The following is a 141,872-nucleotide window of genomic DNA, read 5'->3' on the forward strand; positions in this document are numbered from 1 at the left end:
TTTTTATTGTGTTCTATGTTTGTATGTATGTTTATGCTTTATTTCCCTGAAGCACTTTGTGATGTCTCTGCTCTCGAAAGGTGCTATATAAATAAAGTTACTTACTTACTACTAATAATAGTAATACATATGTGAATGTGTTATCCAAGTGTGTGTGACTGTTTTATATAAAATAATCATTTTTTTTTTTGTTTTTTTTAAATACATGTGTTATGTTTAATTTACCTCAGATGTATCTTAAATTTTCTGAAATCCACAAAACTCAAAACTTTGTATGAAAGTCTAATACTGAATTCTTCACATCCTCCAGCATGGGAAAAAAAAAAGTTATTAATGGAGATAACATGAGCTATTGATATCTATCTATCTATCTATCTGTCTATCTATCTGTCTATCTATCTATCTATGTAGATGAATCAATGAAACAGAAACAAAGGTGATAAATACTTCAGGACTATCAATGCAGGTACAACTTTAATGATAGGAGGAAAAATGTAGCAGCGGTGTGAGATTTTAACTCCTTTACTAGATTGTAAAAAGCTCTTCATGCCGCCCTGTATTGAAGAAGAGTTGTGAATGAAGGAGAATGAGCAACACACCAGAGTCCGCGTGCGGGCGTGACGCAAATCTAACCGCCAGCTGGAGCTCAACCAATCAGTTCCCTGATTCATACTCCTGTTCAGTTGGTGGCGGTAATGCGCAAAAAAAGTTGTTTGCCTACTGCCATGAATAGCCAAAAAAAAAAAAAAACAAGTCATCTACACAAAGAGTCCATTCCTGTTTTCTGTTTTCTGTGGTCATTATGATTGAGTCTTTGCCTCAGGTTTTATTAACTAACTGAGGGTCCGCTCTAAAACAGGTGTATTATATTGAAATCTGTGATTGTTCTTTCTGAACCATTATTCTTATACACTACAATAGACCACCCAACTAATTAGGTTGCTTCTGAAGGTAACATTGTGTACCTAATTGAAATGAGGTTTGCCAAAGTGAAAGGGGTTGAATACTTTTGCAAACAGCATATTCAATTTTTCATTTTCTTAAAAAATATTTTGTGGTGTAAAACTCATGTTACTTACTAGAAAGTCATTAAAAGTATTATTGTTGTAAATTAAAATAGGCCCTATATATAGAAAAATATTAATGTATTAATTGTTATCCAGTGAAATTAATGATTTAGCAGGGGGGTTGAAGACTTTTGCAAGGCACTGTATGCATGTCACATTCTCATTAGGGGCTGAGCTAAAGGTCTGATCCTAGAATCGCCCCTGCCTCCCGGTATGGCTGGAACACTGCAGTGAGACACAGACTACAATGAAAATGCAAGAATCTAATAATCAAAACCAAAACACAGTAACACTTAACTAACATCTCTTAGTGGCGCCAAGATGTAATCTATGGTAAAGAAATGAAAGTTAATGCAGGGAATGTTTGGCTGTGTATGTTAATATAAGGCATCGGGCATCTCCGTGACAGTCTCCCTTCTCTTTCATCTAGGCTACAGGTTTAAGAGAGACAATATGGGCTACATGCAGGTAGCCTATATGCATAACTGTCTTTCTGTCTGATTGTTTTGTCTTTGTCATTGCTTTGAGAGTTTTTCTTCCAATCTTATCGTCACTTGATTTGCATTTACAGTAATGTGGAAGGAAAAGCTACATCAATGATGATTTGTCATGAGACGTTTTATTTTGTAAATCTAAGAGATAACAGAGAGGAAGTGTTAAAGTTAGCTTGACAATAGTGGTTAGACCGCACGTATCATCTTTTCTGATTGGGCGACGATACTGAAGCACCAACTGCTCCAACAAATGAACAAGTATAGTTTGACAAATTCAAACTTTCGTTTTTAAATTTCAGTGGAATGAATCGTAGCCTAATTGCCTCAGACGAATATAATTGGAAAAAGGAAATATGATATAAGCACTAAAGTAGAAGTAACCTAAAAGAACAGATTCCTGAAAAAAATGTGAGGAGGTTATGTAAACATGCTGCTCACATGTCTGGTGATTTCATCTTGCTAAAGATGTCATGGTTCCTGTATGTAAATGCTAGTAGATATTTTTGCTGCTTTATTATATACTAATTCAAGGCTGTAGGCTATAAAATACATTATGCTGTCAAAACCTGAGCATAAATGTGAGTTGCTGAATCAGTTTTCTCAAAATGGTGTTTTCAGGGAAAAACTGTGCCACTAGACCCCCAACCTAATTGCATTTATATTAAAATGTAGTAAGTAAAATGTAAGTTAAACACATATATCATCAAGTGTTTTTAAACAGAGCAGATCATTATTCCATGAGATTAGAAATGTAAAACTAAAAGGGGTTCAGCCTCCTTGGAGGATCTAAAAGCAGCCCAGGAAGAGTCAGAGGAAGGAAATGTTATGTTAAAATGTTATGTTGAAGCCAGGATTGTTACAGTTTGAAATTAAGAGGATAAATCATGTCACACACCATGAACATGTTGACACTTGTGTTGAGTCAAGCCTTACATTGCTATCCTTTTAAAAATAAGATAAATTATCAGCCTAAATTAGCCTATGTTGTTAGAATGGGATTCTCAGAAGAGAGTATGGAGAGACAGATTGTCTGCCCCATAGTGGCTGAAAGGCTCCAGTGAAAGGACTGAAAAGGACAAGTTTTATGTTGTGTTACTAATAAAACAGGTCATATTATTTCAGAAAATAGTAGGCCTATGAGTACATTTGTCCTGCATGTATTAATGGATGGAGGAGTGGCACATTATACTTTTAAGGCTCATCTTTCTGCTGAACCTGTTGCATAATTACATCAGCAACAGCTGAATAAAGTATCTATCTATCCATCTATCTATCCATCTATCTATCTATCTATCTATCTATCTATCTATCTCTCTACTGTCCTCAGCCTGTTGGTGGCGCTGTGGCTGCATCACAAGTTTCAGCACCACTGATTGTTTCTGGCCTGCTCGACTGTCTCCTTATCTCTCATCAGGAATAAAAAGTTGAAGGATTAAGGCAAGGTAACTTCTCTGGAAAATACATTTGGGACTATTTGCTTGATTAATTTGAGACAGATGGAGAGAACACAGCAGCCACATCAATAGATACTAAAACTATATCAAAGTAATTTAATTTGATGCAATCTCGTCTTAAGTGCTTCAAAACTGAATTGCTACTTTAATTTACCATTAAATCATATCCATCCAGTTTCGAGGTTTTAAATTTGGACAGTTGCTATAGGAGAGAAAGGAGAAAGGAGAAAAATTGCATTATTGTGGCATGTTTTGGACCAGACTTTTTTGCAGACTATCCTGCATTTTGCCATGATGGGACGGCAGTTTTTGTAGAAAGAAAGAAAGAAAGAAAGAAATAAAGAAATAAAGAAAGAAAAAAAAAAACAATATGTTGCCTAATGGACAAGACTGTGTAGGACTGCTATAATGTAATTGTAATGTAAGATAACTATGAAAAATGTCAACAGTGTTTTATCTACAGTAGAATATTTATTTGGACAGCACACATAGCCTATGTTTAAATTCTGTCAGATAGGCATGTTGGGGAAAAAAAATAAAAATAATATAGAGCAGTTGCAGTGCCATTGACTTGCATGGCGTTGGGCCAGGTTTGGTGTCTTTTTGGATCCTCTAGCGGACATTAGAGGAATTGTCGCTACGGCCACCTCAGTTTTGGCTTCAAAATTCACCCGTGGACTCAGCCGCTAAAGACAGACAGCAATCCGCCCAGGTGTAATGTCTCTTATCCACCACAGTCACTCGGTGGCGCTAATCAATATTGCCCGACGCTTAGCCTGTAGCGCTGAATCAGGTGACAATTAAATGTAAAGTAAGAAAATAGTTTTTATTTTTTTATTTTTGAAAAGTTTAGGCTAGCCTACTTGTTGATATTCCCTGGATGCTGTTACTTTCTTTTGTATTCTGCCACTTTCAATGGACACTGCTTGTTATGCACACTTTATCTAGGCTAAATCATTGAATGACAATCAAAACTGGTTTATAGATGTATGGAAATCTGTTTGATGCAGTTTTCTTAGTTTTAAACCTGAACTTACAACTTGTTCAAACCGATGTTGCATTTGATGACAATTTAATTAAACATTATGTAAATTAAATCTGTCCAATATTTTGTGGCATAGGTCTTATACTGGATTAACTGTATTAGGCTTTTATTTATGCAAAGAAACATGAAATGGTTGTTGCATGCAATATCTGTCAGTTTAAAAAAAAAAATGTATAATGAAAACATAGCCTGTTCTTCTGAATATAATTACAGTAATACAGGAGAGAGTAGACCATTCATCTATACTTATTTTTACAGCGAGAATAGACTCTGCAGCCCCGGTGGAGAGGTCGCATCGCGTCACTGATATTCTACTGTCCGTTTTCTCATTTTATTTTGAAGGCAAAAAAGCCCAACCGGAAATGCGATTGCTGGTAGCTTCTGCTAACTCGCCGCAACTAAAGTTCCGGGAAGGACTGCAGAGTTTGGCACCGCCCAGCTAAGGCGCTCTTTCCGTCCTCCTTTACGTCCGCAATGAAGGTGTATATAGTGAATGTTGCTAGACGTCTACATCAGTTTGTTCTACTTTTGAACTAAACGAATCAGCACCATGAGCGGAAGAGGCAAAGGCGGAAAGGGACTCGGTAAAGGAGGCGCCAAGCGGCACCGTAAAGTCCTCCGTGATAACATCCAGGGAATCACCAAGCCCGCGATCCGCCGTCTAGCTCGCCGCGGCGGGGTGAAGCGCATCTCCGGTCTGATCTACGAGGAGACCCGCGGTGTGTTGAAGGTCTTCCTGGAGAACGTCATCCGTGATGCCGTCACCTACACCGAGCACGCCAAGAGGAAGACCGTCACCGCCATGGATGTGGTCTATGCTCTCAAGAGGCAGGGCCGCACTCTCTACGGCTTCGGAGGTTAACGCCATTTACCGACCAACAAAACCACACAAAGGCTCTTTTAAGAGCCGCCCACATTTTACAAAGAATTCATTCCTGTTTTCTGGGTTATTAACTACGTTTTTTAACCACCAAACTGCCTACATAGCTTACATTAATTGAATATTTAACACTTAAACACGGCGGTACAACATGAATTACTTTTAAAATATGAGGTCATATATTAAATTGTGTAGGCAGGCATAGTTTCAATCTGCCCCAAACAGCGCTGCGTGATTCAAATGGCTTACACACTAACTCGAGAGGTCACGTTGTGGATTTAAAGTTGCTCTGCGCACTGCACATGATGGTGTTTGAATGCATCACCTCAGAGATCGATATTACATTTCTATTAATCGACCGAATCAGTTGAAAGCCATCGCATCATGTTGCAAAACAATACTGGATTCACAGCTTCGGTGAAAATACAATGCATGGCAGGATGCACACACAAAGTTCATTGGAAAAGCAGCTGATTAATGCAGGCCTACTTGTGCAAAAAATATCAAAAACATGTTTCCTAAATTGTGTTTATTTAGTTGTCTTTATACCACGACTGTCTGTATGTGCTGGCATAACTATTGCAGCTGCCCATATTACATTGTGTCTATTGTAGACTACGTGTATGATCCTGACATTGTGAATTGCAGGATGTATTTGCTATTTGCAAAGATGGTCCGTGAACCAGCACAGGGGATAATGGTGAAACATTAATAAGGAGAAAATATAGAGCAAAGGACGGAGGTTTTAAAACAGACTTGTATCAGTTTGTGAAATGCTCTGCATTTTTTTTTTGAAGATCAAATGGAGGGGAACAATAGTCTACTCGCGAGTCCGCGCGCGGGAAGTGAAAAAAAGACAAACACATTTTTGTAACACACGTCCAACCCAAAGAGGCGTTTATTCAGCCGCCATCTGGAGATCAACCAATCATATACAGGAAGCTGCGCAGTCGTAAAGCCGCCTCACAGTAAAGCGACAAAACTCAACCAATCGCAGGCGGGGAACCGCACAGTGCTATTTGCATAACTGCCTATAAAAGGAGTCGCTTTGTCAACGTGATTTTATTCGTTACTGTGAAGTACCGAGAAGTCATCATGCCTGAACCAGCGAAGTCAGCGCCCAAGAAAGGCTCCAAGAAAGCCGTGACCAAGACCGCCGGCAAGGGAGGCAAGAAGCGCAGAAAGACCAGGAAGGAGAGCTACGCCATCTACGTGTACAAGGTGCTGAAGCAGGTCCATCCCGACACCGGCATCTCGTCCAAGGCCATGGGCATCATGAACTCCTTCGTCAACGACATCTTCGAGCGCATCGCCGGTGAGGCGTCTCGCCTGGCTCACTACAACAAGCGCTCCACCATCACTTCCAGGGAGATACAGACCGCCGTGCGTCTCCTGCTTCCCGGTGAGCTGGCCAAGCACGCCGTGTCCGAGGGCACCAAGGCCGTCACCAAGTACACCAGCTCCAAGTAATCAGCTCGGCCTGCTGTCAACATCAACCCAACGGCTCTTTTAAGAGCCACACACTTTCTCTGGAAGGGCAAAGTCCAATTGCATATGATTGAATATATTGTCCAGATACCTTAACTAGCCTATTGGCACTAAGGAAACTAAGCACACCTGTATTCGCAACCTGGTATGAATGGTGGTCTTCCAAACGGCTACGTTCACTAATACAACTTCATCGATCACTTAACAGCTGCACATTCAGTAGCGTACCGTCACATTTATTCATATTCTGCTTCCACACATGTAACGGTTTTGTCAGCTCCATTATGCTTTTAGATATTAGGATAACTTCAGGTGTTGTACCGGTCACCATTCATGAGCGAAAGGTACAGTCACAATAAAAGCTCTCCTATAGCAGGATCAGTCATCCTCAGATAAATAAATGTTGCTGGAAAGACGTCATCGGTCCTCATTTCACTGAGGTCTCTGTCACACCCTGATTACTCCGATCACTATTCGGTAGTTTACTGTCTTGAATCAACATTAGCCAGATAAAAGGTGATATGGAATAATACACCAATGGTCAAACACTTCTTTTTTTTTCTTTTGCAATGGACCAAACAATTCCTCCTCACACAGTTTTCTTACACTGATGTTTTGCATTTACATTTGATGTTTTTAGCTCCGACTCAATTGTTTTAAATTTCAGGTACATCAGTGACATTTACAGTAATTTCCATTAAGTGATTAGTTAGATTTAGGTAGGTTGATCTTTGTAAAGTCCATGCTTTTGTGATGAAGGGCTGTATAAATAATCTTGACTTGACTTGACAGACACACAGCTTCCCCCACATCTGAGGAATGCGTATAACTGACATCTGCCGTATCTTATCTTATCTACAGTACCCTAAATGTTCAATAACATACATAAAAAACATATGATACAAAATGTGTAAATATTTTCGTTACCAGCATTTGCTTTCCTTATATTTTCGTAGATAAAGGCCTTGACAAGGTTGTGTTCAGTAGAACCTCCAAAATGGAAAGACATGTCAATTATATTTACTTGTGTTATGATGAATAAAAAACATTTTCAGATCTTATTAATCATGAACGAAGTCCTCAACAGAACAAAATAAATGGTCATAGCCACAGTGTCCATCTCTCATAGGGAGTCTCACGCCACAGCCACCGCCATCATGAGTGTGTTTGCTGATACCAAAATAGCTTCAGTTTAAATCAAAACGATTTTCAAGAGGTGATTATTTTTAGTCTTAATCTCTGGATAAACATCTCGGCCGGCTGTAAACGGGTTTTGGTGGGTATCTAATGCACTTTAAAGCATTTTAGGAGAGAAATGTCACCGAGCAGCGCTTCCCACGACGGTGCATAGGTGAGGTTTGGAGCCTCCCCGAACAAAATGCAGAAACCTTCAGCGCTCCACATGACTTCAGTATGAAGAGACACAAGTCTGCTATCGGGTCCATTCGCTGTTGGACTTCAGTATTTCTCCCGGATCTGTATTTTAGACATTTATCGATGAAGAGAAAACACAAGCTGCACGGCATTCCGCCTGCACAAAGGACGGTGGGCTGAGTGGAGTCTACACGGTTCTCATAGTGTGTTTAAGTCCCACCCCCTGCTCCGGCTCCACTACCAGTCTAGTCAGACTCCCGGTTTGGTGTGTATCTGAAGTAACGACAGAGAAGAGAATGGCAGAAGTCGCCCCAGCTCCAGCCGCCGCCCCGGCCAAAGCGGCCAAGAAGAAGGCTCCCAGGCCGAAGAAGGCCGGCCCCAGCGTCGGTGAGCTGATCGTTAAAGCCGTGTCCGCCTCCAAGGAGCGGAGCGGCGTGTCTCTGGCCGCCCTCAAGAAGAGCCTGGCTGCCGGAGGCTACGACGTGGACAAGAACAAGGCCCGCGTCAAGATCGCCGTCAAGAGCCTGGTGACCAAGGGCACTCTGCTCCAGACCAAGGGGACCGGGGCCTCCGGCTCCTTCAAGATCAACAAGAAGGCCGACCCCAAGCCCAAGAAGCCCGCTGCCAAGAAGGCCGCCCCGAAAGCCAAGAAGCCCGCTGCCAAGAAACCCGCCAAGAGCCCCAAGAAGAAGGCGGCAGCCAAGAAGCCCGCAGCCGCCAAGAAATCACCCAAGAAAGTCAAGAAGCCCGCAGCGGCCAAGAAGCCAGCCAAGAGCCCCAAGAAGGCCACCAAGAGTCCCAAGAAGGTGGCCAAAAAGCCCGCTGCTGCCAAGAAAGCACCAGCGAAGAAGGCTGCCAAGCCCAAGGTGGCCAAGAAGAAGGCAGCACCCAAGAAGAAGTAAACATACAAACAATACTTCATCCACAAAAGGCTCTTCTAAGAGCCACCCACAAGTTCAATCAAAGAGCTCCTGATTAATGCACTTGTGCGAAATAGAACAATACATTTACAAGTTTATTACTTCAAGTATTAATTAGCCTACTCAGTATTAACTCAGCTGTAGGCCAACAAGCTGCATTTTATCTAGCCTAGATGAGGTGAAATGACTCTGCTTCAATATTCATACGATCCATTCTTTGACACCATTTGCCCACAGTTCTGTTTCTGTAATCAGGTTACTTGCTGACCAACATTGTAAAAAGCATAAAACATAATATTAACTTAGTAACTCATTCACTACACCCCTTCTTCGATCAGATTGTAACTTAATAATCATAGTCAGATAAGTATTTGCATTTAGACTTTGATCATACATTTATTAGGCTACATTGGTTATTGTAATTATAAAAAAATAAAGATACATACAAAAGCAATTTCTTTAAAGATTATTTAAATACAAGAAATAAAGTATATACAGCAATTTATTGTACTGCTTTAGTGATACATTCAAGGAGGGAAAAAATTGCCAGAAAATATAGGCTATATGAAATTTGATTGCAGTTTTAGAAGAGGTTTACATGTTGTAGGCTCCATAATATGTACATGTATAGATGTAATCTATAGATTAAATATGAAAAAGAGTGACAGAACTTGCACTTTTGAGGAGAGGATTGTTTGGCTCTTAAAAGAGCCTTTGTGTTGTGAGGAGAGCAGCCGGTGTGTGAGGTTTACTTCTTGGCAGGCTTCTCGGTCTTCTTGGGCAGCAGCACCGCCTGGATGTTGGGCAGCACGCCGCCCTGAGCGATGGTGACTCCGCCCAGCAGCTTGTTGAGCTCCTCGTCGTTGCGGACGGCCAGCTGCAGGTGACGGGGGATGATGCGGGTCTTCTTGTTGTCGCGGGCAGCGTTTCCAGCCAACTCCAGGATCTCAGCGGTCAGGTACTCGAGGACAGCCGCCAGGTAGACGGGGGCGCCGGCACCGACACGCTGGGCATAGTTGCCTTTGCGCAGCAGCCTGTGGACACGGCCGACTGGGAACTGGAGCCCGGCACGGGACGAGCGGGTCTTTGCCTTGGCGCGAGCCTTTCCGCCAGTTTTGCCTCTGCCACTCATTGTAAAGTCGTCTTTCTAGAGCTGTGACTCAAAGAAAATGTGTTGCACAAGGGAAACCCTCGATTATATGTCCTTCGAGCGGACGGGGCGGTTCATGACCGTCCAATCAGAAAAGAGGCTGCAGGCAGAGAAGCAGCGGGCGGCTGAGTTTGAATTTTGGCGGACATTTAGAAAGGACTTTTCTCCAATAACCGCCGGAGATTTAGGCGGTGTTGCCCTGAAGGAGGAGCGGCTTGGCTACAGACCAATCAGAAACCGGTGCAGTGAAGCAGCGTCACCGTTACAGACCCAGCCCGGTGATTTAAGAGCAGCATTTCGCTCCAGTTCGTTACACTTTTTTTCCGTCGAGAGAAAGGAAAAGCAATGGCAAGAACCAAGCAAACCGCTCGCAAATCTACCGGAGGCAAAGCCCCCAGGAAGCAGCTGGCCACCAAGGCTGCCCGTAAGAGCGCCCCGGCCACCGGCGGCGTCAAGAAGCCTCACCGTTACCGGCCCGGTACCGTGGCGCTGAGAGAGATCCGTCGCTACCAGAAATCCACCGAGCTGCTCATCCGCAAGCTGCCCTTCCAGCGCCTGGTCCGAGAAATCGCTCAGGATTTCAAGACCGACCTGCGCTTCCAGAGCTCCGCTGTCATGGCTCTTCAGGAGGCCAGCGAGGCTTACCTGGTCGGCCTGTTTGAGGACACCAACCTGTGCGCCATCCACGCCAAGAGGGTCACCATCATGCCCAAGGACATACAGCTGGCCCGCCGCATCCGCGGAGAGCGAGCTTAAACCTTCTGCTGCTGCAGACACCGACACAAAACGGCTCTTTTAAGAGCCACCTCCATCTTCACTACCAAAGAGCTACTGTTCTTATGCTACTATATTTGCCTACAATTACATTTAGTCATCTTATTTCCGCCTTTAATGCTGTTAAACGACACAAATCTTGTTTCATTTACCAATTTCACTTGTCACCAAACACAAATCACCACAGATGATGCAGTTTTCTTTTAGCATTGATCAACCCATACACTCTTCTAGCTGTATGTTCAAATAGTTTGAGAAGGCACCCAAAGGAAATCGAGCAGGCAACAGACATTTTTGTCATCATTGTAGGCTATATTAGGCTGAACAATATTCAGTGTTATTTAAACGCTGTGTGGAGAAGATCAAATTCATGCACAGTACTCAGGGGTATCTTATTCCACAAAGCGGGATTGGCAAATTTGCCACATCTAACTCAGAATTCATTGAGAACCCCTGAACAACAGTAATGAATGTGTAACCGTAGTTTTGGTATCTGTGCAAAGTGAACTGGAGTCTTTGTATGAAAACAACAATTATTATTGTATTGCCATTACATTATTTGTCCTGTAGAGGGGATTGTTCAACTTGTCAGCATTTACTCTAGCTCTTTGATAAACTGCAGTATAGGCCTATTCTGTATGTTATGTACCACTACTTTTTACTGATATGAGCTGGGGTGTTTCTAACCTCCACATTCTCAAACAATACTTGCTGCATTTTTTTCTACTATAAACTCCCACAGAAGACAAGCTATGTAAGAACTTACTGCCACTGGATTTACGTCCTAATGACATCCTGGAAGTGTGAACCTCTGGTGCGTTACATGTGTTCCTAATGTAAGTGTATGCTACTGTTTTAGTACCATGCATACACACGTTAGTACTATGCTTATATCTGCTGTCTACTGTATGTATCATGTACTTGGTGAGATCTGGAATATCCTGAATGATGAAGAAAGAAAGAAACATTGACACAACACAATCAGGTTGTACTTCAGTGTCAGGCAGACACTCCACAGCAAATGCTCTGTAAAATCCTACTTACAGGACTAATACAGACTTGAAAGAACAGAAGGGGTTGTACGAATTCATCCATAAACACACCAGGTCTGAATACAAATCTCAAATGAAAATGAGAGGAAAAACAATCACCCTACAGTGGGAGGCAGTTACAGAGAAAACAAATGTCATTTGGATCACAAAATATTCAACATAGGCTTGTCAATTTAGCTACATCAATATTGTGCCATTGTTCTCTCATGTTCATACAGAACCTTTACAGAGATGCTACAAGGTTATTCATGTAAAGGGCTGCATGTATGAGAAGGGATTAAGGCTTGCCATGCCTCAGGTGTCACAACATTATAGATGTGTGCTTTTTCAAAGCCATTGAAGTCGGTAGACATGCTAACTGTGTAAGCACCCATGTTGTCAAAGAGAAGCCAGTCTCCCACTTGTAACTCAGGCAGGCTGCAGTCATCAGTAAGCTTGTCCATGCTGTCGCAGGTTGGACCCCAGAGGACAGACTGGTACCTCTGCTCACTGCTCTCTACTGTCTATGTAGCAAAGTGAATGCTATAAATGGTCACCTTGCCTGTTTGCCTTGAGACTACAGATTTATTGTGTGTAAGTGCGCAGTGCACATGATTCATTAACTGTAGGACATGAAACATCTAGGAATCCTTACAATCCTTTTGGGCCCCATGGCGTCAGTAACTTGCAGTTTAGAGCCTGGCTACTAACGGTGAAAGCAGATATCCACTCTCCCAAAACAAACTCTTTCATCTGTGGAAATTTCCCGTGCAGATCAACATGGTAAAAACTGTTAAGTTCTGGAGTTAATTACAGTTGGCTCCGTTTCTTTTTCAGCACACGGTGACATGGAGGGAAGAGTTGTCTGCGAGCTTCGGGAATTTTCGACATATAAAGGTAAGAACTAGCCTAAATGTATTTACTTATAACGGCTATCAATCATTATATAAACTTGTGCAATAACGTCAGGTCGGGTGTAACGTGATAGATATGTTGAAGCTGGTGCATATAGTTAGCTATTTAACATCTTTAATGTGTAGAGTCACATTTATCTACGTGGAATTTACAAGTCTCATTGAGGATTTTGCTGCCAAAAAATCAAGAGGAAACTCTTCTAAAAAATAAGCACATATTTTTCTGTGTATTCATTCTGGCTTTGTACACTTCTGTAGGCTATGTGCTGCAAAATGGTGCTGTTGATAGTGTGAACTTAGGCTATGTTGTTTGTTGACTGTGTTGTATTTTCAAGGATGTGATTTTCTTTAGGTTTTTTCCCCCCGTTTTTTCCAACCTGAAAATGCGACCCATGTGAATGAATAATGTAAATCCATAAAAAAATAGTTAGGGGGGTTTATGGCAGTCCAGCAACATAGAGCCCCATAGAGGTATTAGGCTACCTTATTTTCTATTAATAGCTCAGCACTTGAAGACAAGCGGTAAAAAAAGAATGTCAAAACATAATTCAAAGCATAATTCCATCTTTCCATTTGTTTAAAGCATGCAAGAATATTGCTCCCACATCGTGGATTTGATCCATACATTAGATCTCATAAGGCACGACAGGAAATTACCTTCTGCCTCCTGGTACAATTAATTAGTAGTATTAGTGCAGGTCACTGGAGAATTTAACAATTTCTTTCAGAATCAATATTTCAATAGATTTAAAATAGCATTGTATTGTACATTTTTGGCCAATTGGCTGAAATTAAAATTCAGTTGATAACACCTGTGAAAGTTAAACAGCTATGCTCTCTACTGCATGCAGTTTCTGTGAGATGTCGTCATGTTGCTGAAGGTGAAATACCAGAGTACCAAGAAGTACCAAGAAGTACCAAGAAGTACCAAGAAGTACCAAGAAGTACCAAGAAGTACATCAGATTACAATCAGGTTTCACCTATTTGGAATTCATCAATGAAGGTGAGTAGCTCGCCGCTTGTGTAGTAGTGTATATCTGCCTTATGTCAAGATTTTTTTTAATTTTTTATTTGAATGTCAGTAATGTCATAATGTATGAATTAATATATATATATATATATATATATAGTTATATATAGTATATAGTTATATATATTCATATATAGTTTTATATAGTTTTACTAGGGTGGCTTTCTTTCTTATGACAGTTCATATTGGCATTACCAGCATTGGTCACTAGAGGGCTCTATGCTTCTTAGTGCTGACCTGTTAAATGCAAGTCTTTTACACATGCATTTTTTTATTTTTTTTATTTTTTTTTAATTAAACAACAAGAACTTTACAAAACAAATAGACATACAAGAAGCTGGTTAATACATTTGCATGAGCCGTACTATAGTAAGATATATAATAATATAACAAAAATAATACATCTTAAAGCTTTCTTATTCTTTACTAGTTTAAGTGTATCTATATTCAAATTGAGTTCTATTAAGAAAGTGTTAAAATGGACAATTTGGAAAATTTAGATTTATGAATGAGAAATTTGCCAATTAAAATCATATAATTAATTATAAAACATCATAATACTATTGTTAACTAGTGAAAGCAATGTGCAATTTCAGAATGATTTTAGAGACACATTGGTGTATCAGTAATGCATTATGTGCAGTTCTAAACCTGCTTCAGGTATCTTATCTGGTGTCATGCTTTTCTTCCTGTAGTCAAAAACAAGTTTGGGCTTCATGATGCAGCTGAACTTCACGTCTTTGATGAAACTGACACATCAGTGGAGGAAGACATCCTTCTTGAACTGATAGAGGCCAATCCTGACTTATGCCTGACAATACGTGACAGCATTTCAGATGAAGGTCTTTCATTATTAAATCTGCTGTAATAATCAGTGCTCACAGTTTTTCTGCTGCACAAATGTTGTCAAAGTGAGACTACTTTATGTACCTTACTGTCTGACTACTGTGACAAAGTAGGTTAACTAAGAAACAATTTTTAAGTGGAAGACAGATTAGCATCCATTTGCCAGAATAGTTTGAAAATGTGGGGTTGGTTGTGATTGTGCCATGCTTGTGTTACACAAGGTCACATTTTGCTATGTCGAAAATTTTGACATTTTATTTGAAATAATCACTGTCACAAATCATCTTTACTATAGTGTCAGGCCATCCCTGAATAGCACATTTTGAGCAGGCCACACTTGTACTGGACACATTTTCATCATTACATTTTACCTTGTTTTCAAGATGTTTCTCCTTTAGATAATTCAACACCATCTTCCCTCACGGATACCTTGTCAGTTTATTCAAGTGACAATTAAATCACCAATCGAGTAGAATGGGGGATTCCCAGAGGGAGACTTACATCCAGCCCTGTGGTCAGGAACCAGTCAACCACAGAGGTTTCTGAGTCAGAGGCTTCAAAACAGGTACTTGAGTGCAGTAGATACCGTATATTATTTGGACTCAAAACATCATCAATTAAGTGTAGCCAATGGCCTCAGTCAGCCAAACTGAATTCTTCATTCATGATACCGGGGTTGCTGTTTTCAGAGTCTGTATCCAAAGCCATTCTCTTCTTAAAGAGTTGTGTTCATCATTGCCACACTGCGACTTAACAATACCTTCTCTATACCAATGCATTTTTAGTCATTGATGTTATGGCTGCATTCAATAAAATGATGGGAGATGGCCTGCTCGCCTACATAATGACTTTTAATGTTTGGATGTTCTCCTGTGTGTCCATTAAAGAACTTATCAGTTTTTACCATGCTGATCTGCACGGGAAATTTCCACAGATGAAAGAGTTTGTTTTGGGAGAGTGGATATCTGCTTTCACTGTTAATAGCCAGGCTCTGAACTGCAAGTTACTGACGCCATGGGGCCCAAAAATACTTTTTCCCATGGAGATTACATTAGAGAGTACATTAGAAAAGAAACGCTTGTAAAGCTCAGACTTTTTGTTGTCTTTGACCCTTTGAATTATCAGTTTTAAATCCTTGGGCCCATTTTTATTTAGAAGCCACCAGAAGTCATATGAATCTGTATTTTTTGTGCTCTGTGAACATGGGAATGCTCCAGGCGCATTCATCGCTTCTGCTTCCAGTGTCGACAACTACAGCTGTTAGGGGAAGATTTTAGCTGTATCCACCTACTAGATCACATTAAACTCAACCTACAAGTCGTCTGCTGATGTTTAGTTTTAATAGGCCAGACTGACTGTTAAGAACAATAACGGTTTAATTTAAATTCTGTGTTTTGTTTTCTGAATTTGTGTGGAATGACTGAATTAATCAAAGTTGAACTGATTATAGAAATCAAACTCATGATGCTCTTACCAAGTTTTTATCATATTAAAACCATATTGCGTTGAAAAGTGCATTTTTTTTTTTTTTATTAGCGAATGGCAAACTTATAGCTATCTTTATAAGCGTGGATCTAAATTAGGTTGTAAGGATTCCTAGATGTTTCATGTCCTTAATTAAGAACTACAGTTAATGAATCATGTGCACTGCGCACTTACACACAATAAATCTGTAGTCTCAAGGCAAACAGGCAAGGTGACCATTTATAGCATTCACTTTGCTCTACATAGACAGTTGAGAGCAGTGAGCAGAGGTACCGGTCTGTCCTCTGGGGTCCAACCTGTGACAGCATGGACAAGCTTACTGATGACTGCAGCCTGCCTGAGTTACAAGTGGGAGACTGGCTTCTCTTTGACAACATGGGTGCTTACACAGTTAGCATGTCTACCGACTTCAATGGCTTTGAAAAAGCACACATCTATTGTGTTGTGACACCTGAGGCATGGCAAGCCTTAATCCCTTCTCATACATGCAGCCCTTTACATGAATAACCTTGTAGCATCTCTGTAAAGGTTCTGTATGAATATGAGAGATCAATGGCACAATATTGTAGCTAAATTGACAAGCCTATGTTGAATATTTTGTGATCCAAACGACATTTGTTTTCTCTGTAACTGCCTCCCACTGTAGGGTGATTGTTTTTCCTCTCATTTTCATTTGAGATTTGTATTCAGACCTGGTGTGTTTATGGATGAATTCGTACAACCCCTTCTGTTCTTTCAAGTCTGTATTAGTCCTGTAAGTAGGATTTTACAGAGCATTTGCTGTGGAGTGTCTGCCTGACCACATGAGAATATCAGTAAATTGCTTTGTGGCGATCGTATATAAAAGCTGTTTTAAAAAAAAAAACAAGTACAACCCTGATTGTGTTGTATCAATGTTTCTTTCTTTCTTCATCATTCAGGATATTCCAGATCTCACCAAGTACATGATACATACAGTAGACAGCAGATATAAGCATAGTACTAACGTGTGTATGCATGGTACTAAAACAGTAGCATACACTTACATTAGGAACACATGTAACGCACCAGAGGTTCACACTTCCAGGATGTCATTAGGACGTAAATCCAGTGGCAGTAAGTTCTTACATAGCTTGTCTTCTGTGGGAGTTTATAGTAGAAAAAAATGCAGCAAGTATTATTTGAGAATGTGGAGGTTAGAAACACCCCAGCTCATATCAGTAAAAAGTAGTGGTACATAACATACAGTATAGGCCTATACTGCAGTTTATCAAAGAGCTAGAGTAAATGCTGACAAGTTGAACAATCCCCTCTACAGGACAAATAATGTAATGGCAATACAATAATAATTGTTGTTTTCATACAAAGACTCCAGTTCACTGCACAGATACCAAAACTACGGTTACGCATTAATTACTGTTGTTCAGGGGTTCTCAATGAATTCTGAGTTAGATGTGGCAAATTTGCCAACCCCGCTTTGTGGAATAAGATACCCCTGAGTACTGTGCATCACTTTGATCTTCTCCACACAGCGTTTAAATAACACTGAACATTGTTCAGCCTAATATAGCCTACAATGATGACAAAAATGTCTGTTGCCTGCTCGATTTCCTTTGGGTGCCTTCTCAAACTACTTGAACATACAGCTAGAAGAGTGTATGGGTTGATCAATGCTAAAAGAAAACTACATCATCTGTGGTGATTTGTGTTTGGTGACAATTGAAATTGGTAAATGAAACAAGATTTGTGTCGTTTAACAGCATTAAAGGCGGAAATAAGATGAATAAATGTAATTGTAGGCAAATATAGTAGCATAAGAACAGTATCTCTTTGGTCGTGAAGATGGAGGTGGCTCTTAAAAGAGCCGTTTTGTGTCGGTGTGTGGAGCATAAGGTTTAAGCTCGCTCTCCGCGGATGCGGCGGGCCAGCTGTATGTCCTTGGGCATGATGGTGACCCTCTTGGCGTGGATGGCGCACAGGTTGGTGTCCTCAAACAGGCCGACCAGGTAAGCCTCGCTGGCCTCCTGAAGAGCCATGACAGCGGAGCTCTGGAAGCGCAGGTCGGTCTTGAAATCCTGAGCGATTTCTCGGACCAGGCGCTGGAAGGGCAGCTTGCGGATGAGCAGCTCGGTGGATTTCTGGTAGCGACGGATCTCTCTCAGCGCCACGGTACCGGGCCGGTAACGGTGAGGCTTCTTGACGCCGCCGGTGGCCGGGGCGCTCTTACGGGCAGCCTTGGTGGCCAGCTGCTTCCTGGGGGCTTTGCCTCCGGTAGATTTGCGAGCGGTTTGCTTGGTTCTTGCCATTGCTTTTCCTTTCTCTCGACGGAAAAAAAGTGTAACGAACTGGAGCGAAATGCTGCTCTTAAATCACCGGGCTGGGTCTGTAACGGTGACGCTGCTTCACTGCACCGGTTTCTGATTGGTCTGTAGCCAAGCCGCTCCTCCTTCAGGGCAACACCGCCTAAATCTCCGGCGGTTATTGGAGAAAAGTCCTTTCTAAATGTCCGCCAAAATTCAAACTCAGCCGCCCGCTGCTTCTCTGCCTGCAGCCTCTTTTCTGATTGGACGGTCATGAACCGCCCCGTCCGCTCGAAGGACATATAATCGAGGGTTTCCCTTGTGCAACACATTTTCTTTGAGTCACAGCTCTAGAAAGACGACTTTACAATGAGTGGCAGAGGCAAAACTGGCGGAAAGGCTCGCGCCAAGGCAAAGACCCGCTCGTCCCGTGCCGGGCTCCAGTTCCCAGTCGGCCGTGTCCACAGGCTGCTGCGCAAAGGCAACTATGCCCAGCGTGTCGGTGCCGGCGCCCCCGTCTACCTGGCGGCTGTCCTCGAGTACCTGACCGCTGAGATCCTGGAGTTGGCTGGAAACGCTGCCCGCGACAACAAGAAGACCCGCATCATCCCCCGTCACCTGCAGCTGGCCGTCCGCAACGACGAGGAGCTCAACAAGCTGCTGGGCGGAGTCACCATCGCTCAGGGCGGCGTGCTGCCCAACATCCAGGCGGTGCTGCTGCCCAAGAAGACCGAGAAGCCTGCCAAGAAGTAAACCTCACACACCGGCTGCTCTCCTCACAACACAAAGGCTCTTTTAAGAGCCAAACAATCCTCTCCTCAAAAGTGCAAGTTCTGTCACTCTTTTTCATATTTAATCTATAGATTACATCTATACATGTACATATTATGGAGCCTACAACATGTAAACCTCTTCTAAAACTGCAATCAAATTTCATATAGCCTATATTTTCTGGCAATTTTTTCCCTCCTTGAATGTATCACTAAAGCAGTACAATAAATTGCTGTATATACTTTATTTCTTGTATTTAAATAATCTTTAAAGAAATTGCTTTTGTATGTATCTTTATTTTTTTATAATTACAATAACCAATGTAGCCTAATAAATGTATGATCAAAGTCTAAATGCAAATACTTATCTGACTATGATTATTAAGTTACAATCTGATCGAAGAAGGGGTGTAGTGAATGAGTTACTAAGTTAATATTATGTTTTATGCTTTTTACAATGTTGGTCAGCAAGTAACCTGATTACAGAAACAGAACTGTGGGCAAATGGTGTCAAAGAATGGATCGTATGAATATTGAAGCAGAGTCATTTCACCTCATCTAGGCTAGATAAAATGCAGCTTGTTGGCCTACAGCTGAGTTAATACTGAGTAGGCTAATTAATACTTGAAGTAATAAACTTGTAAATGTATTGTTCTATTTCGCACAAGTGCATTAATCAGGAGCTCTTTGATTGAACTTGTGGGTGGCTCTTAGAAGAGCCTTTTGTGGATGAAGTATTGTTTGTATGTTTACTTCTTCTTGGGTGCTGCCTTCTTCTTGGCCACCTTGGGCTTGGCAGCCTTCTTCGCTGGTGCTTTCTTGGCAGCAGCGGGCTTTTTGGCCACCTTCTTGGGACTCTTGGTGGCCTTCTTGGGGCTCTTGGCTGGCTTCTTGGCCGCTGCGGGCTTCTTGACTTTCTTGGGTGATTTCTTGGCGGCTGCGGGCTTCTTGGCTGCCGCCTTCTTCTTGGGGCTCTTGGCGGGTTTCTTGGCAGCGGGCTTCTTGGCTTTCGGGGCGGCCTTCTTGGCAGCGGGCTTCTTGGGCTTGGGGTCGGCCTTCTTGTTGATCTTGAAGGAGCCGGAGGCCCCGGTCCCCTTGGTCTGGAGCAGAGTGCCCTTGGTCACCAGGCTCTTGACGGCGATCTTGACGCGGGCCTTGTTCTTGTCCACGTCGTAGCCTCCGGCAGCCAGGCTCTTCTTGAGGGCGGCCAGAGACACGCCGCTCCGCTCCTTGGAGGCGGACACGGCTTTAACGATCAGCTCACCGACGCTGGGGCCGGCCTTCTTCGGCCTGGGAGCCTTCTTCTTGGCCGCTTTGGCCGGGGCGGCGGCTGGAGCTGGGGCGACTTCTGCCATTCTCTTCTCTGTCGTTACTTCAGATACACACCAAACCGGGAGTCTGACTAGACTGGTAGTGGAGCCGGAGCAGGGGGTGGGACTTAAACACACTATGAGAACCGTGTAGACTCCACTCAGCCCACCGTCCTTTGTGCAGGCGGAATGCCGTGCAGCTTGTGTTTTCTCTTCATCGATAAATGTCTAAAATACAGATCCGGGAGAAATACTGAAGTCCAACAGCGAATGGACCCGATAGCAGACTTGTGTCTCTTCATACTGAAGTCATGTGGAGCGCTGAAGGTTTCTGCATTTTGTTCGGGGAGGCTCCAAACCTCACCTATGCACCGTCGTGGGAAGCGCTGCTCGGTGACATTTCTCTCCTAAAATGCTTTAAAGTGCATTAGATACCCACCAAAACCCGTTTACAGCCGGCCGAGATGTTTATCCAGAGATTAAGACTAAAAATAATCACCTCTTGAAAATCGTTTTGATTTAAACTGAAGCTATTTTGGTATCAGCAAACACACTCATGATGGCGGTGGCTGTGGCGTGAGACTCCCTATGAGAGATGGACACTGTGGCTATGACCATTTATTTTGTTCTGTTGAGGACTTCGTTCATGATTAATAAGATCTGAAAATGTTTTTTATTCATCATAACACAAGTAAATATAATTGACATGTCTTTCCATTTTGGAGGTTCTACTGAACACAACCTTGTCACGGCCTTTATCTACGAAAATATAAGGAAAGCAAATGCTGGTAACGAAAATATTTACACATTTTGTATCATATGTTTTTTATGTATTATTGAACATTTAGGGTACTGTAGATAAGATAAGATACGGTAGATGTCAGTTATACACATTCCTCAGATGTGGGGGAAGCTGTGTGTCTGTCAAGTCAAGTCAAGATTATTTATACAGTCCTTCATCACAAAAGCATGTCTCAAGGACTTTACAAAGATCAACCTACCTAAATCTAACTAATCACTTAATGGAAATGACTGTAAATGTCACTGATGTACCTGAAATATAAAACAATTGAGTCGGAGCTAAAAACATCAAATGTAAATGCAAAACATCAGTGTAAGGAAACTGTGTGAGGAGGAATTGTTTGGTCCATTGCAAAAGAAAAAAAAAAGAAGTGTTTGACCATTGGTGTATTATTCCATATCACCTTTTATCTGGCTGATGTTGATTCAAGACAGTAAACTACCGAATAGTGATTGGAGTAATCAGGGTGTGACAGAGACCTCAGTGAAATGAGGACCGATGACGTTTCCTTAGTGCCAATAGGCTAGTTAAAGTATCTGGACAATATATTCAATCATATGCAATTGGACTTTGCCCTTCCAGAGGAAGTGTGTGGCTCTTAAAAGAGCCGTTGGGTCGATGTTGACAGCAGGCCGAGCTGATTACTTGGAGCTGGTGTACTTGGTGACGGCCTTGGTGCCCTCGGACACGGCGTGCTTGGCCAGCTCACCGGGAAGCAGGAGACGCACGGCGGTCTGTATCTCCCTGGAAGTGATGGTGGAGCGCTTGTTGTAGTGAGCCAGGCGAGACGCCTCACCGGCGATGCGCTCGAAGATGTCGTTGACGAAGGAGTTCATGATGCCCATGGCCTTGGAGGAGATGCCGGTGTCGGGATGGACCTGCTTCAGCACCTTGTACACGTAGATGGCGTAGCTCTCCTTCCTGGTCTTTCTGCGCTTCTTGCCTCCCTTGCCGGCGGTCTTGGTCACGGCTTTCTTGGAGCCTTTCTTAGGCGCTGACTTCGCTGGTTCAGGCATGATGAGCTCTCGGTACTTTACAGCAACGAATAAAATCACGTTGACAAAGCGACTCATTTTATAGGCAGTTATGCAAATAGCACTGTGCGGTTCCCCGCCTGCGATTGGTTGAGTTTTGTCGCTTGACTGTGAGGCGGCTTTACGACTGCGCAGCTTCCTGTATATGATTGGTTGATCTCCAGATGGCGGCTGAATAAACGCCTCTTTGGGTTGGACGTGTGTTACAAAAATATGTTCGTCTTTTTTTCATTTCCCGCGCGCGGACTCGGGAGTAGGCTATTGTTCCCCTCCATTTGATCTTCAAAAATGATAAACTGATACAAGTCTGTTTTAAAACCTCCGTCCTTTGCTCTATATTTTCTCCTTATTAATGTTTCACCATTATCCCCTGTGCTGGTTCACGGACCATCTTTGCAAATAGCAAATACATCCTGCAATTCACAATGTAGCCTACAATAGACACAATGTAATATGGGCAGCTAGAATAGTTATGCCAGCACATACAGACAGTCGTGGTATAAAGACAACTAAATAAACACAATTTAGGAAACATATTTTTTATATTTTTTGCACAAGTAGGCCTACAGTACGTTAATCAGCTGCTTTTCCAATGAACTTTGTGTGTGCATCCTGCATTCAAACACCATCACGTGCAGTGCGCAGAGCAACTTTAAATCCACAAAGTGACCTCTCGAGTTAGTGTGTAAGCTATTTGAATCACGCAGCGCTGTTTGGGGCAGATTGAAACTCCTCCTGATTAAACCATGTTAAACTATGCCTGCCTACACAATTTAATATATGACGTCTTATTTTTAAAGTAATTCACGTTGTACCGCCGTGTTTAAGTGTTAAATATTCAATTAATGTAGGCTATGTAGGCAGTTTGGTGGTTAAAAACTTAGTTAATAACCCAGAAAACAGGAATGAATTCTTTGGAAAATGTGGGCGGCTCTTAAAAGAGCCTTTGTGTGGTTTTGTTGGTCGGTAAATGAAGTTAACCTCCGAAGCCGTACAGAGTGCGGCCCTGCCTCTTCAGAGCATAGACCACATCCATGGCGGTGACGGTGACATATTTATCTTCACAGCTCAACACAGCCTGCAGCCCCATGGTTCTCTGAATGCAACATATCAAATCCTAGGATAATTAGAAATGGTATTTTAAGAGGGCCCAGTCAGGCCAGGTTCTAGGTTTTATCTGAATGTTTAGAATGAGGTAACACCAGGTTCAGTGGGAAACTGGATGGATATGATTTAATGGTAAATTAAAGTAGCAATTCAGTTTTGAAGCACTTAAGACTAGATTGCATCAAATTAAATTACTTTGATATAGTTTTAGTATCTATTGATGTGGCTACTGTGTTCTCTCCATCTGTCTCAAATTAATCAAGCAAATAGTCCCAAATGTATTTTCCAAAGAAGTTACCTTGCCTTAATCCGTCAACTTTTTATTCCTGATGAGAGATAAGGAGACAGTCGAGCAGGCCAGAAACAATCAGTGGAGTTTTTCCATAACCCTGCTGACAGAAAACATACAAATAAACAAACAAACAAACAAACAGCACCATAAACATAACCTCCTTGGCGGAGGTAATAATTAGGGGTCCTTGATATGAAAACGGTTGATAATCACTGATCTAATACAGTCTAAGGCAGACAACCCACAAAAAGGCTCTTCAAGAGAGCGTTTTCCCTTAATGACTTTTTTTAATCAATTGGCAAGGCCGGCCCGACGCATAAGCGAACTAAGCACCTGCTTAGGGCCCCCAAGAGCGCTTTAAATGTTTATTTTTTTGTGTGATATATTATATTATGTCAATGGTAATCATACAAAAACGCAATATTATGTTAACGCGCTGGCTAGCTCATACTACTGGTTTAATCAATTCCCGCTGCCTCTGTCAGAGCTGGTGTCACGTTCATGCACAATGCGCACTTTTGATGCAGCACAGTCAGTCAGACTAACGTTAGGTTACAGTCCTCTCCTCTGCGTCGATGCAGCAAAAAAGTAATGTTGCAAAAAAGGACAAATCCTTCTGGAGCAGAGAAAAGAAAGAAAAATAAAACAGAAGATGAGAAAAATCAGAAAGATAAAGATATGTTTGCATTACAGGTGGGCGTCTGGGCGATATGGCAAAAATATCATATCACGATTTTTTAACTTGTTTACAGTAAATGCATCGTCTGCTGGTTTATTTTGTTACTTTTCAGTACACCACGTTCAGTATGTCATTTAGTACTGTATCACTCTGAATATTAAAGTGCAAATTAACACCAGACCATTCTTGTGAGTTTGTTACCTTTTAAGATTAAAAACCATAGAAGGGTAAAAACATGCCAGGCTGACATTGGTATGATGTAAGCAACACAGCTACAACTAATACAATTGTGTTAGATTTACAGTAGGTGTGCGAATGATCAAGCATTGACAATAATCAATACTATTGGAGGGCCCCCAAATCAAATTCTGCTCAGGGCCCTGTCACGGGGTTAGCCCGTGCCCTATAAAGTAAGATGCACACTCGCACGCACACACGCGGCATAGCCACTTCCATTAATAATTAAATCAAGCCGGCTTGGAGGTGTCTGGGTGGTAGTGTTAGCGTAGCATGATTTCAGCATGATTTTACATCGTCATCATTACTTGTCATGGTGTAACAAAGCACACAGAATGTATTTTTAAATAAGACACAAGGGCTAGTATTTGTATGGAACATTTCTATTTATTGTTAAAAATGTTTTGCCAGGAAAATCAATTGTTTGTCACCTGTTTCTCCTCTGCTGTACTTGCGCTCCTCTGTTTAGACCCGGAACTGCCGAAACCGTACCGGAGGGTACCATTGGCTTTTAAAAGGGGGTTCCCGGGGGAAGGCGCCAAGTGTGCTAGAGTTGGAGGGGTGTTTTCTTTGTTAATGAGTAAATGCTATTTAAATTGCCTTTTGAGTAAGTACTGGCTTATAAATGTGTTTTAGTATGTTTTGCAATTCAATTGTAAAATGTTTGGACATTTGTGGACCAGGTGTTAATCTCCTGTAGGAGAATTGATTATCAATCACTAATCAATGTCTCTTAGTAGGACCCAGCTGATATAAGGGAGGAGGCTGGAGTTCCTGGGGAGTGCAGTTGATGGTCAGACTACAAACAGAGCCAAGCCAGTGTGGAGAGCTGCGAGGGCCTAAGATTTGAATGGGCATTGCCTGGTGCAGAGCTGAGCTTATTCTTTGTTTACACAGTTTTTGCATTTTAGTTATTTGTCTTATTTTTGTATTGTTTTTCTTTAGTTATTTTTTTTTTCGCCAGGCCTGCACTGTACATATTGCTGCACGGGATTGTCGGTTTCCACGAGTAAATAAATACACCTGGACTGCAGAACTGGGTTTGTCTCAGTTTTTGTGCCTCAGCCAATCGGCCAACTTTACAGGCCTCATAAAGGCTTGGGCCGGCTCTGTCATTTGGCCTAGTTTGCCAAGTTAGTTCTAATGTTTCTAACAGTCAACACTCAATTACATGGCTACATGCTCCTATAAAAATCAGTTACTTAAATTGTAAAGAGCACAAAGGATAGTGTTTTCTTATATTGAAATATATAGGCCTAATTCAAAATTTAAAAAGGAATAGAGAGTGGCGTGAGAGCCTCCACTATGCTGCTTTGTCCTCTGGCCACTAATTTGATGTCATACGAATTTTACTTGCTTCAGACTTAGTTTTGGTATCTGATAAAGACACCGTGCCTTAAAACAACACACCTGCCGCAACAGTTCCAGGTCGTCACAGCAGCAAAAGTAACAGAATTCAGCAGATAAAATGAAGTGGTAACACACACAGCACTAGAATATTACAGTAAAACAGATTAAAAAAAAAAAATGAGTATAAACAATTGTGAGGTATGTAAACATGTAGGTGATTTAGGGTTGCAGATAGGAGGTTAACATTGATGATCCCAGAACAGATAATTTGTTCCTTGATAATATTTAATGCAAACTAGTTTATCTCTGCCCTGTAGGACAGAAAAGAAGTCTGCCTCCAAAACAACCATGAGTCTTATAGCCTACTGTAAACAAATATGCCCCCATATGAGTATGTAATGGGGAGAGGTCTCCTCTTGGCAGTTAGATGGGTAACACCCATGCAGATCTTGATAGGCTAAAGAGTGAATGATGACACCTCTTACCTTGATGCTCCCTTCTATAATTACTGGATCAGGTACACCTGCTTGGGTTTCAGTTGAGCTGATTGGTAAATTGTTGACACAATCCATTAGTGTGTGGGTGTGTTCTCTAAGAGGTGGTGGTAATGTGTTTATTTTTCTAGGCTCCATAAGTGCTGTTTTGCCTGTGTTAATGTAAGTTAGGTCATCATTTCTTTAGTTTGGTTTCCTTTTTGTTAAGTGACAAACCTAATGTCCCTTATACCATTTTGTTGTCTTATTCCTTTTATTTGGAAGCTGTTGGTAAATTGTGAATGTTCTTTGACAAACCCACTGTTTTGTCTTTTTGTCTCGTAAATTGTTTTGTGTCTTCCTAGGACAGGCCTGTTTCGGAGGGGCTGGCGGTTGTGCCCGTTGGGGTTTTAGTGGTGGTCCTCCACTCTCTAGTTCATGTTTTTCACCTTGTATTTTGCAGTGTGTTTTTCATTGAGCAAGTGTGGTGTTCCAAGACCCAGGTACCCCAGTTTCCCCAGTGGTCAACTAGCCCCCCTCCTGACTCTAGGCCTCCTGGTGTTCGGATAGTACCCTTTCTTTATGTCAATTAGTTGTTGCTGTTTTTTTTGGTAGCATTTTTAAGTAACTGTTTTTAGACCAGTCCTTTTGTCATAAGTCTTTTTAACTGATTTCTTACTGTTATTCTGGCCGACTCACTTTTAACAAAGGAAAATAAACAAAGTAATTTTGTGAGTTTGTGAATCACGTCTCTGTTCCTTACATCTGTCCCAGAACACGCCTGAGTCTTTAGCCTACGGAAAATAAATCTGCCCCCAGAACAAGCATGAGTCTTATAGCCTACTGTGCTTGATAGGATCAATAGATAGGACACGACTGCCTACACACCGGGGGAAAAGCAAGGTGAAGGTGTTTATTTCTTAAATAAAACTAACTATGCTATGTAACCAGCTAACGTTAGCTAGCACACAAGCCATGACCAAAGGATATGTAGCTGGCTATGTCAACTGATCTCTGTGGCCGTGACCATACCAGCTAACGTTAGTAACTACTAGCTAACAGCTAATATTGTTTACATAGTCAGCAAATTGTTACACAAAGCACTTGTCTCTTTCTATTTAACAGGAAAGTTAATAAATTGTGAATGACATACCAAGTGGGCTAAGTGAAAGGAATGAATTAATTAAATACCAAGTGGGTGTGGGCTGCCCTAGTGGGGCTCTGAGGCTATAAGCCGGGACATGTTGGAGGTGACAGCGTAGCTGATGTCTTGAGGTTGGTGAAGAGTAGGTGCATACCTAATCGATCTCTATGGAACTATACAAGATATGCAAAGTGAAAAAGATGGATATGAACAGATAATCATATTCAGAAACTGTAACATTATTAATTTATATAGGCTAGAGGACACTTACCTCATCTGTGCCAGTCCAGTTTGTCAGTCACTTCTCCGAGAGAGCTGGACTTCTTCGGTCTGCCTTGAAACAAAAATATGAATGAGAATATTTACTGACTCAACGAGGAGTCTCAATTAGAATTACAGTATTTATGCAGAAAATGGGTCATTCCATTTACAAAACGGAAAGACAAAATGTTCAGATAAATTAAGTGCATACACCTAGGCCAACAAATGAACAGAAGCATTGTGGCAACATCTACAGTATATCGAGCTAGCCAGCAACAGCACTGTTTGTAAATGTGTGAATTAATAACAAATTTGATTTGAAAGCTGTCAGTTCGCCTGGCAGTGGACGTTAGCTTATTTATCTAGCTACATAGCTTAGTGCTTTGAGTTCGCTATCTTTTCTAACATGATAAATGCTTAATGCAATTATAAATCAAGACTTTCAGCTGCGATACGTTCCCCGGAATTCTCACAAACAATTTTGGAAAGGACTGGTGGTGTTGAAGCCCGAATCAAACTGTTTAAGTAACCTAGCAGCTAATTAGCTAGCGGCGATCGCTAATGTTAGCGCACTAGCTAACGATTAGCCTCAGGCCGAAACAACTAATGTTCAAATAAGGCAGAGTGACATGAAAAACAGTCAGCTAACGTCAACTGTTTACTTACCTTAAGTTGGCCGTCAGTAGGCCTACTTTATTTGGTTAGCTAACTAGCTAACAAATATTTACATTTCAGCAGTAGCGAACCATGACTCTTAAACCTTGGCCCTCTGACCCCCCTTCCCGTCGGTAAAAAAGCAAACGACCAGCTTAGCTTACTGTCCTCTCCTATAGTACTGCAAAAGTTACCTATGACAATTCCAGCTTTGCTATCATGTGACAAAGAGCTTTTCAAGTTCCAGACACACCCTTTAGTCACAGACGGTGACTTGTGACCTTAAAGGAGAGAGTGAGAGTTATCACCAAAAAACAGCTAATCTCTTAAGCAAAATGCAAATCCTCCTGACAAATAATCGCATCATCACACAAGCTGTGTGTTCCCTTCAGCAGAATATGACAACAGCCCGGGGTGCAAGACGGCAGACTATATGAAGGTGAGTATGTTGCAAAATGCGAGAGCTTGTAGACTTGATGTGAGAACTTGTAAAATACAACGTGAGAACTTGAAGAACAAAAATGAATGTGAAGTCACAGAAAAAATATTCACAAATGTGTAGATTGATATTTACATGAATACAATGACAGCTGCAAACTTGTAATCCAACATTTACTCATATTTATTTATTTTACTTGAGTCCATTTTCCAGTACAACCACAACTCTGTGATTACAACCTCTCGAATCGGTCACTGCAACTTCACAAATGTGCTCTCTTGCATCACAAAGTCACAAATCTGCACGCCTTGACTTTTGCAACACTTCTTGTGATAAATGTGTTTTTTTTATGAAATAAGTCTTCATTTATTTCCAAAATTAAAAACAAAATTACATAGTGGCTGCCATTTTACATGCAGTAAGAAACAAAGAATATACTTAGAACCTAATTACGAAGGAGTAAGTTAATCTTAAATATTATATTATAGAAATATTGCTGTTACCATCTACAGAAGATAAAGTATTTTGGTATCCTGTATCATAAATACACATCTGGCATTTCAATCAGGAGAGACAAGTGAATGAAGTAAAGATAATAGTTTATTATAACAGATGATTTGATGAGAATTAGGACTTAACAAGAGTCTTTGGCGCTTAGACTCTACAGGGAGATTTTGAAATCGAGGGGCACCAGCCCTGAGCAGCAGCAAGATAAATCCCCCCATGGAGTCCAGACACTGGTGGTGGTGGCTGATGACTTCTGCTGAAACTGATAGCTGGTGAGGTTGATGAGTGAAGAAGCTGATGAAGCTGATGAAGCTGATGAATCTGCGAAGACTGGGCGGAGACGGGGAGGTGGAGGGGTGCGCATAACAGCAGCATGGATGGACTACAGCGGAGAGAGAGACATATTTAAAAAGACAGCAGCAAAATGATAGGCTAACGATAGAGATGTGTCGCTGTGCTATTGGATAGATGTGACCAGCTGATGTGAACAGCTGATATCTCAATTGACAGCCCGGGAAAAGACAGCAAGGAAATAATGAGTGAGCATGCGTGAGAGAAGTGAATGGCAGTATGGAATGAGAAGTGAAACTACAGCATAAGCATGCAAAATATAGTCTTCCTGACTGAACCTTCACTAAAGCTCCATTTGTAACAAACCAAACTGCTTGAAAATCGGTCGAAAATTCAGCGAGTTATGATGATTTTAATTGCTGAGCGAACATAATGTAGTCTGGTTACAATTGTAAATGTGTTTTATTCCACTGAGTGGTAGACGTAAAGAAAAATGTCTGATACATCCTTTGTTTTAAGTTAACGTTTGCAAAGTAGCTACTTACTGGAGGTCAGCCACCACTGATACACTTCCAGAGACAGTCGTACCGAGGGCTAATGTGTGTGGGGGGGTTCGGGGATGGTAGGCAGTGGACCAAACCACTGTGAGGCATATGGGGGGGGGACGACGCAATCTTTCAAAACTTAAAAACATATTGTTTTGCGTCTATAATTAGCACAAGTGCTTTCAATGCATATTATTATATTATTTAAAATTATATAGTTATGTTTACAATGATATATTGAGGGGGACAACTCTCTGTTTTTCCCAAGAAGGGGGGGTCCGGACCCCCCTGTCCCTCCCGTAATTTCCGCCCATGGTTATATCATACAAACTTCACCAGTGTTTCAACTGACATGAGGGTGATGACAAAATTTTCATGTTTGAGTGAACAAGTCCTTGAAGGTCACAAGTCACCTTCTGTGACTAAGGGGTGTGTCTGGAACTTGAAAAGCTCTTGGTCACATGATAGCAAATATTTACATAAGTCTGATGAAAAGTAAACATGTTTGTTAGAAGGGTGTGTCAGCAAGGTAGCCTAATGAAAGATGAGTTAAAGGTGATAAAGTAATTGTCCGTTTACTCATGACATATCTGTCTAATGATTTCTTTAACATAATTGCTAGTAGAAATCACATATTTGCAACACTATAAAGAGACACAAAATACCAGTAAAATACAGCTATATGGAGAGTGGCATTTTTTTTTATTTATTGAAAATTGCATGGATCAAGATTATGCACGTACAGTTTTTGAAAGGGGTTAGGTCACTCTACTTTTACTTAGAAGAGCTTTCATAAATTTTGCTAGTTACACGCACATTAACAGAACTGGAAATAATATTTTGCCTGTTCTCTCTTCAATGTTTTGTAGCAGTTACAATTGTCTGCTACTTACTGTATATATTTAAATCATGATATTGGTGTCAACCTCAAGGAAACAGCAACAAACACATTGACTGTTGCAGGGATTGAATATGTGACCCTCTGTTTATGGGATAATGTTTCTGATCAGCAGGCCAACATTTCCCCATTAAATACAAAATCACATATCAAAGTTTCAATTTCATACTGCGATCCCTTCTGGTAAATTAACATGTTTGCCACTCACTACTGACACCTAAGTACATATTAGGTTTTATTGTCTCTATTATAGGACATGGGTATCAAACCATACAAATGCTCTTTCAGGGAGCAAGGCAAACTTTGCATTTTCTGTAATCTTGGTGGGTGTGGCCAAAAAATGAGTGAGCCAACAAAAACAGTGACATGACAGAGAATAGCAGTCTTTGTCTTCTTTTGCCTTCAAAACTGAAGTTGAAGCTGCTAGACTTGTGTGAGTACATAATGACTTATCTGCAATTATGCTGATGCTAATGCTATTTGAGATTCTTGTACTGATATGAAAATATTCCAAATATTCATGGCTGTAGAGTGATTGATTACATGTAAAATATTACAGCAAACAAAATAATATATATATATATATATAATATATATACACATTTTAGTAAAATAATTAATATGATAATGATAATTACACAATTTACACTGGTACAGTAGTTTATTAGTGATTGCTAATTTTATGCTTATGTCTTTTTCCCACTTCCTTTGATCCACCACACTAACAACAGCAGATTCTACATAACATCAGTCATGGCTGCTTTTTGCCCTGAGCAATATGACATGGATATTTTAGAAAATGGAAGAACCATCCGTGATTTCATAGACAGTAAAATAAAAGAGCGCAGTTTAGTGGTAAGTATCACAGTCATCATCACAATTCTCTTATCCCCCCTAATTGTGGCGCAGTATTGAAATAATAAAAAGAGTCTTGAGATCTGCATTTTCAAAACAAATCTTTATTCTGCTTAATTCAATCAGGACTGCAAAGAACCTTTCCATGTGGCCAATCTAGGTATCCTGTTGAAGAAGCACCTCTGTTGGCTTAATAACTTGCCTCGAGTCAAGCCTTTCTATGCAGTGAAGTGCAACAGCACTCCAGCAGTTATCAGGATGCTGAGTGCTCTGGGGACGGGGTTTGACTGTGCCAGCCAGGTACTGATGATGTATTTTGAAGGAAATCTATCATGATCACTCTCCTTTTGTCTTTTTCACCCTCTTTCTCCTTCTGTGTTTCTCTCTCTCATTGAAAAAAAGAAAAGTTCCAAGATGTATGGTACCCTTCCTCCATTTCCTTTGGGAGTATGTTTTTTCAATAATTTGAAACACTTGTGCTCAAATACAGGCAGAGATTCAGCTGGCCCTGTCCCTTGGAGTGACACCAGATGAAATCATTTACGCACATACATGCAAACCAGAGTACCATATCAAATATGCCGCCACTCATGGAGTTCGGATGATGACTTTTGATAACCAGGACGAACTGTCAAAAATTGCTCATTGTCATGCCAACGCTAAGTAAGTGACCAAATCCTTATCATTTTACTTCAAAGCCTGATCATACTGTACGTTCTTCCTACTGCATTCATGAACTAAATATGAGACTTCTGATGACTGTCCAGACTAGTGCTTCGCATTGCAGTGGATGACTCCAAATCACTGAGAAGACTCAGTTCAAAGTTTGGGGCCGATTTGGCGACAGTTGGTAAGCTGCTGGAGCGAGCTGGAGAGCTGGGCTTGGAGGTCGTTGGGGTCAGCTTCCATGTAGGCAGCGAGTGCACCGACAGCTCGGCTTACAGGCAGGCCATAGCAGATGCCCGACATGTCTTTGACATAGCAGTAAGTGTCTCAGTTTTTGAGAAGTATGTTCTTTTATCAATTTATTGTGATGTAACAAAAAAGTTAGTTACCTTTGCATGTCCAGTATTTATTATGCTATGGTATTTTTTATGATGATACATGCTGACAGGTTAGCACATGGTGTATGTTTAAGGTACAACACAGTCTCAAAGTTTTGTGAAATGAGCACAAACTCTGAAATGCAGATTACGTGTTGTGGACACAGATTATGTGAGTATTTTGTTTCTCCACACAAATTGGATTATGTGACAATAGCACAAATTGGACATATAATTTTCTCCTGTCCCTTTAAAAGGTTTAGGCAAGTAAAACAAAAACATAACCTAGGTTTAGGGTTAGGTTTAAGGGTTAGATGACTAAAACAACTGTGATTAGGGTTAAGGTTAGCAGCTAAAGCTTTGTTTGGTTAGGCAACTACAACAATTTGGTTAAAGCTGGGTGTTGAGGAAAAAGTTCTTGAGTCAGAGGTTCGTCTAATTTGAATATATATTTATTAATAGGAGTCTCATGAGAGGAAGATATGCACACAGCTCAGAGGCTACATACACTTCTATTAATAAATGTATATTCAAATTAGACGAACCTCTGACTCTACTTTTTCCTCAACAAATTGGCGTTGTCGGCAGGATCCCAATACAGCAAACACGGGTAAGCACGGATTTTCATTTGTCTGGTCCGCGTAATGCTTGACGGGATACAAAAAAGAACTAGGCACTAGAGTGAACACTTATGTGGGGGCGCCCCTTGGCATTCTAGGAACTCGACCAGAGCAGGGAGCTTGGTGGGCTAGAATGATGCAGGTTAGCCTTGTCTGATATCGGTCCATGGGATGGACGTAACTTTAACCCTTTAGGAATCTAGGATTTTGGTCAAAGTTACGTTGACATCAGGTAAGCATAATTACAGATGTGTGAAGACATAGTCTTGATTCACAATTATTCAAAAGATGCACAATTCTCTATACTTGAAAATCAAAGGTTGGGTCAGCATCAAATATGAATCCTGAGTTTCAGAAGGTCTGGAAAATCCAACATTTAATACCAGTAAAGCATTCTTCAAGAGTGGCCAGGCAATCTGAATTTTTGGATTTTTTGATGAGGGTAATTATAGCTGTGTATCATCAACCTATAGCAATGCAAAGAGTTTGCGTCCTATAGGGAGCATGTAGATTGAACAAGACTAGGTCAAAACCTAGTATATGGCTGGACCGTGTATGAGTGTGCCACGTGCCACGGCCGACCAATGGTGTAACTAACTCCGCTGTAGACTGCTAATACAGAATAATAGTCCATACATCCATACTGATCGTTCCAGCGCGTCCCGTCTCTCTCTCCACCGCTGTCGTCTTCACCGCGCCCACGGCCCGCATCGATCCTGCCGATCCAAGCGCCAGGCGCTCTGTTACCCGTCGGTGCCGAAAACGTTGTTCGCCGGACACCGGGGGCGCATCGTCGTCGGGACCCCGGCCGAAATCTCGGCCGGATCATCGGGAACAAATCGGCAGCCAGCTAGCGGCACCGGCCGGAACCGTGGCCCCGGGAAACTTCGGGAAGGTCGGAAATAAGCCCTCGGCGTGATGAAACCTCCATGCTTGTTTGTGTCTCTCTCAGAACAGAGGGGCTTCAGGTGGACTGAGCTCGCGCATATGCATCGACATAAACGGTGAAATGATATAATTGTATAGATTCTACTTTAGCTTCAGCTTACATGCATGATATTGGTCAGCCTGCTTACTGTGTGGGAGAAACGGGCTCCTGATCTCAGCGGAGAAACTAGACGAAAATTTCTGGCTCTGTGATACTATGATGTGCCACGTGCCACAGCCGACCAATGGTGTAACTTGATCACTCAGTCACTGACGGCCGAAATACATGGGACACGGACGCGACGCGTCACGTAGGCGGGGCGGAGCGGGGTTTTTTACCTGCTACACAGACTCCGTCTTTGTAGCGTGTGGTTGCGTGGTTTTCTGAGGAGATATCAAGTAGGATACTTTGGTTTGGTTTGGCAATACCAATTTTTTTTTTTGTGCAATAATTCAACTGTGCAATACTTATTAATTATTTAATTATTTACACTGGTGTATGTATATATTGGAGTATGATGCATATTGTACAGAATTCTTATTTCTCTTATTTCTATATTATTATTATTTTTGTTCTCATTGTTATATATTGTAGTATAATGCACATATTTTACATATTTCTTACTTTCGTATTTCTATTTTTCTTATAATTTCTTATAATTTCTCTACGCTTGTATATATTCACTTCTACAATGTGAGCAGCTGCAATGTAACCCAATTTCCCCCTCGGGGATCAATAAAGTATTTCTGATTCTGATTCTGATTCTGATTCTGAAGTGTAGGCGATATTAACTGGTACTGAATTAATTAACTAGATCGTTTTAACTACAGGATCACGGATACACATTGATTTGATTGATTTATTTTAATGTGCAATGTAAAAACACCCACAAGGTTGCTCTGCTGCGTCACATTGCCTCTGGTACAATGAGGTATTTATTTTAATCATTTTTAAACAGATTGTACTCATTTTTTACACAGTTCTATGGAGTTTTTACCTGTTTGAGGGCCGCGTAGCCGCGCGTAAAGGGGAAAAATAGACCAGACGCGCAAAAATAGAGATGAGCCGCGCGATGCCCGTGCGGGTGCGCGCGGCTTCCGTGGTCCGTGTAGCAGCTTCAGTTGATCATAATGGACACGCTCTGTTGCGGGCATTCTGCGGCAGACGTGTCGCGCCGCGTCCGTGTCCCATGTATTTCGGCCGTCAGTCAGTCAGTGACAGACATTCACGTTTGTAGGGCTGGCCCCGCTGTTGCGGTCCAGCCAAAAAAAGAATGTGACCTCAAATTTAACCTTGAGGAACTGCACAGGTAATGTCTGCAGAGGCTGATAGTAAGTTTACAATTCCAACAGAAGATTCTATAATATAGATAGGAGTTGAACCAATTTAGTGGCAGCTTGGAAACTCAGGTCATCAGTGAAGATGCTGTGGTCTGTAGTTTTGAAGACCGCACATAGATTTAATATAATTTCACCCAAATTAGAATATAATTTGCTACACTAATGAGGGCAGTCTCCAATATTGTTCTAAAAACAGACATTTATCTAAGATGGCATTTGATTCATGAATGCCACCAGTTGAGTGGAGACAACTAGAAAATGTCTGATGTCAGGAAATTATATTCATAATGGATAAAATACTAACTGTGTCAAACACCTCTTTCACAAATGTAGTGGGGATAATATCAAGGGATCACACGGTGGACTTAATGTGAGATACAGGACTGAGGCAGAGATTAGTTCAAAATGGCTGAATTCAGTAGAAACACTGCTGCTAACAAATAAACCTTGATCAAGGGGAATGATCTGAGACCTTATGAGGTCAACCTTAATGTCAAAAAAATTATTAACACTGCTAAAGAGACTTCAGTACCTTAAGGGCCGATTCACATGCAGCTCTAAAACGCTTGGAAAATGCGAGGCGCGCTGAGTGGACAGAAAACACCGAAAGTTTATCGAGTGCGCTTGGACGGGTGCGCTACGGGTGCGCCTGGCGTTGCCAAGCAACCAAAGACAACAACTTCACACAAAGTTTGTTAGTAGCCATCTGAAGTAATGGATTACCATCGCAGTAAAACTGTCATAGTAGCTTTACTTCTTGATCTACATGTGTAGCAGAAAGATCTCGCCATGAATACATCCCTCTCTCTTTCGCTTTCAGGCAATGTGACATGCCGTGTGCTTGCGGCATTCCAAAAAGAGATGTTTTTATCTTAGTGCGAGTTGAGCGCGCAAAAGATCCGGCATGTGAACTGGCCTTAACTAGGGGTGGCCTTGATAAACAAGACCCTGGAATTATGACAGTTCTTTTATATGAGGTCAGATGAAAATAAAAAGCAGACATGGAACAGTAAACCTTTTTATACCATAGGCATGTTGTTCATTTTTGCTTTTAATATTCCTTTTCAGAATTTGTTGGGCTTCCAGATGAGTCTCTTGGATATTGGTGGGGGGTTCCCTGGACGCGAGGACTTCCAACTGAAACTTGAAGAGGTAAAATAAATCTTTCACAAAAAAATAAAGAAAAAAAATAAACTAGTCTAACAGATGTCCATTCGGTGGTACAGGATCAAACTGTTGCACCCCAGTTACCCTGGAAACAAACAAAAACATAAATTCAAAAAACAAAAACAAAAAATCAATGTGGGCATTAAAGCTACACTTAGCACTTTTTTTCTGACCACTAGAGGGTGACAGCAACCGCAACACATTCTGTAAACACACACAGCAAACCTACCCGCCGACGGAAGCCCTTAAGGACAAATCGCGCATAAAGGATAATGGCTAAAATAAACGTACCTACAGAGAAATATTGTTGGTTAACAGTCTCACTTTGCCAGATCTTTCTCCCACTGAAGGTCACATGTCCTACAATGACAAGTGAAGAGGCAGGCAGCAAGTTTACTAGTTGAAAACATTTACTCGCTCAGGGTGGCATGTTCACTGTGATGGATTACCTACAGTACCTCAAGCTAGTGTCAAGTCTGTCAAGTTGATTTTCACATGAATGGAGATGGCTGCCTGTAAGGTAGGAAAAATGCGTTCCAACATCTAAAAAAAACATTCAAGTACACATATGAACGTTCGTCAAATGATTTAACTCAAAGGGGCATCGTCCCCTCCAGCTCTACTTAATGGTATGGAAGCTCTGAAAAGCAAGGGAAAAAAGAGAAAGGGATTCTGTTGGTGAATATCCAAATGTCTAGGTTTTATCTAATTGTGTTTTTACTGTTTTTGCCTTTCATGGCTTCCATAAAATGTTGAGTTAAGGTGGTCGTATACATGTTGTGGAAATTATTTTCAGCAGGTTCTTAGGAAAACAAGACTAGGTAGACCTGGTGCAAGCCGGGCCTCCTCTTGGCTTTCACACCCTAGTATAATATGTGTTCTGTACTGCCCTCTGCGTTGTATTGATATGCTATATGGGTGGTGGCCTGTAAAAACCCTTCACATGGTGACAATTTGACATGTTTGATTTGTTATATTTTGATTTTGAGTTTTTTAATCTGTTATGTGTCTAAAACTAAAAAGTGAGAAAAATGGCTTTAAACATTCCACAACATTCCATTTTCTCCAGTGGCCTTTCACCAAGTCTACAGGAGAGAGTAAGGAACAAACACACCAGCACTGAAAACAAATCCAAAATGATTTGTTTTCCTCACCAACATTATTGATCACTTCGCTCAACCCAAGCACTTCAAGCACTCAAGAGGTTGCTTGGTGGACACGGCCCCTTAAAGCCCACACTGGCCATGTGTTCCCTCACCTCGATGGTGCGGTAGCAGTCCAGCAGCAGGTGCTCCAGTGTCTCGTCTTCTTCACATTCAGGCATGGGACATTTTTTTTTTGTTTTAATGTAGCAGCTCCACTGTACAACCGCTCTGACTGGAAGTCTGTTGACTGAGATGAGCCACTGTGTCGCACGTTTTCAGATAGGATTTTATCGTTGACATTTTTAGTAGCTTGGAGACATTCATTCGCATTCAACAATTTATAGCTCACATCTCCATTTACATCATCATTTATCCTGTTACAAATCATTTTGCTGGAAGATCCAGTCCAGTCAATTTTTAAGTGTCGGAACTTTGATACAAAGTTAGCATACAGTATAATATGGGACGTTGGACCTTGCTTTCCCGAACAGTTTGTACCGGTGTGGTTTGTTCCCACAGAACCATGGAGCGCTTCTTCTCATAGCAGCCGAGACATTCTTTATGAAAGGGATTATTAAGAGGGTGCTGAGGTCAGGAGCTCCTAGTTCACCATTTGGCCTACTTCTATACAGAAGCATCTCTTAGTGACCTCACGGTTTGTTCCTCAGATAAGTTTAACACATAATTTATTCAACGCCCTTATTCTTTTCAGTAGTCCACCGTAGATAAAAACAGTAATTTCGATATAATGTGCGTTTTGACTATACTTACTCTGGACTTTTTATTCCAGTTTAATTCACAGCAGTCATTCCCACTGATCCAGATCCCAAGCACTTTGATCTCTTCTCACTTGAACACTAATGTTTTTCTTGTTCAGCTCTGATCCTGGCCACACACCTTCAGTTTTATTCTGGTTTAGTTTTGCACCTGAGGCTTCCTCATACCATATAAGGTGGTTGGTCAAAGCATCTATTTCCAGTTGATTCCTCATGATTACAGTGACATCATCAGCGTAAGCCAGGGAGACCACTCTGTGCGCTCCTCCCAAGTAAACACCTTTAATAATCTTCCATGTTAACACCATCTATTGATTAGCTTCACGCTGTCTATCTAATCTAAGCAACTAGCCTGCATTCAAACTGTGGCTGTTGTCTTCCTGGCTTGGTTGAGGCGCCTCCTTTCTGCCGTAAGTCAGTACATCACTTTTTGTACCAAATCATACGCGTGGGATAGAGAATGAACAGACTGAAAGCAACACATTGTATAAACCAATTTTCTCTGCGATGGCCTGCTGACAAACTCTTATGGTATCAAAATGAACTGGAGGATGATATAATCAGATAGAAATTCTTCTTTTCTTCAGCTTCTATTCTTCAGCTTTAAATCTTGCACATTTTCAGCAGGGCATCGCTACTGAATGAATATACAAAGACTATACAAAACACTACAGAAAATATTTTGTATATTTAGTTGTGGCCCCCCACAGTACTATATATATATATATATATATATATATATATATATATATATATATATATATATGGGAAACACTGCTGATGTGCATTGGTAATTCTAATCACTTGTGGTCGTGGTCAAATTTGTTTTGATCGCTATATATTGTATGATTTCTTTATTAACAAAATATGTTTCCACCACAAGCAAGCATTGACAATGCTGAGGAAATTTGATCAAAATTTGTGGTTTGGTTTCCATTCAGCATTTCTAATTACACAGATCATAGATTGCATATTCAATTAATTAATTAATTAATTAAATGCTTTATTACTATTTCCGTGACACTTGTGGTCCTCCATAGCCTTGCCTTTTGGTTGGTTGTAATGTTAGAGATCTAGGAATTAAACCATATTTTATTTTTTGCATAACTCTTATTTTTTTGCATAAGAGTGTCAGCTAAATGTCTGAAATGTAAATATAATTGTAACACCTGTGAAATATGCCTTTCACCTATTACCTTCCATCCTAGATTTCAGCAGCCATTAATTTGGCCCTGGATGAATTCTTTCCCCTTGGCTGCGGGGTGCAGATTATCGCTGAACCAGGGCGATACTACATGGAGTCAGTGTTCACACTGGCAGTGAATGTCATTGCCAAAAAGGTCGTCATGGAGGAAGCAGCTGAACACAGTAATGTATAGAAATGTATTTTGAAGCCACATGAGTGTTGCTTACCCAGTCATTTACCAATGTAAAGTGTCCTGCTCAGCAGTTCTGGAAAAAACAATTTCAGCAACGGTAAGCTTAAAGGAATAGTTCACCCAAAAAAATATTTGTTTTACATTATCTTATCACTGTTATGTCAACTGAAACACTGGTAAAATGTGTATGTCAGTATAACACACAGTGAGCTAGCTGACACAGCTTCGTAGCAGCCTTCTCCAAAACAACTGGAGTGAAAGCAGACTGTTTCAAAAGGGCAAAAAATTACCATAAAGTTACTTCAAACAGCATAATCCAAGTGCTCCGTGTGGTGGGTTTAAATTAAGATTTGCTTTTGTGTGTTACAGCAGTTGTAGTGTTAATAGATAGAGGGCGCTCTTATACAAAAGAGGATATACTGTAGTTGTATCAAGCGGCCAAAACCACGGGTGAATTTTAAAGCCAGTAGGAAGTACTCGCCTACAGAGCAGTACATCAGCCTCGTTCCCTCCGCTCCTCCACCCTTGCAGGTCACCTCGCCCCTTCCATCACTACGTGGGCTCAGAAGTCGTTCATCCCGGTCGTGACACTGCCCCCACCGACTAGTCAGTACAAGAAACGCCCCCTGAGAATATGGTGGCCGAAATGGGTCGGACAGTGGAACTTTGCAGTTCCGCGAAACTGGCCAAAACCTGTTTTGTCGCCGATGCGCATTTCCTTTTCAAAATAAAAGCCCCTAGAGGCTGGCACTAAAAACACAGTTGTGAATCGTGACATCTCTGTAACTAATAATTAATAATGTAGCAAAATGTTTAAGAGGACGACATAGGCTGTTTCTGACTGCAGAAGTCCCCATTTAATGTCCATGAATCAATTAATGCTGAGGTGGCATAACAAATAGATAGGTAGGGGGCATGCAGAGTTTTATTAAAAATATAATTTCCTTGTCACTTTGATATAACAGAGTACTTTGCATAGAACTTGGAATTGAAAATGTCAAATGGATTTTGAAATAACAATGTAGAGCAAAAAAAAAAAAAAAAAAATCATTTCTTAAGTTTAAAAACTCTTGGTTTACAATCGGGCTAATCCTAAATAACTAAAGAATAACCCCACCACCAAAAACCAAATTGTGATTTAAGTAGTCTAATTGTATATTTAATTCACTGATAGAGCTCTTGATACAAGAATTAAGAATATACAGCCCCCACACTTACAATGACGATAGGTTTCTTCTATACATTTTCTTATTCCTCTCCTGTAGATTAAATTTCACGCCCATTTCAAGAAGGCACAAAATGTACCATGTACTAAATAAGCTGAACATTTTAAAGTTTGAATGGTGTTTCTAGCTGAAAGTATGAAGGAGTAGTGAGGTTCCCAAAAACATACGGAAGAAAAAAAAAGAATAATAAATAGTGGGAATATTATACCTGTGATTGCTGACTCAGCAATCACACAATGAAGTGGCTGAAAGCTGCAATTCCTCTAACGTCCGCTAGCTGCTGGCTCCAAAAAGACTCCAAACCGCCCAACTCCAAGTAAGTCACTGGACCACAACCCAACTTCTCACTCAAAATACAGAGTCAATAATTTTTTTCAACAAAGGGTTATGGTCTCAGTAGCTAATTTCACTTCTTTTAATATGTGTCCATATGGCGATTTTCAAAATAATTGCCTAATTAATGAGATATAACAGTTATAAAACGGGGTTGTTTTCCTAGTGATTGATAGGTTGCCTGTCCAGTGACCGCCAGGTCGCCGATTGCGGAACACCGACAATGACCCCCTTGATAAAGCCTAGATTTGTTTCCTCTGTCAAAACCAGGGCCAGTGAGATCCAATATTATCAGTGTATGACACTGAATGTGTTGTTTAGCCCATAGGCGAGAGGCCATCTCTTAGTCAGAGACGCCCTCTAGAGGCCATCTCATGAAGTGACATCTCACTAAGTGTTATTTGACTGACTGACTGAATGCATGACCTGAATTTGCCAGGTGATGCCCTCGGCTGCGCCATAAAAAAAAAAAAAAAAGGTCACACATAGATTGGCTACAATTGCAAATTTACAGCTGCATAGATTATAGATTAGCTTCCTAACACTGTTGTCTGACTGACCTGAATGTGGCTCCTTACTGATGAACAGGTCTTGTGCCATGGGGAAAATAACTGGCTTCCTTACACAACAAGTTTATTCCAGTCCCAGTATTCAGTTTGGATTATGGCTGTTTTGCGTCATCTCTTCTGTGGATATATTAGTTTTCTCTCTGCAGTCTGCAGGGTGGTCAGGTCTACACTGAGCTATGTACGTGTGTGATTGACAGGCAGTAGGCATGCCTTTTTGCAGAGAGCTCACCTGATTGGTTATTAAGATTCAGGTGCCATGAGATTTTGGAGTGGCAGATTACAGGGCCTGGGACAGTCACAGAGACCAGATCTTTTTCTCAGAGCATTTGATTTATTGATAGCTGTTGGGATGTAAAGAGAATTTCACCAAAATATTACCAAAATGGTTCTAAAAAAATTGCCTACCCCACCTTTAAGATCTCAATTGATATATTTGTTTATATATATTTGTATTAATGCCAATGCATGACAGATCCAGTGGGCTAATCTCTTGTTATACATTTCAAATTTCAGTCATGTGCATTTATTTTCCAGAAAGCGAAGAGAACATCCCTGACACAGTGATGATGTACTACGTTAATGATGGAGTGTATGGCTCCATGAGTTTCCTCATCAATAAAGTTTGCCATGGCATAGTTTCACCTTACCTTCCCAGGGTAAAACACAACAACTCAACCTAATGTCGTTGTAATATTGTGTGGACAGCTAAAATTGAGTGTGTACTTTAGATAAAATGTCATCTGTTGCAGACTATCAATTATCATCTAGAATTTGTATAATCAGTAATGTAATCCATTAGATTAACTCAACTCAGGGACGTAGTGGGAGTTTAATTTTGGATTACTTGGCCTCCAAAATCTGTAAAATGTGTAGTTAAACAAGGGATGACGAGTAATATACTGTGATTTGAAGAATATATAATCAGCGTCATCATCTGTAAACTATTTCAAATTGTGCAACATGTTGTTTGTGCCTATAATGTCAATCATAGTTTTTACCCTCCAAAACATTTTTCTGAGTAATCCAAGAAAAAACTTGTTTTTATTTTAATTATTTATTTTTACCGTAGCTGTAATGAATTAAATGTAATTAAATGACTTCAGTTATTTTACAGATGGGAATGGTAACCAGTGTGAATTTCAATGTTTGTGCTCTACATAGACAGTTGAGAGCAGTGAGCAGAGATACCGGTCTGTCCTCTGGGGTCCAACCTGCGACAGCATGGACAAGCTTACTGATGACTGCAGCCTGCCTGAGTTACAAGTGGGAGACTGGCTTCTCTTTGACAACATGGGTGCTTACACAGTTAGCATGTCTACCAACTTCAATGGCTTTGAAAAAGCACACATCTATTGTGTTGTGACACCTGAGGCATGGCAAGCCTTAATCCCTTCTCATACATGCAGCCCTTTACATGAATAACCTTGTAGCATCTCTGTAAAACTTCTGTATGAACATGAGATAAGAATGGCACAATATTGATGTAGCTAGCACAATCCATATAAGCATTTAACATGTTATATTACTTGGTAAAATTGTATTGACAAGCCATGTTGAATATTTTATGATCTAAATGACATTTGTTTTCCCTCCAAATCAGAATCAGAATCAGATTTATTTTTTCAAGGTACATTTTCACATATGAGGAATTTGACTTGGTGAGGTTGGTGCAGTGCAATATACAGACATTTAGACAGACAAACAAGCAGCAATCAAGCTTTACAAGTTTAATTTAAATATAATAAGTAAAGAAAGAAGAGATTCCTGAAAATATATACAGTATATACAATACAATAAGTAGGGCTTTTTACAAGGGCTCAGTAGTAAGGTGCATATAGTCTTTGACCAAAGTACCAAATATGAATATGAATAAATAGTGTCACTATACATGTAATACAAATATGATAAATATGGCTATGTATTTACAGATGTAAAATTGTGTGGAATTGTGCACAGAGATTCAGTCCAGAGTCAGTGAAAGACGGGGATTGTAGACGGCCATTGTAGGGTGATTGTTTTTCTCTCATTTTCACTTGAGATTTGGATTCAGAGCTGGTGTGTTTAGGGATGAATTCTCACAACCCTTTCTGTTTTTCAAGTCTGTATTAGTCATATAGCCTAAGGGCCACATGAGAATATTTGGGATGTATGTGTACTATACAGAGACATTTAGGGAAATCCCCTCTTTTCAAAGAATAGGCTTGATTGTTTTATTCTCTTATTTTGCATTATTTTATTGCTCAGTAAATTGCTTTGTGGGGACCTTTTGCTAAATATGCTTTAAAAAACAAGTAAAAACCCTGATTGTGTTGTGTCAGTGTTTCTTTCTTCATCATACAAGTACATGATACATACAGTAGACAGCAGATATAAGAATAATACTGATGTGTGCATGCATGGTACTAAAACAGTAGTATACACTTACATTAAACACATACACAAGTTGCCCACAAGCATCCTCATGCCTTTCATACTCAAACAGACATGTCTACGAGTGTGTGCTAGATAATATACATAGAACCAATAAACACACACTAACACTCACTGTGTCACATTAAGATAATAAAATAATGAATGCACGTTAGCCTACTTATCGCTGATTATTAAAAAAATAAATAAAAACAGCTCATAGAAAGACTGCGTGCTCTTACTTTGAAATGCGGAAATGATGTCGTCAGCTGGCGTTGACGTGCTATCCGAAAATGGCCGAGTGATACAAGTGGATTTTCGTTCAAACCGGCAGGAAGTTTGTCTCAAAACTCTGTGTGTGTAAAATGCAAATCCACAAGTGTAGAATTGAGATCCACAAATGCCTTTTCGATTCACAAATAAAAACATTCACAGATTCACAAATACCTGTTCGAAGGTTGTAAATGTTAGGAGGATATTCACAAATGCATTTCATTTATTTGTAAATTAATTTAATGTATTCACAGATATTTTGTTTTTATTTGTGGAATTTGTTTGTGTATTTGCAGATCTGTTTTATATTTGCAAAATATTTTTGTGAGTTTACAATTTTTTTTTGTATTTGTGGAAGGTGTTTTATATTTACAGATCACACATTTACACACGGATTGTCGATCTGTTCACACAAATAATATTGAGACAAATCTGTCTCCATACACTGTGGCAGTAGGCGATCCATGTATCAGGGCTGTAACCTTCTTTAGCAATCCAGACAAACAAAGTCAAATGACATTAAATGCTGCTAACTGGTGAAAGATGGGAAGCATGTTAACTAGAGTTATAAAAAATTCTTCTTTTCTCTGTGAAATGAACCGTCCAACATAATCACAAGAATAACATTTTACACAGAATAACAGTAATTTAATTTTAATGTATCCAGTTGCCCCGCCCGGCCCTCTGGCGGGGTTGGTGATGCCTACCTCCCTCCCTCTTAATGAAAAAAAAAAAAAAAACACAAACAAATAAACAATCAAAGAAAACAAAGACTGTCACTCCTCAGCAGACAGACTCCCTTCAAACGGTCTGGGAGTGGTCCAAGGCAGGACAAGGCACAAAACCTGCAACCTGGGCGTGGCTCAAAGCAAGATCTCCCTAAGACTAAAAACTAAAAACTAAACTAACAAAAGGGAAGAAAAAGGGAAAAAAAAAAAAAGGGGGGGAGGGGGGGGGGCCTCTCGCTTGCTTTTCCGGTGCCCCGGTCTGGCCTCTCTCCTCATTGCTCTATAAATGTAATGTTAATTATTATAATGGTCATTATTATATTATATTATATTATATTATATTATATTATAATGATGGTAGTGATAGTTATTATATTGTTATCATATTATTTTATTATTGTTATTATAATGATATTGCTGTTATTATATATTATATGTATATATCATATATTTATTATCACTATAACATTAACACTATGTCTTTTTCTTTCTCTCCGCCACACATACCACACTCCCTGCTTCACACGCCAACCTGTAATCTCTGCTCCCGGACTCTTATCATATCATCACATACATCATCGTAACTGCTTTATGTAATTGTCTGTCTGTCCATTATGTCTATCTTGTTTATCTTCTATGTCACTCTTTTTTTTTTTTTGTAATGCTATTTCACCAATAAAAAAAAAAAAGGAAGGTGCAGTACTTGGTAAACCCTCCTGCTGTTTCTGTGTTTGCTTGGAGACTGACTGCACTGCTGTCACAGCTGGGCACAGCTGATTTGTGAACCTGCTCCGTTCTGTTGCCTCTTCTCTGTCAAAGCTCATAAATGGGTAAGTGCACAACGTCTATCTTCTGTTATTATCCCTTTCTAGATTATATTCTATTCTATTCTATTTCTGATTCATCCGCAATAGGCTACAAGAGACATACATTCAAATTGTTGTTTAGACAAGTGAATGCAATTCACAAAATGTTAAATAAGGAATCCTGTTGATTAAATTCTGAGAATAAAGACTATCAAGAATATTGTATTTGATAACCTTGCCAAGTATGATTGAAATATTATTCAATGTTTCTTATGTTGATGTTAGTTATCTTTATTATTCACAAGTCACTGGCATTTCCAGTCTAAATTTCAGTGATATCTTATTTTCAGCATTTGAAACCAATCATAACCAATATGAAGCTACTTTGTTTCTGCAAAATATTCCTTCATTGTTTATCATGGCACATTTGTTATTCTATCTATCTATCTATCTATCTATCTATCTTAACATCAGCTTGAGATTATAGTATGTTATAGTAGTTTTCCCACATGAAAACATGATATATGAACATACAGAAAATACTTCCATAACCCAAGTTTCTGAGCTCTATACAGACTGCATAATCAGTGATGTAACCTATACTGGAATATTCAAATCCAGTGACTTTCAGTTGTGGATTATCTTTCCTAAATAAAAATTATGTTGTCACTATTCACAGTCACTATCATCTAATGTTTAAAGATATGTAAAAATTACATGAACTCACAACTTAATTGTGAATTCCAAATGTATCTCTAACGTTTTTAAGTATTAGCCTACAGTTCTATTTTTTTTTTGTATGTATTGCTGTTGTATATTTCCATTGGTTCTCTGCTACCAGAATGATGAAAATGATGGGAAAATTATTTCTGTCCTGAAAACTAGACTTACTGACATGGATGAAACAGGAGGCACAGCTGAAGAAAATGGTCCTGGCTGTTGTGTTTATTGCCTTGCTCCTGGATAATATGCTACTATCAGTGGTTGGTAGGTTCAGACACACAGCTCATATTCTACCAGTTCTCCCATTGTAAATTATAACTGGCCACTGTTGTTATATTTTCAGATCATAATATTAAACCTTATTTACATGCCACTATAATATAATTTAAATGAACAATAAAAAAAACATCATTCATAAATTATAAACAGGGCTAAAAAGGAAAAAAAAAGATGGGTAATTGTTTAGAGAAAAAGGAAAAAAAGAAAAAGAAAAAAGAAACCTGGACTGTGAAAGTGTTTTAATAAGTGATTAAAAGACAACACTGATGGAATTCAACGGAGTAAACAATAATGTGCTATTTTTGACATGAACATGTTTCCTGATTAGTTGCATCATATCTCAAAAATGAAAGATTTTTTATGCTTAATCTCCCCAACAGTGCCAATTATTCCCAGTTACCTGTACACAATCGACCAGCTTGCCACCAATGTTGCTGAGAACAGCACTCATCCAACAGTCAGTCCTTCTACCATCCCGTTCCTCAGTAGCAGCTCAGTGATTTTGAACTCCACATCCACTCCTCCACATCAGAGCTCAACTCCCTCCACCGGGGCCCAGAGCTCCTCTGATCCAAACTGCTCCACAGCAGATGCTCAGCTGGACAAAGAAAATGTCAAAGTAGGAGTGTTATTGGCCTCCAAGGCCACCATACAGCTTATCGCCAACCCTATCATCGGGCCACTTACTAACAGGTAGGTGACTGAGATCTGTGGGCAACAGGCTGCCAGGGTGAAGTGCTAATTATACCTGAAAGAGAGTAAATACCTGGAATCTGAATGTGTGTGTAGAAAATTAGCCTTGTGTGCATCTGATGAGTGAAAACAACTATAGTTTAATTATGAAAATGGAGTTGATGAGAGTTTGATTTAATACAAAGTAATATGTAGATTCTTTGTTTTAGTGAGTCTGCTAGCATCTTCTGCGCCCTCTCTGCTGTGTCCTTTTGTTTGTCTGAATCAGATGTCCATGACACCCTGGAGGAGGCATAATGCCGAAACATGTTGTAACTGTGACTTAACTTCATGATCTAAGTGACAAAGAGCGGCTTGAGGTCACAGATGGACCGACAGTTATCTAAAGAGTAAAAAGCACAGTCCAAGCATTGCAAGAGCCATATTTTCTTCTTTTTTTTTCTTGACATTCCAAGCATTCCCCCGAGCAAGCAGGGTGGCATTCTTCTCCTTTCTTTCTTTTTTTTTTTATCTAAGGCATAGTTTATCTTAACGATCACAGTGTGAAATGCAACAGCAAGCTTGTGTGGCAGTGGGAGTGATAGGAAGATAGAAGATAATGAGTATGTGGCACATCAAAAATTGTGCGACCACTTTTGTGTTTATTTTGGAGTTGATCAGTTATTAATGTTGGTCTGAACAACCAACATATTTAAATAGTAATATTGATCAGAATCAGTAGCGGATGCAGATAATTGTGGCTGGGGGAGCTAAGGGGGAGCTTAATTATTTACAGCAGGTGCTAACTTTTTTTCTAAATAATATAAAAAATAATAATAACAATACAATAGACTAGGGTGTGAATGAGGCTATACTGCTACACAAGGAGGGCCACTGTTTTTCCATTGGAAGCCAAATCCCCAACCCAACATTATATGCATGCACGTGCTTCAATGAGCTGAAGACTGACTGTGTATTTTAGACCTGTGCCTATTAGACTGTATATGATATAACACCGAGTCCAGTTAGACACAAGGCTATGCACACAGTTTTAGATGGCAAATCAAGTGTTTATATAGTCAGAAGTTGCACAAAAGTTTTAAAAATGTGCTATATCAGACAAATTAATCACTGTATTAAGTCATGTAAACAAACAGTGCCACATACAAAGGCACATCCATTCATCATACAGTGCTATATTAAAAAGCAATAGAACCATTCATATAGACAGCGCTACATAACAACCAGTTTTGCTACACAGCAACCAGCCTATACAGACGGCACACCACTGACAGACTGTACAGTGGACTGTGCTGGAGCAACTAAATCAAGCTCTGACTCGACTCATTGCCAATGGTCTAAAAGCAAGCAACTGAGGAAACTCACTGTGTAGATGGTACCTCTCACATGATCACACTGTTATGATTGGCCCACTCATTGCTGATAATAACTAGTCACTTAAAATCGACAACCAAAAAAAATGTGTACTCTACTCACTAGTCACAGAAGAACAATCCGCCTGTTTTTGTGGTTCACAGCAAAGCGGTCAATCACACTGTCAATGTCCAATCCATAGCTTCTATAGCTTGTTTATGCCAACATGCAGAACAGAAAGCTGCATCTGCCGTGACTTTGCTGAGAGCCAAATGGTCGAGTGGGGTACAACTTCAGTTGAGGACGCCTTGGTCCTTCACCTTGACTTAAATCCACGGGGCCAGTGGTGGGATTGGTTGCAGGGCTAGCGTACAGGTTTCCCCCACACTTTCATTTTCAGTTGGAGAATTTTCCTCAATCTCTGAGTCCCTCTCTAGGCTTCGGGTCCCTCTTCCCCCATCACCTTCCTCTTCCTCTGTAGCGATAGCGTTATAGGCCTCACCTCTGTGCCATTTTCGCCGTTCTCCACCCTTCCTCGTTTTAAAGAAATGACAAATCAGTCTATCTTGACACACCACAGTCCACAGCTAAGCAACTTAATTGAGCACCTATAGCTTAATTATCCTAATCTCTTTGACTCTCACAACATAACTCTCTCCGACAATGAACAGAGCAACCAATCACACCAAACTTTAGCAGAGGTCAGTGGAATCTTTTTTTTTTTTTTTTGCAAAGAATAATAAACTTCTTATATTTTCATATAGAAATTAGCCTTGTTATATTCATTCTGTATCCTAAATTTTATTGATTTTTTTCTCCAAAGAAAATTGCAGGGGGTGCTTAGGAGGAGCTTGGCTCATTCCAGGGGTAGCTCAAGCGCCCCCTAGCGCCCCCTCGTTTGACTTCAGCGCAGTGTACCCAGTATGACAGTCTGAGAAGACGACTCTGGGAAAACCAACTGTTGTCCCGTTGCTTTCATTTTCTCTTGTGTTACCTGTTACTCTCAGGTCATTATAATTTGTTACCCTGGCCCCAATCCTGAGGCCTGTAACAAGTACACACATCATCACAGCATATTATGACCATGCACTAAGCAAGCAGTACATCCTGCTAAGACAACAAAAACAACGACAACAACAACAACAAAAACAGGCGATTGTTGTAAAATTTTAAGATTATTGTATGCATACTGTAGTGGACATCAAAACGAGGAAGGATAGGGATGAAAAATGTTGTGCTTACTGAACATTATTTTAGAGTACAGGTACATAATATATATTGTGACAGTGTGAACAGCTCTCTATGCCTGCAGGGCGGGAGGGTCAATGTCCAAAACTCTCTCTCTCTCTCTCAAGAATATCTTTCTTTTTTTTCTAATTAATGCAACAGCAATTGCAAATATGCTGCATAACTGTAAGTGTCACCTTCCTTCCTATGTTGTAACAGGATAGGATACCACATCCCCATGTTTGCTGGTTTCTTTATAATCTTCTTGGCAACCACCTGTAAGTTTCAACTCATAATTAAAACTGATATTTTCCCCTTTTTTTCAAAGGCTGAGAAAATTATACTTCATTCCATCAACATACTCAAATATTTCTCAAATATGGAAACTCATGTCATGATGTACAATGCCTACAGAATATACTCAACCTCCTTGACTTTGACTTTTTACCCATTTTGTGGTGTTGATTCCTGAATTCAAAATGGATTAAATTAAGATTTGTTGTCAACATTCTCTAAACAATATCCCATAATGGCAAATAGAAAACGGTTTAAGATTTTATTTTATTTATTTTAAGTACAGAAATATCTAATTTAAATAAGTGTACTTGTCATAAAGAGCTGTACTGAGCCTTCACAGCATGTTAAACTTTTCTACACTTGAACCTCCAAGGAACAGGCAGGTTGTTGTATCTGGCAGGTTTTTAATGCAGAAAGGTGAAACAAAAAATTATTCAAGGCAAAAAAACATATAAGTTGCATGAATTTGGTTGGACACTAACGGTAAGTAATAAACGCAGGTATAGATAGGCTAGGTTACTTTTAGAGTTGCATTGGTTAAAGGAAAGTATCAATTAAGTGAGTATAGTTTACTATTTAGGAAAATAAATATTAAATAATAATCCTTTTTTTCCCCTAACACTCTACAGCAAATCAAATCCTTTCTCCAAAGGATAACATAAAAACAATTGCCAGCATGCTACGCTAGCCTGCAAACCTAAACTAGCCCAAGCTGAAATTTGCTAGTAGCCTGTTTTACCACCTGCTTCTACAAAATGATGAAATGCAACAAACAAGCATCAATATAACTAGTGCAGTGCCCGTTCACAAAAAAAACCACACAATAGGCGTAGGCTATCAGTCGCTTGCTTTGAGCCCCGCTGCTGCACAGAGCGCTGTTCGCTTGTTTCTTCAGAGTTTATTAGTATTGAGCATGTCGTGTGTCCAATCCGACACCGCACTTCCTTGGGTCCCCAGCAATACACCCGCCAAGTGTGAAGTAGAGCAGACGAACGGTTCCCGAGATATGCGAAGGACACACATACAGACAGAGATTCCTTGCTTTATAGTATGATGCTCTGCATTTATATTACTTACACATATTGTCACTGAAAGTATAAACAACAAAGGGATGCCATTGGATAGTGTTCACTGTCTGAACGTCTCGACTGCGACAGAAAATAATCACTTCCTGACACTCTTATTCTACTAAAAAAAACAAAAACAGGTAACAAAACCCATTACACATTTCTGAGAGCCACCCCTAAAGGACAGATTTATAACAGTTCCAATACAATAAGTATTCAACCCCCAAAGTCAATATGTTGTGGAATCACTTTTGGCTGTGATTGTAGCTTTGTATCTTTTGGGATATGTCTGGATCAGCTTGGTTCATCAGGATTTGGGGATTTTGTCCCATTCTTCCCTGCAGATTTGCTCAAGCTCAGTCAAGTTGAAAGCATCATTCTGAACAGCTATCTTCAAGTTGAACAGATTTTCAGCGGGATTCCTGTCTGGGCTTTGGCTGGGCCACTCAAGCACTTCAACATTATTGTTCTGAAGCCATGTTAATTTGGCTGTATGTTTATGGTTCCAAAGCAGGTTCTCCTCTGGAATTTGCTTCTATTTGGCTCTATTTTGTTTGCCCTCTGTCCTTACCTGCCTCCCAGTTCCTGCTGCTGAAAAACCCTTTGAAACCATTTTGAATTCAGGCTGTAACACCACAAAATGCAGAAAGCGTCAGGGGTTGAATATTTTCTGAAGGCAATATGTTGTCAATCTAAATGTCTGGTGTCCTTTTTTTTCTTTTGGAAGTGTTTGCCTTCTCATCAACCTATGGTTTACTACTACTGGCCAGATCACTGCAAGGTGTGGCCGGCTCCTGCTTGTCTGTAGCTGGTGAGACATATGACATCAGAATATTGGGATAAATCAATATTGCATTTGCAAATTTTAATGAAAAATATCTCACATTTACTCAGAAAAGTTTGTTTGCAGTTTTCGTAATCACTAAGATCTAATTTCCTCATTCTAAATAGGATTGAATTAATGCTGAAATAATTTGACCACAAGGCTGTCTCTCTTTCATACCCTCTTTTTTATAGGCCTGGGAATGCTGGCCAATATGTACACGGATGACAAGGAGAGAGGGAGAGCTATGGGGATAGCCTTCAGTGGTTTGGCCCTAGGATTGGTGGGTGTGTATACAGACCCAACTTGCAATTGTACATTGAACAATAAGCAGCTTGTGATTGACATACTCCAAAGATCTGAGGAGAAAAAAAAAAATCCACTTCTTAGAAACAAACAAAAACACACTAGGCAGTGAAACCTAGGATAGCTTTCACTGCACTGTTTCAACATTTTTTTTTCTGTTAGGTTAGGTTGTATCATACAAGTGCAAATATGCCCAGTATTACATGGCTCTTATCCTCAATCAAGGTAGCAAATCCTCATACAAACTGTGCTCATTGAACAACCCAAGAACATAGCGAGATTATGATCCATGATGCTAGTCGTCCTGGCACCAGCGTTGTGAGATAGTTATCCATGATGGCAGCCAGAGAGCCAGTGTAGCAACATAATGAAGCAAGATTGTGATCCATGATGGTAGTCGTTGTTGGCGAAAGACAAGATGTGAAATCATAGCTACTCAGTAACAAGGGACAACAAGCTTATTAATGAGAAATATTGAGGAGATAGACTGAACACCAACCACAGGTGTAGCTTTGTTACAGTTGTCTTTGCAAATACAGCCATGCTTAGTAAGTTGCTTTGAACAGGACTCAAAACCATGCAGTTGTTCTTCAGGAGGTGCTTGTCCCACAAAATCCCATATCTAAATTTAACCTAATAACCAGGGTGTTGTGATCACTGGAACTGAAGGGGAATACCATTTTTTTCTATAGCTCAGATGGACATAAATCAATCTAACTTTAGGCAAAAAACGGGAGTGTGCCCATCCCTCTTGGCTTGCCTGCCGTCCACAGAGCGGTCAGGCCACAGGGACGACTACAGAACAGCTGGCAGGGATCCAGTGTATCTCTCTAGGACACTTCAGCAGGGAAGACGTTTAGCAACATGGGGGCTTGGACCCAGTTGTCATCCAGTTGAAGGGCTCTCTCTCCAGTCACTACACCACCCTGCTGCCCAAAACATTCTTTTTTTTATATACTCACTAATACCCTCACCTCAATTGTGTGTGCCTCTGTCTTCCACATCCTGCAGTGGGTGCTCCATTTGGCAGTGTGATGTATCAGTTTGTGGGGAAGACGGCTCCCTTCCTACTCCTGGCTTTCATAGCTGTGTTGGGCGGAGGTACGGTAGAATGTACTATAGGTTTTGGCTATCAGATGAAACTCACAATCATACTCAAAACTAACGTCCTGAAACAGTTCATTTGTGATGCGGTATGTGGTATGTGCATTGTTCAGTCTCCTGTCTCCTTCTCCCCAAACAGCTTTACATTTCCTCCTCTTCAAGCCATTAAGAGTACAGTCAGAGGTGAAGTATGACAGCTGTTTTTGTTTTTGTTGCCTGCCCTTTTTGCCCATTCTGCAGTAATGCGGGTAGTACTAAATTCCACTGTGCAGTAAAATACAGATTAGTCATTAAAAAGTAACAATGTTCCATAAAAGCAAACTACAATGTAATCACAGGAAAATGCAGCAAAAACTGTCAGTTTATTGCAGGGTATTTACCATTTATATAAAGAAACAGATTTTATAAACACCAAATTGGCTTATTACAGGCAACTCTGTCTTAGTGACTGCATAACATGAGAGAAACTACAGTATGGGCTAACAAGGGCTGCTGTGTCAACAGTGGTTATGTTTACATGCACCGAGTAACCCGACAATTGGCCGTAACTAAGTGGATAAAGCTGCATGCACCTTTAATACCCTAGGATTGAGCTTTTTTGTTTTAGTCTGATCTATCTTCAAGGGATAACTATGAACTTTCAGCATTACATTTAATAAGGAAACTTTTTTTATAGTAACTATTAAATTCTATAGCTACAAAATGTTTTTTGTTGTTCTCTCTATCCAGAGCAAAAAAGGGACCCCACTGCTGACTCTGATGAAGGATCCATACATTCTCATTGTTGCTGGTATTTTAAATAGCAGAAATAGCAAATTATATCACCTTGTCGTTTTAAAGTGACAGACTTTTATCTTTTCGCTCTTTGCCCATATGGTCAAGAAAATCAGTTTTATATTAAATCAGTACAGCATCAGTATCAAAAGATGGAAAGAACAATAATGCATTGCATTCTGTGTTGACATAACTCTTTGTATACTATTTTTACCAGGAGCCATTTGTTTCATAAATCAGGCTATTGCCATGATAGAGGCATCTCTGCCCATCTGGATGATGAAGACCATGTGTGCAAGCAAATGGCAGCTAGGTATTCACAAATCTCCAATGGTTTATTGCTTTTTCTCAGTGCGCAAAGTGCATAATCACCATTGTTGTTTTATATGTGGACCTCAGGAAAAATAATTGCTATCACTGTGGTTCCAGGAAAAGGGAATCTACATGAATAAATAAAATCACGATCATCGTCATCATTATTTTTATGTCTGTCATAACATACTCAGAATGTAGTGCTTTCCCAAAAACTCAAACATGCACTACCTTTTGAGAATGTAGCTTTGCATCAGTTCAGGCAGGACAGGTTAGTCCTGCGCGCTACAGCTGATCAGCTGATGGTCAGCTGATCCAGCAAACACCAATCACTCAGAAATCATTTGGCACTTCAAACCAGGCGGTCCGTTTAAGCTGTCAGCTCCTCATTCCTCCTTGCTAGATATGTTCCTAGCAGATCTCTCAGATCATGTAACTCCAAGCTGTTCATGGTCCCAGAATCCGATCCAAATCTGGGGAGGCAGCTTTCAGCTTTTTTTACGGCCTAAGGCTCTGGAACACCCTCCCAGAAAATCTCACAACTATTGAAACACTTAGTACTTTTAAAAGACAACTTAAAACCCATCTTTTTAACATTGCATTTGAATAGGATTTTTTTTTTCCTTCTTCTGGGTACTTAACTTACATATCTCTTTTATCCATTATGTTGTTATTTTGTGTAATACTGCTGCAATTTTCTCTTGCTTATTTGAACTTATATATCTCTTTATCCACTATGTTGGTTTTACTTTGTGTAGTAATCTGTTGCAATTTGCACATGCCTGTGGTTTTGCTTACCTCAATATTTTTGCTGTATTTTTTTATTATGTGAAGCACATTGCGGTGCGTCTGTGTATGAAATGTCTGTGTATGAAATGTGATATATATTATATTCTCTCTGTCTCTGTATTCTCTCTGTCTCCTTCTCAGGTATTGTCTTCTTGCCAGACAGTATATCGTACCTTATTGCATCCAACATCTTTGGTGTCCTGGCACACAAAATTGGGAGGTAGGTGTCTATGGAGGTATATTTCCCCCAAAACAAATAATAGAAAAACTCAACATTGTGAAATGCTTCAACTGTAAAAAGTAAAAAAGTAATTTGAAAGCACAAACTCAGTTCTGTATCTGTAAACAGGATTGTATTTCTCATTTAATCAATGTGTTTGCTACTACATGATCAGTCTAGCTTAGCCCTGATCTTTCTATCTAGAAAACACATGCTAACTAAAACAAAAGAATTAAATAATACTGCTACTACTAATATTAATTATATATCCTAAAGCAAATAGGACAAGGCAAGGCAGAAACCACATACAAAGTGTTTTATGAGTGAGGATACAAACAGCCAAAAGTCTGAACTTAAAAAAAATATATATTCTGTAAACCTATAAACAGAGATGCAAAATGAGGACTGACAGTGTAAATAGTTATCTGTAGTTGTAACATAAGGATTTAATTTGCAAACATGGCTACAATCCTGTTTAGAGAGATTTACAGAATTGACTTTGGGTTTTCAAATTGCTTTTTTACAATTGAACCCTTTCACAATCTTGGGTTTAGGTACAATTTGTTTTGGGAGAAATACAGAGCAGTCCTTGAGATTTAGTAACAATAAGGATATGCAGACCTGTGCCACAGGGACCCTGTAAATGGTTTTGTGCACTGAGAGGTTTTGGCATAAATCTTCAAATGCAACTCCCGCATCTGTAAAAATTATTTATTTCTATGAAATTAGGTTTTGCAGTTTTCCTAATTGCAATGCAGAAACTTAGCTATGAATTAAATATAGGCTATTTAAAATGATTTGGTCATGGATTTTGAAATATGTTGCAAATGCCCTTATACGTGACAACTGGTGAGCATTTAAAGTACTGAAATACTGCAAATATTTGTACGGTGATGAGAATGGTGATCAGAAAAAAAGAAAACAACACTGCACTCTAACTTTCATATAAGTTTTGTAATATGGTATTTTTTCAGCCTCCATTTAAGTGCGACCTATCAAGATGGATGCATTTAAATGTTCACTTATAACAAATAGCACATGTATGATGTTTCAAGACATTTGTGTAGTAAGCAGCCAGGCTTCCTTTCCACAGATGGCTCTGTGCTTTTTTTGGAATGCTTCTAATGGGAATAACCACCATTTCTGTGAGTTTTGTGAATTTAGTAAACTATCATACATTATGCAAACAGCCTTAAGTCACATGCAATCTTTACATGTATAATGAAAAAACAAAAACAAAAAAATCCTTACACAGCAGATGCAATGCAGAATCCCACGCATAACTCTACAAATAAATATTAGTGCACACAAAATAGATGAAAAAAGTGTGTTGTGTTTAGATTACATATAGTTTTAATATTGATTGTATTCGCTTGTCTTATATCTTATTTTTGTTTCTTATCTTGTTCATATCTTTCTCCAAACATAACAAAGATTTGAGCAGTCATAGATATTTCCCTCTCTGTATCTTAGTTTGGATTTGCCAAGAACATCTATCATGTGATTGCTCTAAATGCAGCTGCTGGCTTTTCTATCGGTAAGTCAGTCCATATGCCCTCTATTTGATGTTGAACAAATTAAACTTTTTTATTTATTTTTTTTTGTATACAGGGTTGAATTAATCATGATAATCTTGTTTCTACCAGGCATGGTGGACTCCACAATGATGCCTGTAATGGGTTACTTGGTTGACCTGAGACATGTGCCAGTCTATGGCACTGTCTATGCCATTGCTGATGTGGCGATCTGCATTGGATTCTCTTTAGGTAAGCTTTTCTCTTTGGACAGAAAATGTGTTGCAAAATGGAAAATTTAATCTTTGCATTTGCATTACAGTAATTTATTACACTTACCTATGGCAACTTACATAATGTGCCTACATGCAAAAATAAGAACCAACCAGTTTTTGCGTGTGTGTGTGTGTGTGTGTGTGCATGTGTGTGAACTTAACTCAATATGCAACGCTTTAATATGTTGTTTTATGGAGATGATGTTGAATATAACCCCTCTATATTGCCTCTCAACGCCCCAGGTCCATCTGTCGGAGGTCCCATAGCGGCATCAGTTGGCTTCCCCTGGCTCATGACCATGATTGGAATCGTTAACATCTTATTTGCTCCACTCTGTCTCTTACTGTTCAGACCGCTTCGACGAGAGGAAAATATGGTGAGGATTGCAAAACAAACGCTACATAATACATCCCTAATACATAAAGGAGTAGCCATTTCAAGAACTTACTCTTCATTCAGATAATTCTCCTTGAACATTTTTCAGCAAAAACAAATTAGTATATTGTAACGCAAATCTATAATTGGTTCAAAGGCATTAGTTACCAGATCATTCCTTGTAACATCTGACACCTGAAAAGAGTAAAACTTTAATTTATACATACTCCAGACTTTTTGCTAGGGTGCCATTAGAGATTTCATCCAATGACAGTAAGCCCTTAATTGTTGTATTTTATTGCAGTTTTTAGTAGAAGAAAATTAAGAAAGCTCGGTTGAGAAAGTGGAATCATGCTGTTTGTGGACCTCCACTGAAGAATCCTTACCATCTCCATGTCATTGGACTGCATGGAAAACCACCACCAAACCTCAGTCTGCATGAGACAAACTTCATACAAATTGAGCGAGCGAATGAATGAATGAAGTTGATGGTTATTAAAAATATTTAAAAGACACATTCAAGAAAAAATCAAAAATGTTTTGACTGAACACAATATAGTTAATTTTAATAAAACATGTTTCCATTGTGGTCAGTAAGTAGTACTTTTAGAGGTAGTTTTCTGTTTAAAACAAATAAGCAGTGTTTCTTTTCAGAGTGTGGCGATTCATATATTAATAGAGAACAGATTGACGGCAATTCTCACACTTTAGATTGCTGAAACAATGATTCAGGTTCCTGTGGGTTGTGATTAAACCTATCTGGGTTACATGTCTAACCCTTTATATGTTTTTACTTAACCTTAATCATGTTGTTGTGGAAAGTGAGTTTAATTCAGTCAAGACACATGTGGATCTCCATCGCTCAACTTTTACAGTAGGAGTGAGCCGACCACGTCATAGTCGGAAATGGATCCGTATCTGTAAAATAAACCGCAATACTTATGATCATATGATCAGATTCAGAAGAAAAAAGGAAGTCACTCTTAAATAGCCTATACATATTTATAATATATATTTAAGACTACTGTACAAGTAGACAGATGTGCTCCGGCTAATTTTAGGTGTGTCATCTTGTTGTTATTCTGTGACAGCAAATATTTTATATTTGATCTAAACAAATACAAGATGTAGGCCTACATGTGTATCAAAATTTGGCTTGGTATGCCTGTAGAGTCAATATAGGATAAAGATCCTATGAAATATGAGTCATACAGTCATAGTGTTCTAGTTCAAGTCTGTATTTGTCATATGCACAGCATGCACAGGGTAAACAGTGCGAGGCATGTCCTGATGGTTGGAGGCTGTGGGGAGACAGCAACAAGTTGAATGAACACATTCCTTAGAAAGGGATGTGGAGGGGCCGGGAGGGACCACGGCGTAGCAGAGGGGGAATATTGTGTAATTGGGATAAAATATGTAGAATTGTTTATATGATATGTCGTAATATGTAATTATTTGTTTGAGAGTAGGATTTATTTTATAGACAGTGTTGTAGGTTAATGGGGAAATATGCTCTATTGTTAAAAGCCATTGTTAAGTACACCTCTGTTAGCATCCAGGTAGATTTCCTGTGGCAGAGTATAAAAGGCTGCCAGTTGACATCTGACTCTGCTGTTGGTGGGACTCCGGGGAGCTGCTCACAGCCATACTCCTTATTTTTTGGCCCGTTTAGTCTGCCAGTAATGTACTACTTTGTTGCTGTCTTTTTGTATGTATTTTTTGTGGGTGAATAAAACATCTTACTGGTTGAACCCTACCACCGCCTGTTTGCTGTAAATCCAGCTGCTATTGCTAACAAGTCACAATTCACTTGTAGCATGGGCTTCCACTGGTTGCATCATCTAAGGTGTGTGGAACTTGGAAAGCTCTCTATACTGTCACACTGTAGCAAATATTTATATAAGTCTAATGAAAGGTAAACAGGGAAATGTTTGTTAGAAAGGTGTGTCAGCAATGTAATGATGAAAGATGAGTCAAGGGTGATAAAGTAATTATCCTTACAGTGTGTGATGTTTACTCACGACATATCTGTAATGATTTTTTTAACATAATTGTTATTACAAAATAAATACTTGCAACAATATGCAACACCAGTGCTTAATTTGATCCGGCACCTCGTGGTTTTGGACTACCTGCATTTCGGTATTTATTTGCGTAGACCCGTCACCTCTGATGACATGAAAGTTTGTTTTTTGTTTTTTTTGGGTTTTTTGTCTGCCATATAATAATCCCAGTAGTTGACTTCTCCTTTCCCCTCCATTGCAAAAACCAAATTGGCTCATTTCCATATGAAGACAGGTAATACCCTATTAGAAAGTAGCAGCAAGCACATAGTAATCATGTCACATGAGTGAGCGCAGAGTGTGTTATGATAAACTTCAGACACCATCATGACTAAAAGACAGTTGAATTTGCTGTCCATATGTTCACTGTGTGGGCTATTTTTGGAAAATTAGACAAGGTAGGCATGTTTTTTTTGTTGTTTTTTTGTAAATGTGTTACAGTTCTCTGCTGGGACAATAACATCTAAATTCATATTTGCATAGATGAAAACAGAAATTATTTGGAGTGCGGACCTGTAAGTCCCACAGTTAAATATGTGGGCAATTGCGCATGTTATGTTGAGTCTCCAGAAATAATTGGTAATATAATTGGTTGACGTGAAGGGCTGTAAGCCCCACATCGATGTGGGCATTTCAAAACCAGCACAGTCCAGCTGAGTGTGCATATTTAGGTTGACTTCTAGCTGCATGGCATGACCATGATATGTTTTATTGCTGTCATTTCATTATTCGCTGACATTGTTTACTACATTTAAAATAGATATCATATGGAAGTATTTGTGTTGAATATTAATGCGTAACTACTCGAGCCAGAATTTGTCTGGTAAATGGTTGAAGCCATTGCAGTTTCCTTGATGTGTTTATGTATGATTAGGATATCTCACAGCCAAGTATGCAGGCATTTTTATGTTGTGCACAGCGCATATCTTTAGTCCACTACTTGAAATACAAAATAACATATCAAGACTCCAATTTCATACTGCAATCTTTTCTGGTAAATCAAAATGTTTTGTTTGCCAAGTACATATCAGGCTTAAATGGACAGTTTTATGGTCCATTGTCTCTATTTTATATAGGGCATGGGCACCTAACTTTGTGTAAGTGTGTGTGTGTGTGTGTGTGTGTGTGTGTGTGTGTGTGTGTGTGTGGGGGGGGGGGGGGGGGGGGGGGGGGGGGGGGTGGAGGGGGGGGGGGGGGGATTAGAACAGGTCTGAGTTTTTTGCTCGCAAATTTCTGTTTTTTTCTCAGAATAAAAAAAAATATATATATCTAGAATGGCCCTAATTCTCCCTAAGGCTTCATTTATTTTTTGGGAAACTAACATAATTTATAGGCTATACTGCACAAAATGACAAATAAGCCAGCTACATGTAAATATTATTAATTCATTTTTAATATCATCATTCTTTAATATTCTCTAACACTATCCTTTTGCTTTGGCATCCTAATTGTTGCTGTTGCTCTGCTGTGCTGTTAACAGTAGGCTATCATCTTCAATAATCTGTTGAAAACATCTCACTTTAGCTTTGCATAAATGCTCTTTAGGGGAGTAAGGGGAATTGCATTTTCTGTCATATTAGTGGGTGTGGCCAAAAAATGAGACAACAAAAGCAGTTTGAGAAGACAGAGAATAGCAGTCTTTGTGTTATTTTGCCTTCAGGAGTTAAGGGAAGCTTCCAGACGTATGTGAGTACATAATGACTTATCTGCGGTTATGCTGACACAAATGCTGTTTGAGATTGTTGTACTGATTTGGAAATATTCCAAATATTCATGGTTGCAGAGTGATTGATTAAATTTAAGATATTACAGCAGTCTGCCTTAAAACCTCTATTAAAATGAATTTTGTTATAGATATTTTACCCTATTTTGCCCCTAGGACTGTAGTAGTAGTGTGTATTTTTATTCTTAGTAGTATTGTGTATTGTAATGGAAAATTACTCTGCATTCATGTAACCGGGCTTTGGTCAACGCCTGGTGCGCAGGCCTCCAACTGTAACACTTGCTCTTTCTCTCCTTGACACGTACATTCCTCCTTTGAAAGGCAGACTCACCCAATACTCTGTATCATTCTGCACGAGAGCTTGTATGCTCTGTAACTGATCCTTTCTGCGCAGAAAGCTGAATAAACAGGTGACTAAGACACTTGTTTTATAGACTTTATTTTCAGAATTTCCATCACAGTATTTTATTCTTAGTTTCTTTTAGTATTTGTATGGTCACAGACATGGACTACCTATTATGTTGATAACTGAGTCATGACTGTTTTGTGATTGTCCTATTTGTCTTGTCTGTACACTGCACAAACAAAGTTCCTCACAGAAAATAAAGTAATTTGAATTTAATTGAATTACTGAAAAACATTATTGAAGGGCAGCATTTTGATATTAGATTACATATCAAAATGCACATTTTGCACATTTTGGTAAAGCTTGAAGATTATGATAATGACACAATTTACACTGGAGTCTACAATATAGCAATAATATCACTTTGCTCAAGGGTAATAAAATAGGTGTGAGCCAAAATAACCATAATGCCCTTTGAGTATCTTTGGCTTTTGACTCCTATCTGTATTGCATAACTACTATAAGTAGCCATAATCACAGGGAAACAAACCAGATTTTTGTTTAGTGAGGGGATTCTAGTCTGTTAGTTCGGTAACTCAGTGAACAACAGGGATTTGCTTTATCACACATCACAATTTGTATGATATTGAATTAAGAAATGAAAGCAGATGACTAACTGGTTTGTTTTGCTCTGATCAGTGTAAACTGGCAATTGCTAATTTTATGCTTATGTCTTTTTCCCACTTGTCATCCCTTGTTATTCACTACATAAGCAACAGCAGATTCTACATAACATCAGTCATGGCTGCTTTTTCCCCTGAGCAATATGACATGGATATTTTAGGAAATGGAAAAACGGTCCGTGATTTCATAGACAATAAAATAAAAGAGCGCACTTTAGCGGTAAGTATTACTGTTAGGGATGGAGAGTCGATTCCAAAAGAGTCAATTCTCGATTCCATCACGACGATTCTGAGAATCGATTCTACTAATAAACGGAATTAGAGTCGACTCCTGTTGCGATCTCGACTCCAAACTCTGGAATCAAAGAAACTGCTTAAACAGGAAGTAGTGTTCATTTGTTATTCATTTACCATCCATCATTATAAGTCTTGTTTGAGACATCCCCTGTAGTAGTCAACGGAATATTGTCAGAGTTATGGTGAATTGTTTATTTTATCAATTAATGAAGATACATGATTACAGCTAAAGCTAGTTTCCTAAATTAAGCTAACATTATATACAAATGTTTTACTTACATTGTTGCATCTGAAATTTTAGTATGCCATTTTGTGTTTGTTACAGTTTTACAAAAAGAAACATTCAAGTAAACTTCAAAAACAAGATCCTGGTTCTCCTGGAGTTATTTGAATAAATGTTTACAGGGACATCTAGCGAGACCAGTACAATCACAGTCATCATCACAATACTGTTATCCCCCTAACTGCCATAGTCACAGTATGGTGAAATAATAAAAAGAGTCTTGAGATCTGCATTTTCACAAAAACATGTTTATTCTGCTTAATTCAATCAGGACTGCAAAGAACCTTTCCATGTGGCCAATCTAGGTATTCTGTTGAAGAAGCACCTCTGTTGGCTTAATAACTTGCCTCGAGTCAAGCCTTTCTATGCAGTGAAGTGCAACAGCACTCCAGCAGTTATCAGGATGCTGAGTGCTCTGGGGACGGGGTTTGACTGTGCCAGCCAGGTACTGATGATGTATTTTGAAGGAAATCTATCATGATCACTCTCCTTTTGTCTTTTTCACCCTCTTTCTCCTTCTGTGTTTCTCTCTCTCATTGAAAAAAAAAAAAAAGTTCCAAGATGTGTGGCACCCTTCCTCCATTTCCTTTGGGAGTATGTTTTTTCAATAATTTGAAACACTTTTTGCTCAAATACAGGCAGAGATTCAGCTGGCCATGTCCCTTGGAGTGACACCAGATGAAATCATTTACGCACATACATGCAAACCAGAGTACCATATCAAATATGCCGCCACTCATGGAGTTCGGATGATGACTTTTGATAACCAGGACGAACTGTCAAAAATTGCTCATTGTCATGCCAACGCTAAGTAAGTGACCAAATCCTGATCATTTCACTTCAAAGCCTGATCATACTGTACGTTCTTCCTACTGCATTCATGAACTAAATATGAGACTTCTGAATGATTGTCCAGACTAGTGCTTCGCATTGCAGTGGATGACTCCAAAGCGCTGATAAGACTCAGTTCAAAGTTTGGGGCCGATTTGGCGACAGTTGGTAAGCTGCTGGAGCGAGCTGGAGAGCTGGGCTTGGAGGTCGTTGGGGTCAGCTTCCATGTAGGCTGCGAGTGCACCGACAGCTCGGCTTACAGGCAGGCCATAGCAGATGCCCGACGTGTCTTTGACATAGCAGTAAGTGGCAATGTTGACATTAATATCAACATCACAAAAATATATTGGTTTTTGAGAAGTACTTTATTTGATAAATTTAGCATTATGTAACAATAAAGTTAGTAGTGTCATCTTTTTGTGTCCAGTATTTATTATGCTATGGTATTTTTTGTGATTATACATGCTGACACATTAGCACATGGTGTATGTTTAGTGTACAACACAGTGTCATAAAATTTTGTGAAATGACGTGTTGTGGACACAAATGTTTAACCAAAGTCGTTTTACATGCCTAAACTTAAGCTAGCTTAACTTTAGCTAGCTGCCTAGGCTAGGTTCTGATAGCTAATGGACTAAATATATTAAAATGTAAACATCCCTCTGGATTCTTGAGTTCCATTCATTTCAAATATGTTTTTCATGATATATATCTATCTATATGACCTATCTTGGTTCACAACAGTAGTACAGAGCTGGACTTGCTTTTCCAGATAGCGTTTCCCACCCTGAGTGTTCAAAATGTCTGGTCAATAGCCAATATGTATGGTCAGGATGAAACAACAGGTCTATTGAATAGGCCAAAAGAGGCTTATTTTTTGTCTACTTGCTTCGGAATCTCCCTCAAAGTAAAATATTTCATTAAGAGAAATGATCAATGATCATCTGTCGGGGACAGGGTCGGGGATCTTTCGCTACGAGTCACACAGCGATATCGTCTGATCAATAGTTTGGACAGACTGCTTGTGGAGTTTGCAACTGTGGATAGGTGTTTCTGGCCTGGACATAGCTTTTCACGATGATATTCATATCTTTACATGAAGTAAATTAGAAATAATGAGAGCAGGCTATCCCCACTTATCAAAGCATCCAGCATTCTCTGCCATTGCGCCTCTATTTCCTTTACATCCTACTACAGTACTGTAGCAGTTGCAGTCTGTGCTCGCATGCAAGTATCAGCAGAAATGGGCAAGCCAGATGCCATATAATATCCGTTCAAAAACTAATTGTATTAACTCAGTGTTTCATAACTCTTTTCAAATTCGGTGTTTAACGCAAGTAACACGATTTTTTACCAGGTCAGTAGCTGTAATGTGATTACTGAAAATTAGACAGTAGTGCATTAATACTGTGTTACCGGGAAAAGTAATGTGATTACATAACCTGTTATCCCCAACACTGCTTATACCATAGGCATGTTGTGTATTTTTGCTTTTATTATTCCTTTTCAGAATTTGTTGGGCTTCCAGATGAGTCTCTTGGATATTGGTGGAGGATTCCCTGGGATCGAGGACTTTCAAGTGAATTTTGAAGAGGTAAAATGTAATAAGTTTTCATTAAAGAAATACAGTGATAAACTAGTGTAACATATGTCTATTTGGTGGTACAAGATCAAACTGTTGCACCCATTATCCTGGAAAAACACTACCAACCAACACTGGTTGGTAGTCACCAACAGTCCATCATCGCTCAACTTTGATTTTGGATGCTGTTGCTCATAAAAAGTATAAACACTAGAGCGATTATAGAACGCATTGCAGAGGTTCAGTCATTTGCTCTCATCTAGTTACTTTACTTTGTTACTATAATTGTAAATAGCAATTAGTTACTTTACTAAGTTAGTCTTTATTAAAAGTAACTCAGTCGAGTGCTTTCAAGTTACCCGCTTAAAAACTTCACAACCTTTTTGTCTTCTGGTAAAGTTCTCACTAGTAGGCTATAGAAATCATCACCGAGTACACTGCTGTTATCTACTGTTATCTACTGTTATCTACTGTCTAAAACAAGCAGCTTTCATTTATCCGGCGTCTTTATGGTAAACTAGTATGATCACAGAGGCAGCCTTGATTAATCATGTCTGGTCTAAAAAATAAACAGCGGATACCGCTCATAACACATTGGCAAGTGCTTTCAGTTCTCAGATATACAGGTAACAGTAATATTCTTACCCTTTTCTTCCATCAGTTCAAAGTAATGCAAATACCGTATTTCCTCTAATATTGGCCCGGGCCTTTATTTACCTCAACTGCAAAGGGGACCAGGCCTTTATTGGAAGCAGGCTTATATTAGAGACAGGCCTTTATTTCTAATTCCCTCTGTTTGATAAGTATATTTGCTCATATTTTAGTATGAAGCCTCCTTGTTTTCTGTTCTGCTTCTGTTGGGGGTTCATTAGGTAGCCGTTTTTTTGTTACTGCAATGCATTACGATAATTACGGTAATCGACGGCAGCATGCTCCAGAGACTTCCACCAGGAGTTTACCGGTGTCCACCGTTGTTTTTAGCTGCGACCAGCAGCTCTAGAGCTCGCTCTGTCGATCGGTCGGTCGGTTGGTTGGTTGGTCCACAAAAATTTCCCCACCCTTTGGCGGCCTATAGCCACACAGTACGTGGTCGCAGCTATGGCAAATTCACGCTTGTTTCCTTTGTTTTTTTCCCCGGCTTGTATTTGGAGCCGGCCTTTATTTGTTCGTGTCGACCACGGCCCATTATCGGAGACCCGGCTTTTAACTGACTACCGGCCACTATTAGAGGAAATACGGTATTCCCAGTTTGTGAAGTTTATTGTGTCCATTCTGAAATCGAGTCGGAGCCTACAAGCCTCCACCGCGCGTCAACCAGCTACTGCAGTATGCTTTTAGTAACGCAATGTAACAAAATATATATATTTTTTAAAGGAATAGTTCTCCCAAAAATGAAAATTCTGTCATCATCTACTCACCCTCATGCCAAATGAAACACAGGTGAAATTTGTTAGTCCATATAACACACAGGGAGGCTGCCAGCACAACTTGGTACCAGCCTTCTCCAAAACAAATCAGCTGTAGGTAAGATTTGCACTAAATTATGGTGTAAATATACTGTAGGTCTTTTTGGAACTCTGAAGTACTGGTCCCCACTGACTTCAGTTGCTATGGAGTTGTGCTGGCAACCTCCCTGTGTGTTATATGGACAAACTTCACTTCACCTCATGCCAGTTTCAACTGGCATGAGAACTATTCCTTTAATTGCACTATTGAAAATGTAACCATTTGAAAGGAAAATAATAATGATACAGTTTGTAAACCAGTCTGCAGAATAGCCTAATAACATGTTATGTAACTGCTTTTGCAATGTTATTTTTCATTCTTTCTTTTTAAATAAGAAGTTTCATTCAAGTAAATCTATTTTCTTTATTCAGGTCTAGATAAATAGCATAAATTGTCTCCTCAGTGTACGTTTTATTCTACAGTCTATTATAAAAGTATGGTCTTCCAGAGCTGTTGATTACTGTTTAATTTGAGTTCAGAGAATTTATCGACGTTAGGATAAGAGAGTTCCATAATGTTGTCATGACAACTGAGCCAGCGATGGGGTCAAAGTTCAATCCAATTTAAGTCTCAGCGATGGGCACAACGACCATCGTAATGATGACAGATCGCCTGTCGCTGGAAGTATAAACAACATGTCATTGCGACCGACGATAGAATATGATTATCGCCAGTGGTGACGATCATAAATCGCTGTACTATAAACTGCCCTATACACATACACATACATAAAAAATAAAAATAAAAAATAAAAAAAAAAACATAAATGAACATTCTAAGGACAGATCTATTTCATGTTTTTTGTTTCCATCCAACTGTCAAGCAAATTTCAGCTGGTTGGAAGCAGAATATAGGCCTCCTCAGTGTAGACTGTAGTAACGTCAGAACCAAAGCACATAAACAAAACGTAAAAAAAAATAAATAAAAAATGGATTAAATGGGCCTTGCGCAAGTTTCTTCCATTTTAGTGCTTCGAATGCGCAATTCTTCCTCTACCACCTTCTCCTTCCCACATGCATGTCATACGTCTGCATATGACATGCCAGGTGATAGCCAATCAGAGAGCTTGTTACATTCCATGGCTAATTTGCATTGTTTTACCTCGTTTTACCAGCGAAAGGCCCAAAGTGTCACGGAAAGGCTAAATGGAGAGGCTAAAAGGAGAAGCTAAATGACTAAGCAAATCGAATAGCTAATAGGAAAAGGAAAAGCAGCGGGGAAATGGAAATGCAAATGGGAAAGGAAATTGCCCTTTTAAATGCCTGATTAAAATCTGTATTCTTAATTCAATTTGTGAATCCAGTTATTTATTTCTGTTTTTAAACTGCATTTTCAAATACATTTTTAAATTCCATTATTTATTTATGAATTCATTAATGTATTTTTAGATGTACTTATTGACTGTTTTATGGTTGTTTTTGTAAATCCTATGTAAATCTATTTATTAATGGATTAATATTTCATTTGTAAATTATTTTTTATAATTCCTCTTTTTATTGCCCATTAAAATATCAAATAATGAATTACTTTGTAATTTAGTATTTATTCATAGATTCATGAATTAATTTGTAAACACATTTATTAATGCCTATTTTTATTGTACAATTAGTTATTAATTAATGAAATGCTTTATTACTATTTCCATGACACTTGTGGTCCTCCACAGCCTTGCCTTTTGGTTGGTTGTAATGTTAGAGATCTAGGAATTTAACCATATTTTCTTTTTTGCATAAGAGTGTCAGCTAAATGTCTGAAATATAAATATAACATCTGTGAAATATGCCTTTCACCTATTACCTTTCATCCTAGATTTCAGCAGCCATTAATTTGGCCCTGGATGAATTCTTTCCCCTTGGCTGCGGGGTGCAGATTATCGCTGAACCAGGGCGATACTACATGGAGTCAGTGTTCACACTGGCAGTGAATGTCATTGCCAAAAAGGTCGTCATGGAGGAAGCAGCTGAACAAAGTAATGTATAGAAATGTATTTTGAAGCCGCAGTGAGTGTTGAGTGTTGCTTATCCAGTCATTTACCTTTACACAGAATCTGATGTAACTCCCCTCACTGTCCACTCAGTAGTTCAGAAACCAAACTAACATCCGGAGGTGCCAGCTGCCACATTCATGCAGTAGAACCTGGCAAAGGTGAATGGGGCTGACCAAATAGCTGCTGTGCAAACCTCACCACAAGGCCTCAGCACAAGGCCTCAGCACAAGGCCTCAGCACAAGGCCCAAGAAGTTGCTGCACCCCATGTGGAGTGCACCTGCACTCGCACTGGGGCTGGCATATCCATTTCCTTGTATGCCTGCTGGATTGTCTCCACAATGCGGTGGAACTCTAGACTTGGATACAGCCCCGGCGTCAAGGATGGGCTTAGCCCACCTCAAGATGACCCCAAGTCCCCCCATCCCTATGCCCACCCCCACCTCCCAGGCCTGTGGAAAAAAAACAGGAGAAATAATGGATTGTTGAAATAAATAGGCACAAAGCTGATTGGTAATCTGATTTTAAATGTTTGAAACATACACATTGGTTTAAGATTATTTTTAATTTGGCTAGTGTTATTTGTAGGCTACCATAACAAAACAGGCAAAAAATTGGCAGCTCAAAGAGCTAGCGTAAATGTGAGGACCTTGTGGAGCTTTGCCATTCTGATGTTCTAACAGTGGACTTCACGACGTTGGTTAGCTTTTTGTCTTGTGCGAGCGGTAGCAACAACAAAATGGATATAAGTTTTTTAAAACTGGAACAAAGGGAGACAGCAGTACAGTAGCAGCAACAAAGTTGTCCTGGCACCAGGGCTGCTTGAATACTGGTTGTCCAAGCCCATGATGATTTAAAACAGACAAACAACTGATCTGTTTTCCTGAAACAGACAACTGACAAACAACTGATCTGTGTGCCTGTGTCCACTGGATATAGCTACACCTTCAAGGCTGTGATGAAACACAACACTGACATCTCACTCACCTTCATGAGGGGGGTAGAAGGGGCATAGTTCAATCAATTTGTTAAGTTGAACTTGGAGAGCACCTTCAGGAGCAATGTGAGGTTTGGACATAAGACCTCCTGTGTTGTTTGACAGCAGCTCCTGAGTGAAGACAAATTATGCAGCTCTCCTATTCTCCTGGCTGATGTCACTGCTATAGTGAATGCTGACTTGAGTGACAGCTATTTCAAGTCCATTGTCTCAAGTGGCTGAAAGGGCCCATGCCATAGGGCACCCAAAAACCTATCCAGATCCCACGGTGGGAAAGCTGGCCTACTACTATCGGGAGTGATCCTCTGAGTGCCCTTAAAGGAATAGTTCACCCAAAAATGAAATTTCAGTAATTATCTGCTCACCCTCATGCCAGTCAAAACACAGGTGAAGTTTGGTAGTCCATATAACACACCCGGAGGTTGCCAGAACAACTTCATAGCAGCGTTCTCCAAAAAGTCTTTGGCTACCGATCTTTAGAGTTCTGAAAAGAGCATAAAAATAACAAAAAAATACATCAAATTACTCCATACAGCTTGTGGAGCATAGTCTCCTGAAGCCAATGATCAGACATAACGATAGGTAATGACTGAATTTTAATTGTAAGAAACCATGCATTGAGACTACATTAGTTGTTTGGGTCGAATGGCTGCTTGGGATGGGACGACTTGGTAATCTCACAATTCGATTTTATTCACGATGTGGGGTTCGCGATTCGATTCAGCCATGATTCGATGTGATAAAAGTCAGATGAATACAAAGTATGATTGGACAACATTTCCATTATTTATTTGACAAAACTATAAATCTTTTTAGCAATGTTTTTCTTGCAATGGTTAATAGCCCAATCAGAATAAAAATGCCTCATATAACCACCTCAATCAGAATAAACTGGCCCATTCCGAATGAAATTTAATTCCGTTTGAGAGGGCTGGTATAACCCTTTCAGAATCCGGTCAATGGATAAACTTACGTCATGTAAACACTCGTTCCAATCACTTTCTTTTATTGGAGTAGGCTCCACTTGTTATTAACACTGGGGTGCTCGGGCTTGACGTAGGCGGCTTGGTCTGTTTTTATATCAAGTGCTGACTCCACCTAACCGGGCCAGTTTCGGCATACACCGATGACAATTACAACAAGTGTACCCAATCATTACGGGTGCAAAGCAAAATGTCTGTTTCTGACACTTTTGAAGTCGTATGTTCCGATAAAGCTTCATCAGAAAGAGCAACAGTAAAGCAATAACGGTGCCAAACGCCTGACACAGGTCCATGTTTTAAAAACGGAAGCCCATGTTAGATTCTATATTTCACGCATGTCAGAAATGTTTAATGTGATTACATACTGTGGAGCATGTAAGCGCACACCATGCAAACCTTATTTAACATTCATGTAAACACTTGGGGGGGATATTCAATCAAAATTATTTCATTCAGAATAACAAAATATGGCTCATGTAACCGCATCTCTCGCATTTGATCGGATGTCTGGGCTCATCAGAGCTGCTGTAACTGCCGGTTGTTGTTGGAGATATCGATCCAGAACATCCATAATGAGTTTGTGCTATGGCAGTTGTAGCAGGGTCTGTTTGGAAGCCAACACCACGTTCGCTGTAGAGCTCCTGTGAAACAACGCTGCCGCTCGTCTCACCCGGCAAGCTCTACTCAAATATCCTCTTCCTTGTCCGCCATGTCTGCCACTTGGCTTTGCGGTTTTGCATTGCAAAGTGTTTGCACTGTGTAATGGGTGGAGAAGGAGGAGGGGCAGAGGCAGGCGGATTACAGTAAGCGGCAGACAATATAGCTCACAGGGTGTACGTCCGATGCACATCGTTATATGCCACGATGTACATCGTCATGATTTTATATTGCAAATTATTGTACTACGATATATCATCCCATCCCTAGTGGCTGCCCATCTGCATTACTTGCGGTTCCGCATCAGCACCCCTGACACATCCTGAGCACAGCAAAGGGCCTTCTAGGCCCGCTGAAGCATCCTGTTAGTGTCAGCCAAACATGGCTTACAGCTCACAGGAGTGCAGTGTTCTGCCTGCAGCATGAACTGGGACAGCCAGAGATGACATGTCATTATCCGGAAAGCCACCAAGGCCTTACCGCCCACATTAGCCTGCTCACTCATTTGCTTAGAGAGCAGCAAGGAAACCTGTTGGAGTTCTATGGCCAGGGCTCATGAGAGTCCATCTCTCACCTGTGACTATGGTGTCGATACAATGCCAAGAGCAACTGAGTTTCCTTGAGACAGACATGGAGGGGAACACCAGGGCTGCTATGTCCTGATCCAGGAGGAAGTGTTCCACGACCAATTCTGTCTCAGTTATGCACCGACACTAGACACCTACAAATTCCTGTCCATCAACTTGGCTCCAAACGCCTCTCAAACTGCCTAGGAATGACCTCCTCAAAGTCAGGGAGGAGGGGCACTAGGACGGGGCCAGGCCGACCCCGAGCCTCATTATCAAAGTGGGAAGGGGTAGTACACTGAACCGCTGGCGGGTCATTTCCTAGAGAATTAGCTGCCCTAGCGGTGATCTCTCGGAGGAGGGGAGATGATTGTTCATGCTCGCCCTCCATTTCTTCCACCTCTTTTTCCACCACTTTTGCCCTGGGGGGAGGACATCCTCCTCTTCTGTTCCGAAACTGAAAATGTCTAGCACCCCCTCATCAGACTCACTGGATGTGTGGCACTCCACTGTCCACCCCCCACCACCTGAAGGGCATGGGGTGGAGGCAGAGTAGGAGGCAGCCCCCTGAAAGAGGGGTAGGCCCTGTCTGGTGCCCACCCCTTGTCAGCTGTGGGGCCTGGGGTGGGGGTAGGGGATAGGGGAGCATTTTCAGGCTTACCCCACTCGCCATTCCACACCACCACCCTGGGCATAGTGGGCTTCCCTCAGCAGGAGTGTCTGGTCATTTGCCCTCAAATGAAAGGAACCTAGTGTCTGTTGCTGGCATAATAAAACAATTAATGCTTGAGGCAGGGTTTTCTCCGGCCCCGGCACATAACGGTCATGCCCATCCTTTATTGGCATTTTCAACCTGCAGCCCATACAGGAATGACCCTCCAGATTTCACTATGTTGTGTGTGTGTGCATGTTTTTTTTTTGTTTTTTGTTTTTTTCAGATAGCGAGGAGAACATCCCTGGCAGAGTGATGATGTACTACATTAATGATGGAGTGTATGGGTCCATGAGTTTCCTCATCAATGATCCTGCCCATCGCAAAGTGTCACCTTACCTTCACAGGGTAAAACACAACAACCCAACCTAATGTAGGCTTGATTCAAATTCTGGTGCAGGCAGCTAAGTTAACTTTAAATAAAATGTGTTCTGTTGAAGAGTACCAATTACTCTACCTTATGATAGGGGAGGACTTCAATGTCCCAACCTACAGTGATACTACTGGGCGGCCCAATTGCGAACGATTATGTTCTACTTTTCAAAAGAATCCCCTCCAGGCTGGGTAGATTTAGAGACATGCTCTGTTAAACCAGACCTACCGTTGCATCTGTACATGTACTCATCTAAAGTGAAAGCTTTGAAGAAAGCAACAAATAACCCTATTGTACTGAATATGATAAATGTGTGGTATGACATCCAAAAATATTTGAAAATTTCCCAGCCTCTATCATTTTTCAGTCCGATCTGGGGCAACTTAAAACTAAGGAAGAAGGAATATACACTTACAGACATGTGTATCTTGCAAGCCAAACGGCTTATTGCTCTTTATTGGAAGAAAACAAATAGACCAAGTATTAAAGAATGGATTAACGAAATGGCATCATGTATGGTATTAGAAAAGACAACTTACATATTGAGGAATAGACAAAATGTGTTTGAGGAAATCTGGAAACCTTTTATGTTCCTTAGAAATGCAAGTGTTAGAGATACCCTAACATAAGGCAATAATCGTATAATTTCTTAAAATAATATACATAAGTATCACCTTTGAGACAAGAATGGCATTGAGAGTACTACCTAGAGTGTTGGCATAATTTTTATGTATTCCTTTTTTTAGTTTATTTTGGTACTGCTGTTTTTTTTCTGTGTGGGTTTATGCCACCCATTCGTCTTTTGTTAGTGACACGTCATTGTGTAGATGATGACATCATCAGTGTCATCATCTGTAAACCATTATTTAAAATTGTGTGATATGTTTGGTGTCTCTAATCTCAAGCATCATTTTTACCCTTCAAAACATGTATCTGAGTAATCCAAGAAGTCAAAAATTAATGATGCCAACTTTTTAAAAGTATCATGAAGGTATAATATTTTTTTGTTGCTATAATCGCTTCAAGTTAATAACATCTTGAGTTGTTTTACTTTGCTCTACATAGACAGTTGAGAGCAGTGAGCAGAGATACCGGTCTGTCCTCTGGGGTCCAACCTGCGACAGCATGGACAAGCTTACTGATGACTGCAGCCTGCCTGAGTTACAAGTGGGAGACTGGCTTCTCTTTGACAACATGGGTGCTTACACAGTTTGCTTGTCTACTGACTTCAATGGCTTTGAAAAAGCACACATCTATTGTGTTGTGACACCTGAGGCATGGCAAGCCTTAATCCCTTCTCATACATGAAGCCCTTTACATGAATAACCTTGTAGCATCTCTGTAAAAGTTCTGTATGAACATGAGATAAGAATGGCACAATATTGATGTAGCTAGCACAATCCATATAAGCATTTAACATGTTATATTACTTGGTAAAAATGTATTGACAAGCCATGTTGAATATTTTGTGATCTAAATGACATTTGTTTTCCCTCCAAATCAGAATCAGAATCAGATTTATTTTTGCCAGGTACATTTTCACATATGAGGAATTTGACTTGGTGAGGTTGGTGCAGTGCAATATACAGACATTTAGACAGACAAACAAGCAGCAATCAAGCTTTATAAGTTGAATTTAAATATAATAAGCAAAGAAAGAAGAGATTCCTGAAAACATATACAGTATATACAATACAATAAGTAGGGCTTTTTACAAGGGCTCAGTAGTAAGGTGCATATAGTGTTTGACCAAAGTACCAAATATGAATATGCATAGTGTCACTATACAGGTAATACAAATATGATAAATATGGCTATGCATTTACAGATGTTAAATTGTGTGGAATTGTGCACAGAGATTCAGTCAGTGAAAGACGGGGATTGTAGACGGCCATTGTAGGGTGATTGTTTTTCTCTCATTTTCATTTGAGATTTGGATTCAGAGCTGGTTTGTTTAGGGATGAATTCTCACAACCCTTTCTGTTTTTCAAGTCTGTATTAGTCATATAGCCTAAGGGCCACATGAGAATATTTGGGATGTATGTGTACTATACAGAGACATTTAGGGAAATCCCTTCTTTGCAAAGAATAGGCTTGATTGTTTTATTCTCTTATTTTGCATTATTTTATTGCTCGGTAAATTGCTTTGTGGGGACCTTTTGCTAAATATGCTTTAAAAAACAAGTGAAAACCCTGATTGTGTTGTGTCAATGTTTTTTTCATCATACAGGATATTCCAGATCTCACCAAGTACATGATACATACAGTAGAGAGCAGATATAAGAATAATACTAATGTGTGCATGCATGGTACTAAAACAGTAGTATACACTTACATTAAACACATACACACCAGGGTTTCACACTTTCACGTCATTAGAACTTAAATTCAGTGGCAGTAAGTTCTTACATCTTGTCTTCTGTGGGAGTTTATAGTAGAAGAAAATGCAGCAAGCATTGTTTGAGAATGTGGAGGTTGGAAACATCCCAGCTCATATCAGTAAAAAGTAGTGGTACATATATACTGCAGTTATCAAAGAACACTACAGAAAATGCTGACAAGTTGAACGTCCACAGGACAAATAATGTACTGGCAATACAATAATAATCATTTTTGTGTTGTTGACATTGTGTTCTTTTCATACCAAGACTCAGTTCACTTTGCATGAATACTAAAACTACTGTTATTTATTAATTCTGTTATTTTAAAGTAAATAATTAATTCACACAGAAAAAAACCCACAAAAAAAAACAGACGAATAATTCAATATTTTGAAAATGATGAAAATGATGGAACTTCCTCTCAAAGTATCTCAATGTATTTGGTCAAACTGACTGATGAAAAAGCATCTAGTATGCTAATACTACACACTCTGAGACATTCCTCAGACGATAGGCTGCATGCAGGCACAACCTAATTTAAAGAAAGAAAGAAAGAAAGAAAGAAGAGTTTTAAAATAAAATAATTCTACAAAGAATTGCATTTTGTATGGTGTACTTGCAGGGGACAGATATAATGATGGACTTTTCTTCGTAGTAGTAGTAGTGGTAGTAGTAGTAGTGGTAGTGGTAGTGGTATTACTATTATCTAAATTGAGCCTGGTTTGTTGGAGTTAAAGTCAAATGTTTACGCCCATCCACTGCCCTGGCCTCCACTCCTTTATTTTCCACCAAGCTGTTTCAATGTCAAACTTGTAGAATGTCACTGGAAATTACTTTGCATTACTTTTTGTAACTATAGCCACACATTTCACACAAGATCAGGCTGGTGTAGAATGTCCAGAAACTTTGCTCTTCATCAGTCTAGGTCGGGTTCAGTGTTTTGCTCAACTGCACTTCAGTGTGACATGTGGGGATCAAACCTGGGACCTTCCAGTTACTGACCACTAGGCCATCCTGCCACCCTGTGTCTGCTCAGCACCAAATGAGATGTCCACCTGGCCGACGGTCTCCACATTGATGGTTATTGGGGTGGGTGGTGGGGTGGTAGGTCTGACTGTTGACAAGGGACTGAAGGAAAGTTCCTTGGTTTTTGAAGTGTTGAGTTCGAGGAAGTTGTCCTTACACCATTGTGTGTAGTTACTAACTGTATCCTGGTAAGCAGTCAGTGAGTCCTTGTCATGCAGAAGTGCGAGGATGGCAGTGTCATCTGAGTATCTGAAATAGGTGGTTCACTAGCAAGGACCACACCGTCAACAAGATGCATTTAAATGATTTATTGGAGGATGATTGATGAGTGTAGTTTCTGGTAGCCGTATGCGTTGTGGGGAGGCTTCTTAGGGAATCCGCCACAGCGCCTGGGCAATGACGGACCCCCTCAGGACCCTACAAGGGGAAGGAAGGAGAGGGAGAACAGGAAGAAAGAATAGGGCGCGGGGGGGGGGGGGGGGGGGGGGGGGGGGGGAATACGAGAGCGAAAAGGGGAAGAGAGGGTTAGGATGGTATTTAAGGGATGCCGGAAGAGGCGCGGTTGAGGTGTGGTCCTGCTCCTGAAACTCGCTAGGTAAGCTTCAATTGTGGTGGGGAATGGGCTGAGGCAGTTGTTGGTGTAAAGGTTGTAGAGGAATGGGCTCAGAATGCAGCCCTGCGGAGCTCCAGTGTCGGTGATGATTGTTGGTGATATGGTGTTCATGACTCTGACAGACTGCGATCGATTGGTGAGGAAGTCATGAATCCAGTGGATGAAGTCAGGCTGTGCATTCAGTTTATGGAGTTTAGTGATCATCTGATGCTGGTCTGTGGCCCTGCTGGCCTTGAAGGCAAACTGCAGGGCATCCAGGTGTTGGCTAACCACCGGGAGGATGGATTTTAAGACCAGCCTTTCAAGGCACTTCATGACAATTGGGGTCAATGCCACGGGTCTGAAGTGGTCCAGCTCAGATGGTCGGGGCTTCTTGGGCATAGGGACTATGGAGGAGGTTTTCCATAATGTGGGCACAGTTGCGGAGTGGATGGATTTTTTTACAGAGGGTGGAAGGCCAGGCTGAGCTCTGCTGCACAGGCCTTCAGGGTGCGCCCTGGGATGTTGCATCTTGCATCTGCTCAACTGTGTCTGGTGTTTAGTTGTGAGGCGAAGTTGACAGGCTCATCCTCTTGTGGGGAGTTGGGCTTGTCGACTTAGCCAGTCAGGGATTTTGCATGCTGGAAACAGTAATTTAATTTTAACGTCTGTGTTCCACAATAAGAAAAACACTGAACAGAGTGATGTTCATGGAATTATATATATATATGTAATAAGAGGAAAAAGACATAGCTGTTTCTAGGCCATATAAGTTGAACTTTTTGTTAAAAAGACACAAAATTATATTTGGAGAACAGAAAAATACTGCATACCAACACCAAAGCCTGGTTCCATCTGTGAAGCATGGTGGAGGGAGCATCATGGTTTGGGTCTGTGCCGCCTCAGGGCCTGGACAGCCTGCAGCCACTGAAGGAACAATAAATTCCAAATTGTATCCGGAAGTTGTACAGGAGAATATCAGCGTAACTGTTTGTGATCTGAAACTTAGCAGAAGTCGGGTCACACAGAATGACCCTAAGCACAGAAGTGAATCTCCAACAGAAGGGCCTTAAACTGGTGAAAATGTACACTTTGGGATGGCCAAGTCAGTCCTGACCTGAAGCTTATTGAAATGCAAAATACCTCTTACCTGCTGTGCAGGTCTTAGCAGCTACAGGAAATGTTTGGTTGTTGTTGTAAGAAGGTGCAAATAGTTCCTGAATCTAGGTTCACATACTTCACATACTTTTTTCCATCTAAGACAGTGAATGCTTAAACAATATGAATATGAAAAAGAAAATACAATTGTTTGTATGCTATTTGTTTAGTCAGATTTGGTTTATCCATTATTATGGCTTAGATGAAGATCAGACCACATTTTAGGAGCAATCAATGCAAGAATCCAGGTAATTTCTAAAGATTCAAAAACGTTTTCAGCCACAAGGTGGCACTGAAGTGTATAGTAGCCTACACAACTTTTTTTTTAAACATAATTTGAATGCCATTTTAGAAGAAGTTGAATTACAAAATAAAAACACGAGTGAAATACATAGTAGGCTATAAATAAAAGATAGTATACAATAATAGTAGCATATAAAATATTGTATATCATTTTGAACGCAAAATTTGTCAAGATTCACAAAACACAAGCCACAACTCTCCGACCATAGCACACCATTCTAGAAGAGTAAGAAAAGATTTGAAGAAATGTATGTGGGGTAATTATTTTTATCACTGCAGTCTCAACAATGAAGGTGCTATAATCCCAGCAATAACTTCAGAGACCCCTAATAAAACAAAACAAAGTGTAAAACAAGTCAGATTGAATCAATCCCAATCATTTCCAGTTGGTGGTAACAAAGTAGATGAAACTTCACTCAAAACAACTGTTGTGATTTATGTGTCGTGTTTAGTTAAAGTCGCTCAATATTTATCGCTCAATTAAATAATATAATAATTAAGATTAAAGACTGTAATTGTAATACAGTAGCAGAAGAATTTTAACTCTTTGGTCGTGAAGATGGAGGTGGCTCTTAAAAGAGCCGTTTTGTGTCGGTGTGTGGAGCAGAAGGTTTAAGCTCGCTCTCCGCGGATGCGGCGGGCCAGCTGTATGTCCTTGGGCATGATGGTGACCCTCTTGGCGTGGATGGCGCACAGGTTGGTGTCCTCAAACAGGCCGACCAGGTAAGCCTCGCTGGCCTCCTGAAGAGCCATGACAGCGGAGCTCTGGAAGCGCAGGTCGGTCTTGAAATCCTGAGCGATTTCTCGGACCAGGCGCTGGAAGGGCAGCTTGCGGATGAGCAGCTCGGTGGATTTCTGGTAGCGACGGATCTCTCTCAGCGCCACGGTACCGGGCCGGTAACGGTGAGGCTTCTTGACGCCGCCGGTGGCCGGGGCGCTCTTACGGGCAGCCTTGGTGGCGAGCTGCTTCCTGGGGGCTTTGCCTCCGGTAGATTTGCGAGCGGTTTGCTTGGTTCTTGCCATTGCTTTTCCTTTCTCTCGACGGAAGAAAAGTGTAACGGACTGCAGCGAAATGCTGCTCTTAAGTCACCGGGCTGGGTCTGTAACGGTGACGCTGCTTCACTGCACCGGTTTCTGATTGGTCTGTAGCCAAGCCGCTCCTCCTTCAGGGCAACACCGCCTAAATCTCCGGCGGTTATTGGAGAAAAGTCCTTTCTAAATGTCCGCCAAAATTTAAACTCAGCCGCCCGTCGCTTCTCTGCCCGGAGCCTCTTTTCTGATTGGACGGACATGAACCGCCCCGTCCGCTCCGTGGACATATAACCGAGGTTTTCCCTTGTGCTTCACATTTTCTTTGAGTCTCAGCTCTAGAAAGACTTAACAATGAGTGGCAGAGGCAAAACTGGCGGAAAGGCTCGCGCCAAGGCAAAGACCCGCTCGTCTCGTGCCGGGCTCCAGTTCCCAGTCGGCCGTGTCCACAGGCTGCTGCGCAAAGGCAACTATGCCCAGCGTGTCGGTGCCGGCGCCCCCGTCTACCTGGCGGCTGTCCTCGAGTACCTGACCGCTGAGATCCTGGAGTTGGCTGGAAACGCTGCCCGCGACAACAAGAAGACCCGCATCATCCCCCGTCACCTGCAGCTGGCCGTCCGCAACGACGAGGAGCTCAACAAGCTGCTGGGCGGAGTCACCATCGCTCAGGGCGGCGTGCTGCCCAACATCCAGGCGGTGCTGCTGCCCAAGAAGACCGAGAAGCCTGCCAAGAAGTAAACCTCACACACCGGCTGCTCTCCTCACAACACAAAGGCTCTTTTAAGAGCCGACAAATCATTTCTGCAAAAGGCAAACTTTCTTTTATTATCCAATACTACTAGACGGTACCTACAATTTGTAGGCCAAAACCTTTTGCCTACATTTATTATACCGTCAGTCTAGTTTACGTAGGCTACCTAGTTGATAATGTAGCCTAAAATGTGAACCTTCAATTACTAAATACATGGCTAATATAGTCTAAATTCCTGTAGCCTACTTGAACTGTAAAGAACAAAGGATACAAGTGTTTTCTGATATTAAATGTGTTGATCACGGACAATGTAGAGCCAAATTTAAAAGGCAATGGAGAGTGGTGTGAGATCACTTTTTTTGTCATCTTGCTGCCAAATTGACATCACACATGCAGTGTTTTTAAATCTCAATGGAGTAAATCTTCAAACCTTTGGTATCTGATAAACAATGTGCCTTAGTGCCACACCGGTTCCGGGTCGTAATAGAATAGAATAGAAGTAATAGAATTCAGCAGGAAAAAAGAGACTGATTATAATCACAGAGCTAGCAATATAACTATAATCAATAAAAACAAGCTAAATGAAACAAACAAACAAAATAAACGGTACCTATATAAACAATCGTGAGGTTATCTAAACATGCTGCTGACAATGTCTGGTGACTTCATCATGCTAAAGAAGTCATGCTTGTTGTAGCCTATTCTTGTAGGGGAGACCGGGCCATGTTGTCACATGGACAACTGCGCTGTGTTTGTGCACTCTGTTCCATTTCCTATACCAGTGGTTCTCAACGTGGGGTCCAGGGACCACCAGGGGTCCTTGAGGAGGTTCCAGGGGGTCCCCAGCAAATTGATGAACTGTTAAACTTCACCACTATATAGTAAGTTAACACAGTTCCAGAATGTAGAAGAATGACTGTTTTGATCATATTTTCACTGTTATCTCTTTGCCTACAATACAGATAGTCATGGAATTCTGGACAAAATCATATCTAACAATAAAAATATTCTCAGATTTGGGTCCGAGAGACAAATGGGGGTCCATGGCCCTGATGTGGACTAACTTAGGGGTCCTTGATATGAAAAAGGTTGAGAATGACTGTCCTATACTATGACCTAGGGCTGGGCGATATGGTTGAAATCAATATCATGATAATCATATGGATTTTTCTCGATATAAATATATATCACGATATGGTTCATGTATGCAAAATCATGTTAAATAATTAAATGAATGTTCATCTCATTAAACCGAATGGTAATGTTAGGTGTGATGTCAAACAAAACAGAAATATTCAAATAATATTCCTACCATACCTCATTTTATGAGAGTTTTTAAGTAAAATTTGCTTGTCATCAATTTAGACAGCAGAAATGTGTGTCACGATAGTAAAATATCTTCATATCATCACAATATGATTTCACTGAATGACGATATCGCCCAGTCCTACTATAACCTAATTACATGAAAACCATAGTATTGTACTGAAAACAACATGTCAGAACTCCCACCACACACCACACACATGCAGACATTGTGAAGTGGTTTAGTTTTTTGTTCAACCAAACTGAATGGGTGAGATCTAAGAGACTTTGACCACGGTCTGACTGTTGGTGCCAGATGGTACCAGCATCTCAGAAACAGCTGTCCTGCTGCTATCTTCACGCACTGCAGTTTATAGAGAATGGTGCAGTAAACCAAAAACATCCGGGTCAGAGGTCAGAGAACAGGCAGACTCAAATAACACCTCTTTACAACACTGGTGTGCAGAAGGGCATCTCACAACACACAACTTGTTGGCCCTTATAGGATAAATGTTGTTATGGCAACAGATGACCAGCCAGTAGAGTGTATATAACTATACATATACAATATGTGTGTGTGTGTGTGTGTGTGTGTGTGTGTGATCTTTGCCTGATCTTTATACAAAGTAGTTATTATATCCCCGAAATTAGTTTCAGGGATATTATGGACTCAACTCACCGCCACCACCTCGTCCGCCGCAGATCCTTTGTGAACACGATAACTTGAACAGTTTTTATAAGAATCTTTTCAAATTTGGTATGGAAATTGATTACCCCTAGAGGAAGAACTCTATGGGACCAATATAATTGGGAAGATTAACCCTGGAGTATCATTGTGTGATTATTGAATGGCTTTTTATTAGGCTACACTTGACTTAATGGGGCCTTCAAGGATTAGGGAATTTTGGGGATATAGCCTACCCTTGCTGTCCATCCAGTTTATTTCTTAAATTAATTCCTGTAGGCCTACAGGAGAGAGTAGACCATTCATCTTATAAAGGTTTAAACTAGTGGAAAAGTTACGCCACGCCACTGATGAAGCATTTTCATGAAACAACTTTTATTTTGAAGGCAAACTTGCCTAACCGGAAATACGGTTTCTGGTAGCTTCTGCTAACTTTCCACAGCTATACGAGAGTGGGGAAGGACTGCAGAGTTTGGCACCGCCCAGCTAAGGCGCTCTTTCCGTCCTCCTTTACGTCCGCAATGAAGGTTTATATAGTGAATGTTGCTGAGCTTCTGCATCAGTTTGTTCTACTTTTGAACTAAACAAATCAGCACCATGAGCGGAAGAGGCAAAGGCGGAAAGGGACTCGGTAAAGGAGGCGCCAAGCGGCACCGTAAAGTCCTCCGTGATAACATCCAGGGAATCACCAAGCCCGCGATCCGCCGTCTGGCTCGCCGCGGCGGGGTGAAGCGCATCTCCGGTCTCATCTACGAGGAGACCCGCGGTGTGTTGAAGGTCTTCCTGGAGAACGTCATCCGTGATGCCGTCACCTACACCGAGCACGCCAAGAGGAAGACCGTCACCGCCATGGATGTGGTCTATGCTCTGAAGAGGCAGGGCCGCACTCTGTACGGCTTCGGAGGTTAACGCCATTTACCGACCAACAAAACCACACAAAGGCTCTTTTAAGAGCCGCCCAATGCCTCTAAGCAAAGAGTCCGTTCCTGTTTCTTTGTGACTTGTGTAGACTAATCATCTAATGCACTGTACGTTTTCCCTTTATAACATTGTAACGCAAGCCTAACTTAATGCTCTTGCAGAAGCTGACACAAAAATGGCTTATTGGTACATTTTCCACAGACTTGTCATTGAATCAACTCAAATTTGTTACCATAGCCTTGGTAGGAACAGCCACTGATCTGTGTTATGGTGAAGTGGTAGGAAATGCTGGATAACAAAACGGTTAAGATAAACCAGGCTGTAAAACGACAACTTATTGATACTTTAACACAACATAACTTTGAGCAAATGGCCTATGTATGTCCTACTGGCTGTCTCAAGAGTTAGAACAAAACACGGTGAAGCAGCGTTTTGTTATCATGCAACACAGACCTGGAATAACCTCCCAGATGATATTAGACAAGCCCCGACTCTGACCACTTTTAAGTCAAAGCTAAAAACTTTCTTATTTTACATTGCCTACTCTACCCTGTAATGGCTAAAACATATCTTTTCATCTTAGCTTTTAAATAACCTTAATTTTAACTATTTCTGTTCAGGATCCCAACAGAGCTGACACGGGCAAGTACGAATTTTCATTCGTCTTGTCCAGGTAAAGCTTACTTGTGCATGAGTGAACACTATATGTGGGGGGACAGAGCTTTACCCTGTATGATTCTCATCCATCTGTGGATGGTGAGGTTTTTGACCAAGAGGAGAATCTATGATTCTCGTCTGCCTTAGGCAGTGAGATCTGATGAAAATATCAGATCAAGAGTAGAATCAGGAAGGACAGGGGAAAAGAAAATTACAGAAAAACATATGGGTTCACTCACAATGTGCATCTAAAAGTGGGAGTATTTGTTGTATTTTTTGTGTTCTTTCATCTTTCTATCTCATTTGATTTGATTTGAACTGCACTAGTTCACTTTTTAAGTCTTTTATCTTTTGTATCTCTTGTCTGTACTTTTGCACTTTTTAATTGTAACAATTGATTTATCACTCTGTAAAGCACTTTGAATTGCCCCAGTGTATGAAATGTGCTATACAAATAAAGCTGCCTTGCCTTGCCTTGCCTATGTATGTATGTATCTTAATCCAGCTGCATTAAAAGTCGCTCTGCTGTGTGAACGCACAAACGTACAAAGCATCCCCCAGTTTGCAGAAATAACTCGGCCCGATTGCATCACCTCAGAGATCGGCATTTTAATGGAACAAATAAAGTTAAAGTCATGATATGTCCAAAGCAATGCTGGATTCACATCTATGGTGAAAATCCAATGCATGGGAAGACGCCTTAAACAGGAAGGCCTCATAACATGATGAATAGTGAACTGTCTACAGTAGGCTATGTCAATGCACTGAATGTGAGACCTTATTGTCTCATTTTTTTGTTTTTACCAGGGCCATGTCTGTATATGGTTACTTCACTATTGGAGCTATCCATAAAGTACATCGATGACAACATTGTGTCTATTGCTACTTGTCTGATACAATGTTTCTGACATTGCGAGTTGCAGATTTTTTTTAGAAATATTTACAAAGGAAGTGTAATGGGAAAAGGTCCAAGATTTTAACATATAAAACAGACTTGTATTGGTTTGTGAAATGCGCTTCATTTTGTTTTTTAGGATCAAAGAATTGTTAATGAAGGAGGGGAACGCGCGGGAAGTGAAAACAAAAAGCTTTTATAACACATTCAACCGCCATCTGGATTTCAACCAATCATATACCGACAGGGAGCTGCGCAGTAACGATAAGAGCAGCTACTCTACAGTCACGCGACAAAACTCAACCAATCGTAGGCGGGGAACCGCACAGTGCTATTTGCATCAGCTGCCTATAAATAGAGTTGTTTGGCCTGGTTGGCCTGGTTGGCTTCATTCGTTGCTGTAAAGTACCGAGAAGTCATCATGCCTGAACCAGCCAAGTCAGCGCCCAAGAAAGGCTCCAAGAAAGCCGTGACCAAGACCGCCGGCAAGGGAGGCAAGAAGCGCAGAAAGACCAGGAAGGAGAGCTACGCCATCTACGTGTACAAGGTGCTGAAGCAGGTCCATCCCGACACCGGCATCTCCTCCAAGGCCATGGGCATCATGAACTCCTTCGTCAACGACATCTTCGAGCGCATCGCCGGTGAGGCGTCTCGCCTGGCTCACTACAACAAGCGCTCCACCATCACTTCCAGGGAGATACAGACCGCCGTGCGTCTCCTGCTTCCCGGTGAGCTAGCCAAGCACGCCGTGTCCGAGGGCACCAAGGCCGTCACCAAGTACACCAGCTCCAAGTAATCAGCTCTGTCTGCTGTCAACATCAACACAACGGCTCTTTTAAGAGCCACACACTTTCTCTGGAAGGGCAAAGTCTCATGCACACAAACCTAACCAATATACTAAAACAATTCTTAAGACATCTAAGCTTTGTAACTACTATAATACCACTGTCATTTTGCACACTAGCACAAACCCGTCTTCAATGTCACTTGCACCATGTTTGAGGTGCTTATTTGGTCTGCTGGTATGTTTTCAGTGTCATCTTAATCGTCATAAAGGAAATTTGAGACTTTAAGGAATTACAATACGTTTTTATTTTCTCTGATCATTTCAGTTTAATACTTCTAAATGTTTTTTTTTTCATCATTCCATAGAGGAAAAATAAAGCCTATAATACTACCTTTCTTGTAGTAGGGTCTGTCATCCCCAGATAAATAAGTTGGTAGGAAGATGTCTCATTTCACTAGGATCACAGTATTAGGAAATCCTAATGTCAAAGTTCTTCTCAGCATTAGCAGTATACATAGAATAAGTAATATGGAATAAAATATACCTACCATGGCACTCACCAATGGTCAAAGTGAAGATGTATACCTAGTTACCTCTTTATCTCATTGTCCATGTCATTGCCATATTTCATTCTCTGCCTTCCTGGTGGGGAATCCCTCTTTGATTTGGCCCCAAGGTTTCTTCAATTTGTTTTCCCCTCATAAGGTTTTTTTTCTAGGTGTTTTTGCTTAATTGCCTTCACTAAAAGCCAGTGTACAGGTTAGGTTAGGCTATCAGGTCTGTTATGGCTGACAACATGCCATTTTGTTAGCCATAACAGAATTTTCTTGTGCTTTCTTTTGTTTCCTTGTGTTATGTTTCGTTTGTATATTGTAATCCACCATTTAGTTTTGTGATTGACAGTTGATTAGATATAGACAGGCTTTTGTGATGAAGGTCTATAAAAAAAAAACTGACATGACTTGACAGACACACAGCTCTCGCTCCCACTAATATTTTGCACTTACATTTAGCTACAATTGTTGCTCTTCTACAATAGCCCAATTTACAATAAGTGCATTATATAGTGCTCAGTATAAATATCCCTGTCTTCCTAGAATTATGTATGTCAGACCTGGTAGGTAATCAAATTACAAACCTATTTATTTTTCACTTTCAACAAATGATGCAAACTCTGTAAGCATTTTCTTTACCAACATTTGCATTCACCATTCCTTCCATCCTTAATTACAGTCAAAGCCATTATTTTAAAGTTAGGCGAATAGGCTAGCCTACATAAAAAAAAAGAGATACTGAAATATATGGGCAAACTGGTGAGATCAATATGTTGCTCTCAAATTATTTAATGCACACACTATCTATTTTTGTCCAAAACAAAATAAGATTGGGGTCAATCACTGTAGATAAAGACCCAGAACTACAGTACAGTGTGTTAATATGCGGTCAACCAATGCTGAAAAACTAAGAACACTGAGACTAAATGGTCACAACACTAATGGGCTGAGGTCACCAACATGTTAATGGTGTGAGGCGTTATATACAGACGTCCTTACTCCTCCACGTTGTTTATCTGTGAATGGTACAGGCAAAAAAATATTAAATAACACTTTATACATTTATTGCTGATGATGAAAATGGGTAAATAAGGGAAACATGGATCATGTACGCTTTTAAGATCAACAAAACAATAAATAAGCACTTGCAAACATCACAAATCATTAAGTCTAAACCCAAATAAAAGTAACTGGTCTGAGGCCATCTTAACATGTTAGCTTGCTGCCTTGCATTACTTAGGTAGTAACATGCTAAATGTTCTACTTAAGCCATGTTATTAGCATATAGTCACCTGTGGAACTAGCTAATGTTAAATATAATACAATATTAGCAAGAAAGGTTTATAAGTTTAACGTTACCTAAGAAACATTGAGATTCAAATTTGCAGAAATTGGAGAATTGGCTGCAGTCTGGTTTGAATTTACCCACTCTTTTCTGCCAGCAGCAGATTGATGATGTCACATTTCTAACATGAATCCGATTGGATAAAGGATATGACAGCCCGGGGACATCATGTCATCATGTCATTGTTCTGTGAACATCTCTCACCTGCAGAAATCAGGACGTGTGTCATTCATTGAACATCATTCATCTGCCCATAAAACATGAAACTGTGGCAAAACAGAACCAACAAAAGTTTTTTTGTGATTTTTTTGGTTATTATACTCTTATAATATCAACTTTTTGGTTCAGATTGTAGCCTATTGCATCTTTGTAATATTGAGCAGTTTGCCTTTTCACAAGCATAACCCAAGGCCACCTGGAAAAACTACAGTTTGCACTGTTTAGCACTTCACAATAAACGCGCTGCTGTGTGGTTATTGTATTTTTTTTTTTTTTTTTTTAACAAATATTTTGTCAGATTTGAGCCATCATAATGGGAGGCAGGAGCATTTCAGAAAATATTGCGTTTCAACCCAACTCAGTGGCGCCCCCTACCGGTAACCACACACCAATGAAAGTGCAGCTCAACAGCTTTGTAGAAAAGTTGACCCCATGTCTCTAGACCCTTGTGTTGCTGCATAGTAAGCCTTCAAAAGTGGCCCGGGGTCAGAGTTCAAAGGGCAATATTGCAGTACAGAAACCACCCATGTTCTTCATATTGACATATGGTACTCTCCAGGTCAAGGCCTTTCCATATATGTCTTCAATTTTGTCCTACGGAAAAGTTTAATTTTGACCTCTGTCCTGCAGGCTCTTTCAGACGTAGTTTCTGAGACCCTTTGAGACTCCAGCCTGGATAAAATCAAGTCTTTTTTTTTTTTTGCTTATTAAAATTCTTCAAGGGTTTTTCCCTAATCACAGTCATGCTTTTGGATTTGGGCTAGTATAGACCTAATTTTACCTACCAAATACATCTGGATTGTTGTCATAACAAAAATCATATTGGAACATTGCTGTTTTTGAAGCACTTTAGCCCCGCCCACAAACCTCCTGCATGGTCAGGATTATAGTATGTTGTAGCCTCAATATCCCTCTGTTTACAGATGAAGTTTCCTACATATATCTCAGAAGATGACCCTGTTATGAGCTTCTAGGTGGCAGTCTGCATAGCTGATTTGTGGCTTATCCTTGGGTGTCCATGGGGTGATGAGTTGATAATCAGATGGATATGGTTATGACATTAACTATGCATGGCCTCAGATCAGTGAGCTTCTTAAAATAATATCACAACTTGGGTTGTTGTTATTGAATCTAGCTGTAAGTAGCCTACATAATGTGCAAAATAGACAATTAAATCGAGGTTTAGTAATAATTTATTCTGAGTGGACAATCACTGACAGGTTGAAGAGTTTGCCCCACATGTAATTATGCAGTGTGGTATATGAGCAGGAAAGAGAACAAATGAAAGGAGAATTCAGAAAGGCGGGAACTCTTTGGCAAGCAGTTTTAACATAAAATGGTTCCGCTTGACTATCCATAATTACATTAGATATTATCTACACATGCAATTTGACTAGTCATATTAATGTGACCAGTCAGAATGGTAATTCAGGATATCTGCAATTACAATCTGACTGGTAAGAATGAAATTAAAGATATCTTTTACATTTTGAGTTGACTAGTCAAATATCTTTTCAGATATCTATAATGATGTCACAGATATCTTCAATTGACTCGTCACACATACCAAATGATGCAGAGATACATGTAATTCTGTTTTGACTAGTCAAATTGATATTTTCAGACTCTCAGTTAGAATTATGACTAGTCAAATCTGTTGTGCATGACGTGACTGATGCGAGGCTTCACACTGGATATTGGTCTTAAACTAGTATAAAATGAAATTGTTTCCAGTCTGAAATGAAATACTTTTCATTACTTTAATCTCTTTTCAACAGCAAACAAAATTGGTCATTCATTGTTGTTATGCTCATGTTTAGTGCATGTTTCCCTTCAATAAGTAATACACTTCTTGGAATGAAAAGCACATTTTGACTAGTCAGAATGGTAATTCAAGATATCTCCTAAATAGGATTTGTCTAGTAAAAATTCCATTCAAGATATCCATAACTTGTTTGTAGATATCTTCAAAGCACTTGTGACTAGTAAGAACTCCAATTTGAGATATCTTCACTTTAGTTTTGACTAGCCATGTCTAGTTTCAGCTATCAAAAAAGATAATTTAGATATCTTTAATTATGAGGAATTAAACTGAAACTGAAATTAGACTAGTCAGAACTAAAGTGAAGATCTTGAATTTGAGATTTCTTGAATTTGAGATTTCAATGGAGATATTTGGAATTCACATTTCTCAGTCAAAACTGAATTGTAGATATATTTAATTGGTGTTTCCATACAACTTAATGGCAACAATAACTGCAATCTAGTCAAAATATAATTAGAGATAGCCCTATCTTAAATGAACATCTTTAATGAATTATCTCTAATGAGAATCCGGTTAGGCTAATAAATGTTACAATGGCTTGGGAACTCAGGATATCCATATGAAGACAGAGCTACGAGGTGGCACATGTTGCAGAATTTTCTTTGATTTTATCAGTCAAACAGGTTTAAAAGGTAAAATTCAGTCTCTGGTCCACACTCCGAAGCAGAAGGTGGCGGTAATGCACCTGTGACGTCGGTTGCCAAGAAGAAGAAGAAAAATACACTACACTACATTTTCTATCAGTCAACTCTTGAAAGAAGACTTAACCATGAGTGTTAGAGGAAAAACTGGCGGAACAACAAAGTGCAAACCGACAGACTGAAACAGCTCTGCTCAAAGTGCCTCACAGCACGCGGACCTAACGTTACCTTTTCGGTCTTCGGTCTGTTACCTAACTGTTGTAGCTTCTCTCCCTAGCATATTATGTAAAAGAAATGGTTAGAGTGTGTGCTTTTCCTCGTTGCTTCAACAGAGAGAGGCGTGTGAGATACCGTGAGCGTGCATCATCGGGGGGTGCATTTGTGGCTTTTCACAAACTACCGTTGCATGATTCAGAGAGGCTCTATTTGTGGCTCGTCGCTCTCAGGATGGATGTCAACGCCGTTGAGTCCCTCCATGCAGTCCGGGTGTGCAGTGAGCATTTCTCCCCGGAGGACTACCGTCCAAAACTCAACGGAAGAAAAACAGACCTGCAGCTTCTGAAGTCAACCGCTGTGCCCGCCCCGTCTGTAAAAATGGAGGTATGAGAAATAATTTACGTGTATACCCCTGCAAACACGGTCAAAACGTGAGTGACTGATAATGGAAATTTAACGTTACATGACGTCGGTCGTCCCAAGGGCTCAGAGCCGTGCAGGTCAAGGAAACTATAAAATAAGGAAGGGTCATTACGTCACTGTGTAGCGCGTGAACGCACATTGGTGCCAAGTGTGAAAACTTCGGCCGATATTGAGGTGAATGGGATATAGCCATCTCCTCGTTTATGACCTGTCATTTTAACAGGTTATTAACCCGGATGAATCATCGGTTATTTGTTGCATCGTTAACTAGCTAACGTTTGATATATTGGTTGATGTATATTTTGCATTTATTTTGGATGTGGCAACCCCTCAACCAGGCTGAGAACTGGAGCTTTTCCCCACCGAATCATGTTGCCAATCAATCATGATATTACTAGTCAGTGTGTTTTCTGATTGAACATAAGACAGCTGTAGGAAACAGGTTAATGGATGAATGTAAGATCACTGACTGAGATAGGGAGGGGGTGCTGGCCTCTTTTTCTCCTAACAGCAGGTATATTGTACATGTATTTGATTATCAATAACTAATGTTAACCAACCATCAAACTGTTAATGATATTTACAGTAATAATATTCAGGAGAGCTAACGTTAGCCAGCTCTCACCATAATGTTTCCTATTATCGTCAGGAGGTGGCCTCTATAAATCTGGACCTTTATCACTTACCGGTACTTGTTAATTTGTTCGTCGTCAATGAACTGAGTTAGCATTTGCACTTTGTTTAGCTAACGTTAGCCAGCAATATCTCTGTTGAGACGTCCGGTTTTTAAACCGTTAAAAACCGTTAACGTTAGTAAGAAATAATCCTCGTGAAGGTGTAAAAGAAACAGACAGGGTTTTGAAGAACGTGCTTTATTTTTTTCAGTCAGGGAGCTGCGGTGTTGGTGAGTGATAACAAATGTTACAGCCTCTCTAGTTTAACCGTTGCCATCATGACTTATGTGTGTGATAGCTAATAATATAGGCTAAATGAATGTAAATCACGGAGGCAAACTGCAAGGCATCGTATCATACGGTCAAGTCCTAGTTTATTTATTTACCTAACTCTGACAGGTCATATCATTGAGTCCAGCCAGTTATAATCAGAGCCATTAATAAATTGATCTGGTTATAATTGCAGTCTGGTCAGCGATAATAGGTCGGACCTGCCCCGTTTGGTCGTGTATCATGTTGTAGCTATCTTGGACCAAACAGGGGCTTGAGTTGAGCTATATGCAGCTGCTGGACAGAGCCATGATCTGTTTGGAGACCAATAACAAGGAAAATAAACACGTACATTTAGATAAAACACATCAGTCAACATCACGTAATGTGTGTTTTTTTATTTTTTTTATTTTGTGGAAGCATTTTTCAGTCAAAGGTGTGTCGGTTAAAAGCCTGAAAATAAGGTCTGTTTCATATGACAAGCTTAAAGAGTAACTAAACCCCAAACCCAAATCTTTGGTGAACCCTGACACCTAATGGTGAAAAGTAGGGTACTGAACTGGCCTTCTCCTATCGGCTGGTCTTTGTGCCAGGGCTGCCACAGGGCACAGAGACCAGCAGATGACCAGTTCAGTACCCTACTTTTCACCATTAGGTGTCAGGCTTCACCACAGATTTAGGTGGGGTTTAGTTACTCTTTAAGAAAGTTTTCACGCTTCGTTCTGTGGGATAAAATAAACTAAAACCCAATTCGGTCTGTGAGATAAAGTAAACTATTAAAAACACAATTCGTGAATTTTGAAGGTTGTAGGCGCCCCAAGTTGCCAAAAAAATTGATTGACTGTTTTAGAAATTGAACTATAATGGGTCTGTCGCACAATAACAGGCAGAGTAGAGTAGTCCACCTTAAAGCCTCTAACTGTTGTAGCCTACTTGAGCTCTTTTCAATTTAGATTGTAGGTTTGAATGTCACAAGCCTGCGTTAAACACAGAGCCTTTTTTCAGAATCAGACCAAAACCACATGAGGTTGTAGGTGGCCTACAAAAAAACTGGGCCAATCGCTGGGCCATGTGTACAACACCTGTCTAACTGTAATTAATTTCTTCTGTAATGACTCTCATTGACCACATGTTTGTTTTTTGTTAGATTTTTTTAGTTCTTGTATGACCTCAACAACTATCCGATAAAGTATTGTTTAAAAAGTTGTTTAAAGAGTAACTGAGCTGGCCATCTGCCATTGGCTGGTCTTTTTGGTGGGTGTACGAGAGGTCGAAGTAACAAAAATCAAATGATAAAAATCGATATGATGAAAATGCTTGTGAATTGAAAAACTGAGTGATTGTAAGAAACTGAGTGCAATTTCATCACAGTATTTTTCAATTCACATTCAATTTTATCACCTCTAAATTTATCAGTTAATTTGTGTTACTTCCACCCTCCTGAGGCTCGCCTTAAATGATACATGGCAATGCTGAATGATAGAAAGTGATGATAAATGATAAAAATGGCTCTGTTTTTATCAGATCACCACCATTTTAATCAAATCACTTGCCAGTTTATCACTCAGTGTTTCAATTCACATGCATTTTCATCACATACATTTTTATCATTTGATTTTTGTTACTTCGACCCCTCATACAAGTGATGTCACCAAAGACCAGCCAATAGCAGATGGCCAGTTCAGTACCCTACTTTTCACCATTAGGTGTCAGGCTTCACCACAAATTTGGGTTTGGGGTTTAGTTACTCTTTAATCTAATCTAATCTAATGTAATCTAAAGAGAAACAGATGAAACAGAAAGTGGAGATGGACGTGGCGTACTACCGGCTAACATAATTACACGGTGGTCTTGGCTCACAAACTTTGTGAAGCATCGCAAAACAGAGTAAAACTTTCCACGCTCAGAGGGGAGAGTTGGTATAACGCTGGTATTCTAGTATTACTGAAGCGTTACTGTGGTTAACAATGGCCGAGGTTGTTCAGCTCGCCAGGACCAAGAGCCGGGTCAAAACCGAACCAAAACAAGAAACTGCCTTCCGTCGTCTTCCTTTGATAGTTGTGAAGTTCCCTTCACACGTTATTGCGAACATTTGTATCAACATTTCAAATGTTTTTAAAGTTCAAAAGTATTTAAAGCAAGGTCCCCACGGGTCCTTGAAATCCTTGAAAGTTTTTGAATTTGAGAAAAAAAAACAAGGCCTTGAAGGTTTTGGAAATAGACATAAATAGACATGGGTCATTGAAAGTGCTTGAAATTATATATTTCGTGCAAGAATAGAAAGTGAAGTTCTTTTGATATTTTTTTTACTTAAATAGGCTACGTTCCGCTGTCTGCATGTGTGTTTCCCGCCATCTGTGCGTCCTTGTTTCACGCGCCACCTGCCTCGAGAAAGTATGACGGTCACGTGCATGAGTGACTGAAGTCGAATATTCTCAGTGTTGTAACAGTAATTAACCTTGATCTGTGTCTCAAACTATGCCGTGTTGGGTCCTTGAATTTGAGGTAAATGGGCCTGGAAAGTCCTTGAATTTGTTTAAGAAGGTGTGGGAACCCTATTAAAGGATTCATATCCTCTGTTCAACATTTATTAACAATAACAATATAATCACAAACTACTTCAATTTAAATGAAGAGAACAAGTTTAGCATTTAATGTAATGGGTTTTTATGTGCAATGTGGAACTGCATGTCTTAACTTTTCTTATTTTTTTTTGTAATTTTATCTTAAAGGAAACGGAGGAAAAACTGTGTGAGCCCAAGGTCGAGCCTGATTGGGGCGACCTCTCCCAAAGCCCTGTCACGTTACCTGATATCCCTCCCACATCCCCCAAGTGCAGCAAGTCCCCACCTGCTGTAGAAGTCTCCCTGTCGGGTCTCTCAGAAGATGAAGTCGACGCCGGCCCACCTTTCGGCTCTTCCACTCGTTCCTTCTGTGATCGTCTCCCTGCTGCCGTCATTCCCGTAAAGGCGGCCGCAAACTCTCCCCCTGGTTTGAGTTCGGAGAGCTCGGCGCAAAAGAGGCAGAGAAAGAGAAGGCATGAATCTATTGATCACGTCATTATGAAAAGACTTGAAGCCATCGACCAGCGCAGGGAGGAACTGCAGCAGTTAAATGATGAAGACACCAGGTTCGCTTTCTCTATGGCAGACATTTTGCACAGACTCCCACCACATAAGAAGAGCCTGGCAAAATTTAAAATACACCAGTTACTTTTTCATATGAAGCAAGCAAAGCAAGAGTGAAGACACACACACACACACACACACCACCACCACCATTTTGAAGACTAAAAATGTGCCTTTCTGTAAATTGTTTGAATTCCTAAACATTGTTCCAAAGTGTTGTTGGGTGGAAGGAATTGTTAGTATAGCAACACTGTTCAGCACATTCGAAAAATGTATAGTTTTCAGTGATTTGGGCTGTTTCTTTCTTGTACCAGATGTGAAATATTTATATCTAAGTTCTAATTCTGAATTGAGGTTAGAAAAAAAAAACGTTCTATCCCTCATTCAGTTCAGCAAATAAATATTGTGAAAGATCACTGGTTGTATTTTTCACTGCAAAAAGTAATACTCTAATATCAGTAATACTATACTAGTTTGTCGAGGTGAATGGTGGCTGGGGATCAGATCGCTGTGGATAATTGTTGTGTCTGTGATTTAATGTAAGTTAAGCTTATTTGTATGAGGATTAAATTGTTCTAAGTTGTTGCCAATTGGCCCCACTAAACCCAGTGTAACACATTACACATACGCCGATATTTATGAATGAAATGATGATGTCACTTGTAATTGTGTTTAGAGCACAGAAACTGTATATTTTTGTATTATATATTGGTAATGTAAGTCAAGTGTCTAGCTTATTATGCTTTGTAGTAGGCTATGTTATTTATATCTATTAATGTAATAATAATAATAATAATATTTTTTATTTATAGCACCTTTCAAAACATAGGCTAATTACAAAGTGCTTCACAACAGCAAAAACAAAAACAGAATCCAACAAAATGACAATTAAATAAAAGCATCATAAAAAGAACATAAAAGTATGAATAAACTAAAATAAAGTAGGATAAGATATTCAAATAATAAAACAATAGAATTATTAGACATACACAGCAATTAAGTGAAAGCGCATCTAAAAAAGTGCGTTTTTTTAAAAGAGATTTAAAAGAGGACAAAGATGTGGCTTGCCTGATCTTCTCGGGCAAATCATTCCAGAGCGAGGGGGCCCTGATAGCAAAGGCCCGGTCGCCCCTGGTTTTCAATGTAGTCTTATAATGTGTGGGGTTTCTGGTTTGTTATTATAGAAACCAACAATTAATTCAACTACAAGCATTATCATATATCAACAGTGTATGTACTCAATCTACATTAAATGGATAAACGGACTCATTGCTTCTGTGTTTTAATGGACACACCACCTGTGATAGTCTAATTACTCGAGCCAGACTCCTTTCCTCCATAAGAGTAGAACCTCACTCTTTTACAACTACTAATGGTTTTAAATGCAGTGCTGAAGGATATATAGTGTGTCCCAGTAGAGATGGCCATCAGTGTGATTTCATCAGTTCAATTTCATGTATCAATTCCATCAAATCTAATTCACAGGATAAAGTTCATAAGATAATTTACAGATCCTCTTGAATTGTCTGCAGTACTTGGTTAAGGGAGAACTTACTGCTCACAGAAAACCTACAACATAAAAACCCTTAGAAAACACCAGCGAATAAAGTCTGTTTCAATAAATGTGTCTCTGGAAATGACGCTGTGCTGCCAAGGTGCGAGACCCACAGGCGACTGAGAGAAGCTCTTGAAGTTTTCCTGAAAGCACGGGCGGCTCTGGATTCCCCGGTCCTGGACCAGCGAGGTTCAGATGCAGTGACAATGTCATTGAAGTTCGGTGGTAGATGCAGACTAATCTGCTTGAGCTGGGTGACCAGGTCAGCAGGAGCCAAGTTTATGAAACGTACGCCATTTGGAGAATTGATGAATTGATCCATTGATGCTTTTGCAAATCAGTGGTTCATCCCAATCAGATGCAACAGATTCATTATCACAAGCAGGAGCTGCATATTTATCAGCTGCTCTGGCGTTTGTTCCTCCCTCCTTCTGTCTCTTTTTCATTCTCTTTCTCCGGGACAGAGCTTTGTTCTCATTCATTTGTGTGTATTTATAATCACACTGCCATGTTGTGAAGCAGACTCTTCCCGGACAGAAAACATCATTTTCACCATGGTTTATCCTTAAAACATGCAGTAAGACATAATAATACTTGACCCTAACCATTGGTTTTGAGTGATACTCTCATTTCATGTTGCACAAGAGAATCAGCTAAATGTTTTAAATGCAAATTACTTTTTTTTTTCTCTCGTTACTCTAACATAAGAAAAGCTGAATAAACTGGTCAGAAACTAGCCATACCAACGAAAACAGGATAATTAATTCTAATTCCGTGCATGGTTGGTACTGCACAGCTGTCAGTGTAGTGTCACTTTCTATCCACTAGTCGCCACTATTGTCACTCTTATGGATGCAAGTGTTAGACTACGGTAATGTGCATTATATTATACTGTCTAAATTGTAACCTATGCAGTTGGCTGACTGTTCTGTAATTCACATTTACATTTTAGACATCTAGGACACTCTTATCCAGAGCGATTTACAATCAGTGCGTCACTAGAATAAACTCACAATTTCAACTCTGTTGAATTTCTGTTCAAGTTTTGAAAACATCATTGAAACTATAATTTGAACACTATATTAACTTTCTTTCTTGATTTTTTTTTTTATTATTTCTTTCTCTTTGGCGTGTTGTTCATTATATGTATGCTTTTAATTAGCCGGTGTAAATGCCGCTGTAAATGTCTATAATTAAGTGCATATTTAACACATTATAACCTGCCTGTAGCTACAAAATTGCCTATAATCAATCCACGCAATGCTGCAACTCTGTGGGTTATTAGCAGATGGTTTGACGTGTACTTAACCCCTCAGTCATGCTTGGGTTTTCGCAGATTGCTTTCAACACCTTTTTGGGGCATGCCAGAGGATCAGGATTAGATTCAGTCTTTTCTTAAACCCTCCCGTTTTCCCTCCGTCGGCTTGGCTCTGCTCTGCTGCTCACGACAGACATGGAGCTCGCTGCTCTCTGGTCTTCTCTGTAAAAGAAGACAGATATGTAAGTACACGAAAATCTTGCATTTTTCAAATGTACATTTTATTTCTATTTTAGGCTACTCCATTTTATTTTATGTTTTTAATTCGTCCGGCTCCCAGAAATCCAAAATGACCAACCGGCTGAATGCATGACGCTTGGGATTATTATTGCAATTATGTTGATGCTGGTCAACTTTGATATTCAGTAGTTATTGATGTTGCCAGTTTTGGTAGAAATTTCAATGAGTTTATTCACTGCTTGTTAAACCACTGTGGTCACAATTAATGAGGCTGTTCTGCAACGTTTCTTTACTGTTTGCTGCTGCAAAATTTTCTTTCTTTCTTTCTTTCTTTCTTTCTTTCTTTCTTTCAATTCATTATCTACTTCTGAATGCTGTGCCAGGGGCCATAATAAGTAAAGATTACTAACCAACAGAGAGAGAGAGAGAGAGAGAATAAAGGGATGATAGAGGCAGGAGAAAGAGGGAAACCTTCTGACTGGCATCAGTTATGAAGAGTTGTGATGAGTTGTGTTGTGTCCTGTTGCCTCATGTTGATTTGAGTTGAGGGGTGTTGTCGTTTTTTTTTCCCCGGGTCATGTTGTGTTCTCTCGAGTTGAGCTGGATCGTGTTGAGTCCAGTTTGCTGTCTTGTTGTCCTATTCCGACTTGTATCCAGTCCCACTGTGTTTTGTCTTGTGTTGCGTTTGCTGTCTTGTGTGATGTTGTGCTGCAAGTGATGTTTGTCATGTTTTTGTTTTGTGTTGTGTTTTGTTGTATATTGTGTATTGTTGTGTAATGTTGTATTGTGTTATTGTGTAATGTTGTGCCGTTGTGTCATATGTCTTGATGTGTCAAGTATTGTGGTGTATTTTGTTGTGTAATGTGTCTTGTTGTGTATTGTTGATTTGTTGTGTAATGTGTCTTGTTGTGTATTGTTGTTTTGTTGTGTAATGTGTCTTGTTGTGTATTGTTGTTTTGTTGTGTAATGTGTCTTGTTGTGTATTGTTGTTTTGTTGTGTAATGTGTCTTGTTGTGTATTGTTGTTTTCTTGTGTAATGTGTCTTGTTGTGTGATGTTGTGTTGTGTAATGTGTGTTGTTGTGTAATGTGTGTGGTGTGATGCTGTGTTGTGCACAAAGACTCCGACAGACTCCCTGAGATTACCTTCTGAGTTGATCAAGTCCTCTTCCTCATTAAAGGATTATCCCCACATACATTCATTCACTCATTCATTCTGGCAGGGTGTTGCCATGCAACCTTAGACTCAGACTTCTCCTTTTGTCTTGAACCCTCCTCATCCCCTGCTCTCCGTTACCTTCCCATGCAGCTCCCTGTTACATTGTGAGGCAGAAAAAGACAATTTCATGACACGTTGGCAAAACTGACTTTGATCCTCACCCTGAAGGCCAAACTAGGAAAGAGGAACGTCTGCTATCTTATTTAACTTGATTGCATGCTTTGCAGAAACAGTGAAAAGGAGGATCTGCAAGGGCCTTTTTCCCCTTTTCTTTATTGGTCGTCTCAACGCACTAGACATTTTCACTTCTCCCTTCTGAGTCTCCGATGGTGGACTGGCCTTCCCTCTCCAGTCACAACAGCAGTCACTCCCCATCTTCTGTCGCAGGATAAAACCTCCTCCCTCTCTCCCATAGTATTCATCTTTTACTTGCTCTTCCTCCTTTAACATGCTATTATTTCTGGGGGGGGAAACAACTCTCAGAAAACTAAGTATGCACAGTGTTGTATGCTCCCACGGTGTATTTATTAACACCTAAAATGGGAAAACAATTATATCTTCTCTGTTACCCGGTCACACATATCGGAGGGCTACTGTGGCTCTGAGCCTTCCTCACTAATGGTCGCTTGTGATGTTGTGTTAGGAAGTGAAACTCAGTCTACTGCCGCACTCGTTGTGAGTCGCCCTGGATAGGAGCGTCACTTCAATGCCAAAAAAATGTAAAATGTACATTTCCAAGTTGCATTAAATTACTTATTGTGACTCCTCTTCCTGTCTGCCCTCTCCTCGATTGCAGAAGTCCTCTGTCAAAGATCCGGTGCAGATGGGACCACCGGATCAAGTAATGAGGTACACTTCGGCGGAGCCAGCAAGGGTAATGTATAGCAATAGCTGCCACCGAGTTAGTGAGACAGCTCAGGCAGGGCTTTATTTAACCCGCACCAACCAGAGGCAGAGAATGACCAGATATTATGATTACAAGGGCAGAAGGCCATATTATGAGGTTACTGCAGGGAACTGGGGGAAATGGCAACGGGAGGCCAAGAAATAGGAAGCTCAGAAAAGTGGAAGCCAAGAGACAAACAGGGTTATTCAGTAAGAAATGCCCCTGACACTTAGTATAAGGATAGGAATAGAGAGACCCTAAAACCAAGCCAGAACCAGTTGAAGGGGATCTTAGGAGTCAGTTGACAAGCAATAGGAAAGATCAATGGAAGAGACAGGAGGAGAAGGTTAAGAGGCAGGTCAGCGTGATCAATAATCAGAAGCGGAAAAGGGAGAAATTGAATATGACACACGAGTGGAAGAAATTAAGGAGGAAGATCTGACACTGGAAGACACTGGTAGTAGAGATGATGATTAAAGTCCTGACTGATAACTGTTGCATTGCTTTAAGTATCAATATTTTCTGCATAATAATAATCAATGGTAGATAATGTTAATCATGTTAAATCATTCATAATGAATAATAATGAGTATATGTTGATTGTATAATCACGGTGGAACCACTGCATGTACGCTGTTGGTCTTATACTCTCAGACACCTGCTAAGATGTTTGATACATACTGTATGTGTAGTTGGTCTTATGGACAAAAAGGGGGAAAGTGTGAAATAAGGATACATAGTATGCCATGATTTAAAGTGATGATTAAAATGTATGTTTAAGAGTGTGGTTAAGTATGAGCTTGACCGAGTTGTAACTGTGATTCTTGTCCTTTGGGTCTAGTCACTTCTGCTTTTTGATAGCGAAGGGCGTGATCCGGAGAGGGATGGTACTGATGAATTATTCAAGGTAGAAAGGCATCCAATAGAAATTGTTATGCTAATGAAATGATATGAAGGGAGGAGAGAATTTTAAGGAAGTGTTTTAGAACAGATAAAAAGGAGCGAAACCAAACTGTGTAGAGGATTTCACGACACTGCTTTCATTGAAGATGGCCATAAAGACTGTTGGCTGAAGATTTCTTCTAAAAAAGACTTTGCTCTTTAAAGCTGAAAATATTTTTAGATTCAACTTCAATAATCGACAGCCACTTCACCCGAAGAGACTGACACTGAAGATCAAGCGGCCTCAGATTGGGTAGGGCTGATGGGGATCTTAGGAAAAATTAGCTACCTTTACTTATTCTCTCTCTAAATTGTTTTCATATTTGTTTTATTTTTATGTTCTTTATATTTTGGTTGTACACAATATTAATTGTATTTACTCTTGCTGAGTAATAATAAGTAGTAATAAGAAGAAATAATCTGTAATTACATTACAATTTCCATTTGGGTTATTCTCCTTTTAGGTAAATTTAGCTGCCTTACAGATCTTGAATGGATAGAACAGTCATTCCCATTCAAATCAATGTTCTAGGACGGTCGGAGCCGCGGACATTTCTACGTAAACAGTTGGGCTAACGTCTGTATAAACTGACTTACGGCAAGTCGCTGTGGCGAGAACCAAAGCAGCTTCTCTGTCTCCTTGCTGCCATGGATTGCTAACATGCAAATGTTGACTAGAAGAGCTAGAGAGAGAAGTCCAGTCTGTGATGAAGCTACGTTAGCCTCGCCGCTAACGTTAGCTTTCAGTTGAGTTTTGACAGTTTGAGACAACAGACTCATCTGCTCAGTTCTCAAGCGAGTGTGACAGACTTTACAGCCTTAATGCCCAGACTTGCGTTGTCACCATAGCAACCAACCCTTAAAATTCCATAATCACCATTTTATGCAGAACTAGCCAAATTACCAAGAGAAACTGTGGAAGGACCGTTCCATGTCTTATCGACAGCCAGGTTCTTAAAGGTTCCTCTAGAACAGTGGTTCTCAACATGGGGTCCGGGGACCACCAGGGGTCCTTGAGGGGATTCCAGGGGGTCCACAGCAAATTGATGAATTGTTAAACTTCACCATTATTTCATTTACAAGAAGTGAACACAATTAGAAAATGTAGAAAATGACTGTTTTGATCATAGTTTCACTGTTATCTATACCAGTGGTTCTCAAACTTTTTCACGTCAAGGACCCCTGAACTGACACAAATTAGACTACGGACCCCCATTTGATAAGATTTTGTCCAAGGGTCCCCCATCTGATAAGATTTTTGCTTTTAGATGTTTTATTACAGAAAGTGTATGAAAACCATGACCAAAATAGTCATCCATTCTGTCATTGTGTTACATATGGATGGAATTATAGTGAAAATAAATTATTCCCCTTTTTGCTGGGGACCCCCTGGAACCCCCTCAAGGACCCCTGGGGGTCCCCAGACCCCACTTTGAGAACCACTGATCTATACAATACAGATAGTCATGGAGTTCTGGACAAAATCATATCTGACAATAAAAATATTCTCAGATTTGGGTCCGAGGGACAAAACTTTGTCAAATCTGGGTCTGTGGCCATAATGTGGACTACATTCAGGGTCCGTGATATGAAAAAAAGTTGAGAATCACTACTCTAGAACTCTGGAACAAGTGGTCCACTATCCTAACAGGTTAAAGTATACTAACCCACTGAACCTAACACTAGCAACCATACTAAGAGTTTTCTACAGAGAAGAGCTGTCGTTAACTAAGGTGAACTTAGTCAGTAGCCTACGTAGCATCTTAGGCCAATCGGCTTATAGGACGGAGGCGGTTAGAGGCTAGGCGAGTCTTCTCATCATCAGTCTATATTCTTTAGAATCCGACTAATTTATCATTTCGAAAACAAAGAGAAAGACACAGAAATTAGAGATAGAGAGAGAAGAATGAGCGAGAAATTTAAGACAATAATTCATGTCAAACTTTTCCGCCAGTGTTGCTGTCAGCGGGGATGAAGAGCGGTAAATGGGCCGAAATATCGAGAGGCATCGGAAACACTTTGAGGCATAATCCTGTTAAAATAATGTGCGTAAAACTGCTTATCTACCAGATCCAGAAGAAACAGAGGGAGAGGTCGAGGCAGAACAAGAGAGATAAAGACACAGGGAAGAGGAAGTAGATATCTCTGTAATCCACCCAGTCGAAGGATTAGAGTTGTTACATGATCGTCTTCATCAGGGATTACTGCTCTCGTTGCAGGGCAGGGTCTGTGCTCTCCCCCTATGGCTATATTCATTATTTGATACCAATCTGTGTTATTCGCTCTCTGATCCCTCTCTTCTTCCGGTTCTTGTCTCTCTCTCTCTCTCTCTCTCTCTCTCTCTCTCTCTCTCTCTCTCTCTCTCTCTCTGGCTTTGTCTCTCACTCTTTAGTTTACTCTATCTTTCCCTCAGTCTCTATTCCTCTATTCCCTTTCTCTCTCTTTAAAGGTTATTATAGGAATTAAAATTTCCCTCTATTGTTTTTTATTTTGTTTTTACATATCCAATCAATGATTTTTACTGTAAACATTTTAAATTTGATATTGTTTGGGTGGTTAAATTCAAAGTTATTGCAGTTTCCTGTTATTGCAGTTTCATCCTTTTTTTTTTTACAGGACGTTTTGGACTAATTCCAGTCAACACATCACGACTGGACTTGGTCCTGATTGGTCCAACTCACTAAAGATTTATTGAAATCCTTCCAATCAGACCAGGAAAAAGCATCCACTCAGCAGGTTTACCTCATTTGAATTAGAGGAGCTGCTGCTCTCGGCCAATCAGGCTCCAGTATTGTAACGACTTAGTCTTCAAATTAATTCAATAAAGACCCTTTTCACTAATTGCATTTATTGATTGTCATCCTGAGCTGTAGTATATTTGAAAATAAAACCTGAATCATATGGGACGGTTGATTCCTGCCTCTCTCATCATCTCTCTCTATCTCCTCTCTTTTTCTTGTTTTCTTCTCTCTGTCTCTTTGACCTTTCAACTCCCTCATCCTGTCCCTCCTTCTGTCAGACAGTGATGTAAACAGGCTGGCAGAGGATAATGACAAAGGCAGTCAACCTATGTTGACTCTTGTTTCCTCCATCAGACTTTCTCCCTCTGTTTCAGACTGGTCAGGCACCAAATAAACCTCTTACAATGTATTTTCTTTGTGTATTCCCTTGGTAAGTTAGTTGGCATAGATCATATGGTCACATGTTTCTGGATATTGTGGTGTAAACTGACAGAAAAGTAGAGAGATGGTGGGGGGCGACATGCAGTACAGGTCACGATAAAACCACTGTTTCTGTTGTATGGTATGACTGAATGGGAGAATTATTGCTTTGCTGACATTTTTTTTTTCTCTTTTCTCCACAGGCTGACTTTGACCTATGCAGACCTCAACCAAGACACTTGACATTTCAGCCCTGGTCCCCTAAGGAGGCTGGTTTTCTCTGAGCTGACACCGAAAACCTGAATCTTACTAACTTGAGCGACGGTCCCTGCCAGCTACATGAGACTGGAGTTCAACCGTGTGACAGAAATGTAAAAAAAAAAAACACACTTTTGTTCTACAAGAACAAGTTGGATTATCCATCTCTGCAGGCAGACGTAAGATGAGAAACTTCACCTCTTTTCAAGTGACAGTTCTTGTTCTGCGACAGTTGTGAAGATTTTTTTTTCCCGTGTTTGAACGCACCTCTTGCCTCAGTACTGAGCCGTACAATCGGAGACAAGAAACAAAGTGAGTTCTCCTGAGCTCTCCTGGGATTTTTTGGGGATGTGCAACTACTGCTCTCTTAACTTTGGACCAAAAAAAAAAAAACAGGTTTACTCGAATGACATCCCTGCTGTATTAGGCAGTATACAGTGACAGCGAAGATGGGGGAGAGAAAGAGTGTTTGTTATTGGACAATGGTCGTGAGCTGGATTTCGACCTGTGACATCTAGAGTCAGCAAAGTGAGCTGGACTGGCAGACCATACTGAACTACAACAATTTGTATTTTAACCTTTATTTTTCCAAAGAAATCTGACACTGTCTCCTGCTGTTGGACCTGAGTTGGGGGCTTGCTGCCTTGCTCAAGGGCACCTCAGTGGTAGCTGTTTGGGAAGGAGAAAGTGTTTCTCAGTGACCTTCCCTTCTGAGACTTTCCCTGGGATTCGAACCAGCCACCTCCCAGTCACAAGTCCTTTTTACTAACATCTAGGCTGCTGCCATCTCCTTTTTGCATCCCGATTGAGAGTAAACAAAACATTTTCTTGGACGGAGGCAAAATGGCTGCCAGTGGGAGCTGTGACATCAAGTGAAAACGATGAGTCATGTTGGAGTGTAAATATGTATATCTGCACAGTATGTATACAATCACCTGCTCCATAAAAAGTTTTTTTTTTTCACTTTTTGCTGACTGCCTAGTCCACTGAAGGGAGGACACTCATTTCCCACAATGCCCCATGATGTGAGTCTCCGGATGCCCTCTTCTTCTGTGGTGGACTTATTGTGGATGCAACTTCTCCTTCTTCTTGTTCTTCTATGGCCCAGCCTGGTGATGACATCATCACCATCTACCATGGCCCTCTGGCGCCATGGCGATGGCAGCGCCGTAATGAAGGTTGCCAACAACGGCTGCTACCACTCTGAATCACCGGATGGAGGGCTGACAGTCCGCTGCAGTGCAATAGGACTGACACAGGTTGGGACTGTGTGTGTGTGTGTGTGTGTGTGTGTGTGTGTGTGTGTGTGTGTGTGTGTGTGTGTGTGTGTGTGTGTGTGTGTGTGTGTGTGTGTGTGTGTGTGAGAGTGAGAGCGAGAGCGTGTGAGAGAGAGTGAGAGAGAGAGAGAGACAGAGAGAGAGAGTGAGAGAGAGTGTAAGCTGTCACAGAGAATACATCAAATCAATTTTTAAGCTATTGCAGTGCAGGTGTGGAGGAGAAATCCTTGGTGTGAAAAGGTTATAAGCTTCCTTCCCACTAAATCCTCAAGTCCCTGTAGGTCTTTCATCACAGCAAATATCTAAAATGAAGCTTTGCTTTCCTTTACTCCCAACTGAAACTGCTCAAGGTTGCACGTTAAACCCCTAAAGACAACCGAGGGCGAGGATGCCGTGCTGACTCTGAAAAATAAATGACTGACCAAACTCAAGAAATCGCCGTCTCCAGAGTGTGCTTTCCACCGTAACAAATACCCGCAGGTGTCCCATCAGAGCGGTGGGCTCCACCTGAACAATAATCTCTCCCACCCAGACCTCTTTCCACACTCCATTTCACTTGGTTTTTTTAATACTGTGCAATCACCAAGAGGAAAGTCTGGCAAGAAAAGCTGTAAATCAGAGTGAACCAAAGCGGGAAAAACATCCTGGCAGGAGCTAAGATGCTTGTCTTTCTTCAAACTGCCAGCTTCATCCGTAACAGAACTAACAACTGTATGTATTTGTGTACTGGAGGTATTGCAAAACTCTAATCATGTGTGCTCTCTAGTTTTGCACTGGTCACCGTGAAGGGACAAGTAGCAGTTACAGTCCAGCAGTTCCAGGTGGAGTTAAAGTTCCTGTTATTTAGACCAGTAGAGGATGTAGAAGAATTAATGTTTTGGTCATAGTTTCACTGTTATTGCTCTACCTACAATACAGATAGTCGTGGAATTCTGGACAAAATCATATCATAACAATAAAAATATTCTCAGATTTGGGTCCGAGAGACAAAATCTAATCAAATGGGGATCCGTGCCCCTAATGTGGACTAAATTAGGGGTCCTTGATATGAAAAAGGTTGAGAATCACTGATTTAGACTACCTGGACAATAACAAACTCAGCTCTGCTCTGTGTGTGTGTGTGTGTGTGTGTGTGTGTGTGTGTGTGTGTGTGTGTTTGTGTGTGTGTGTGTGTGTGTATGTGTGTGTTCTTCGTTCCTCAGGTCCCGCTCGGCCTCCCAAACCGCACGGTTCGTCTCTACCTGGATAACAACCACCTCAGTTCTCTGCCAGCGGACTCCTTCTCTGGTCTGTCTCTGCTCTCTGAACTCGACCTTTCACACAACCAGGTACCTGTGCGTCTGTTTACTCGGTTTCTGTCTCAGGCACGACCAGAACCAGTTTATCTTCTTTTCTGTCACATCATAATGATAAGTTAATGTAGTGAGATAATAGAAATTTTAGTGGAAATTGTTTTTGTTACACCATGATGGAAAGGAATGGAATGGCTCTGCTACATTATATCATTTTATTTAAAGTGCCATCTGTTTTTAATTGTATCTCTGTTTGTTTGTTTGTTTTTTTTTAGTTGTACCTTATTCCTATTTTTTATTTTTTTTTTTCGGCACACACTTTTATGTAAAGTTCGATCTGTTTTTAATTGTATCTCTGTTTGTTTGTGTGTTATTAGTTGTACCTGTTTACCTCATATATTACCTTTTATTCCTATTTTCTATTACATATACTGTATATATATATATTTTTTTTTCTATCATACATTGTGGTAGTTTCACATCACTGCTTTGGGGTTTTATTGTATGTAAAGCACTTTGTAAACATTGTTTTTAGAAAAGTGCTATACAAATAAAGTTATTATTATTATTATTACATGGACACATAAGAATAGATAGCAACACATATTGGGTATGAACATGAACACATAACACACAGTGGTGCAAAAACAGAAATAGGCACAAGAAGATAAGCAGGTAATGTGAAAAGCATCAAATCAGCCTCAGTTATTTCCTAGTAAGATGCGCATGACAATCATCCCAAAGAAAGAGTTTTTTTTTTTTTTGTTTTGTTTTGTTTTTGTTTGTTTTTTTGTCTGCTTAAAGCCGCACTAGGTAACTTCACACTTTGGCAGCCCCAAGTGGCGGCAGAAGATTTCTGAAAGTTTTTCAGGACTTCAACAGATTTAGGCTGATAAAACAAGTGGATTTTTACATAACATTTTTGCAGCTAAGTGCAGCTTTAACATTTGAGGAAAATCCACTTTCTGAACTTGCCACTATTTTTTATTCTTTCTTTTTTTAAACTATGACTGTCGGATCTAAACAGGGTTTCAGCTAAGCGAAACTCCTGGTTTCGGATTCGGTGTCCTCTTAACGCATGCGGGGTATGAATTGTAGTGTTTCCTCTGTATTGATTCAGCAGTAGGTGGGTAAACACGGCTGCCACTGCTGGAGAAAATGCAAAAAAAAACTATACTATACTATACTATACTATACTATACTATACTATACCATGTGTAGTGTCTACCACTCACTCAGAGTCTTTGCTAAGGAGAACCAGTCAAATCCACAATGAAAAAGATCTTCTGCTCAATTAGATCTAGACAATTGACATTTTTCTGGCCATGTTTTTTCACTGTAAAAAATATATATTAAGAAAAGTAATCTAAATGTATCTGTTCCTTAGTATGGAGCGAATATTTAGTATCAGTGTTTCTTAATCATGTCACCCATCCTTTCCTCCCTCTCTCCTCCCAGATTTCACTGCTGGAGCCTGGCTGTTTCCGCGGTTTGTCTTCCTCGCTTCGCTCCCTGGACTTATCGTCCAATCGGCTCTCTACGTTGAACCCGGCAGCGCTGGGGGGGCTGCGGGCGCACGCCAACCTCACACACAACCCCTGGCACTGTGACTGCGAGCTACAGGTGTGTTTGGTGTGTCTGTGTGTGTGTGTGTGTGTGTGTGTGTGTGTGTGTGTGTTTATTTATTGGTTGTTACTTTCCTTCTTTCCCCCTTTCTTCCTCCCTTCCACTCTTTCTGTTTTCAGGTTGTTTTTTCTTTTGTTCAAATCCCAAATCCCTTGTTATCTTAAGCCACTCTTAAGCACTCTCTCTCTCTCTCTCTCTCTCTCTCTCTCTCTCTCTCTCTCGCTCTCTGTCTCTCTCTGATGTGTCTCCTCTTCCTGGTTGTTTCCCAGTTATCGATGCCCCAGCTGGACCTGGACCCCTCCTCCCTGGCAGAGGTAGTGTGCCACACGTCTGACCTCTCTGACCTGGGTACGTTAACTAGCCTGTCTGATATGTGGGGGTGGATTTGCATGTTCTGATTGTATCATGTCAGATTTTTTCTTAATCCATATTATTTCAAAATGCAAGTCTTTTCAGTCAGTTTTACTATCATGTTACACCAACATTACAAATGTAAGCAAATCTTTTATAGCCTCAAAATCAACCCATTGAGTTTACCCAGACCCAGAGACAATACATTTCACAGTGCAAAAAGGTATATTCAATCCAGTTAATCAGTGTGTAAACAAAGACAGTAGTGTGGAAACAGTGGCTACATTTGCATGCCCATTTACACAAGTTACCCAGTTTTATTCAACACATGTAAAGGTCATAACCCTGAATTACTCCAGTGTTAAACACTCTAATGTTACAGTGGCATGGAAACATCTTAATTCATTCACTTTTGGTTTTCACTGCACAAACTCAGACTCGCAAAGCCTTATCAATATGTTCTGATACCAACCTGGAAAAGCATAATGTCCTGTAACATCACATTTGGAGTGCCAAGAAGCTCACACAGATTACTACTGGGATCATCATTTCTTTCCCCTGTATTAGAAGTAACCTGTTGTTGCTCAGTCAAACAACGAGGGGAGATGTTCTTTTAATTGGTTTATTTGTGGCAACCGGGAGACTCAATCGCAGGATATCAAAGATGCATGTGAACGGCTTAATCTGAATAAAACCTTAACCGCAGTATGGCCAATAATCGGGTTACTCCATGAATGTAAATGTCACCAGTGTTTCAGCAGGTGTACAGGCATAATAGGTCGTCATTGTAAATGGGAATTGGTTCTCAATTGACTTACCAAGTTAAAGGTTAAATAAATAAATAACATGATTAGACGTCGAGCCGTGAAGATGCAGCGATCTGACCGGTTCTGTCTGGTCTCCACCTCCCTGTTCATCAGGAGCGGTCGGGATGCCGTTCGTCCTGCTGGCCGAGGACTGGGACCTGTGCCTGTCTCTGAGGAAGACCACCGACGTGGCCATGCTGGTCACCATGTTCCTCTGGTTCTCCATGGTGATCTCCTACCTGGTCTACTACGTACGGCACAACCAGGAGGACGCGCGCCGGCACATGGAGTACCTCAAGTCGCTGCCCAGCCGACAGGTTTAGAGACATGCGGATCGGTACGTCATCTGGAGGTGAAACGGAGAGCAGACTCAGAATCACATTGTTTGCCAAGTACAACAAATGTGGAGGAATTTATAAATTATCTTGGTAACATTGGTGCAACAAACTTTGCAGCAAAAGTACACACTGGCACACTTGGCGTGCCTTGGATGGTATGATGATATGGATTGTTCGTTCTCCACAGTTACTGTATATCCTAACTACTATTTTACATACACAACAACCAAGGGGACGCCCAGAGGCAAAGGGCCTGTCAAGCCACTGCCAAGCAGACAGTCCTGGACACTATGGATATTGAAATTTATATGTGCAGTCATTATAAAGGATGTGTCATTTTCAACACATCTGTGTATTCATAACAGCACATATCAACACAGCACATGGCGTTATCAATACCTGTTGAGTTGAAACAAACATAAATGTATGTTGTCCCAAACTAGACACTTGGAAATGAAGTGTATTATCTCATGAATTTACATATCAAAACAGATAGACGGTCCTTTACGGTCTACTATGTACAGCACAACAGTTACATGGAGAACCTCAAATCACTGCCATCAGGACAGGTTTAGAAAACTATGATACTAAGGTCATACGAATATACATCATACAGTGTGTATATGATCATTTATAATGTGGATAATATGGATTGATGGTACTTTACGGTGGTTTTTCACCTGGTGTTTTAAGAAAGACACAATTAAGAAGAGGCTCACAGACAAATAGAGTATCTCAAGTCAACTAAGCTGAACTGAACTCCACTAAGTTAAACTGGACTGAGCTGAAGTGCGTTCAGTTTAACTGAAATGAAATCAAGTGAACAAACTTAGGCTGGGATCAAAATAAGCAAAAGTGAGATGGGTAACACAGTTTTACTTCCCATAACGAACAAAGGATGTTGGTTAGCACTGGATGTAAGTGAGAGCAGATGCCTCATCGTCCCGCTGAGGCCCACAAGTGTCACACCAACAGTGTGAAACATCCACCTTCTTTAAGGCTGCAGTAAGCAACAAATGGCAGCGAGAGGTAACTGTCTGAAAAAAATGAAACTTCAATACCCAGAAATCCTGTAAGGTGAGGTCAGTAAACGTCACACAGCTCGCTCATGTTTACCAGGCTGCCGGTCTGTGATGCTTTATACCAAAGGAAACCAAAGAGGCAAGAGAGGAAAAGATCTAACATTGCAGAGTCCAGCTTTCTCTGCTTTCTCTTCGCTGTTTAGGAGACAGTTTGGATTTCACACTTAATTTTCAATCACTACCTTTATGGAGGAGAAGTGACCATACTTGACATCAGAGTTCAATTTGGGCAAACAGGGCAATTCTACAGTGGCCTAATTAGCGAAGATGGACGCTCTTCTCTATTACAGCCCCACTTTGTGTTTTAGGCTAAGACAGGTGTATTTTTACATAAAAACTTTGACTAGTGCAGCTCTAATGTGTGTGATAGACACAAAGACTGAGAGGGTTGCAGTAGCACCCCTGTTGATTTGACTCTCACAACATCATAACAAGCCAACAAAAATACAAAGTAAATTTACATATCTGTTTCAATAATAATCAAAAAATCCATTGTTTGGCTGTGAATTGAGAAGCAGTGGATGAGTGTGTACCCCATTAGCATGTCATTTTTCCTCTTCTTTTGTTTGTTTCCCCCCCACAGTGTGCATCTGTAGTCTAGAAACCTTTGGCAGCAATTTTCATACTCTTATTTTGCTGTCTTCAGATGATAACGCTGAACCGTTAGCAGAGACAACAATAAAGCTGTGAAAAACTTCCTTTAAGTCTCCTCACCACAGCCTGAGTCAGTGTTTGGGACCAAAACATAACCCATCAAACAAGCACAAAATGTCCACAGTATGATATTATGGCATGGTGAAAAATGCATATGAAATCAGCTTTGGAAACTGTTTTGAACTGGTACCAGAAAGATGCTTAGGTCCTGATTTTGTCTCAACTTTCATTTTGCCGTTGTATTTCTGCTGGTTTTCAACCCTGGTGCAGACTGTTGTCTCAACATCTATTCATCTATGTTTGCTGGGAGTAAACTTTCAAAATCTTTCATGTTGTGTTTACCATAAGAACAATAAAAGTGTGAAATGCTCTGCTATGTTTCACCTTTACTGTGAGATCGGGGTTCAGACAAAGTTCAGACATTTCATGAGCATTGTTGCTGTTGTTTTTGTGTATGTGTGTGTGTGTGTGTGTGATAATTATTTACAAATCACACTAATTGTTTAAAAAGAACCATTCCACGCTCCCTTCAGGGTTGTAATTGTTTATATGTAACTATGTTAAAGTAATCGGATTACAAAAAAATGGTATTCTGTCACAGCTACTTAAAAAACAAAACACAGTAATCAGATAAATCATTTTCTATTGAATATTATTTTACAAAACCATGCTTAATCATTGTTACCCTCGATAAGACTAACACATCATTATGTCCATTTAACTTCATATTTGAAAGATTAGACTCTTCAGATAATAGCTAATCTTTTAAAGATTCTGCTTTGAAAGTAAACTTCCCAACCTCAATTATATTTCCATTCTATCTGTTTTCAAACGAGCGGTCCGTACACGCCACGCATCGCGTTATTGTCAGAGATTTGTTTGTTCTCATCGGTGTCTGAGAGCACAAACTCCATTAAGCGGAATGGGTTTTTGTGGCTGCACCACGATTTCTTGTGAGGATTGCCGCTTCGTTTCACTGATCTGACAAGCGCTCCTTTTTTACGAGGGCCTTGATGGAATTGACTTTGAAATTTTTGAGTTTCCTGGGGTGGTGCTTCGCTAATGTGCACGCCGTTTATAGTCACAACTGCATGGGGTTTGACTCCAACCTCCTGCTGCGCTGTGTGAAGACTGTGCTGGAGGGGGGGGGGGGGGGGGGGGCTCTTAATGTGAAGCATCTATATAGCTTGTTGTTTTACACTCACGTTCACATTCCTTTTGTCTCCTGCTTCCTCTAGCTTTCTGTTTTAGCTTTAGCTCCCTGTCTTTTCAACCCTTTGTCTTCAGCTCACCCTCCTCTCTCTAAAGATTCCTACTCTTTTCTTTCTATCTCCCTCTATCTCTATCTATCTTTCTTTTCATTTTCTTGCCTTCGCTGTATAATTTGAATACCTAATACAGCAGTGAAGGAGGGTCATCTGCCCCTGACTTAACTAGAAGCTAGACCTCTACATTTGATTTATTAGGCTACCTAGTCATATTCCACTCAAAGCTTGAGCTGTATGAATAGTTTACTAATCAGTTGATAAAACATATAACCAGTCAAAAGTTTGGACCCCCCTGATTGAATGCACTATGTTTTTCATTCTCTTAAAGCCATTTTGATCTAAAGGCTTATGCTTAAATGCTTTCTTAGACAAATTAAGTTGATTCCTATGTATGAATTTCCTTTGCCTTTCCATCAAGGCAAAGGGCGGCTACTTTAAAGAATCTAAAATATAAGATAGTTTTGATTTGTTTAACGCTTTTTTGGTCGCTGCATAATTCCATTTGTGTTATTTCATAGTTTTGATGTCTTTACTATTATTCTAAAATGTGGAAAATAGTAAAAATGAAGAAAAATGTGGTTTGTCCAAACTATTGAATGGTAGTGTACATATACAAGATCTATATAGGAATCTGTCTTGGTGGCATTGGTGCAGAGAATAGCCTACAGCCTGCACTGAATTCTCTGAACCATAAATTGAATGCAAACAGTGCCAGTTCTTATCCAGTCTGCTCATCAGGCGATCAGGATGAACGGTATCTTCAAGTATTCCCCTCCGCGACCGCTCGCTTCAAAAAGAAATTGCTCCAATTAGAGCAAAACCAACCTCCTCCATACTGACTCGAGTTGTCGGCAACATGGTGTAGCATGCCAGTCACAGAAATACTGCCTCGTCCCAGGTAAGGACCTCTTCTGCTTTCAAGAGAGATGAGTTTCCCAGCAGCCTCGGGGCTCTACAGCAGCGCCGTCCTTTGATCCCTGTGACAGCTGAGTCCTGCAGAGCAGAGCTGGTGATTAAAACAACTTTGGCCTTTGTAGATTTCGGCAGCACCAACGTGTCAGTGGATTTGGGGAAGTCGTTCAGCTCACTCGAGTAGATATACTTCATCCATATCAGTGTGCTTTTGATTTGGTAACACAGCTGTTTATTATGCTGGTGAGCACAGGACTCTGGGATTGAGAAAGGTGCGAATGTGTGTAAGTCACAGAACTTGAATGGATAGAACGGTTGATCATTTCTATTCAAGGCAACTTTCTAGGTGGGTCGGAGCGGCGGCCATTTTTATGTGAAACATTGGGCTAGCTTCTGTATGAACCCATTTACGGCAAGTCAGGCCAGAGGTTTTAATTTACAGCAAGGACAAAAGCAATGAAGTAAGAGAGTGAGATGGGGAGAAGTGATTTGCTGAAGTCAGAAAGGAGAAAAAAGATAGAGGAAGCTTGAGGAAGAGGGAGTGAGAGTAAAGGCAGCTAACAACAAAGTTGAACTTGCCCGAAACAGAAATGTTGAATATGAGGCTGCATACAAAGTAGCCTTGACTTGCTGCTGCTTTGTATTGATTGTTTGTTTACACCAGTGGGGTCACATGAAGTTTATGGAGCTAACAGTAACCAAGGGAAACGGGAAAAAACGGTGACAAAAACTCACGGTGTGTTCACACTGCAAGCAACTTGACTGATTGGTCGCTCTGTATTCTGACCGGCTGTGGGCGGGGCAGAAGGCTCTGATTGCATCTATGTAGCGGTCTGCAGCTACACAGTTTGAACTGGAAAATCATTGCTGTAGTCTTTCAAATAAAACCTGTAAAGAACTAGGAAGTTTCGAATGGCTGTGATCAAGGAAGCACAAAAGCAATGAAATTAATTTGTCACTCATGCTGCTATGGTCTTTTACACGTTGCTGCTGTCTTTTTTAAGGCAGTGAAAAGTTTTGACATTGTTTCACAGTTAGTAAAAGTGGAGAGTTAAAGAGTTAATCTGTTTCAGCCGATGTCTGTTAGCTGTTTGAAGTTAGCGATTGCTAACTCTTCTCTACTGGTTAAGCTATGTTAGTCTATAGCGTTTAAGGGGTTATATTACGTTAAAGGTAGCTGTTCGATGATGCTTTCCAGCTAGGTTTGCTAAATTGCTGATTTGACGAGAAGAGCTAGTGAGAGAGGCACAATCTTTGATAAAGCTACGTTAGCCTCGTCGCTAATGTTAGCTGAGTTTGGACAGGTTGCTAACGGACTCATCTGCACAGCTCTCAAGCAAGTGTGACAGACTTTAATTAATGCCCAGACTTGTGTCGAAGAGGGAGTGAGAGTAAAGGCAACTAACAACAAAGTTGAACTTGCCCGAAACAGAAATGTTGAATATGAGGCTGCATACAAAGTAGCCTATACTTGTGTTGTCACCATAGCAACTAACCCTTAAAATTGCATAGTCGCCATTTTATGCTGTACTAGCCAATTTACCATGACAGAGTAGAGGGACCGTTATATCTGTTCATGTTAGTATATGAATGTGGTGCAAGATCGTGCTGGAAAAAAAAAAAAAAACTCATAGGCTACAGTACGTTCTCAGCAAAACCTTCCCCTGGATAAATGAAGCTTTGTCTTCAGTAGCTCAGAAACAGAGACACGGTGGTTTCTTTGATTATCTCTCTCCTTGCTTTCATCCTGCTGTTTCCTGGGAAATGACTGCAGGAACGAGCGCTGAGGTGACAGTTCTTGATTAGATGAGGCTTTTTTTTTGTTCTACGTTTGTTGTCTTTACAGTTTCTCTCCTCTCCCTTTCTCTCTTAGCCCCTCTTATTTTCCTCTCTCTCGCCTATATTTTACCCTCATTTCTTCCTTCCACCCTTTCTGATATCCTCTTTCTCCCCAGTCTTCCCTCCTCCTCACTTCCCTTCTCTCGCCCTCCCCTCCTCTCCTTCTGCCACCTCACCTCCCATCTCATCATCCTAATTGCATTGTGTACCACTATTATTTCCTTGATTATCCTCTGTAATCAGCCGCTGACGGTTTCCGAATGCCTTTCCCCAGCTGCAGGCGACACAGCAGAGATCAACAAGTCGTCACCTCAATTTCACTCCTCAAACCAAGAGCCTGCATTGATTGTTTGCCCCATGCTGTTGTTTGCAGTGGTGGTGTGTGTGTGTGTGTGTGTGTGTGTGTGTGTGTGTGTGTGCGTGCGCGTGTGCAGATTGCTTCATCCACACAGTCCTATATATAGCTGACCTTGGCTGTCAAAAGGAATTGAACAGTCTGCTTATTTTGTTGAAGATGCCCAGCTGTGATAATTCCCTCTGCTAGTTTTCCACAAAGTTTCAAAACTTTTCATCCACATATTTTTTTTCCTTCCTCTCACCCATCTTTCCTTCCTTCTCTCCTTGTTTCCTTACATACATGAATACATACATTCATTCATTCCCTTCACTTTCCCTGTCTTCCTTTGTTCCCTTCCACCTTCCCTCCATCACCCCTCCATCCATTGAATCCAACCATCCATTCATCCTCCCTTCCATTCTACCTTCTTTACTTCCTTCCGTCTTCCTTCCTTCCATCCATCCACCCATCCTTCCTTCCTTCAATCTTTCCTACCTTGCTTGCATCCAACCAACCATTCATTCCACCGTGGGTCATAGGAGACAAGCCTTGTAAGATGCTTAGTTTACCCATTACATTACATTACATTACATTACATCACATTATGTCATTTAGCAGACACTTTTGTCCAAAGTGACTTACAATAAGTGCATTTTGTCAACAGTATAGTCAAACTGACTATATATCTCAGTCTTCATTAGCTAATCCTTCAATAGGAAGATGTCACATGGACCTATATGACCAGGACCTATGTCACATGATTCTCTTTGAAGTGTGTGTGTCTGTGTGTGTGTGTGTGTGTGTGTGTGTGTGTGTGTGTGTGTGCGTGTGTGTGTGTGTGTGTGCATGTGTGTGCATCAGAGAGAGAGAGATTTCCAAGGCTACGACTCCTTTATGTGAACAAAATTAACAAAGACCGCCTTTGGTGTTTCATGATGCAATGAGGGTAATGAGACACACACACACACACACACACACACACACACACACTCACTCACATACACACACATTGCCCTATGACTAACACACACTGACATACACAACGTTATAGAGATATAGCACCGCAATTGTGACAAGCCTTAGTGCCTAATTGTCCTTTTGATGATTATTAATATACATATAGTGTGTCTCTAATGCCATGACTGTTTGTGCCTAACTGCCAATAAAGAAATTCAATCAACATCTGAGTAAGAGAGTGAGATGGGGAGAAGTGATTTGCTGAAGTAAGAGGGAGTGAGAGTAAAGGCAGCTAACAACAAAGTTGAACTTGCCCGAAACAGAAATGTTGAATATGAGGCTGCATACAAAGTAGCCTTGACTTGCTGCTGCTTTGTATTGTTTGTTTACACCAGTGGGGTCACATGAAGTTTAAGGAGCTAACAGTAACCAAGGGAAACAAGAAATAACAGTGACAAAAACTCACGGTGTGTTCACACTGCAAGCAACTTGACTGATTGGTCGCTCTGTATTCTGACCGGCTGTGGGCGGGGCAGAAGGCTCTGATTGCATCTATGCAGCGGTCTGCAGCTACAAAGTTTGAACTGGTAAATCATTGCTGTAGTCTTTCAAATAAAACCTGTAAAGAACTAGGAAGTTTTGAATGGCTGTGATCAACTTCTCTTCCATTTTGCACTTGCCAGGCAGAACTGTTGTTCATGAAACAAAATCACATTGGTAGGGAAACAAGGAAGCACAGAAATGTGATTGGCTGTTGACAGCTGATGACCTTGAAAAGTTCAGCTGTTGCCAACTTTTCTCGGTCGATAAGCTTGTTGAGCGTCCGCACATCGGCCGAGTGTCTCTGGTTTAGCTCTACAGGAAATGTATGCACTTCCGGTGACTTGTTACATCTGCCAAGGAGGTCATGTTTTCACTTGCTGTGTGTTTGCCTGTCTGTCTGTTTGCAGGATATCTCAAAAACTTAAAGGTTGGTTATGGCCCAAGGAAGAACTGATTCACTTTTCATGTCGATTGGCCAAAAGGGGGCGTGGTGGTGGGCGTGGCATATCACCAAAAGGTGCATAACTTCCTTGCGGGTTGTTTGTCAGACATGGCGGAGGTCTGTGCTCTACTGAGCACATTTTCTAGTTGATCATGTTGCTTGCAGCCTGAACGCAGGGTGAGAACAATTACAACAACAGCTGCAGTGAAAGGGCAACAACAATGAATGAGGAAATATGAGGATTTAGAAGCTGCTTGATCGTTCATAATGGTGCAGATTTCCTCTAACGAGCTCAGCAAGCAGAGTCTCCAAACAATTAATTTGCTGAGCTGATCACAAGATGTTTGTTTTGAGATGGCAATGAAGTTAATAAACCAGAAACGGAAATCTAGCCGCTTTTCCACAAGGCAACACAACCAGTCATGTGACATTTTACACAAATTGTATCGACAGTCTCACAGTCAGGCAGTGGGGGCTGGTGTGGAAGAATTCGACTGGTTCAGCCAGCAAGCCTGAGCACACTGCAGGGTCCAAAGCCAATCCATCCCTTCCTTTTTTTTTCTGCAAATATGTGGTTTTGCTGCAAAAAATAAAATTGCGCAACTAGTATACCATGGCCTTAAACCTGCAAAATGGATGCTTCTTGTTATGAGTAGCCTGCAACCAGCAATCTGACATAGAAAAGTAATTTAATCACTCAGGGATGAAGGGTGGGGGAGGTGAGTGAGAGCAAAATCTGCCATTTGTTGCACACTTTGATCCAAAATACTATGGGTGGCCCCAGTGGGAGGCAAACCCCCTAACTCTTGCAGTGTTACTGCCGCACTGTGAGTATTGAGTTACACAACACCATCGGAAAAAGAGAAAGAGAAGAGGAAGTCGTAGTAGAAGAAGAAGCCCTATGATGACTTTGGCAGCACAACAGGAGATGGGTCCCCCCTCCTCTCAACTCCTCCATTCCCTCTTTCCCACTCTTCTTCTCTGATGTCTGCATGGGCTTCATGTTTCCCCAGGCATGCCAGCACTTCTTTCGTTACTATAGTAACCTGTGCTCCTTCCCCGTCTCCCCTTCCACCCCCAGTGCATCGTTAAGAGCTCATGATCAATCGAACAGCCTCTCCCGTCACTCTCAGCTGCCTTTTGGAGAGGTTATGATTACATAACCGCATTCTCGGTTTCATTCTCCCCCTCCCCTTTTTTAGTCTCACTTTCTCGTATTCTCTCTCTTCCTTTTTCTTCTACCTATGCCTGGTTCTTGTTCTCTCTGTCTTTCTCTCTCCTCTATCATTTCCCTCTTAACTCTCCAGGGATGAATAGATTATTCCTTGTTAAAATTGCTGGTAAGAAGTTACAGAGTAATGTCACAATCCATTAAATTATATATCCAATGCTAGAATTAAGTATTTTTATCCATCATTGTTGTCTGTTGATTGTGAGAGAAGTTACACAATCTCACACAGAGCCGATAAAATTAACAGTTTTGAATCTGGAGAATTTGCATATTGTCTCCATACTACTATGTCTCCTATCGTGACTAATTGGTATTGGAGGGAAGTGAGCTGGCATGGTGGTCAATTACCAAAGTGACATCCCCCTCTAGAATGCCCTGAGATTTCAGCACCAATCGATCAGTGCAAACATCAATAGTGAAGGCAGAGAGTGCTTAGCCTTTCCCATGTAGACACTAATGTATGCCCCATTGTATTGAAAATGGAATAAAAATAAATCTCTGGCTTATATGGGGCCCCCTACTGGAACTGGTCTAGGTCTATTTCCATTTAAGCTGTTAAATTTCCCAATGATGCCAAGGCTCTGAATGACACTGCCTCATTTATAAAGAAACCCTGTTATTATTGTGAATTGCGTTGCACAGCACACATTTGTGTCATAGGGTATAGCACACTGTTAGTTCATAATAGTGATACTGTGAACAGATGATAATGCACATGCATTTTGCACACACACATTTTTCTGTACATGTGGTACCTCTGCCATTGAGCTAACATGGAACAGCTAAAGCACATATCCCAAAGGCACTTTGTACGTCACTGTACATATGCTAATTACATATAAGTGAACATATTTGATCAGGTGTATAATTTATATATATTGCTAGCCTGACACTATGGCCTTCTGTTGACTTGTTAATGTGAATACAGTGCACATTTGCACACCATGGACATTGCTGTAAATTCACATACTCGCTTATTCAGTCTTAATATGTCTACCTTATTGTTCTGTACTGTATATATTAATGGTAGGAATGGTTCTACTATTTCATACAGTATACTGATAACTTTGTTTTACTGATAAAATTGTTCACATTCCATTTTATTTTATTTATTAGTCTTTTATACTTTTCATTGCTCATTTTGTAATTGATTTGATATTACTTTTATTATATTTGTCTTTTTTCCCAGCTGAATCCTAGTGCTTTTGCTGCTGCAACAGCTAATTTCTCCACGGTGATTAATAAACTGTAATCTCTTCATCTTAATTGATTTGAAGCGCTTGTCTTTTTAACCTAAACAGGTTGGTTCAATACATAGACTGTAAAAGGTTCAATAACAATAATCCTAAAGAGGTGCATTTATTTGTCGTCTTATTTTTTGTTGAAACTAATTAAGCTTGCATCAAGAAGAGAGAACCGTCCACGCATCTGCTATCCATTAGTTGTGACTGCTCTTCCGCAATCACGCAGCACGGTCTGCATCCCACAATCCTTTGCGCACCACAATAGTTGCCAGTCATTCTGCCGAGAGAAACAAATGTGAGTTATGACTTGCTGAAAATACTTATCAAAACAGCTGAACAAGTAGTCGATTTTGCTTGCATTTGCGCTTATTCTGATCTGCTAAGTTGTTATTTACTGTGAAAATACTGTTTCAGACAATATGAAGGAGACAACAGCCAAGCGACGTGAGAAAGCCAAGGACTCCAAAGCCGACAAGCAGAAAGATGCGGGCCCGGAGCCGCAGGACGTTGAGATGCCGGAGGAAGATGCGGCTAACGCGACGAAGCCCCCCAAGGAGCTCGATGCGCTCACCCTCGAGGGTAACGCCAGCTTTCTGCCGTAAAACAGCCCCCAAAAACACCCAAACAGCGACAAAAACGTACTGAATAAACCCTGTCAAGTTTACAGAGGTGGCTAACGTTAGTCAGCTTGTTAGCCTAGCCGGTTAGCAAAGGCTCGGTCAAGTCTCTGATCAAGCTAACGTTAACTATCAGGTTATGACACAACTAACTACTTAGTTTTGTTGTTGACAGAAACAGAGGTAGATGCTAGCCACGGCCAGCTGATTATTTGATGCATATGTGCGCTTTTACGTGTTTCCAATAGCATCATTTAGCTAGCTAGCCATGTGTTAGCTTCTTTCCTAATAGCACTGGCGGTTTCCAGTTGTTGTGACAGGAGTGGAAAGTCCTTTCAATTGACGTTAGTGTTAACAAAATTGCTGCCATATTTGAACAACATCTAAATTATACTTGTGTTGTGAGATGAATATTATTGAGATTTACCAAAGTGTTTACTTGAGCGGTTGTTGTTTTTTTCTCAACCCGTCCTGTCATGTCTTTGACTTTGCTAAGGTCTTGATACACACTTGACTTAGCCCTGATAAAGCGCCCATGCTACTACTTTTGCATTCATTGAATCTAGTTGATGGTTCATATTCGTGCGCATCCTTTGCAAGGAAAAGTGCCAAAATTTTGCTTTTATTCCTCTCCCTCCTCCTTTTTTGCTTTCCTTGATACTACATTGTGCCAACATTTTCCCTTCCTTCTCTTTTTGTCCCACACCTCCTCTTCTCCTCTACCTTGCTCCTTATCTTCTTTTCTATTCCCCCGCTGTGACTCTCCATGCTCTCATTGCCTTACCATCCCTGTCCTTTCTGTTTCTCCATCATTGCTCTTTCTCTCCTCTCTTCCGCTACCCTTCCTCCCCCCCCCCCACGTCAATTTCTCCTGACTTTGTCTCCTCCTCCCCAGACATCAAGGAGCATGTGAAGCAGATAGAGAAGGCGGTGTCGGGGAAGGAGCCGCGGTTCGTGCTGCGTGCTCTGCGGGCGTTGCCGTCCACCAGCCGCCGGCTCAACTCCAACGTTCTGCACAAGGCCTTCTCTGGCTTCTACACCAACAACGCCACCGCCAAGGACTATCTGCTGGGCTTCCTGGAAGAGGTAGGGGCCTGCGCTGTGGTTTCTCAGCCCACAAGCTGGGACACAAAAACGTCTAAGAAACCTTTGCTTCAATTCTTTTTTTCTTTTCTGTTTGTCAGCTTATGTTTGTGTCAGTGTAACTTATATTGGAAACTGTTAATAGAGCACCTTAAAAAAAAATCTCTTCCCTACAAAACTAACTGAAAACTAGAACGCTAATTATATGCAAGAACTACCTGCTTAGCTTCTTGGAGGTTGTCTGGGTTCTTAGCTTTGCATTGGGAATCAGCATGGGCTGCAGGATGAAAAGTTTGAGAATCTCTTATCAACATACATAGAGAGAGAGAGAGATAGATAGAATAGATTTAAATGCTCAGATTCTAACATTATACTTACATTTTAACATTGTATATCAAAGCTAGAAGCTAACTATCTGCAGCAACTACCTGCAGGGCTTCTTATAAGGGGTTGGGGCCAACATGGGTTGCAGGCTGAAAAAAAGTCACTTGCTTTCATAACTGATCGAGTATAATTATGTACTGCAGTAAAGGTACTTACAATTAGCATATTGAAACTAGCAGCTATCTACACTAAATGTACAAAATATTGCAAACACCTGCTCTTTCCATGAAAGAGTCTGGCCAGATGAATCCATGTGAAAGCTGGGATAGCCTGATTTATTTTCTCTATTAAATCCACTATACGTATGAAGAAGGGCAGCTTATAGGAGGGTTTTTAAACCTTGAGACATGGGCTGTGCAAATGAAAATGAAACTCAATATAAATAAGGTACTTGGTCCTTAGATTTTGTACACTCACTCACCCCTTGACTGCCTGGTGTTCGTGGACGAGGTGGAGACAACTAGAAAGATGTTATTCATGTTATTAATTTAATTGAACATACTGTGTCTTGCTCTATATCCTCTGTCATCTTCTAACTGTGGTGTTTTACATCCTTGCCTTCCCCTCATATTCCTCCCCTCCGTTCCCTCGTCGCCCCTCTCCTCTCAGCCCATGGAGATGGCAGAGGGTGAGGTCCAGTTCCGGCCCAGGACGGGGAAGGCAGCCGCCACTCCTCTCCTGCCTGAGGTGGAGGCCTACCTGCAGCTCCTCCTGGTGGTCTACCTCACTAACAACAAGAGATACACCGAGGTGTGTGTATCTGTCAGTTTCTCTCTCTCTCTCTCTCTCTCTCTCTCTCTCAGACCTAAGATCTGATCTGGTATACATTCATTTTCACATTTATTTGAAATTTTAATCTCATTCTAACTGGTGTGAAACTCACACCCTTCCTGCTCTCTCTCTGTCTCTTATATCTCTGATCTTTCGTTCTGTGAGATGTTTATAATTTGAATATGTATACCTTAGCACCAGAGATTTCACATGTAAATTTGTCAACTCTACCAGATTGCCAAGCATCTTCTAGAGGTTGTTTTCTAAAAATGTATTTGGGTTTTAACTTTTAGCAAATGGCAGTTGAATTTTTGGATCCTTTGGCCACTGTGAAGATGGAAAAAGTTAGTTTACTGACCTGCTACCAAGAAGAAAACACTGTTTCTGATTGTCTTGTGTTTTGTTCTTTTTTTTCGTCCGTAGGCCCAGAAAGTGTCAGATGACCTTCTTCAGAAGATCGGCTCTCAGAACCGCAGAGCGCTGGACCTGGTAGCTGCCAAGTGTTACTACTACCACGCTCGGGTCTACGAGTTCCTCAACCAGCTAGACACCATCCGCAGGTATATGCTCACTCACACATGAACACACACTGTGATGCTCTCATACATATACACACACTCATACTCTCTCTCTTACATACACACCTGTAACCAGGAATATGCAAGTAATTATAAAGCCTTCCGTGATGATGTTTTCTTTACAAAAAGACATCAAAACGGAACCAACAGACAAAAATGTGTGTCTGGGACAAAACCACTGATACATTAAGCTGCACTAGAATACGTTGTATGTTGGTGTCCCTAGTGAGAGGTAACTATTTGAAAAATTGTAACTTTAATACCCAGAAATCCTGTAATGTGACGTTGCACGTAAACTGCTCACAGCGCGCTCATGTTTCCCAACCCGGCCGGTCTGTGATTCTTTATGCTAATGGGAACCAAAGAGACTAGAGAGGAAAAGATCTTAACGTTCATGAGTCCAGCTTTCTCTGGACGGAGCGCTGCTCACTGCTGTTTAGGAGACAGTTTGGATTTTGCTTAAGTTTTGATTCGTCACTCCCTGTGGGCAGCGAAGTGTACATACCCGACACCAGAATTTTTATTTGGGCAAATAAGGTGAATGGTGTAGTTTTATATAAAAATTTAAAACATGTCCTCTCCTCTTTGATTGTTTAACTTCTCAATTGACAGTCAAGCTAGCCCATTTCATACAAAGGATTTAAGTCAGCCTTTCAGTTTGGAAAAATAAATAAGAACAAGTATTTCTTCACGCTCTTGTGTTCCACATTGTCTGCATATGGCGACTCCGCACTAGCTTGACTTATTCTAGACAGGTGACACACACCCTCACCTCTCCTTTCCGTTTTAATAGTCTTAAAATAGTTAATAGTTTAATAGTCTAAAGTCTTATCCTTCTCCCTGCAGCTTCCTCCACACCCGGCTGCGTACGGCCACGCTGCGTCACGACGCCGACGGCCAGGCTGTCCTGCTGAACCTGCTGCTGAGGAACTACCTGCAGTTCAACCTGTACGACCAGGCCGAGAAACTGGTCTCCAAGTCTGTGTTCCCCGAGCTGGCCAACAACAACGAGTGGGCCAGGTACCTCTACTACACTGGTGAGTGGGGAGGGGGGGGGGGTAACAGAAAGATGGAGGGGACGAAGAGGAGGAATGAGGGTGGGAGAGAGACTGCGCTCCAAATCCAAATCCAAAAAAGTCTTTTATTTAAGATTATTTTATGGCATTTCTGTTTTATTAGGTAATAAATACAGGAAGTAGAGATTGATAGAAAAGAGTGACACGCATTTTGTTTTTGTTGTTGTTTTTGTTGACGTTCAACATTTCAAATTCATGTTGCATACAATTGCTTTGGGACGAGGTTAAAGCCGCCCTCCACCTCTCTCCTTTCTTTCTCTCTTTCCCTCTCTACATTCCTCGTCTGTCGATCTCCTCAGGTCGTATTAAGGCCATCCAGCTGGAGTATTCTGAGGCCAGGCGGACTCTGACCAACGCCCTGAGGAAAGCTCCGCAGCACACCGCCGTCGGCTTCAAACAGACGGTCTGTGCACAAACACACACTCAATTGTGCACAGAAACCACTGTTCAATGGACACATTATCATCCTGACAGTCATGTACAGCAACGAACCCTGTAATACTCATCTAAACTTTATGTACATGTGCATACATCTATCACAGATATACACACGTTATCATACACACTAAAAAACATTGTCTTTCATACATGGGCACCGTTGCACTCGTTTGTCACACAGCTCAGTTCTGATTGGCCAATGAGCGTATTCATCGTCTTCATTCTCTTTCACATCTACTCATATCACTCCACAGTGAAGAAGTGCGGTCAGGTTCATTGATGTGTAATCAACATGAGTGGCATCACCTTGTGGCAAAAATACATTACTGCTTGTAGATTTTGAAAAAAATATCTAATTGCGATTATTTTGACTGATATTGCAATTGCGATATGATTTGCGATATTAGAGGGAATGATAATTTTTACATCATTATTCTCATTTTCTTTGAAAAACGTATTGAAGTGATTATGGTGTGATTTTTGCGGGGATCTGTACCAAACAAAGATGTTTTCTTAAGTCTGTAGAATATGATGTGTAGGCCAGGACATCTCTGCAGCACCACAATATTTAATTTAAAATGGTATTTTGACACATTTCGCCTTTTACAAATATTGTGCCTCCTGCGATTTGAAAATTGCAGTAGGCCATATTGCGATTTCAATAAAATTTTGATTAATTGTTCAGCACTAACTGTTTGGTTACTACAGACAAACATTCGTCTAACTGAGGTTAGAAATATGGGAGATTTTTTTTTACGTTGCTATGGTTCTGCTACAGTGTAGCCATGTATGCCAGTTACAGATGTTTCTATGGTTACAGGTCAGCTACAGTGTAGCCATGGATGCTAGCTACAGACATTGCTATGGTCACAGTTCTGCTACAGTGTAGCCATAGATACCACCTGAACTATTTGTTTTGCAGAAGCTTGGAAATTACTTGAGCTCATTATCACAAAATAAGCCCCAGCAGGGTGAATCAAGGCCCCGACGTGATGTGCACTATTGTCTAGTAAAACAATACATATTATTACTGTTGTTTCTTTAATAGCTGTATTACTGTATTATCCTTACAGTCTTTTGTGTTTTTCTTCTCCCTCTCTCTCTCTCTCTCTCTCTCTCTCTCTCTCTCTCTCTCTCTCTCTCTCTCTCTCTCTCTCTCTCTCTCTCTCTCTCTCTCTCTCTCTCTCTCTCCTCTCTCTCTCTCTCTCTCTCTCTCTCTCTCTCTCTCTCTCTCTCTCTCTCTCTCTCTCTCTGTCTCTCTCTCTCTCTCTCTCTCCAGGTCCATAAGCTGTTGATTGTGGTGGAGTTGTTGCTGGGCGAGATTCCAGACAGACTGCAGTTCAGACAGCCGTCGCTCAAGAGATCCCTCATGCCTTACTTCCTCCTCACACAGGGTACAGTCATAGGATACATACACATGCATACATAACACACACAGAGTACCATGCTCCTCTTCTTCTCTTCTCCTTATCTGAAGCTGCTATGTGTAGCATTTTTGAACATCAATATATCATTGTCAAATTTGTGTGATACCATGGTATAATTTCCGTAAACCAGTGAGACCGTGGTGGAGACACTTGATAGGTTGTGCTAGTGTTTCACAAAATTAAAACCAAACTTCACTTAGCAGTTGTCTCTGGCAGCCATGTTGGCTCCACACTTATTCTATGGTCTTTGCATAGTAACATAAGAGGCCTGTGCATGTTTGACCATTTCAATCTGTCAGTCCAATCAATGCATTTTAAATTGCTTTGGGATCCGTCTCAGGGTCATGAAGCTTTTTCTTTATGTAGTGCCAACGATGTCTGCTGTCAGCTACAGTAAACAAAAAACAGAATTGGGGAAAAAAGGTTTGAGTTATGTGGTTTGAAGCCGACACTGCCTTTATGATGTGTGTTTTTGTTTTTTGTTTTTTCGCTCTCTCTCTCTGTAGCGGTGAGGACCGGTAACCTGGCCAAGTTCAACCAGGCCCTGGAGCAGTTTGGAGAGAAGTTCCAGACAGACGGGACGTACACACTCATCATCCGACTGCGACACAACGTCATCAAGACCGGTATGTGAGGAAACTGCCTCTCTGACACTGAGCACGTTTACATGGACTTCAATATTCCGATATTAACCCGATTAAGACGATACTCTGAATAAGACACTGCCATGTAAACAGCATTTTCTGATTACCTTAATCCGAATAAGGTCATAGTCGGAGTCAAATTAAGACATGTGGAGTATTCCGATCTTAGTCGCATTATTGAACTGCATTGTAGACATGTAAACACCTTAATTGCACTGTGACGTCTTATCAGAGTTTTCGCAGCGTTTTGCGAAACGTATGGCAATCCGGCTGCTTGACGACTCATGCTCTAGCTTCCAGCGTCTGCCACCGGTTAAAAAAAAGAAGTCCCGACATTTTGTCCCGACCACGGTAGCAACATGACAGAAAGGGTTTCAGGTTAAATTCCGGAGGGAAACTCGGATGCAGGACGTCGGGACGTAATGTGGGCGTGCTTCTTCAGTCATTAATCAGACTATGTTCTGTAGCATGTAAACGGGAATATTAATGGAATATTCTATAAGCAACTCATGTAAACACCTTCCTCGAAATATTGTCTTATTTAGAATAAGGTCAATAGTCGGATTATTGCAGTCCATGTAAATGTAGTCTTTGTGTGTTTTTAAGAGTAAACCCTGACTAGCCTCAGAGACCGGGTTTTACAAGTAATTAAAACTCGTGTGCCTATGTGTATGCGGTTGACAGTTTGTCAGTTAGTCAGCTCCTTTTGCCCTGTTTTTTTTTTCTATTAAATCAAGCAGAAATCCTTCATTCTTATGCTTCCTTGCTTTAAATGTGTGCTGTAACATCTCTGTCCTTGTGTGTGGTGTGTATTCTTAAAGTTCACTATCGCCTCAGAGACAATATTATCAAAACTAGTGTGGAAAGTGTGTTTTGAACATACACACCTCATTATTCAAATCCAACACACCATCAAAGTGATTATTACATTTTTAATATGAAGCACAAATTATCTTGCTTACGTGTGTGTGTGTGTGTGTGTGTGTGTGTGTGTGTGTGTCTCTCCAGGTGTGCGTATGATCAGTCTGTCCTACTCTCGTATCTCGCTGGCTGACATCGCTCTCAAACTGCAGCTGGACAGTCCAGAGGACGCCGAGTTCATTGTGGCTAAGGTAACACACACACACAGTTGCACACAAATGGGCACATACACACTTAAATACACACACTCCCTCACTCGTAGTGATACGCAAAATATTTTCCCAAAGATAGACAGCCAGAATCTTGTGACTTCAACTGCGGTGACACCGATCAGGCGGGTCAAGGATTGTAGCGTTACAACATTAATTTTCATTGCAACTTTGATTCACAGAAAGTCAACTTTTGGACTCCTTGCCTCTTAAGAAATTATGTCTGCAATATTGAAAGGACCTTAAGAAGATTCCTAGGTGTTCCTTTAACTCATTTGTAGCTTCTTCTCTTGTACGCGCACACACACACACACACACACACACACACATTCACATACACACTCAGTTGAAGAATTTAGTATAAAGTGATTAATAAAACAAATAGCCAATAATTCAAGGATAGGTCTGTGTCTTCTTTCCAAAAGAGGTGTATTATATGTGCAAGGAGAGAAGTAAGATACAAGCTGGTGGCAGGTTGTTTGTTCTCTGAGTGAGATGAGAATAACTAGGTTCTTCATAGTGAGAAACGCACACAGGGAGGGGGGAAACATTCACCTGTCCTTGAACCAATACGGACCAGGCACCAGGTCTTGGTAAATACATAAAGGGATGGAAGAGATAACATGTAGGAGTACATAATGTGGAATGCAGAGTGAAACCAAGCTGAAACTGTTAATTGTTTTAATTAACAGTTTCAGCTTGGTTTCACTCTAGACATAGAAATTTCTCTCCCCCACTCACACACACGCTGTGACCAGTTTCCCTCCCTCACACACACACACTTTCAACTCCCTCTTCAACCCTGCCCTCCTTCCGTCTCTATCTCTCCTGATCACTGTCATGCCGGCATTAACGAGGAGAAGTTTTTTTTTCACCTTTTCCCTCCCTCTGCCTCTTTCTTTCCCCTGTTGTCATCCATCCCTTTTTACCCCTCCATCTCTCTCTCTCTCTCCTACAGATGATTTATGGTGATGATAATGATCGAGTTTTGTCCAGTATAGAGACTTACTAAACTCTCCCCTCACCCCTCCTCCTCCTCCAGGCGATCCGTGACGGTGTGATCGAGGCCAGTATTAACCATGAGAAGGGCTTTGTCCAGTCCAAGGAGACCATGGACATCTACGGGACCAGGGAGCCTCAGCTGGCCTTCCACCAGAGGATCTCCTTCTGCCTGGACATCCACAACATGTCTGTCAAGGTGAGGACACACACACACACCCTTCTTTCATTTTCTGCCTGCCGACTGGACATGTGTACACAGGACAATTATGAAAAGATTATCTATTGTTATTTAAATTCCCCAGTAGGAATAAAGAATCAAATGTAATAAATATAAGAAACAATACTCACAAAAAACAGCTTCCCCTATATTAATCTCACATACCCAATCCTCTGTCTCGAACTAACGGAGGTCTGAACAAATTCAAGCAGAACAGTTGGTTAGAAAAGGGCAGAAGCTCTCTCCCATGTAATCACAGGCTTTCGGCCAGGTTGGATAGCAGAGTCTTCAAGCTGAGAAGCTGTAAAGGCTTCATCAACTCAATTTGATGTCAAAAGCAAACTTCTGACCAAGGAGAAACAAGTCTTTAGCTATGCTAATGATAAAAATTGATAAATTTGGCTAAACTAAGAAAGGAAACTTGTTTCGATCCAGACAGAAAAACAAACCAGAGGTGTGTCTTTTCAATCTCTGAGCCAATCAAATGGCTCCTCTGGCTCTGCAAGGTCTCGTTATCCCACATTTTCTGATGAGTTCTCCAGACCTCCGTTAGTTTGACACAGAGGTGTGGCTGTGTGAGATTACCCCTGTATCAAACAAGTTCAACACAGTGTCTCTTTGTTTCGTCTCCGCCTGCAGGCCATGAGGTTCCCTCCCAAAGCCTACAACAAGGATCTGGAGTCAGCAGAGGTAACGTTGTCCTCTTCATGTTTCTTTTTTTTTTTTTTTTTTTATTAGTTTGGATTTAACAGCCTTGTCATGCCAAAGGTTTTTCCACAGTTGAGCAAGTTGAGCAATGCCCACTTACCTGAAAATGTGTAAAACCGAGCTCTGTGAGGCAGTGAGCCTCTCGGGCCACTAGGGAGCAGTCTCCTCCCAGACAGCTTTGTTTTAGCCAGGAGGAAGTAGAGCTTTTTTCAAGGTTTGTTTCGTTTGTTCAAGGTTAGAAGAGATTAGATTAGGAGACACATGAGTCAGTATCTTCACAAGTAAGTACAATACAGTATGGTGTGTGTAATAACATATTTTGGTTCGAAAAAACATGACAAAGATTGTTTTTCTTGCTGCAAATGTATTATGCCTCCAATACTGGGATATTGGTTTCTCCTGCACTTTTGTTATGTTCGTAACTGTTCTCATCCTTCTATTTTGTGTGTGTGTGTGTGTGTGTGTGTGTGTGTGTGTGTGTGTGTGCAGGAGCGTCGGGAGCGTGAGCAGCAGGACCTGGAATTTGCCAAAGAAATGGCAGAAGATGATGACGACAGTTTCCCATGAACTTCCCTGTTACTTCCCGCTTCCTGTTGTTTTCTGTGTTTCTATTCTGCCGTTAACAGATCATTAATCCACCCACAATACCTTTCTTCTACACCTCTCCCTCTCTCTCCCTCCCCTCCCTGTGTTTTTTTTTTTTTTCTCTGTTTGGCTTGTGTACCTGCCTTACCACCGCACTGTCAACTCTCCACCAAGCACTCTAAACTTCATCTTAAAACAGTATCTATACTCTCCTATAGCATGTGTTGGGTGTGTCTGTTCTGACTGTGAGGCAGGGGAGAAAAATTTAAATAAATTGAGTTTTTTTTTGTCTATATTTTTGCTGTGTTTTATGTTTCGTTAGATCTGTGGCCCAATGGGTTATGGTGCCAGGGATTGGGATTCTGTTCTCTGGCTTCCTGTCACAGAGAGAAGGTTAGAAACACCATACAAACCCACTAAAAAAAACTTATTTGTGTAGACTAACATTACTTTTTCTCAGTGGCTCCCAGAATGGGGGCTGGGGACCCCTAGAGGTCCTTGAGTGGGCTCAAGGGGTCCCCCAGGTACATAAATGAGTAGTTAACATCATGGCTCTTCAAAGTAAAAAACAAATGTGAAAAAATAAATTGTATCATTTCCAGGTCGCACAAAAAGTATGGGACGAATATTGATATTCAGTGCTAATACATGTGACCACACATTTTGAGTTGGTGAAGATCCACTTTAATTGAATGTGTGGTTTAACAGCTTCTTTCTGTGGTCAACAAAATGCTCTCCAGTGGCCATAGAAGCTGACTGAAGTTATATGTGACGACACCATAGACTGTAAAAAAGAAGTATAGAAGTATTAGCAGTAACATGTACTGACGTATCTAAAGTAAAAGTCCTCATTCTGTCAGAGTGTTAAGTGATTGAAGCATTAACCTGTCAGAAGTATTTTAATGTTGTCGGTCTAACTGCTCCATATACTGTTGGGGAGTTTAAACTCTTAACAATGCAAAATATTTTATGAGCTTATCGTAGGGCTGGGCGATATGGACCAAAAATCATATCTCGGTATTTTTAGGCTGAATGGCGATACACGATATATATCTCGGTATTTTCTACGAAGTGGGCTAAATGTTCAGTTGTAAGTGGGGCCGGGCGATATGGACAAACTCAAATATCACAATATTTTTGACAAAATACCTCGATATCGATATTGCGACAATATTGTAGGGATGACTATTGGTGCTTTCACAAAATATTTACACAATGAGATTTCTGATAAGTAATCATCAGTAATGTGGATATAATGACTAAGTGGGTAAAGGCAAATAATAGAACAGCTAGAACAGTCTGGTAAGTTCAGAAAATGACATCACTTTACTGTAATGCAGCCTTTAAAACCAGGAAAAGACACTTATGCCATATCATGATATTACGATATCCAAAATCTAAGATGATATCTAGTTTCCTATCACGATATCGATATAGTATCGATATATTGCCCAGCCCTAGCTTATCGTATGTTTTGCATGTAAAACCTTATTCTGCAGAGTAGTAACTCCAGCCAGCAGATAAATGTAGTGGAGGAAAAAAGTGTCAAAAAACAGAAACTTACAGTTATCACCCTTAAAAACAGGAGGCCCACTGGTCTTTTGTGACATTTGTTGGTGTGAATGATAATCTCCAGTTATACAGTAGAGAGCTTAGTTGACAGTCATATTGCCCAACCACTGTAAATATGCAAGTGATTAAACACAAACCTAATGTTTTAAATCAAGTGAAGAAATGTGTAGGAAGTTTTTTGGGTTTTTTTGTCCCCTCCTCTGCTTCCTCTGCTTTCTCATTGGCTGCAGGGAAGTTACCAAAACATGGTGGGTTTTATTTTCAGTTGAAATCCTCCACCTCCAAGTCTCCACCCTGTTCCCTTTGTATGGCAGATTTGGCTAAGAGAAATGTCAGCTGACCACTATTCTCAAGAAGAGAGCTTGGAGATGGTAAACAGTTCTAGTGAATTTGGCTAGATTCACCCCACAAACACACACAGACACACACACACACACACAGACACACACACACACACACACACACACAGACACAGACACAGACACATCACCACCCTCTATCCCGCCCTCCATCTCCAGGTCTTGTTGATTATGGTGGAGTTGTTGCTGGGCGAGATTCCAGACTCAGTTCAGTCAAGAAATCCCTCATGCCTCACTTCCTCCCCCTGTGCACCCTGGGTACACAGTCATAGAACATATACGCACATGTATACATTTACACACACACACACACACACACAGTAGGCTACCATGCTCCCCAAATATCTTAAGCTGGTGCGTGTAGCATTTGTAATTATTCATATCATTGTCAAATTAAATGTGATACTTTGGTATAATTTCCATAAAGCAATGACACCAAGGTTGAGAAGATTAGTTGCTTCTGTCTCACTCCAGTGATGTTGTTAGTGCTGGTGTTTTTCAGTGTTAAGACTACGTTTCCCATAATCCCCGTTGCTTCCTGTTCCACAGACGATTTTGCTATTTGCCATGGCAACTCCCCAAATCACCCATGTTTCCTCCACGCCTACTCTGTGACCGTTGCTCAGTAACTTGAGGCCTGTGCATGTTTGACCATTTCAATCAAGCAGTCAATGCAGTTTAAATCAATTTGGGTCATGAAGCTTTTTCCACATAGAAGAGACGACGTCTGCTGTCAGCTACAAGACACAGAAAACACAAACGCAAACAAGGTGACAGTGGTGGAAAAAGTCCTCAAATCCTTCACTTAAAAAAAGGAAAAGTAGTAATACCATAATGGAAAAATACTTAATCAAAAGTAAAAGTCATGCATTCAAAAATGTACTTAATACTAATACTAAAATATAGAAAAAATGTAGTATAGAAGTATTAGCAGTAAAATGTAGGCTACTTAAGAATCAAAAGTAAAAGTCCTTATTCTTTCAGTGTTAAATTATCGATGCGTTAATCTGTAAGAAGTATTTTAATGTTGTATAAAGCCTCACAAAATGGAAATACTATAAGTAAAAGTGTCAGTACCTCAAAATTGTACTTAAACCTGCAATAAGCGATTTCAACCAATCCTGAATCTAACATGTGCTATGTGGAGATTTCCGTGAGACGTAATGATACAAACAAACAGCCACCCAGCAGCAGCTGTGTTGTTGTTTCCACCTCTTTCCTAAAGCTTGTTGTCAAAGTCGGCCCGAGTAATGGAGAATCGATGAAGCGAGCGAGTAAACGTTTTCAACTAGTAAACTTGCTGCCTGCCTCTTCACTTGTCATTGTGGGACATGTGACCTTCAGTGGGAGAAAAATCTGGCAAAGTGAGACTGTTAACCAACGATATTTCTCCGTAGGTACGTTTATTTTTGGCCATTATCCTTTATGCACGGTTTGTCCTTAAGGGCTTCCGTCGCCCAGTAGTTTTGCTGTGTGTGTTTACAGAATGTGTTGCGGTTGCTGTCACCCTCTAGTGGTCAGAAAAAAAAAACACTTAGTGCAGCTTTAAGTACAATCATCCAACTGCGACACGTCATGAAGGAGTTTGTACCGTAACTCTGTGTTTCTGTCTCTCTGTCACTGTGTGTTTTGTGTTGATTTATGTTTTTGTTTTTAAACCAACTCCCAACCAAAATCTGTGTAACAGACAGACTGACATCTCAAGGTAAAAAGCATGCTACTGAAATTGCCATCTGCTATTGGCTGATCTTTGGTTCCAGGTGGTGTTTTTACTCAGCCAATAGCAGATGGCAATTTAAGTAGCATGCTTTTTACCTTGAGATGTGAGGCTTTACACAGATTTGGGTTTGGTGTTAAAAAAAATAAACTTCTTACCTCACTTTGGAAACGTTCCTGCTTCTCTGCAGCCAAAGATGTAGAAAAGCTTCCAGCACATTTTCCATTTCAAACTGTGTTTAATTGTGTGTGTGTATGTGTATGTGTGTGTGTGGGCTACAAGCTAGCAATCTTGTAAAAGTCCCTCCAATTTTTAAGAGGCAAGGAATTCACAAGTCCACTTTCTGTGAATCAAACTTGATTGAGGGCTTTTGTAAGCCGATTTGTGGAGAAAATACACACACACACACACACACACACACACACACACGTAAGCAGGATAATTTCTGCGTAAGGAAAAAACAATGTTGATGATGTGTTAGATTTGAATAATGAGATGTGAATGTTCAACACAGGCTACTTTGCACACTACTTTTAATTGTGTCTGGCCAAGTGTTTGTCTTACCTTTCTGTGTGTGTGTGTGTGTGTGTGTGTGTGTGTGTGAGAGAGAAGGAAGTACGGTTTTAGCACACACTCACCTCAGCATCATCAAAACCGGTGTGCAACATGTGTGAAAATACATACACACTCCCCCAAATACAACCTAATGTTTTCAAAGCAATTTGAAGTTTGATTTCAGTTATCAACTCCTTTTTCCCTGTTTATTTTTCCCTCTCCATTCCCCCCCCTCCATTAAATCGAGTAGAAATTATTTCAGTTTTAAACTTCCTTGCCTTATTTATTTTATTTATTATTATTATTTATTTATTTTTTTAACCAGGAAGTCCCACTGAGATTCAAAATCTCTTTTCCAAGGGAGACCTGGCCAAGGAATGGCAGCAGAGATTACACAATAAAACGCACAACACAGTAGAAAATACAAAAATAGTAGGCTACAATAAAAAAAAAAAGGATCACAATGTAGATCAGAAACAGGAGCGCACATCTTGCATAAGACTAGATAATTTGTTTGAACTGATTTAAGGGAATAAAATGGTCCAGCTGGAGCTTTGACTGGAGATTGTTCTGAGGAAAAATAATCAAATGCCTTTTCACCAAAAACAGATTCTGATTCTGGGAACTTTGAGAAGAAAGCAGGATATGAAGGATATCCTGCTTTCTTCTCAAAGTTCCCAGAATCAGAATTATTATAGTATTTGTAGAAAATACTCACGTGTATCAGTAAATTTGAAGTCACAGAGAAAAATGCTTTAGGAGTTGCAAACTTGTAGAATTTTTTTCTCTCCCATAAAAACAACACAACAGTTACACCTTCCTACAAATTCTTCATTTACAGGTACACAAATCCTATTCTACGAATCACAACCTAAGAAACTCATACGCTCACATTTTTTGCTACAGTTGCTGCAGTGAATATGGTGCAAAACACATTCACACACCCGTATCAAATAATGTGAAGTCATGGACAGCGTTTGAGATTCGTAGCGGCAGATTCAAGCAGTTGTAGTTATGGACTTGTGTTTGTGCTAGAAAAATATCCAAGAAAAAAATATTATTATATTTGTGAGAAAATATTCTACAGGTGTGCAACTCTCACTGCATGAATTCACATACTGATTTGCGGATGTGCAAATTTTTGTCCATGAGTTCACATTATTTGATACGGGTGTGTGAATGTGTTTTGCACCATAATTCACTGCAGCAACTGTAGCAAAAAATGTGAGCGTATGAGTTTCTTAGTTTGTGATTCGTAGAATAGGATTTGTGTACCTGTAAATGAAGAATTTGAGAAGGTGTAACTGTTGTGTTTGTGGGAGAGAAAAAAGTTCTACAAGTTTGCAACTCCTAAAGCATTTTTCTCTGTGACTTCAAATTTACTGATACACGTGTGTGAGTATTTTCTACAAATACAAATTCCACTGTCACAGGTGCTCAGTTGTTTTGCTCCAATAATACCTTCATAGCAGGACTGTGATCTTAAACTATATGGATATATGGAGAGTGGTCAAGAAGAGGGAAGGTTACCAATAATGGCTTTGTAGATAAAAATGTACCATGTGTGCTGTGATATAACTGTGTGTCTGTCCTTGTGTGTCTTGTCTACACAGTTAAATTACAGCAACAATTTGGAAATATTTCTGCTCGATTTTAATGAGGGGAAAAAAAAATCAGGGCAAAACAAGAACAAGTGAAAATGAGTTTGATGATTGAAGTCAAACTGTCAACCACATTCACATAGCCTATACACACACATTTTAATGACTTGAGGCGAATGAGGGTTTTCTTTTAAAGAGTAACTTAAATTTCAGTTAAAATCTTGATGTCTCGACTGTTTCCAGTGAATCGTGGATTTGGGTTCACACCCTTATTTGGAGAAACTTCTCAAGAGGAAATGTCAGAGATGGAAAACACTGCCTGACAAGAGAAATGGTCTTGGCTAACTGTGAAGCTCTTTCCCAATAGGCTGTTTCAGCATTTATGGCAAAGGCTGCAGTGGAATTCTACTAGCTGGCTGGATGGGGAATATTTCAAAAGATTAGAAATACCTCTCAATGTAACCACAGAGACCTTTATTTATTTGATTTTTTGTAAAGCAATTTTTTTAAGCAGACACAAAATACTGTAAAGATTAAAGGGACAAAAATAAAAACATATTGAAACACAATCAATTCACAACAATTCACAAAAAAAAACATGAACAATTCTCTCACAAAGCCAGAACGAGAGTCAATCGGACTGAGAGACTGAATTTGAGGACAGAGAGAGTGAATTGTATGGCTAAACCTTTGCATCCAAGTGACCTTCTAGTAGATTTTACTAGAGCAGTTTCAAACCAGAAAATGGCCTGATTACCAGAAGAAAATGTCACTGTTTCTAGAACAAGCACCTTTCCCTTTTTTCTGCTCTACTCTGCATGTTAAAGCTGCACTACTGCAAGATTTGTTTTTGTTTTTTTTAAATACACCTGTCTTATCAGTTTACATCACAAACTGGGGCGGCAACAGAGAACAGCGTCCCATCCTCACTAATCAAGACGCTGCAGATTCTCTCTATTTGTCCCAAATTAATTCCAGGTGTCAGGTATGGTCATTGGCAGGAAATCTTCTCGGTGAACAGGCAGAGACTTAAGAGCAAAATACAAAACAGCAGTGAGAGACACTCCGTCCAGAGAAAACTGGACTCACTAACGGAGACTTTTAGATAACTGATGTAACATGTCAACAAGTAGACCTACCATCATTTTAGCCTACACATGGCAATATTTCCTGAAAAAAACAAAAACAAAACTATTGTCCAGTAATGAAATCAAGGTCTGTGAGATAAGTGTGGGATTCCAAATTGGAAATTCAGAAATATGGAAATAGCTAAGATATGTTACAATACTATACATCACGATGCAGCATGATATTATACCATACTAGGCCTATATGTTATGATATGATACACTATGACACAGTGGGCCCTATCTTAGGGCTCTAACATACTCCACGTAAGGAACGCATGCGCTAATGCGAGTACTCCGCCTACGCAAGCTGTTTGCTGACATAGCAAACGCGCGTAGGCCGTGTCACTTGTCACTTGTCACTTGTTATAAATCGCTAATCCACAAGGGGAAGCAAAGCCAATCTGATGCTGGAGCGGGGTATGTAAAAATGTCTACCGTGGAGGAATTTGTGCTGCTATACATTCTCCATCACCGCAAAAAGAGAGCAATGAAAAGAAGATGGCAAATACGTCTGACAGCCAGCTGTTCTTCCAAATCTGCCGCCACTGACATTTGGTTTACACAGGAAATAACTTCTTCATTGGTAGTTCCTCCTTTTGTAGTGATTTTCATTTAGCGTCCCTACCTGACACGCCTGATATTGCAGCAGACGTTTGCGTCGCGTTACAAATTTTTGCCCTACACATTTTGCTACGCTAGGGCGCGAGACACGTCCCGTGCGTTGCCCTTTGCGTTGTTGCATGCGTTCCTTACATGGAGTATGTTAGAGCCCTTACACCCGGTGTTTTGAATTGTGACTTCTAGAGTATAAATTGTCCCAGATGCTGACTGGCAACCACTACAGCATGTCCGGCAAGAACACGATGAGACAGTGTCCACTACGAGGAGCAGTTTAATGAACCTATGCAAAGTTACAGTCCTCTTCTCTTTCCATTACAAGTGTTAGTTATGTGTGGTTTCTACAAAAACGAGAAATAAAATACAAGATTTAAATTGGTGTCCTATACAGAATGCAAATGATTTATCAAGGCAACTACGGCAGCTGAGAAGGCCATTCTTTACGTTCTTTTCGAAGAATTTTCGGAGCCTGGTGAAATCGGTTTAAATACGTGTTTAATAGCCTACTACAAAATACGCTCGATGTTACAGTCGCTGCCCTTGCCGCCCAGAACAGCAGAGAACATCCCAAATGGAGTGAAGGGGATGGTGGAAACTTTGGTTCCTAATTATAGTGATCCAACATTTGCCTCATTTGCATTTCAGGATGACAAGGCAAACATTTCAGGTGAAGGATAATCCACTTCTTACCTTCGAGACTGTGTTCTACTGTTCGACTGTGATCTATATGAGCTAATTATTTTATTATGAGGCCTATCATTATTGCTGATCACTGTTGTTGTGATATGATATTGTAATATTTACCATTCTATATTTAGAGGAGTAGAGTGGAGTAGAAAAGTTTATGAAAGTGTCACTCCACAAAAGATACAAATATGTCATATGTCAAATATGTCTGTGCGCACTGCCTTTTTAATACAGCGGGGTTTATATCACGTCGCTGCTGATTGGGTAACACCTCTGACACACCCACCAAATGAGAGACAACGTACCTCAAAGCCCGTTGCACACCGTTTCGAGGAAACATGACGTTCAACCCGGAAACCATAGCAAAACACCGTTTTCAGATTGTACGTGCCCCTGGTGTAAAGTCTGGCGGAGTATTTTCCTGCTATTTAAAGGGTGCATTATTCAGATAGTAAGATCTGAATAATGTCTTGAGTGGCATCTTGTCATCAGTTCATTATTTTTAAGAACAGGATGGCTGCAGCTCTGCTCCCTGTCTGTCAGCAAGCCGACACCCAAGAACCACAGTCAGCTTTGGTGCACAAGTGGATGTTAAATGTCAGGAATGGCCTACAGGCCCCATTGCATGTCAATCTTATTTGCATGTTAGCAGTAGTGGAAAGTAACAAAGTAGATTTAGATTTAGAAGTACTGTGTGTAAGTAGATTTTGATGAACCTTTACTTGACTATTTCCATTTAATGAGACTTTATACTTTAACTCCACTACATTTCAAATGGAAATGTTGCACTTTTTACTCCACTACACTTCTCTGACAGCTGAAGTTAGGCTACTTTGCCGAATAAGATCTTGCATATAAAATGTAGGATGAGTTCATGAAATATGATGCATTATAAAAGTACAATTCAGCAGCTGAAAGATGGACACAAGTGAACCACCGACTTCTTTAACATAACCGTCGCAGGTTAATTCAGGGGAAATCTAACACCCTAACACACAAATGGGAGACTGTCATTAAGAATGCATGCTTTTACTTTTGATACTTAAGTACATTTCATTGCTAATAATTTGATACCTAAGTAGAATTTTGAATGCAGCACTTTCACTTTTTACTGGAGTAACATTCCATTAA

General features: G+C 40.5%; 17 protein-coding genes across 18 annotated transcripts; 12 read left to right on the forward strand and 5 right to left on the reverse strand.

Moving 5' to 3' along the window:
- The first annotated feature begins 4,602 nt into the window (after nt 1-4,602).
- Nucleotides 4,603-4,943, forward strand: LOC139662396 (histone H4). The gene has a single exon (XM_071541078.1). It carries the CDS (start codon nt 4,611-4,613, stop codon nt 4,920-4,922), a length of 312 nt encoding a protein of 103 aa, XP_071397179.1. The 5' UTR covers nt 4,603-4,610; the 3' UTR covers nt 4,923-4,943.
- Nucleotides 4,944-6,027: 1,084 nt separating this feature from the next.
- Nucleotides 6,028-6,421, forward strand: LOC139662401 (histone H2B 1/2). The gene has a single exon (XM_071541084.1). It carries the CDS (start codon nt 6,036-6,038, stop codon nt 6,408-6,410), a length of 375 nt encoding a protein of 124 aa, XP_071397185.1. The 5' UTR covers nt 6,028-6,035; the 3' UTR covers nt 6,411-6,421.
- A 1,677-nt stretch (nt 6,422-8,098) lies between these two features.
- On the forward strand, nt 8,099-8,704 carry LOC139662386 (histone H1-like). The gene has a single exon (XM_071541066.1). It carries the CDS (start codon nt 8,099-8,101, stop codon nt 8,702-8,704), a length of 606 nt encoding a protein of 201 aa, XP_071397167.1.
- Nucleotides 8,705-9,446: 742 nt separating this feature from the next.
- LOC139662400 (histone H2A-like) lies at nt 9,447-9,854 on the reverse strand. Its single transcript, XM_071541083.1, has one exon. The coding sequence runs from the start codon at nt 9,852-9,854 to the stop codon at nt 9,471-9,473; it is 384 nt and encodes a 127-aa protein (XP_071397184.1). The 3' UTR covers nt 9,447-9,470.
- A 363-nt stretch (nt 9,855-10,217) lies between these two features.
- Nucleotides 10,218-10,628, forward strand: LOC139662393 (histone H3). Its single transcript, XM_071541074.1, has one exon. The coding sequence runs from the start codon at nt 10,218-10,220 to the stop codon at nt 10,626-10,628; it is 411 nt and encodes a 136-aa protein (XP_071397175.1).
- A 7,199-nt stretch (nt 10,629-17,827) lies between these two features.
- On the reverse strand, nt 17,828-18,238 carry LOC139662392 (histone H3). The gene has a single exon (XM_071541073.1). The coding sequence runs from the start codon at nt 18,236-18,238 to the stop codon at nt 17,828-17,830; it is 411 nt and encodes a 136-aa protein (XP_071397174.1).
- Nucleotides 18,239-18,601: 363 nt separating this feature from the next.
- Nucleotides 18,602-86,840, forward strand: LOC139662399 (histone H2A-like). Of its 2 annotated transcripts, XM_071541081.1 has the most exons (4): nt 18,602-18,981; nt 27,186-27,195; nt 81,173-81,557; nt 86,518-86,840. In XM_071541081.1, the coding sequence occupies exons 1-4, from the start codon at nt 18,602-18,604 to the stop codon at nt 86,838-86,840; spliced, it is 1,098 nt and encodes a 365-aa protein (XP_071397182.1). The 2 variants fall into 2 exon arrangements, with proteins under 2 accessions (XP_071397182.1, XP_071397183.1); XM_071541082.1 differs by lacking the exons at nt 18,602-18,981; nt 27,186-27,195 and having other exon boundaries at nt 81,185-81,552; nt 86,561-86,840.
- On the reverse strand, nt 19,752-20,357 carry LOC139662387 (histone H1-like). Its single transcript, XM_071541067.1, has one exon. It carries the CDS (start codon nt 20,355-20,357, stop codon nt 19,752-19,754), a length of 606 nt encoding a protein of 201 aa, XP_071397168.1.
- LOC139662388 (histone H2B 1/2) lies at nt 21,737-22,130 on the reverse strand. Its single transcript, XM_071541068.1, has one exon. It carries the CDS (start codon nt 22,128-22,130, stop codon nt 21,756-21,758), a length of 375 nt encoding a protein of 124 aa, XP_071397169.1. The 3' UTR covers nt 21,737-21,755.
- Nucleotides 31,779-44,660, forward strand: LOC139662384 (ornithine decarboxylase-like). The gene is made up of 8 exons (XM_071541065.1): nt 31,779-31,880; nt 32,007-32,180; nt 32,371-32,543; nt 32,648-32,864; nt 36,880-36,963; nt 40,108-40,267; nt 42,941-43,062; nt 43,568-44,660. Exons 1-8 carry the CDS (start codon nt 31,779-31,781, stop codon nt 43,826-43,828), a joined length of 1,293 nt encoding a protein of 430 aa, XP_071397166.1. The 3' UTR covers nt 43,829-44,660.
- Nucleotides 46,552-60,830, forward strand: LOC139662381 (synaptic vesicular amine transporter-like). Its single transcript, XM_071541061.1, has 16 exons — nt 46,552-46,646; nt 47,508-47,609; nt 48,005-48,317; nt 51,117-51,175; nt 52,989-53,072; nt 53,279-53,371; nt 54,402-54,491; nt 54,634-54,677; nt 55,224-55,284; nt 55,486-55,581; nt 56,511-56,589; nt 57,683-57,734; nt 58,063-58,126; nt 58,236-58,355; nt 58,622-58,755; nt 59,059-60,830. The coding sequence occupies exons 1-16, from the start codon at nt 46,643-46,645 to the stop codon at nt 59,077-59,079; spliced, it is 1,416 nt and encodes a 471-aa protein (XP_071397162.1). The 5' UTR covers nt 46,552-46,642; the 3' UTR covers nt 59,080-60,830.
- On the forward strand, nt 62,862-76,738 carry LOC139662383 (ornithine decarboxylase-like). The gene is made up of 9 exons (XM_071541064.1): nt 62,862-62,950; nt 63,669-63,789; nt 64,421-64,594; nt 64,788-64,960; nt 65,066-65,282; nt 66,491-66,574; nt 69,878-70,037; nt 74,195-74,316; nt 75,407-76,738. The coding sequence occupies exons 2-9, from the start codon at nt 63,688-63,690 to the stop codon at nt 75,647-75,649; spliced, it is 1,275 nt and encodes a 424-aa protein (XP_071397165.1). The 5' UTR covers nt 62,862-62,950; nt 63,669-63,687; the 3' UTR covers nt 75,650-76,738.
- LOC139662391 (histone H3) lies at nt 79,297-80,824 on the reverse strand. Its single transcript, XM_071541072.1, has 2 exons — nt 79,491-80,824; nt 79,297-79,338 (listed from the first exon to the last, which is right to left on the reverse strand). Exon 1 carries the CDS (start codon nt 80,822-80,824, stop codon nt 80,414-80,416), a length of 411 nt encoding a protein of 136 aa, XP_071397173.1. The 3' UTR covers nt 79,297-79,338; nt 79,491-80,413.
- Nucleotides 84,152-84,545, forward strand: LOC139662395 (histone H4). The gene has a single exon (XM_071541076.1). It carries the CDS (start codon nt 84,169-84,171, stop codon nt 84,478-84,480), a length of 312 nt encoding a protein of 103 aa, XP_071397177.1. The 5' UTR covers nt 84,152-84,168; the 3' UTR covers nt 84,481-84,545.
- Nucleotides 86,841-91,684: 4,844 nt separating the features above from the next.
- On the forward strand, nt 91,685-96,848 carry LOC139662398 (THAP domain-containing protein 1-like). Its single transcript, XM_071541080.1, has 2 exons — nt 91,685-92,015; nt 95,731-96,848. Exons 1-2 carry the CDS (start codon nt 91,710-91,712, stop codon nt 96,241-96,243), a joined length of 819 nt encoding a protein of 272 aa, XP_071397181.1. The 5' UTR covers nt 91,685-91,709; the 3' UTR covers nt 96,244-96,848.
- Nucleotides 96,849-102,329: 5,481 nt separating this feature from the next.
- On the forward strand, nt 102,330-113,440 carry LOC139662389 (leucine-rich repeat-containing protein 3-like). Its single transcript, XM_071541070.1, has 6 exons — nt 102,330-102,477; nt 105,589-106,902; nt 108,123-108,248; nt 109,671-109,835; nt 110,108-110,186; nt 111,110-113,440. The coding sequence occupies exons 2-6, from the start codon at nt 106,657-106,659 to the stop codon at nt 111,316-111,318; spliced, it is 825 nt and encodes a 274-aa protein (XP_071397171.1). The 5' UTR covers nt 102,330-102,477; nt 105,589-106,656; the 3' UTR covers nt 111,319-113,440.
- Nucleotides 113,441-122,101: 8,661 nt separating this feature from the next.
- psmd3 (proteasome 26S subunit, non-ATPase 3) lies at nt 122,102-132,785 on the forward strand. The gene is made up of 13 exons (XM_071541071.1): nt 122,102-122,137; nt 122,257-122,421; nt 123,355-123,545; nt 124,536-124,676; nt 125,121-125,257; nt 126,122-126,312; nt 126,651-126,754; nt 128,069-128,183; nt 128,723-128,842; nt 129,869-129,972; nt 131,033-131,188; nt 131,849-131,899; nt 132,407-132,785. Exons 2-13 carry the CDS (start codon nt 122,262-122,264, stop codon nt 132,482-132,484), a joined length of 1,548 nt encoding a protein of 515 aa, XP_071397172.1. The 5' UTR covers nt 122,102-122,137; nt 122,257-122,261; the 3' UTR covers nt 132,485-132,785.
- Nucleotides 132,786-141,872: the final 9,087 nt, after the last annotated feature.

Source organism: Centroberyx affinis, unplaced genomic scaffold (assembly GCF_046629955.1).
Source record: "Centroberyx affinis isolate AG114_WGS23_722 - 3 ecotype Tasmania unplaced genomic scaffold, CSIRO-AGI_Caff_v1 ptg003780l_1, whole genome shotgun sequence".
NCBI classification, from domain to species: Eukaryota; Metazoa; Chordata; class Actinopteri; order Beryciformes; family Berycidae; genus Centroberyx; species Centroberyx affinis.

Coding starts and splice junctions, on each gene's coding strand:
- LOC139662396 (XM_071541078.1), top strand. CDS start 4,611: ATGAGCGGAAGAGGCAAAGGCGGAAAGGGACTCGGTAAAGGAGGCGCC.
- LOC139662401 (XM_071541084.1), top strand. CDS start 6,036: ATGCCTGAACCAGCGAAGTCAGCGCCCAAGAAAGGCTCCAAGAAAGCC.
- LOC139662386 (XM_071541066.1), top strand. CDS start 8,099: ATGGCAGAAGTCGCCCCAGCTCCAGCCGCCGCCCCGGCCAAAGCGGCC.
- LOC139662400 (XM_071541083.1), bottom strand. CDS start 9,854: ATGAGTGGCAGAGGCAAAACTGGCGGAAAGGCTCGCGCCAAGGCAAAG.
- LOC139662393 (XM_071541074.1), top strand. CDS start 10,218: ATGGCAAGAACCAAGCAAACCGCTCGCAAATCTACCGGAGGCAAAGCC.
- LOC139662392 (XM_071541073.1), bottom strand. CDS start 18,238: ATGGCAAGAACCAAGCAAACCGCTCGCAAATCTACCGGAGGCAAAGCC.
- LOC139662399 (XM_071541081.1), top strand. CDS start 18,602: ATGAGTGGCAGAGGCAAAACTGGCGGAAAGGCTCGCGCCAAGGCAAAG. Junction 81,558..86,517: donor CAAGAAGACCGAGAAGCCTG/CCAAGAAGTAAA, acceptor AGAAAGCCGTGA/CCAAGACCGCCGGCAAGGGA.
- LOC139662387 (XM_071541067.1), bottom strand. CDS start 20,357: ATGGCAGAAGTCGCCCCAGCTCCAGCCGCCGCCCCGGCCAAAGCGGCC.
- LOC139662388 (XM_071541068.1), bottom strand. CDS start 22,130: ATGCCTGAACCAGCGAAGTCAGCGCCTAAGAAAGGCTCCAAGAAAGCC.
- LOC139662384 (XM_071541065.1), top strand. CDS start 31,779: ATGGCTGCTTTTTGCCCTGAGCAATATGACATGGATATTTTAGAAAAT. Junction 32,181..32,370: donor GGTTTGACTGTGCCAGCCAG/GTACTGATGATG, acceptor GCTCAAATACAG/GCAGAGATTCAGCTGGCCCT. Junction 32,544..32,647: donor CATTGTCATGCCAACGCTAA/GTAAGTGACCAA, acceptor ATGACTGTCCAG/ACTAGTGCTTCGCATTGCAG.
- LOC139662381 (XM_071541061.1), top strand. Junction 56,590..57,682: donor CTGGCACACAAAATTGGGAG/GTAGGTGTCTAT, acceptor TCCTTTCCACAG/ATGGCTCTGTGCTTTTTTTG. Junction 57,735..58,062: donor TGGGAATAACCACCATTTCT/GTGAGTTTTGTG, acceptor TCTGTATCTTAG/TTTGGATTTGCCAAGAACAT.
- LOC139662383 (XM_071541064.1), top strand. CDS start 63,688: ATGGCTGCTTTTTCCCCTGAGCAATATGACATGGATATTTTAGGAAAT. Junction 63,790..64,420: donor TAAAAGAGCGCACTTTAGCG/GTAAGTATTACT, acceptor TAATTCAATCAG/GACTGCAAAGAACCTTTCCA. Junction 66,575..69,877: donor TTCAAGTGAATTTTGAAGAG/GTAAAATGTAAT, acceptor CTTTCATCCTAG/ATTTCAGCAGCCATTAATTT.
- LOC139662391 (XM_071541072.1), bottom strand. CDS start 80,824: ATGGCAAGAACCAAGCAAACCGCTCGCAAATCTACCGGAGGCAAAGCC.
- LOC139662395 (XM_071541076.1), top strand. CDS start 84,169: ATGAGCGGAAGAGGCAAAGGCGGAAAGGGACTCGGTAAAGGAGGCGCC.
- LOC139662398 (XM_071541080.1), top strand. CDS start 91,710: ATGGTTAGAGTGTGTGCTTTTCCTCGTTGCTTCAACAGAGAGAGGCGT. Junction 92,016..95,730: donor CCCCGTCTGTAAAAATGGAG/GTATGAGAAATA, acceptor TTTATCTTAAAG/GAAACGGAGGAAAAACTGTG.
- LOC139662389 (XM_071541070.1), top strand. CDS start 106,657: ATGCCCCATGATGTGAGTCTCCGGATGCCCTCTTCTTCTGTGGTGGAC. Junction 106,903..108,122: donor GTGCAATAGGACTGACACAG/GTTGGGACTGTG, acceptor TTCGTTCCTCAG/GTCCCGCTCGGCCTCCCAAA. Junction 110,187..111,109: donor GTCTGACCTCTCTGACCTGG/GTACGTTAACTA, acceptor CCTGTTCATCAG/GAGCGGTCGGGATGCCGTTC.
- psmd3 (XM_071541071.1), top strand. CDS start 122,262: ATGAAGGAGACAACAGCCAAGCGACGTGAGAAAGCCAAGGACTCCAAA. Junction 129,973..131,032: donor CCGAGTTCATTGTGGCTAAG/GTAACACACACA, acceptor CTCCTCCTCCAG/GCGATCCGTGACGGTGTGAT. Junction 131,189..131,848: donor TCCACAACATGTCTGTCAAG/GTGAGGACACAC, acceptor CTCCGCCTGCAG/GCCATGAGGTTCCCTCCCAA.